The following is a 123,897-nucleotide window of genomic DNA, read 5'->3' on the forward strand; positions in this document are numbered from 1 at the left end:
ATCTCATCACACCGGTTGGGGTTGTCAGTTCTGGTTTTCCAATAAAAAAAAAAAGACACTTTGACTATCTCACTGACATCACACATACCCCTCGCTCTATGCAATGTGGGAAGAATATGGGCTGAAAGCAACTGAATTGAACTAATCTGTGATTGACATCTTCCTTACGAGTATCTGGGGCATTATTAAGATGTTCCAGATCAGAAATGTTGCTTGGATCTTGTCAAGTTAAGAACATAAAATGCAGCAAGTAGCTTAAAGTGTCCACCCTTGCTTGGCAGTTGCTAGCTCCAGCTGAGTTGGAATAGTCTAGTTTACTCTGCTTGCCACACACTAATACATGCAAACCCAAATACTCTTTAAATTGACAGAGATAAGAAGTTTTAAATGAAAACTGTGTTAATTTCACCTCGAATAACATGATAATTCCACACTGAGAGGCTCTTTTAACATGCACCATTCACAGTATACATCAGAAGTGAGAACGCTTTCAGGCCATCTAACTTTAATGCTGAAATCATTCAAAATGTTTATCTAATTACAGCGATTTTATTATGTTGAACAGTGGGAAATTTGTCAGAATGTAAAATAAAATACTAAGTATGCAGTTTAAAAACTTTCATACAAACATTTTTAGATTACCTTTGTATGTTTTTGATGACAGACTATCTTCCTTTGCAGAGAGGATATCAATGTTGGACTAAATTATTAAGAGTGGATTCAGCTGCTCTTGGCTGCAGGGGATGTATTGCTCTATCTATCCTTTTTTCTGTTAGATTTAAATCATGTGTCAACTTTGGCCAAGTCATCAATTTCACATTTTTCTCCTTTAGAAGCTCTTATATGATTTTGGCTGTGTGCTCTGGGTGATTTCCATGGAGGAACATTCTCCTTCTGCGAGGCTTCTGCAGATTGCCAGTAATCTGCTTAGACTCTATTTTTGGTCAAAATACAAGCATTCATTGTGCCATTTGTAAAATTCCAGCTCCCCAACATCTTTTGAACACAGACAGCCCCATATCATCATAGTCCCACTTCTGTGCTTAACTGTAAGGACTGTGCATTCATTTTTTTTGCAGATCTGGTCAGGTTAAAAACAACAAGCTGGACCCTTTATGAGCTGAACAAATTAACCTTGGTCACATTTTACAAAAGAATATGCTCCTAAATTTTGTCAGGGTTTTTCTCTTTTTCTTTCGGGACAATTTAATCTGGCAGTTTTGTCTGAGTCTTTCACACTGTCTGAATTGTTACAGAAACTCTGATATCCACTGATAACCCTATGACAAGTTTGAGACACTTGTCAACCCTTTACATCTTCTAGTAGTAGACTGTGAATGTACCTGCAAAAGATCAACCACTGCAGCTCTGATATGTGGCAAAATGGCTAATTTTATACAACTTGCATGTCTGGTAGACATAGCAAATATGGCCAAAACTGAGCAGGACCACATTTTATTGTCAATTTCCAGACCTTGAATGATTTTTTAATTTTGTAGCTGGAAAGCACTGATGTGCTATTTTTTAAGCTTAAGTCACAGATTTATTCACATTGTTGTCTTGAGCTTCTATCTTGGGGCCTGTATTTTCAATACAGCTTCTCTAAGTATTCAATTGAATTTGATATTGCTTGTTAATAAAGGGAAAAAGAGAAAAGACTATCGCAGTTATGCTTAGGTTATGCAATTTAGAATAATTTGTTAACTAAGGAATATTGCACAGAACTGTACTCACCTCTACTGTATTTTTCAGTTTCAGATTTTTTACTCACTGTTGCTCTCTCTCTTCACACCCACACATCTATTTCATGGCTAGCAAGCCACGTAAAGAGGTGTGGACTGGGGAAGTGAGGAGGCGGAGGAGGGAGACTCAAAGAGATGTGCTGTGTTCATCATCAGGTGGATAGAGGGAGACTTACTTTGCCAACATGTGTGATTTTAAGCTGATGTACTTATCTAGCTGGATTTGAGCCTCTGATTACTGAAAATATGAGCAATTTGGAGACTGTAGTTCAAAAGGTTAAAATCACGTTTTGCACGTGTATCCCTCGAGAGTGTACATTCTTGGTGTACCAAATAGTTTGAGTTCCATTCCTTTCCGACTATTCTGACCATCAAGGCTTCTGTGTTTATACCAACAGGGCCATTTTTTTCCAGACAGTTAAAGATTTTACGATAAACTCAGCTTACCAGCCTGCGGGTATACACGCTTTGACCCTTGGCAGTACCATTAACAGCAGCGATCATCCTAAATGCAAAACTTTACCCATTTCCTTTTAATTGCTTTACACCCCAGCTGCCCAGCAAACACTCCCTATGTCCTTGCTGCCCTCCATCCCTGCACATGAAGGAGCCTAATCACCGGTGTGATCTCCCCCTTTTCACCTCTGACCCCTCCAACACTAGAATAACAACCTCTATACCAGCCCCCCAACCCCTCAACGCTTTCCCCCAATTAAGAGGGTGCTTTTCCCCTTGCAGATGACAGATGAGGGGTCAAGAGGTTGTCAGACCCCCTTGCTAGCTTCTCCTCATGCCTACAGAGGGATGAAACAGGAGGACGTCTTTGCCTTGGGGAGTGACACGGGGAAAGGTTTTGAGATGGAAGTCATACTGACATAGATAAATGACTGTCCAATCACTGGGCACGAGAGCACAAAGAGTGGGGAAGTTGGGCTGAGTTAGCAGATGGAAAGTAAGACCTGTTGGATGAATTTAGGGAGGAAAAATTCAACAAGAGAATACTTAAGACTGAAAGGAAATAGATGAAAGAAAGAGAGCAAACCTCCAAAGACGATATGTCTGCACTTGAGGGGAAAAGACAACAGCTGTAGAAAGACTGACAGTTTTTAGCATAAAGGGAGTAAGAGGTTGGACAAAGAGATAACATGTGAATTGAGGAATTAAATGATCAAAGAAAAACAAATGAAATAGATAACAGGGGAGGAAGAAGACAGATAAGGGAGGGTTCTCTGTGTTGTTACGCTGCAGTAAGGCCTTTTCCTCCGCTGCAATAAAAGTAGAGCCGCAGTCCAATGAATCAAGGCGTTGGGGGCTTTCCTCTCTCTGTTGTGTGTTATGTCCACTGCTAATGGGCAGCAGATGTGGAGGTATTTCACAAGTGTGGCTTTGGAAAACATTCCCGCACATAAATCCAATTAGGTTGGACTCTGAACACAAGCTAGCCGGTGAATCGGTGAGCATGATCAGGACTGCCCAAACATTCAACAGACACAGTTGATTTAGATAATCAGATTTTTCACAGCATGTAGAGAATGATGTAGACTTAATTATGCTTAAATACTGTCTAAGCTTAAGTAAACCAATGTTCTAATTCAGGATTTTGGCTATTTGGGTTTGTCTGGTTTTGAAACTGTGGCGATTGATGAACTTTGACAGCTCAGTGTTTGCTGCCAGGGTTTTCTTTATCCAGGCAGTCAAAAAACAAAGACAAACTACACAGGAGAGACTGACGCAGATCCCACTTAATAACAACAGCTTTGAAAGCAAAACTCCAACCACTGGACTCAATGTCAAGCCAAAACAGTATTATCTGTTGGAAGATCTCTAATTTCCCAGATCGTCTGCTCGGGAATTAAATGATATAAACTGAATAACCAAGCATGAACTTCATTTCAATTATTTATCTTAAGGCAGGCAGACCTCAGTATAATTACGTTTCTTGAGGCACTCATCTGACAAAACAGTTATTTGTTTCTGAAGCCGCAAAGCATTTTTATAGCTCCTCGATTTCAGCGTCACATATTGGTTTGTTTGAAGCCATGAACATACATTTGAACATACTCCTGTCCTAATGCACAATTTATAGATAATTTACTCTAGGGTCTAAAAAAAAATATTACTGAGGCCACAAATTAAGAGAGGTAAGAAAAAACTAATTTTCAATACAAACACAATTTTTTGTAACTGCAGGAGTCCCTCTCAACTTGTCATTAGATAGGAACCACTATTAGGGGGGTTTCTGCATTCATTTCTGACATTAAAGGTTATGGTAATGCTTTTAAGCCACTGGCATTTAGCGATCCTGACATTGTACAAGTTACAAAGGCTGTACTCATGAAATGCTTCTTTTACAGCTATGAATGAAAGAAAACCTTTCCTATTGACCTACTATCAAAGTCACATGCTTGTATCTGTAGCTCTGACTACATGCAAAGTGAAGGATTAAGTGAATGCTGCGAACATGGAAGCTGCAGAGAATGGTTGAAAGCTGAATTGAACCCGAGCGGGGGCAACCAGGATGTTGTTCACTGTGAAGGGGAAGAAGCACGGAAAAATACAAAGAACAAAAAAGGTGGATCAGAAACAGAGAATAGCAGCACTGGACGATTTCAGTTATTTACTCAGTTTTACTTAGCTTAGCAAAGTGAAAAGAAGAACAACAGCACAAATACAAAGAGGGGTAGACCACAAGTACAGGATGTCCCACATATTTTGGACAATACAACATGTACATGTACGTCAGTAAAGCCATACAAACGCAGAGGGAATGCAGCACCGCACAGGAACCTTGTGTTTGTAAACTCTTTTGTCTCTAAAGCTTTCCATTATAGAAAGGCATACTACAGTTTACACCAATAAATGTGGCAGATTTACCTTCTTTAAAATATTGAGCATCTTATATAGTCAGGTAACTGGTCTCCTTTCACATGGACAGACACACACTTCAGCAGTAAGTCAAATCAACATAAATGTATAAGGGAGTCAGTTAATAGCGTCCAAGCTCCTGTGTTTCATTAGACGAGAGCTTCACGTGCAAAATGAATAGCCAAACTAGAGAACATAAAAAATATAAACAGATGACACAAGACTCTATTATCTACTATTCATTGATATGAAAAATGCTTATAGAATTAAAGAAATAAGTGACAAACTGACCACAGTTCACATGACCTGAGCACAAATATTATCTCAGCAATTGAAGAAACACATATAATTTGACCTGGAGTCAGCTCTCTCCCTGCAGTGACTGTGGCCTACTGTGACTGGATCATGAGCTATTGTTTCTAGTGTGGCAGCTGCTACATGCTTGTCTGGCACCTCATTCACGGCTAACTGGCTCCACGTGTTTCGAAAGGATCGGTCCAGATACGTTTCATGCACTTTCTGCATACACAATCTGAGGTGCACATACTACAGGCGTAAAGGCACACCTCGCCACACGCCACAGACAGACACACGTGCGCACACATACACTCACTAATCTCCTGCCTTTAGTGGCACAGCAGGAGTGCGGTGGTCTTGTGTGGCTTTATTAACTAGGGTGGGATGGGGATAGAGGGATGGAGGGAGGGGGAAAGAGAGGACAGAATAGGACGTGTGGGGAGTCCCGCCAGGTGCTAATAGATTTCCTGCAGCTTTGAAACGTTTACTTGCACTGGTCCCCTGGAATGGAGTCGGGTTTCATCTGTGGCAAATTACCCAGACCAAGGTTTGACCTCCCTTCAACACACCCCGCCTAAGACACACGTCTGTGACGCACACTTAGCAACTGGGACAAACTTGCGCATACACTCACAGTTACATCTATGTATCCTTAGTGGTATCATATACTTTTCGTCTATTTAAAGGAAAAGTTCAACATTAGCAGACTTATCTTTACAGTGGGGTGCAAAAATTTGGGAACTCCTTATTTAAATTGTGAACTGTTAACTGAGTAGACAATGAAATGATCTTTAAAAGTCACTGTTAATGATGAACTTTGAATTTTTACACATGCTAAGTAAGAATAGTGTCTTATATTTTGTTGAACAATTGAACTATTCTTTATATACTTTTTCTTTTTTTTACATGACTGATTCTTAAGAATCAACAATTAAAGCACAATCGAAGGACACCAAGTTTGGGCATCCCGGTAAATTTGAGTTTATATAAGTAAAACAGTTGAGATTATAGCTTGTTCACAGGTATTGTTAGAGGGAGCCATGTGATGCACATTTTCTAAATTAAAAACGGTCTGATTCCTTAAACCCTGGCCTAAAATACTGAAAATTACAATAACTAATGCCAACAAAGAAAGTGAGCAAGGAATTTTCAGGTCAGAACACATAATGCAATTAAAATATCATCAAGCTGAGGTCTGGAGGACCAAGTAAATATTTCCTAAAATACTGTTGTAGCATTACAAAGGCCTTTCATAACATTCTAGTAAACTCTGGAATGATGGTTCCCTGTCCTACTGCATCTCTGAACAAATATAAGCATCAGAAGAGGCTGATCTGAAGAAAACCTTTCTGTGTCTTCACCACAACATTCAGCATCAGAAATGTGCAAGTCACCATGTAAACAAGCCTGATCCATGTTGGAAACAATTCATGTATACCAATGAAGTCAAACTAGAACTTCTTGATTGAAATGATCAAAGGAATGTTTGATAATGCTGGCATGCTTTGTGACTGTAGTATGGAGAGCGTTTCTTTGTGAGAGGGAAGAATGGAATAAAACTAAAACATACCAGCAAAATTTGGTCAAATGTAAATAAAGCTCAAGACAAAAAGGAGGCTGATTATCCTAAAGACAATTAAAAATTCACACATGCTCACCTTTTGAGGTGCAAGCTTAAGGTATTGCCACTGACCTCACAGTCCCCAAAACGGATGTGTGGATGGATCCTTAAAAGAACTCTGCATGCAAGCAGGATCCCTGCATGGATTAAAATCCTACAAACAATGAAAAAGTAAAACATTTAATTTAAGGTGGCTGTAAAAAAAATTGTTTCCAAGCTACCATACTAGCCAAAAGGTTACACGTTGTGAAGGCTGACCAAACTTTTAGTTTGGGCCTCTTTGTCTATTTGCATGATGAAAAAGTGCATTAAGATGGAAACAAAAAAGGAAATCACGCATAAACTTTTTCAAAGAAATGTCTCATCTTCAACTTGATTCCTCTAACAAATACGGTCCTTTTTAAAATAACTTATTTTTATACAACTAGTAAAATTCTAGTGAGAGGTGCCCAAACTTTTGCACGCCACTTTATCGATTTGTTTTTTCTGTAACAACTAGCTTATAATTACAACTTGAAGCAGGGCAAATTTCTGTTGTACCGACAAAGAAAATTCATGCATGTCTAGAAATACAAACCAAACTTATTAACATTTATCAAAGAATAATTTAAATATTTATCTCTCCTTAGGTGTTTACCGAGCATAGATTGACATTTCTTTACTCTCTATGTATCAGGAGAATAAATAGTTTAGAATGTTCTTGTTGTTACTTTCTTTTTGTGAAAATAAAAAAACAATAATTAGAGCAGAAAAGTTAGAGAGAAGATAATTACAGCTCTTCATAATAAACCTCACAAGCTAAGCTCCATCGAGCAGCTGGTTATCTGAGCACAGATTGGTAGATTGGTAAAAGAGGGTCAAAACTGGAGGGTTTTTTTTCTTCCAGAAGGTGCAAATCACCCGGATTCTATGGCATTGCAACTGATGTTAGCCTTCTATCTAGCTCTCAGGGACCTCATAAATTAGGCATTATTTAATACGTATTTGCACTTCTCAGCATGTAATTATCCAAGTGCCACACACAGGTTCACCACATGTCAGTCCTTTGATGTTGTAAATGAGTCTGGGGAGCCTCTTTTACTTGGGTAAGTACATCAGTGTTTGAATACGCAAGTATGTACAGGTGTGAGGATTTATTAGTTTGTGTGCTGTCACTGTATGTACTGTAAGTGTGTTGGCTGTAGAAATGTGAGCATCTGCATGCAGCTTCATTTGTAAGATGCAGCTGTAGGCTAATCCAGCCACAGTAGATTGTAGATTTGGCGTGCAAGCAGATCTTTAAGAGAGTCAACTCTCTGTTTGTGCCAGACCTCGGTGCTTAATCACACTGTGTTAATACACAGTCCAAATGCTGACTCGCTACCCTGATCAGACACCTGGGGCTTGCAGCAGAGGAAATAACTCACACTCTACATCAGCAAAAATGTCTGCCATGACTGCTTGTCTATGTTATGTAATTGACTTGTATCTGATCTGTCTGACATGACTCTGTCTGTGTACACCCGCTAAAAGTCATCACAACTGCTTATCTAGCAAAGTGAGTCGTTGCTGGTGACTCTGAGGATGAATTTAATAGTTTAGTTTATCAGTCAGAAAGGCAATCAGTCTGTTAGTGATACAACAGTCACTACAGAGGGATATGCATGACTGATTCATGCTGTATCATTGCTTTGTTGGCAAATTACTTATCAAAGACAAAATTACCATTTCCTCCTCAGAAGCGCTCACCCAAATTTATTCACTTTCTTCCCTTGTGATCTAGAATTATGGAAAGTTTTTCCTTAATCTGAGTTAATTCTGCCTTCGTACCGACACAGGAGAGAGAAATTTTATTTGTGTATTAATGATTTTGATCTTATTATGCTATAACCCACCCATGTTTTTAAAACACTTTGCTGAATCAGTGAGAAATAACTGTAGTGGCCAAGAAAGCATGAACATTTTCCTGAATAGGTGAATTTTTTTTTTCTCCTGTTTGGAGCACCATCATTTATATGCAACGTCTTGACAGGTTGTTTCTTTTTCACTTCCAGTTTGTCTGCAAATCTTCGTAAGTGCTCCTCTGTTTTCTCTCCTGCGCTGCTCTCCTCTCCCCTGAGATAAGGACCACTCATATTTCCTGTCAAGGACAGCTGATGCAAAACCCTGGGTGATGCTGGTGATTCGAAAACCACATCAAACCTCTGATACTGGTCACTGCGTGCTGTTTTCCTGCTGTAGCTGGGGCCTCCACTTGAGCTTCACTTTCGCTCTGACCAAAAAACATGAAAGGAACATGAAAACCAATGCTACCAGACTGCAGCAATTACAACTAAGTGAGTAAATTAATGACCAGCAGATGAGTCACAAAGAAGCAGAACTCTCAACAGGGATCCAAAGTCGTACAGATTCAGAGAGCAGGTGGAGGATATTTGGAATTCAAGCTGTTTTGGAAATATGAGAATGAGCCTTTGACTTTATGAAGCCAGTTATGTGGAACAGTGTTTTTTCCACAAAGCTTTTTCATCCACCAGGATTTTTCTGTATGCTCGTGCTGTTTGCAAGTCTTTTCATTTAAAAGTCCAGTAGCTGCTAACCTAACATGATGGGTTCAAAAATGAAGTGAGCACAACCTGTTTTAATACTGCATTACATGATGGCCTTGCAGTTCATGGTGGATCTCCTGTAAGGAGCAACAAATGTAGCCAAATATCTTGGAGTGTTACAGGCAGGATGAGAGACTAAATGGAAAGGGATATGGATTACATTTTGGACCGCTACAACAGCAACCTGGGCAGCTTGCTGTTAAGCAAAGATAAGATTGGAGTTGATGTTCAATGGACATGTATGTGTATGTATATATATTATATATATATGTTTTTCTTTCTTCTGAGCTGAGCAGTTGTATGTTTTGCCTGCAACAGACAGCAGTTAGAGCATCAGTTTGTGGCATCAGGAAGAAATTCTGGTCGGGGAGTCAAACGAAGAGGTACTCAAAACAGTGCTACAGAAGAGGGAATATTTTCCATGTAAAACAATTTAAACCTCAAAAATGTCACTGCAGTTTCTTTGAGGTTTATACACACACCCACGTACGCATGCACACACACCGTGTTACTTTTGCATCAGACAGTTGTTTGCTTTGTCACTATTCTCCTCAACAAAGCAAGTCCAGTTGGCTCGGTGTCATTGCATGGTCGGTGGACCATTGTATCCTGCAGATGATCAGACTTGTTTCATAGCCTATTGATGGGCATTATTTTTGTACCATACCATAGAAGTACCATACCATAGAAGGCACGTGTTTCTATCTCACAGTTGGAATTTTCTGAGACCGGCACAATCTTGAGAAACAGCTGATCAGCAACTGTTCGAATGACTTCCCTGAAACAGAGAACGCGATCCAGCAGCTATTTACTGCAGGTGAGAGACTAGCTGCTTATAAGAGTTTTACACAACTCTACAGGAAAATCCCTTGAAACAGTGCCTAAACCCTCTGTCTTTAAAAAAAATAAAAATATTCAAATCACACATAAAAATAAATGTTGAGATGTGCAGAGAAAAAATTATTTAGTTCTGTGTGTTTCAAGGAAAGTACACTGAACTAAAGAAAGCACACAGAACCTGACCATATGTTGTTAATTGATGGGCTAGAAATCTTCATGCTAGTCCATGTGGAAGTCATTTGTGAAGATAAATCAAAACTGATAAATAAGGGCGGATGTTGTGTTAGTGTTTTCCATAAACTGCCATGTAATCAAAGGGATTTCCTTGTTCAGATATGTTTTCTTGAAAGTACAGGCTACCAGGAGCTTCTTAGGCATGATGAAAGGAAGCCATATTTTAACTGTAATCTCCATCACCATAATCTAATATCTAAAAAAAAAGAATAATCTAAGAATGTACAGAGCTGGATGCAGTTGAGTGCTGACCCTCCCTGAGGGTAAAGACCTTCTGAATAACAGAGGCACAGAAAAGAAAGAAAAAAAAGGAGATATTCTTTAGGGAAGAACGAGTTATGCAAAACATATCAATCTCAGCTTCCTTTAAACAAGCTCCCCTAGAGCCTTAAGTATCACAGGGTATTTATGGCGGCACTTGTGATTGGCTTTTGAGCCCTTGTCAAACAAATGCTTTTATGAGGTGTTAGAAATTGAAATGAAAGGGGATGAACTTCATTTGGGTTCAGGTTGGTTGCAGATGCCTCTCCTGATCCCAATGTAAAACCTTTAAAATGACACCAATAGTTTAAATTAGGAGATGTGGAAATAAAACAAAAACCTCAACAATGCCTTGGTGGTCTTATCCTTGCGCTTTGTTGTCAGCTGAGTTTCAAAATATGGCTTCCTCTAAACCCAACCCACAAAGTTGGTCTTTCTCCCCATGAAGCATGTGCCTTTGTCGGCAGCATCTGTGCAAACGTAAAACTTTCTCAGCAGTGGTCAGCAGGGATTGTCTGCGGGCATGAAACGGGTTCTGTGTGGGGAACATTGTATTCTTCTGTAATTTGAAACCAGCCTTACGTTAAGATTGCTTCCACTGAGAAGGAATAGAGAATGCAGAAACCATATCTTCTTCATCTAAGCAGCAAAGAATGCAGGAGTAAGCGTTAGATGAGAACAGGGAAATAAGGGGGTTCGAAGCGCAAGGGCACGCATATAAATTAGGAGGTGAGTTACAGTATGTGACCATTCACTGTCAAGCATTTAAGATCCCATTTTATGAGGAACTTAAAAGTTCACTGTGGTGCGCAAATGACCTGTGGCACCATCTGTACAGCCACTGGAAAGCTCATTTTGTACAAACAAATCTACTGGTGTAATAAGAGGACTGTTAATACTTAGAAATGTAATTAGTTACATAATAAACTTTTTATATTTACTCTACAGGCTGTTTACTTATGGGACTTCAGGCTAGATACGGAAAGACACAAGCCGACAGACTTAGGATAACAATCAAAAACACAACAGGAGTGACCTCTCAGTGTAAACCAGCAGGGTCATCTTGTTGCCAGACGCGAAATCCAGAGCCACTGGCAGGAAATCTATCGTGTGCTGTTGACATCATAACTCATCCGTGACAGACAAGGAAATAACCCTTTTGGAGAGGGAGCGTTTCAGAGAGTTTCAAAAAAGTGGAGTCCAAGAAAGACAGGGTGCTGTCACCAGGAAAACAGGATTTTAGACAAGGTGATAAATCTTCCATACAATATTCACTTAAGGAAACCAAATGCATGAAAGGTAGATATTACAAATGTTGAAAAATATGCCAGAACAGATCTCTCTTAAGACAGGACATTTCTTTGTATTGTTTTTGAATTTGTATGAATTTTCTTCATAGACTTTGGACTTTCAAATTGTACTTGCAGTTTGGTCTGACACTGTAATCAAATTCTATCACAAGGTCTTTATAATCTATGATTTTCTATTACTGGTCTCTGTGCAGTCGTTCGGCAGCTGTGCTACCAACAATAAAGCCCCCTTTTCATTTAAAATGAAGACATTGTAAAAAGTACCATTCAAAATGTCCCAAAGCAACTAAAGGATTTCAGGTTTTCTTCATGAGCACCATGCAGAACTATGGTTAGTTTTTAACGTCCATAATAAAGAGTAAAATGAGCCTGTAGTTTGTCTTCAGGGGGCAATGACGAATAGTAGCTCTGTAAGACTGTGGACTTGAGCACAGCTGGTTTCAGGTTCAAGTGTGAAGCGGACTGCGCTAACGAGAAAGTCACTTACTATTTGATCAAGATGGAAAAGGGAAAATGGGAATTACAGTAAATTTATGACCAAAGACACATTGCGGGTTAATGGATGTGCTCTCGAGCCAAATTCAGTGTTGTCGAGAGATATGACTGGACCTGCGAATCCTGCTTTTCTTTTTCCGGACCTTGTTGACATTGGCTGCGCGTCAGGTTCTGATGTCTGCTCGACACTGGGAGTGCTTCCTTCTCATTCTCACACATATTTGGATGGGAAATGTACATTGGCAAAGTGACAAAATTTAGTAACAGAAATCTGATCTACAGTGGAAAAAACAGATATTTTGCAAGAAAAGGACATTGGCTCTTAACTCTTAATGCAAAGCAACATAGTAATCTTAAAGTTTTATTATGAATATACCTTATTTGACATGAATAAACACCCTCTTCTTCCCAGGTTTATAAACATTGTTTTGTTTTGTTTATTACTACTATTCTTTTACATCATTTTTAACATGACTGATTCTTAAGAATCTGGTTTCACAATTAAAGCACAATCTAGGGACTTGCTGAGAAACCCATTAAGACTCCCAAAGCTGAGTCTGACGAAGTTTGACTCGCTGGATGCCTCCACCAAGAGCCTGCTGCAAAACCAAAGGCAGAGACTGGTTTGAGTAAGCCAATCATCTTCCAAAAAATCAAACTCAAAAATGCACACTGAGCACACTGAGCAGTTCTCAAGATTCCAGAAAGAAAAACGACCAACCCACATGACCCATACAGAGAGCACCGACAGAATCAGAAACACTTCATATCACATCGAGTCTTTTTTATTCCTGAGGTGACAGCATCTGATTTTAGCACTTAAGAGAAGAATGAGACATCTTGAGAAGCATAAAGCTCGTGTTTTCTCAGCATTTGGTTTGACTCCTTTTCAATTGTTTCATATGTATGTGTTTCTCTGCCAAAAATGACATGAATGACCATGCCAGCTATTATAGCTTATCAGCTACTGCTCATGTATACTTCAGTACTACTACACTACTACCACTACTGATAGTTTCCCATTCTTTTAATAATTTAATTAACTTTTATTTCTCATTCAGATAGCAACTGGTTTCTTTTTCTTTCTGTGAAATACAATATCAAATAAGGAAACTTCAAATTGTCTCAGTCTGTGTACCTTGCACCAAAATAAGCATAAAATCCAACTGATAAGGCTGTTTAAACACAGGTCAAAATGGTTGTCTGGAACATTAATTTTGCTCTAAATAAAATTTTCTGATGAAATTCAGTCAAAGAAGTCTCTGTTATTATTACACGGAAGACAAACATAAATAAATAAGGGGATTCCTGGAAAGCAGGGATGAGATCAGTATCCAACACCGCATTAGCTGCTCTAACAGCCCTTTTCCAAGAATCCAAGAGAGCTGGTGCCATTACCTGTTATGAAAACGTTTTTCTTTTTACATTTCTACTGTAAATAAGTCAGAACCAGCTGCCATCCAACAAGTTGCTGGTCTCATAGATGGGATCTTTTAGGACAGTTGCTAACAGAGGAGCAACTACATAAGAGTAAAGAAAGCTGCAACAAAGGTGAAAGGTCAAGCCCACTTTTCATTATATGATGTTAAATTAAAATTCAGGCTATTTCTAAAAAGGCAAAAAGGCATAACTGACAACAACCATGCCTGTGTCTTTATAGCTCTGATGGAAAGACTGTATATGAGATAGACATTGAGCTAACTGGTAATGTCAGCATATAAGATGCTCACAACACAGCTATCACAAAAGTGACGTGCCATTTCTGGAAATCATAGATACATGTCATATCTGTGTTTCTCTCAAGAGCCTAGCACATAACACAAAGAACCTTTGAAAGGCTGTATAACAAGTCATGTTCTTTTCCTAACACTATCCAAGTGTTGTTTGGTGCTTTAATCTAATCAAACAGAGAGTTAGATTAATAGTAATGGGTCAAGGATGCATCCTTGGTAGGACGGGATCTTCCAAGTCATGTCCGTCTCTGGCGAGGAAAGAGTCCCTCCTTAAGTACATGAAAACTAAAATGGGACAGTCCTAACAATTGTGAAAATGTCACATTAGAGCTCCCACAGTCAAGTACACCCTATAAGAGCTAATTAATAGGTTGTAGCTACTATACGTCAGTGATATTTAATGACGAGGCATCCTTGAAACGTAACCATTAAGGTTCCTTCCCAGATTTTGAGAAGCACAAAGGACCGACAGGAGCCAGAGTGTCCAAGATTAAACAAAGTGGAAAAACAATGAGCTCTCACTGGAGGAAGACAGGTTTGCTGGATCAATATTGGCTAACCTGGTTGATAATGCTTGAAAAAGTGCTCGTGCATGAAGCCTCACATGCTTCAAGATAAAATAACATTTTAAGTTTCCTTACACTTCCTTACTTTGGGTTGCACAATGATAAGGCTAACATGCTAACGTTAGCAGGTATAAAGTTTACCACATTGACTGAGGCAGTTTATCGTGTTAATAAGGTAATATTTGCTAAATAAGATAAAGAAAGAAAGTTAATAGGATGCATCGTCTAGTGACCATTTGCCGCTTTAAGAAAGTTTAGTCGGTAACCTTCTGATAGTTTTCTCTTGGGATCAAAGTTCTAGTCTTCAGTAAAGATTGCTGAAAGACTACAGCATACCTTGCAAAACAATAGTCAGAGATGTGAAGTATACATGATTGTAGTAAATAGGCTAAATCTCTGGTATTGTGTCTCAATAACAGTTAATCACACATGGCTTGAACCAGTTAGACTGAGTGGTGCACTCAAACATTGCACTCACCAATCAGTTTCCCTTTTTTGCAGCTGAGCCAAATGCTGTCTCCTCAAGAGGATGGCAGTATTAGCTGTTCATACCTTATCATAATGTGAACAAATGCGTAACACCCAGTATAGTACGTTTCCCAACATTACACACGAAAGCAGGAGCACACTGGATATTTATCAGCCATTACCATGCAGCACAGGGAAACAATTTAGGAGAATTACGTCGTGCCTCAGTAACATTGCATAAATGTTATATTACGATAATTGCTTTCTCCACAAGAGAATAAGAGTCCAACTGTATATGGCACTTCTTGAGTAAATGAGGAGCATAAATACTGTTGTTAGTTTCACCACATTGTTTTTGTTAGAAGGTTCTTTAAAGATACAGAAAAACCTTGAGTAAAAAGTGCACCTCAAGACCACTTGGGAATTACTAATGAAGGTAGTCTTGGTTTCCCGATGGTGGTGGAGCTTTGCCAAGAGGGAAGCCTGACAAGCGAGCATTCATTGATCTGGCTTGCAGGAATGCTTCCTACATAAAACTTGACATTATTTGGTATGATGTAATCAACTAGCTGAAAGTAGAATTCCAAGGAGGGAGGAGGTTAGTTATAATGTGACACACATAGCTTGAATGTGTAGTTTCCCCTTCCCCACAGAAATATCGTTTTCCACAAACATCCATCAGTGTTAACAGAACATACACTTACATGTTGAAATTATGCACTCCCTGGCTTTCTTTTAGAGAAACAAAAAAAAATCCTCAGTGCTGATGTTTTTGAACATTTATTTAAGTGATCAACAAGTGGCAATGTAACTTGAATTGGAAGCATATTTAGTGATTTAGAGGCACCGTCAGGCACTAAAACCATTGAGTGTAGCCCTAAATTATCACCAAACAAGTCACACCATGGTTGCTGTCCTGGCACATCTCTACCTCCCTCTGTAGGGAGCCTACACATGAAGCTTTTAAATTTGTAATTACTTTGCCACAGGAATCAACAAATTCTTAAATAAATGCCAAACAGTGCATTTTAAGCATTAACAGCAGTTGCAAAAACCAACAAGTGCAGCTGGTTTAAGTAAAAACATTTTCTTCTCAAGGATTTAAAGCTTGTTTTTCAAATAATGACTGCCAAGATTTCTCCCTGTCACATGATTATCTTTTTTTACTGAATTATATCCAACAAATCCTCTTAAATATGAAAATACATAAAAGACAAGCCATTTCCCACATGTCAAAACATTTGGGAATCTCAAACCATTAGAGGGTTTTCATTCTTTGACACTGACTTTTTGGGTTTCATTCTGTTCTGACAAAAAAGGTCATTCAACAGTATTTCACTAAAACACCCGAGAGTTGTATCAGCACACTTTCCTCAGTAGATATGTTTTATATATGTAATGCAAGAGAAAGGCACACAAATGAAACATGATTAACAGGAGAAGATGAAGAAAATATAGACTTTTGATGTAGAAAATTAAATAGGGAAGTTAGATATCATTTAAACTCTATATTCAATCAATTTCCTCCACCACCTGCTGCATTTCTGTGAAATATGAACTGAAAGATTTTCCCATTCTTCATATATGCACTGCTCAACATAATGGGGATTTCTTCTTTTCTTCATTTCATAATCATCCAATTGCTTCTAAAGAGCGACGTGCCTGCACTGCAGGCAGGTCAGTCAAATGAACTCATAGCACATAAATTACTGTTGCCTTCATAGACGTGCGAGTTGCCCATGCCATGTGAACTAATGTACACCTGTAACCTCATGAGCTTTTAAACTGAGCGTTGAAATCAAGCGGGAGGGTCCCTCTCCTCTATACGTCCGAGCTTGCTGCCTTAATGATCCGAAAAAAAGTGGTTTCTTCAATTTTTATCCATCATAACACTGGTAGATTTTCCACTTTGTTCTCGTCAAAATGCTGCTGGTTTTTGGTCTTCTTTATGAATTTGTTTTTCTTTACATGGTAGAGATTTAGCTGGGATTTGTGGCTGAAGTGAGAAACTCTCGTCATAACATTGATTTTCTGAAGTAAGCACATGCTGTAATTTCTATCACAGAAGCATTTTAACGCAGTGAAGCTTGAGGGCCTAAACATGAGAGTCCTTTAAAATTATAATTTTATCATTGTCTTTGGATATTGTCTTTGGATATCCCCCATTTTCTGTGTGAACAGTTGAAAAATGCTATTCTTAATTCAATTTTTAAACTCCTTTGCCATGCAATCTTTCACAGAGTCACAAGTTAATCTGCATTTTTACTTGTGAAAGACTCAGCCTCTCTGCCCCAAATTAATCCAATTGCTAGTGAGAGGAAATTGAAATACAATAACATAATTTTCAGTGATTTGCAAACCATAACAATTCTCTTTTTGGAAACAACATTGCAATCCGAGAAAGGGAAATGGACTTCAGACATTGAGTCTGTTCTTAAGTGAGAAGACCAAACCGTGAAGGCAAATAATAGCGCCAACAGTTGTCATTTAATTTAAAACATGACAGCAGTGGATACAAAGGTTTTCTTTCCTTCCAGATCAAATTTCGACCAAAATGTCAAATGAAAATTCTCATTCAAATTATTTCATGGTGGCAATAAAACATTAGAATGCTGTCCTGACACTTCTTTAAACTAACCAATAAGTTAAATATTAAATAGTAGGGCTTTTTTTTTCATTTAACAGCTAAAGTACAGTCTACAGAGAGTTAATTTGAGTCGCATAGTCCACATGGCACAAAATATTTTATCCACTGAGCGCACTGAGGACACCAGCCAGTCTTCTCCTGATTGGCTAATGCAAGCGCTATGGCAACAGAGTTTTCACTGGAGCAATCCTAAATAAAGGCAGAAAATCCAAAACACATTAACCACTCCTGTTCAGAGCTGATTCTGATCGGCTGATCAGCTTCAAGGTTAAAATTCATACATCTAAAACAAGTGCTCTGTGGCAGTAGAAGGGTTGGCTTTTGTGCATGAAAATAAACAATGACCATGATTTCCACACTGCAAATAGGGTATCTACATGAAAGGACAGCAGATTGAAGAGAAGACAATGCCTTCAGAGACACTGTGAGAACGTTTGGGGTAGTGTAATCTAAGGATCAGACAAAAACAATATTATAATAATTAGGGGACCCGCTGAGGAAAATGAAGGGCATGAGCATGTGAAATAACAATTTGGCATATTTTACAGAAAACGTCGCCAAATTTTTCAATCAAAAAAATAAATATCTAATGACCAAGCACAACTAAGCACTGCTATTGATTCAAAATAAAGTCTACTCTGGCAAAGGGCAGCACTGTTTCTGGCAGTAGTAAATAAACTGCTCAAAATCTTTAATAAACAACAAGTCCTCCCATTGTTATTTAAGCCCCTCTGATAGTGTAAGGCAGTCCAAACTCTTTCAAACCAATGACATCAAGCTGGATAAAGTTCGAAAGTCGCCAATCAAAATCAGTCTCTGCATTCCTCTAATCTCAGCTGGCGGGGACCTTTGAAGAATTGAGGGATAGTTGTAGAAGTAGACCTTTCTCAAGACTCAAACCTTTATTTTCTTCTCTTGTAACCCGGTGAAATCACTTAGAGAACCCCCATGAAAGTAAACAAATCAAAAGAAAATAACTGGTAGAATGTGGGGTTCTCAGTTTTTTTTTATCTTTGTTACAAGCGCTTCTTCATCGTACGTCATCATTTCAGTGGCAGCGCCGCATGCTGGTAGCCATGTTGGTAATCTGGAGAGAGCAGAGATACGGGGCTGGATTACGTTGTTCTGAGGTCATGACGGGATGGCGTCTGGATGGTGTCTGGAGTCAGTCACAACCCAGAGCAACACCACCTGAAGGGCCACCATTAGCCAAAGAGAGGGACTCAGGCCGGACACACCACCACAGTCAGGGTCCTCCTCCTGGTACCAAGATGGGAGGAAAAGGCGTGAAGTTACGGTTTGTCACAACTGACACGATAAATACTTTTCAACTGGCCATCTGCACAACCCTTCCCTTGAACTGTCGCTGTCCAATCATAGATTAGGGACTGCAATCTGGCTCTCCCAATGTTAATGTTCCTTGACACATACATGCACATTGGATTACATCAAATTGGATAATGTCAGACTTCTGTGGTGCTTTTGGTTGCTCTATTGAAATAAAAGCAAAGAAAACAAGCAAAGGGGTTTCCACAGGTGGAAAGCTACCAAACAATACTTCAATGGTACAATTATCTTGAATTTGAGATTTCACAGGATGTCATTCCTCTCATAAGCGTGAAAGGAAAACTTCTCTCATGCACTGTGAAAGTCTAAAGCTTCACAGATATTATTAACTAAAGGACTAAGGCTTAGAAAACGGCCAATTGGAAATATGCAGGGATCAAATAGGTGGTTAGAGAACGTTTCAAAATGACTTTTTTATGTTTGAGCAGAAAACTATGAGCCATTATGCATTACCAAAATTGATCTTATGCTCTACATATGCTTGGCATGTGGATAAGATAAATAATGTCTTCCTTTTTGGGGGGGGGGCAAAGAGAAACCATTGAGAAATATTAAAAGAGACAAATGAAAATCTGGATGTAAATGAGAGGTGAGTGATTTGTTTTTGCTAGTGTCTGCATACATCAGTAGTCACTAGAGACACTAGAGACTCTCTAGCTGGAGAGGGATAATGATAGATGGGGAAAGATACAAAGAGCATGGCTTGAAGTTCAAAGTCAGGTAGGATGGAGAAAATGTTGATGAAAGACAGACAGAGACAGGGAGGTGAAGTCAGACATTGGGATAATATGAAAGTGATGGGAGATGAGGAAAAGTGTGGGAAAACAATAGAAAAGAGACAAAGTAATGGAAAAAGGATATTTAACATTAAGAGGAGATAAGGTGAAGAAAACAAACAGAGTAGAAATAAGACTTAAAAGTACAATACAGTTAGATTGAGTGTAAGATAATAATAAAATGTTAATGTGAGACAGAGAGCTAGCGTTATGGGACTGACCCGAGACAGCACATGAACAGTGGCAGCAGTAACATGAGCAGAGAGGAAGCCAATGGGGAGCTTGCGCTCCTTCGGCACAGGGCCTCATCCTAACCATCAACAGCCAATCACAAAGCAGGAAATAGAGAAAACAGAGAAAGTAAATCATGCAGCAAAAGATCCACACAGTTAATAGGTTAGAAATCAAAAAGACGCAGAGAAATTAGCTCAAGTGGACAAATAGTGGCACAATACAGATGCATTCGCTCAAGAGACAAAAATAGTTAGTATGTGGGTGGCTGTTTGCATGTGAGATAGACAGAGAAGACATAGGAGTTCATTTCTGAGAGTGACAAACCCTGACATTGGAAAAAGACTATAGAATAAAAACAAACAGATAATTCAAGCAGTGAGGATTCACACGCAAAGATTCTGCGCTGCTCCTAAAGCTGTTTGTTTAGCTTAGTTATTCATAAGTCGAGGAACAACCGACTGTTTATCTTTGCATGGGAAACCTACGCACAGACAGCTTTTGAGCGAAAAGAAAAAAAAGCGACATGCACCATGTAAATATATTAGTGATGGGAAGGTACCGTGAGTGGGATTTCCTCGCTGATATTGTGTATTGTGTTCGCATCAGGAGAGCAGCTTAAGGACTTTGGCCTTTGGCCAGTACCAAAAGTGTTTCTAAACTAAAGTGAAATCCTGATCTCTGTTTTATTGCTCTTTAATATGTTGCAGTTGCTACCTCTTGTTTTCCAGGTCAAAATATCTAAACAGAACAAAATGTTACATCTGAAGTATTAACATATGTATAAAAAGCTTTTGAGACCAGCACCAGTTTACAGGAACTATTATTTCCTCATTTATTTCACAACAACTTCACACATTTCCATGTCTTCTCTCTTCAGTTTTGATATGTTTGCCCAGCTTCATTAATATCGTTGAAAAGTCATTGGTTTATGTAGATCGTGTCTGTTAGAGACTGCTCTTTTAATACCCTTGTATCAACAGCGAACTGAGTGATCGTGTGGAATGTGAATATGGTAAACTCCAGAGATACCCACAGAGAAATATCACCTGAATCTGCACTTTCACTCAGCTCCATGGCAAGTCCGAGCATCTTTCAACAGCCTGCGAATTACTGTCTTGGTATACCTTAACTGCTCTCATCTGTGCTGTTCCCAGTAGCATCAGTTAACTATTTTCAGTGGAAAAGCTCCTGTAAACCCATTGTTTATTGACTACTCCGTTCCAACCGTTTTGAAATATGTTGCTTGCATAAAATGGAAAAACAACATCCATAAAGATAATCTCTCCAAATTATTATTATTTCTTTTTAAATGGGTTGCTGGAGACCCTACACAGAGTAACTTATTCAGGGAAAATATTTTTTATATTTTAACATGATTCTCAATTAGAGCTAATGGTGTCTGATGAAATTGACTTACGTGTTCATTGTTATCAAAACACACTGCAGGCCCCTTCCTGTAGCGAGGACTGAGAGCCATAACACAGGGATCAGGCCCATCAGCTGCAAGAGTCAAGTCAGGAGAAAGACACAGCTTGAGAGTGATTTTGCATCAGTTGAAACTGCAACAAAAAACAATAAAACTAAACTGTGATTAAATATGATCTTGATATCTAAAGGAAATCCTGACTGATAAAACAGATCAAGTGTTTAAGTGCAGAAAGCCATAATCATTTAAATTGTCTGCTTTCGGATCTTGAGCAGATTGCTCAACGATGAGGCAGTCATTTGTGAACACTTTTTTCTCCAAGAACCATCATCTGTAATTGAGCGCAGGCCTGTGTGTTTAAAAGTGCATCGTTGATTTGTTTGTATGCTATTCAACAGACTGATCCCACACAATCATGTGCTCTACAGGCACAGAGAGAAACCCAGTGCAGGCAAGCATGAACTCTGAGCCAATGTGTGAAAGTTATGGTGACAATTATGTCTCCTTTTTATGGATGCATATGATGGAAGTAAAGAGAATTATTAGTGATTTTTTAAAGTATCTTCTAATGGCTACATGTCATAATTAGTGTCTATCCAGGGTTATCTTGTCAAAAGCTCCAACGTTTGTCACATCTGTTAACTGAATCAAATGCATGTATTCTCTGCCAGATGATAAGAGTGTTTGGTAAAAGGATACATTGCTGTTCATCCTGTTTTAATGGGCTTGAGGCAGAACACGTGCAGAGGAATTTCGTATCAGTAATGATAAAGACCAGGTTCGTCTTGGGCAGTTTTTCAGCATAGTAGCTCCTGGAGAAGAGCAGACACACAAGAGACTTAAGAGAAGTTTGTTGATGCAATGGCTGCAGTCCAGGAAAGATAGAATTTCACTAAAACATGCTCACAGGAGATGCAGGAAGTTGAATATTTAACCAGAAAGCACAGACAGAAGGATACAGAGATTCTGGTCTGTACTGCTTTAATATCTTTTTGTCTAAAAGGTTGCTTAAGCACATAATTCTTATTTCCCATGCATGACTAACTTCAGAAGCATTTTAGAAATGAATAAAAGCACAACTTGCAAACACATTGCAGACAGTTAAGCCAAGCTACTTCATTTATTTTTTTCCTAAGGGACACAAATCTGCTGTGCCACCCCACTGTCTTCCACGAACTTAATTGAAACCCACATGTCGCTGGTGCACAAATGATTTTCTCTACTTTTTTTATGGGGGTCGTTAAAAGAAACGTGTGTGAGGCTAATGTGCAGGAATGCTGCTTGGCATGCGGACCGCCACTCCATTAGCCAACACGAGGGGACCTTTAAAAAACACACACACATCACACACCTGGACATGCCAAGATAGTGGTCCATGATAGTGACTCGACTTAGCCTTCATGGCATTTGAATTTTTACAACCCCCTCTTAATGCTTAGTGCTATTGCTGCTTTATCTCATTGATTACAGGTTAACTAGAAAGATGCCATTTTCAATTTCAACTGTAGGTGTCTTGCAGGATACTTTTACCTGGAGCAGTTGTCACAGCCGACTGAGCCTTCAAAAGACGAGGTGTTAGTCTCAAAGAAGAACTGAGTTTGTTCTGTGATACACGGCTCCTTATTCCCTGAAACTGACACTTGATCTTCCATTTCAGCTGTACAAAGAGAAAAAAATCACATTCAGCTCAATCTTTATTAGCACAAGCACACATCATCCTTATCAAACATTTGCCCATGTATACATCCAGAAAACACAAGTCAAAATATTCATTACTAACTCAATTTAAAGCTGTTTTAGTCTTTTAACCCGAACCAGCTACAATACAGAGGTTAAACGTTTGTGAAAATTTTAGAAAAGTTCTGTATTTCAAATGAAATATCCCCTAACACCTAATCACATGCTCACAAATCTCTTCAAAGTTTATAAAGAGAACCCAAACAAATATTATGCAAGGTTTTCATATGAGGCTTTTGGTCCAATTTCATATACCCATTAGTGACAAATGTATGTAAACCTCAAGGATTTGCAATTAGCTTGGAGGTGTAATGAGATTCAGGTGTTTTCAGTCAATGGAATGACAATTAGGTGTGAGTGGACACCCTGTGTTGTGTAAAGACTGTGAATATATCAATGTCAGATTTTCACATTACATGACATTTCTGAAGACCTCAGAGAAAGAGTTGCTCATACTCATTAAGCTATACAATACTACAAAACCATTTCTAAAAAGCATGCATTTATATCAATCCACAGTCATACAGACAAATGTGTACAAATGGAGGAAATGGAAGACCCTTCACAGCAGTGGTTGACCTACAAAGTTAAAACCAGGAGCAATAAGTCTAATAAGTCAGAGAGAAACTCAACATTCACTTCTTAGCACTTAAATTTGAAGTCCAACATCAGTAGAACAGTGAAAAATAATGGTATGACATGGTTGTAAGAAGAAAACTCCTTCTCTCCAAAAATAACATTATTCAGTTTGAATAGAAACTTTTAAGTTTAGGTTTAAAGAAAAGGAATGCACCTCATTATGGAAAAATATGGTGTCATCTTCACGGTTTGGAACGAATTAGCTTCATCTGTGCCAGAACGACTTGATGTAATTGATGGAACAGAGAATTTCCGAATTATACCAGTGACTTCGAGAGAAAAATGTCTGAGCTTTCAGAATCTCATCAGAAAGTGAGTCATGCAAGCCTACAAATTTATAACTGGCTCTACCAAAGAATTGTCTAAGAGGAATTAAGTTATAGTATTACTTTGGAATGGCCGAATCCAAGTTCTGACCGTGGTCCATATGAAATGTTGTGGTACGACCTGAAGAGAACACTGTGTGTAAGGAAACCCACCAACATCCCAGAGCTACGGAATTGGCTTAATTTCCTCTGGGCTCATATTCAGGACCAACTAACATTTACCTGTTCCATTTAATAGTGCATAAGGAGGACACACCAGACAAAGAAAGCAGAGGTTCCTATTTGGTATGATCTGGTTTCCAGTTTCAAGGTATACTGCAATTTTAAAATCACAGTTTAAAAACCACAAAAGTGTTCCATTATACTGTTCCATGCATAGATTGGCTACCAAGGGAGGCAATACTTTAAATTTGATTTCACATCTGTGGGAAAACAACCCTTCACTCTTTTCCAAGTAAAACAAAAAGTTTTATTTTGAAATGAAGGTTTGCAATCAGCTGCAAGAGTTGTCTAATATTTGTAAAATAAATACTATAGACTTACCTAAGCACATAACATAGATAATTAACCAGCTAACATTACAACTTGCAAAGCAAAGATGTACAAACTATCTGCTAACTGAATGCTTTAATGCTACGATTGAATTTAAAATGAAATACAGCAACACTGTGAAACTGGGAGATTTTTGCTTATGGTCTTGTCTTATTATCATACCTGCCAATGTATAATTGCCATTCTTTGCCATAAGTAAATTACCATTCACAATGTTTTAGTGTTTTTGTTTAATTGGCTTTTCTTTATCCACTTTTAAGGTGTTTTTGTGATGTTTTAATTCACATTTATGCAGAAATATAGACGCAACTGTTTATTATCTACAATGATTTTTGCCCTTTTTTAAATTTAGTATTAGGATTAGCAGAATATTAGTGTTGTTTTGGGTGGAAGAAAAATCTATCATAAATAACAACAAGAATAGAGGATGTACAATAAAAACCAAATAAAAGTACCAAAATAGTGTTGAAGTGAGAATATCATTTTTGTCGTGATCACAACACTGAAAAACAAAAAAGTCAAGCCCGCCTTTTGACTTTATTCTGAAGCTGTTGGTGATCTGTACTTTCTAATACCTCATTTGTGTCCTGAGAAGATATACATAAACATACCACCACGTGGATCTGGTTCACATGCGCAACATCTGAGTTCCTGTTCCTGTTCCTTAGAAACTCTCTACATATTCCAGCTGTGCAGCAAGTATTGCACACACAAAAATCCTTTTTCAATTAACCTAAAAACTGCAATTTAATACTTGTAAGAAAGGCTTTTGAACTGTATAGAGTTTATAAGTGTGGAAAAGAAGCATTGCTTTCTGTGTGTCAAATTAAAGAGCGCTCACCCGCATCCAGAAAATTGGGGAATGTGATGCTGACCAGCAACTGTTGCACTATTGACCTGAGGGCAGAAAACAAATCCCAAAAGATTTAAAATGTCTGGATTCATTGGAACAAAATGCACAACATTTTCTGTGTGAATGCAAACCCAAACCAAAATTTGACGAACAACACTTGTGACTTAAAGGCTTATTTTAATTAAAAACATACTAATGTAAGCTTTGATACAGTGAAGATAACCATATTGTCAGTGGCCTCAAAATCCACTTTTATTGGACATATTGTAATACAAGCTGTTGATGACATCAAGACAGTGAAACTGAGCATAAATCAAGAGAAGATTTTGTGGAATGTTGTCTGTCTTGGGAACAATTTAGCTATTAAACAGATGCTATACAGTATGTCCATTTGGAGGAACAAATCCTTCCCTGCTTTCCATTAAATACTGGGTTGAAGGATTTACAGTGCTGGCTTTAATAATGCATAAATGTGTTCTTTATCACAGGGGGAAAAAAGTTGGACAACTCCAATGGCAACCATGTTATAAAAGTAAAATGAAAAATAACTCACCAGGCTGCAGCTGTCGCCCACCATCCTATGTTCAGAATATCTGCTATTGTGGGCTGAGAAGGACATACAAAATGAGAAAAAATAACAGAGGATCAGAACACCACATCAACAATGAACGGTTTAACAAATCATCTTAAGTTGGCTGAGCCAATCCGAACATCCTGTTTGTGTTTACAGTGGCTGCAAACTGTTGAGTTTTGCCAGGCACAAAGACCAACAGGTCCAGCAAAAGATTTTATTTTCTTCCCTTCTCTGAGGAAATTAGAGCACAATCCTCCTCAACAGATGCGAGGGTAAATATGTAAACAAAGAGCCAGTGAGAAAACAAAGTAGCACACGGATTGAAAAAAAAGGGCCAACATGTTGCTTTGATTATGGCTAGCATGCGAGGGCCTTGTTTTGGAGAATCAGCGCTGTTTTTCTTGCTCTTCAGTTGATGGCAGGTTGAGTCATCAAGGAGTTTTAACTAACCGTGTTAGAAGCATCACTGGCTGTTGACAGCGTCTTTGATCAGAGGATAACAGCATCTTTCATCTCACCTCGGTCATTCGAGCGTGTCGTGCACATTCAAGTTTAAGTTGGGAAATTATGTGATTTTATTTGTCAGTGAGAGCAATTTTCATCTTATTTTCTTAAGTATGAGTTCACCATCATTACCTGTTATCTAAGCCTTTCAGCTTTCAGAGGTAATTTGACTGGTATCACTGATGTTTGCTGACAATCTGCATCATTTCTCTGAAGTGATGAAAAACAGTGCCATTTTCTACATCACTCAGTGTGTTACTCAAGCACATTAGACCACCTAATCCTGTTACTGTTACTGCAACTCCCACTCTAACGCTTTCACCATACCCTCTGCTTCCCCTCTCATCTGCTCTATCCAGATTTATGGCTCCCTGGCAAGTCACAGTCAGTGTGTGTGACCATTTGGAAGTGTGTGAGCAAGCAGGTATGAGCATGAACGGCTGCACTTGCATTCATCCCTCTGCTCATACGGAGGAATGAGTAAAAGTATTTGTATGGATATGAAAAGGTGTGAACATGGCTCTCCCTGTGTGTGTGTGTGTATGTGTGTGTATGGTCTCTGGCTTATGTAACTCACCACGTAGACAGATCGTGGGCCTGCAGCCATCTTGCTCTCTGTCTTGGGGTAACAGAGTGACTGGTAGTCATAAGTGCTCTTGGAGGTGAACAGGGACGCGTTGACCAGGGCTCTCATGAGTAATGGGTCAATAACTCCGAAGAAACGCCCAATCTGATGTAAGGAGAGAGAAGGAGCAAAGAAAAAACAAACAAAAAAAGAAAACTTCCTTCACTTGACTTTTGAAACAGCTTTTAGGGTTCATGACATCGATTTTAAAAAGGAGAAACAAGATCCAAACAAGAACTGAGACTTGAAGACTGTGTAAATCTGCTTTGGGGCCCAGAGGCAAAACCTACCAGTGTGCGTCTGACCTCACAACTTCATAGGGGAAATGATTTCACTAACAAAGCCCCATTGAGAAATTTTTTGACTCTGTGTATGAGCAAAAACGTCTCGAGTGCACATTGTAGAAGCAAGTAACTCTGGGGTTCCTCAATAATTCTCATTTACAGAGTGCTTAAACCTTTTTATAATCTCGCATTATGACAGTTAAGAATGTGTGCTGGTTGCACAGAAATTTTACAGTGATGATAGACTTCAGCATAACATGATTAACACAGTCCACCAGGCAGTCATAAATTTCTACATAGAGGAAGTAGTTCGTCCCAGCGTCTCAGAGGTGTGACATGACCGTGTGCTTGGAAGTGTTACAGCACTCGTGTATCCAGGCGGGAGTATGCACATACAGCAAGTCTCTAGTTGCGCATGTGCTATGGTGCATGTGTGTGTACTTTAGGAAATGCAAACTATCCTTTTCCTTCCACTTTGTAAGGTCACTGTTAACAAGCGGCCCTCCACATACCCATTCCTCTTTCTTGCCAAAGGACATATAAATCTTCCAATCTATAATGTAAAAGGAGCCGTCTCCTCTTTCGCTGTGCAGCAACACAAATAATGAATTAACAGTCACAGGCCTGCTGGCTGCAGACTCCCTGAGGGTTTTTGGAGTAAGAAAAGGAATGAGATGGAGGGAGAGAGACATAAAGAGGGAGAGAAACTTTGCTCCTGTAGGTAATATGATTGAGAGTGCACAACCTTTTCCAAACAAGGTTTCTGGATTTTAGTACTGCTGCCAAACATCAGAGGGCAACTGATTTATCCAGCACACACTAAGCCCTGATTAGGAAGGAGTTGAAGCTGGATGAAAAAACATTTACTCAGATGACATCAGGGGCCCGCTATAAGCATTAAACATAGAACAACAAGGGGAAGAGGTGTGTATGTTTTCAGTCTTTGGATGTTTGAGTGTAGGAAATAGGAAATGCTGCATCAAATTGCATTGAAGAGGTTTCATTAGTTATATTTTTGTTAGTACTGTAAATAGCAAATTTATTGTAAACAGAGATTTAAAACAGATTTAACTGATTAGAATCAAGCAACAATGTCTAATCATTTTGGTCGAGCGTGTTGTTTTTGATATGAGGAATGCTGAGGAGGACGTTGCGTAAACACTGCAACAATAGGGTAGTGCATCAGATTTCCAAGCAGACTGTTACATCATAACAAGGCAATTCTGGCCTTGTTATGACGAACAGTTAACATCTTTCATGTACAAATTAACTTCCTCTTCTTTTTTGCACAATATTATCCATGCATGGGTTTGGGATGAATTGTTGAGGAGGGAAAGACAACCGCATTCATGCCTCAAAAGTCTTGCTATAAACAGTATGGACCAGTGTCTCAGGAAAGTTTGCAAATGTGAAGAGTCACACAGGAGTGGTTGAGAGTGGTGGAAAAACTGCATCGGACCGTTTATGCCCTTGAAAATATGACAGTGTGGCAGGCCTGACCGCTTATGATAATAGCAAGAAAGCACATCAAATTTCTTCCGACAGTGAGTTTTGATTGAACCAAATTATGACTGAATTTGAAATGAACTTGTTTACTTTCTTTGTAAAGTGCCGTGGGATAGACATGAATTAGTGCTTTATGAATAAACTGATTTGAATGCGCCCACTGGAGCTTACCAATCTAATGGAGCTACTTCAGAGGGAGACTTCTACCCTAGTTTATGTTAATCAGAAAATATTCAAATATTCATAAGCAACCACCCACATATTCAAAGGGGATTTTGATGTGTATATATACTTTTTTAATACGCATTGCTGTCAAAATATTTTTCTGTCATACCTAAAGAAAGTAATAATCTTTTTTTGGTTTATAAGACATGGCAGAATTAATTATAGAATCATTCTACTCCATAAACCATGATTGAATAATTTATCAAACACAAGTTATGACTAAGAACATTAACAACTTTTTTCTAAGGGTCTTAAAATATAAGAAGCACCAGCGGTACCTTCTTCATTTTTTCTTTAAAATTACATCAGTGTTTGCCTTGTTCTTCTGTTTTGTGAATGACAAGCACACACTCGAACCCGTTGGGTGAACAGGCAGATTTTAAAGAAGATGTACAAGTGATTGTGAGCATGCATGGTGGTCTGTCTGTGTGTGTGAGCCAGTGGGTGTGTTACCCATCTCTTGCCCCGTGTCAGACAGTCTGACAAAAGAAGCTGCAGTCTAGCTAATGGATGTATGGGTGGATAAAATGGAGAGGCTCACCTGACTCATGTATTCATCTTGATTGGACATCACCAGGAATCCTCCGTCATCCAGAATGACACAGTCTATGTACTGAAATAACATATAACATTAAAGGGATTCCATTCTTTTGATTCTTATCTATAAGAATAAGTAAAACGATTAAATGTACAGCTCAACTTCTTACCTCAAGAGGTCCACAGCCACAGATCTCACTATTGCACTTTAAACACAAAAGAGTAGAGCGATAAAAAGTTAGGACATGGATTAACCCGTGCGCATGTGTGTGTCATGCAGATAACATCTACTCACATTCATCTTATATGTGATATTAAGGAAGTTCTCCTTCCACGTATTGATGTCCAACTTCACACCGACCACTGGGATAAAACACAAAGGCCAGACATCCTAGATCATGTTGGACCTCAGTGTCAACTTTACACTCTGCTCTTTGAAAATGCAAACTTGGCTGAAGATCACAGACGACAAGACAATGTGATGTGTGGTTTGTGTATGCGTGTTTGTGTGCCTATGTCTCACATAGAGGGAGAGCCAGACAAACGAGGAGTGGCGGAAAGAAAAGTGACTATGAGGTTTGAACACAGTGTGAGTGTGTAAATAAGTGTGAGTGTGTTAGGTGTGTGTTTGCAGAGTAGGGTATGAAACTTGCCAAAATTAGGCTTAAACATGTGAACATTCCTTACCAGCTGGTTTGAGTGTGATATTGTCGATCTTGAGGTTCACCGCTCTACTCACGAGGACAGAGTCATCACTTGCTGCAAGAGAAAGACGTTCTTAATTCAAAGCAAATAAAGACCCCTGATAAAAAGCACTTGTTAAAAACTACCTTGATCATATAAACTGCTGTTCTCTCTCTGTTCTTTCACTTTAGAAAAGGGTGTCGGAGTGAAGATGTACAGATCACTGTCCAGACTTCGCTTATAGAAACTTGACTCATATGTTTCTGCTTCTTCTGTCCAGTCCAGCCCAGCGCTGTTAAATACACAAGCACACACACAAATAACACCATTATGAAACCTTATTCTCATAAAGATACACCATATATCAGACTCCATTACCTCTCACTTGTCGCAATTAACAAGTAACATTAGATCACAGCAAAGTCCACTTCATAGTCTCCTTTAAGGGGTTCCTTAAGTATTCATCTTTTGTCCATTTCATTAAAATGAATCCACTTGTTATAATTGTTTATGAATGTTGCTCTAAAGGTCAATGCATCCTCTTTGCTCATGTTGAACCTGCTCAATCATCACCTCTTCAGGAGATGAAGAGTATATCCTGGTGGAACATCTGAGCTTATTAGGTCAATGCATAACTTGGTAACTGGGTGTAAAAAGAGCAACTGGGAGATGCCGTGCCCTTAAGAAGTAAAGATGGGGAGTAGTTCATCACTTTGTGGAAGACTGAGTGAGAAAACTGACTTAATCTGAAAGCAATGTTTCTCATTGTGATACTGATTTAGAGATTTGAATAATTGAATTAAATCTGAATGGATGAAACAAGGCTGACAACCGAAAGTGACAAGTTTTTATCCTCAGGGCCTAATGTAACTCTGTATTAAAAACAGAAAATAGTTAAATTCACAGGGCAAGAAAATTTTTGCAACTGATCATGAGTGCACACAGTTCATTGCTGTAAACTTTAACTCAGAAACTTATTCAACTTCTATGGGGCCAAACTATTTTTGAAAATTGCGGCTGTCGACTCCTCCAGATTCAAGAGGAGAGGGACCATCAGGCTTGGTATCAGTGCACAGCTCAACAGCATGCATCCATAATGGTACATAGCTGAAATAGGGCTTGTGATATGCTCAATTTACAAACCTGTGAAGGCATCATTAATGTTGAAATGTATGTACAGGTGCTGGAGCAGCATATACCGCCATTCAGGTTACATATTCTTCAGGGACCACATTCTGCATGTAATACAACAACCACATTCTGGAGTTTGAGTTCTGAGTTCTGAACAGTTATTCCAGCAGTCCAGATCTGCTACCCATTGACAGCATTTGCAACATAAAATACAACAAAGGAAGCACCAAACTGTTGAGCTGTTGGAATTCTATTTCAAGCAAGAACTTGATTGAAAACAGTTTTTCCCAAACAGTGTGTAATAAGTATTCCTGTCCCAACAATTTGGAAACATGTTACTTGAATAAAAAACATGTAATGGAAAGAAAAAAGTTACAACCATTCAATTTCAATATTCATTATGTTGTCTTTGTAGTATTTTCTGCCTGCATATGTAGGCACTGTATTGAGGAGAATTGAATGTTTTCATGTTAAAATGCACTGATTAAAAACCATAGGTAAGGATGTAAGATAAGGGCCATTGGGCCAAAAAAATAAATCACCGCACACAGGTTGCACATCTCTTATCATACTAGATCATTATTCTTCATTGGATAATTCCAAGATACTACATGAACTCCCCTCTCTCAACCTTTGACAAATACCTTTTAGGGTAGACTCGTGTTATCCCTCCATCAGTGGCAACAAATCTGGCCACCACACCGTGCCTGAGAAGCAGAGAAAATACAGCTATAAAACACACAGTAACAAAAATCTGGAATGTGCTTCAAGCACGCTTGACATTTACTCATGATGCTAAAATGTGAACTAACAGCATTACCAAACACTAAGTAGAGAGGCTTCACTTACGGTACTTCATTCGTTTTCCAGATTTTGATCAGATCTGAGGTGATGCCAGCATCCAGGAGCAGTCTGTTCACCAGCTCCACATCACCTAAGCAGCAAAATATAATATGAGCCCCAACATTGTCAAAGCAAGTGATAAAGTACAATTTGTGTGCGCTGTGTACATGTTAGATTTCCTTGGATGTAGTAAAACCTTCATGCACTATGATCTTTCCTGACACAAATGAGAATAAAAAAGCAAAGCAGTAAGTGAAGATAAGAAAACCATAGAAAAAATGGACAAAGATTCTGAATTAGTTCCAAACCCTGAGTTCGAAATAATCAAGCATTTACATCAGAATTTAGCCATCCAAAGTGAACAAGCTAAGTCAACGTATTGCTAATCTTAAAAACACCTCGCGGTTCAAAAGTGAGCAAAGCTGAAGGAAGAAAGTTGAAGCAATCTGAAGCAATAATAATGTTTGTCATAACGGTTATTCTTTGAAGAAAAGATTGCGTCTGAAAATAAGAAACAGACACATTCTTAAAACAAAAAAAAATCTGTGTATATCAACTATTTTCCGATGCTGTGGAGTAGGTGGTAAGGTGGTATAGGTGTTAAAAATACTTTCACAGACGTCCGACAAGACCACATGAAAAACGCAACAGGCGATAAAAGCCGCTCGGCCGTTTTTTGCTCGTGCCCGCCTCTTTGAACCCTCTGAAGACCCACTTCAGTCCATTAACATTGAGGCTCGTCGATGCACCCCCACCACCTTCCCCAATCTTTATGACACACCACACACATCAGAGAAAACAGCTGGTGTAACACTTTAGTCCCCTCCTACCTCACCTTCCTTCCCTATGCAGTGGTTTTCATTAGGGATTCTTTATTGAATGCAGCCAAGGAATTCCTAATGTACTTCTTCGCCACTGCAGTGGCTTAACCACGCAAAGCGTGTAACGATGCTCGAGTCGCCAGTACTCTACATGGACCATACTTTCTTGGTTCTCTGTGGACTCCATTAAACTAGCAGCTAATAATGGTGAAAGTAATATTTCAGTTGGGTGAACAGTTTTATTGGATTGATCATGTTGAGATGTTTGAAGTTAGTCCTTAAATGCAAACCATCAAATTAAACAATGGAACGCTTTAAAGGAGCCCCTTTCATAAATATCTGGGGACCTTTTGCTTTGCTTGATGCCCTCAACAAATGGATGATTCATATCAATGAGTTTATGCAAGAAATGGCAAAGATGTTAATGCATTGGTCAGATGTCAGGGAGAAGGTCCACTGGCCCCAGATTTGCGTTTTATTGCTCCGCTTGTGCTCTTAGCTTGACGTGTCCTGCTCTTTCTCACAAACACACAGTAATTGGATGAGGTCGAGCGGCTATAGGTGGGGTGTGGAAGGCATATTGCTGGTGAATACTGTGTGTGAGAGCGAGTGTGTGTCACATCTAAGCCGACGTGCTTCACACATGTGCAGCCAGGCATGTGATGGTCAGACTTTTAGAGTTAGCATCAAATGGGTAACACGAACACAGGGGTTCCACATTACAAAGCTCTGCCTGGTCATGCACACCAAACCTTCCAGCCAGGCCTGTGTTTCAATGGAAAGAAAGACCTTTGGGAATAGCCTTTGGTTGGCGCGCTTCCATTAAATGTTCAATGCACACCTTAATGCGCAAAGCCAGATGGCCAGGATTTATTCACTTGAACATGCTAAAGCAAATTCTGTGAGGCTTAACAGCTTTTTCACATGTAAATAAGAATCAGAGGTGAGAATGAGGTCCAAGTGCAGCAGGAATAATAGATGCGGATGCGGTATAAAAGCTTTGTTCTCAAGGGCAATATCAAAACCACCAGGAGCAGGTAATAAGGTAAGGAAAACTACAGGAGAACATACTTACACATGGGGTTGTTTGGAGTCTTTGTGTCAATGTAATTGTTAAACTCCATCAGGAACTCTGTGTTGTTTGCGTTCTTCTTAGGAGGCTTTAAGTCCTTACAGTACACCCTGAGGGAAATGAATCAGACAGACTCAAAAGTGTTAAGTTAGAAGTAAATGAAGGGTTTAAGAAAATGCAATAAACCTCATGTCATCTTACCTCGGTGCAATGAATGTATAGCCATATTCATCAAACTTGTCTGCCAGCAGGCTCTCTGAAACTGATGATTAGTATAAAATGATAAGACGATATGATTAGATGGGTTAATGTTAAGCTGAAAAAATATCTGTATGCAGGTGAGACGATGTCTCACCGGGCAGTGCGACACCTGGTGAATAGTTAATGGTGCAGCACTGAGAATTAATTTCTTCTGAGACCATAAACTGATGTGAGATTTTAACTATCGGCTATAATAAAACCCGAGGTGCAAAACACAGACATTAGACAAAGCACAGCAACAAAGCAGAACAGCTGTGGCTTCTGATCTGTAAGTGTTCTTTCTGAAGGATTTGGCTTTTGAAAAATGTTTTTTCCCATTTTGTTTTTTTAACCAAACATTTGAATTGTTTTCTTATTTTGTCAAAAGTCATGCCCTCTTTTCATTGTGTTGTTTTTAAATGCTGTTTTTTATCATTTCTTTTTAATTCTTTGAAATGTTCCTCTGCTTTTTTGTGTATTCTCTTGTGAGATGTTGTCGAGCTATGTTGAATTCTTTAAAATGCTGTTTAGACTTAGGAAATCTCATGCTTTTGCTGTTGATGTTGAGCTTTGAAAGACATGGTTGTGTTTTTCTTTTTGTTATGGTATTTTGGTTTTGTTCTCCTTTGTGTTTTGTCTAAAGTCACACCACAGGGACACTGTACTCTACAATCTGAGCAGAAATAAACTAGCTCAACATATCATGCACTTTCCTGCTTAGGTTTAAAGATATATTTGGCTTTTTTTTCTGAGAAGAAGAAGGGTTGTGTGAAGCTCTTATGAACAGTCTGTGTCTTTTCAGGGTGGTCAGTCCTGCCGTCAGTTGTGTGTGCTCTCAGTTTGGAGAATCTGGTACGATTAGTCCCTGGTATTGCTTGTGGTTAGCTTGCTCAGGTCATGCACAACAGATAAGCAAATATTGTCTATGTAAAATTTAAAAAAAATCCACACTGGTGCTGGTATTTAGACAATAAATACTAATAAGTGCTTCACACAATGTCCCTTTAGAAATATCTGAAATATCCTTTTTTTTTTTTTTTTGCAAAGCTGAGGAACTTTAAGCAGTATGAGGTCGGTCCTCATAAAGATAAAGCATAACAAATAAGTCTAAATTTACCACATAGCTCAAATCTGAACAACCTGAAGCAAACATTGTGGAAAATTGACACATTTGTGGAAAAATAAGAATTAAAACAAAGTTGCTAGACATGCTGAAGGAAAGACTGACAAGGCTCAAGATCAGGAAAAACAAGAGATGAAAGTAAATATAAAATACTTGCCATCTTTCCCTGGAGTAGAAAAAAATCCCAGAGGAGAGAAAGTGAACAAACAGGAGAATCATCCCCCAAGGAGGAAAAGAAAGGGGAAAAAAAGACAGGGTAAAACCACAGAGGTCAAAGGTGACAATATTTTATTCACAGAGCGAGCCCTGAATAGAAATATTGTGCTGTGAATAACAGGTTTTGGGCCTTTGGATGTAGATTTAAATGGTGCTAATGGAATTCACAAAGAGAAGCTTAGAATGTGGTTTGAGGATGGCTTTTTAGTAATAGCATTAGCATCCCTTTGATGACACAGTCTCTGTAGTTACAAGACTTCTGTCATAAATTTGTTTTACGGCGGAACAAAGTGAGTGAAATCAAACACAGCAAACAACCTTAATGCTCCTTTGACATTCTCCAAAGCACACTGTTTTGACTGATCACACTGTACAGCTAAATTTCTCATGATGACATGGCTACTTCTTGTCCTCTTTGGTGGTCATGGTTGGGAAATAATTGGACCCTTGTGGCTGTCCTTTGATATTTGGTCACTGCTAAATAATCCCACAAAATTATCTAATAATGATGGATAGCAGGAGATATGGGGAGAGTCAAGCAAATTAATTTTCCATACTCTCAAAATGCAATCTCATTCAAAATAAGATAAATCAGCCTCACATTGAAACATGCAACATGCAAGACAAGAATCTGCACAGAATTAGCAAATGCATGACAAATAGATGTGGGAATTTTGGACACGATAAGTTTTCATCTTCACTCGAGTTTTAAATTGCTGTTTACAATGTAGTTGTTCGAAAAATAATAAAAACAGACACGAGACAGCCTGCAGTGTCAGATAAACCACAGAGCTTAACAAGGTTCTGTGGAGATTTTTCGTTCAGTGCCCACAAACAACACAAAAGTGATGACAAAGCACACAGAAGGACGGACGGAGGAGATGAAGCTTAGTGTGTTAAGAACGAACCTGTCTTTCATTAGGAGTTATTTAACAAGGTTGTAAAACTCAGAGTGAGTCAAAAAGGAGAAAATTGAAGAAAACAAAGACAAACACCAACTCATATTTTGGGCACAGACTCACAGCTTTCTCCTTTATGGCTTCACCCTTAAATAATGCAAACATCCTGTTCCTCTGTTCTTCCTGCTACAGTGGGCTTGTGCCAAAACCACATCTGAGGGCCATCGGAGCAGGTGGGGGGGTTAATACATACATGCACTCAGACATACACACACCACCTGCGATGCACTGGGGGCAAGCATTGCATGCGAAGAGCTGCCTCTGAGAGCAAACGCTGGCTTGATTCATTGTTACAAAGTTGTCATTATTAATCAGAAGCTGAGGAAAAACAGATAATGAGAGCAAAATGCTTCAGTGTTTGTAAGTCTGCGGTGCCACACAGGGTGAGTCATGTGAAAAGTGAAGTTACATCCAAAGTCTGTTGGTGGTGTGAGAAAGAGAAGAAGATGGGGACGGGGGGTTGTGAGGTAAAGCACAGGAGGAGAATACTTGCCCAAAAATGCTGCAGAAGGGTCCAACACAGCAGGAACAGTCAAGAGATGAGGAGGACAGAAGGAGGAGAGAAAGAGGAGAAGAGGAAGGAGGGAAAAGGAAAAAAATAAAGCAAACGGGGTTACACAATATTTTATTCAAATAGACATTGAATAAGAATATTGCATACAAAAGTAAGGAATAGTAGGGAACACTTAAAGTTAAAGAGTAGATGGACAGAGGAAAGGAGTGTGATCTCAGGTGCACTGATGTGCACTTATCTGATACTCATGTCACATTATAGGAACTTTGGTCCCTTTTGGGAACAAAAACCACAAACAGTTTTTACTTTGAGCATAAGTTTGGGTTAAGTTGAAGTTGATTTTAGACTAAAACTTGTGGTCACACATTGTTGAGGATGATTAAATGATTTTCCAAGGAAATAAAAAAATGTTACAAAAACAAGTCAGTGTGAGTGTTGGTTCTGTTGTCTTCGGAGACACAAACGCATGAAAGCGAGTATGACTTTTCTTTTTTTTTTCCAGGAAAATGCGTTTATGCGTTAGTTCAAAATTTAATATCTATCAAAAGACACAGAGGCGGTTCACTATTTTGTGAATGAATGTATGGGTAAATTGGGAAACTTCTGAAGAATATTGTCTCTCAGTGAAAAACTACAAGGATTTTGGGGATCATTTCGTTATCCCTATTTGATTATCTGTACAAAGGGCATGAGGCTGAAAAACAGAAGAAAAAAACCTAGCCTGGGCATAATCTTTGGACCATCAACGAAGACAAATACAATCCTTAAGTGGGAGTCATTGGATGGGGTTTTTTTCTTGTGAAAACCATTGTCTATTAACTCATTAGTCACTGCAACCAAAATTGCAGGTTAAAAAGCTAAATTATTAAGATGAAGAAATGAAAGCATACATTAAAAATATCCAGAAAGACAGCTGTTATCTCTGGGCCTGCACTTATTTAAGGTGGCATGAAGTGAGGAGGTAACCTGTCTGGATGGATCATACTGGTTTTGGAACAACATACACATGTCATCCAGATAATGCCTTTTCCAGAGTCTGCTAAATTCATATTATTTCCAAAACAATTTTCCAGTCAGGACAAACCCTTTAAGTCCCTCCAGGAGGCATTTTTTAAAAACTAGTTGCAACTGCATTTAATAAAAAACGGATGGAAAAAGGTGATGAAAAAGGTGTTCCATAGCACATGGACCAGTATAAAGTGACTTTCAAGTCACTGCCAGTTGATTTAATTTAAAAATGTTAAGAGTGCCTAATATATAAATTTTCAAAATAGCTAGTTAAATTGTAAAGATTGTGTCACACATGCAAAACCTAAAGTAACGCAGCATATAGAAAATCTACAAACTTTCCTTTAAGGCAGTCTAATCAGTGACAGATATATCTTAATGCAGTGAACGCACACAGATATCCACAGACAATAAATCCATCCTTTGAGTAACATTGTGAGATGACATCTTTTAATAGAAGGAACGAACAGACCTAAAAAGAGACATGAGATGACAAGGCCACACATATGGACCCTATGATCCTGTCTATATAAGCCAATAGGACTGTGTATATAAGCCAATATAAGCTTGAATACACAGAAATCCACTTGCAGACACGCACACACAGAAAGTGAGATACTTAGCAGTGCATGAGCTTTTATGTGTTAAAGGGGACCCTGGAGCCAACTGTCTCGCTGTCTGGTGACAAATACTATAAACAGAACCACAACTGAGGGTGTGTTTTGCTTTAGCAATACCAGTGTGAGCAGTGATGGTGTAGATGTACATGGGTGTGCATTTATATCCGTGTGGGGGTGCTGTAACTGATGGATAGAAACCATAAGCTGGGACACATGTAACATAAGCAGTCATTTTCCACCCAGCACAATTTGTCCACTGTCTGAATAAATGGAACGTAAATGTAACTGAGTGGGAAAGCGAAGATTGGTGCAAGGGGTTCAGGGGATGCTGAATGGCACTTACATTTTGCCTGGGTGATTGTGTCGCCAATTGTGGCACGGATGTAATGCATGCTGTAGTCAGGGAGAACCAGGGCCAGGCTGAGAAAGGACAAACAATAAAAAAAAAAGATTTTTTTTCTTGTTTTAAGAGAATCTTTAAGCAGGTCATGCAAAGCACTTTTAGGCAGAAAAACAAAACATGTCGGTTGTGAACACCAGCCTCTATTGGATGATGCCAATCACTTTAGATAGCATCTGGACTTCATCCACACTAAAAGGCCTTTAGGACAAATATTTTTGCAAAATGTGTGGGTAAAAAGTCTGGAATATTTTTACCAAATGGAGTGAGATTTGTAAACAAGACAATGTACATGCAGAGGATTTATTATTGATTTATACATATTGAATGCACAATTTTTACGCAAGTGAGTATTCTGACCTTTCAGCTGTTTCTAACATTTTCAAACTCCAAACCAAATTAATGTTAATTACTGGATTTAATCATTTTCAGGCGATATATATGAGTGTAATAATAAAGAGTAAAGTTTAATAAATGAATTTCTCACAATAAGATCTGTACGATTATCAGATGGCTTTACTGGGTTGAAACAAACCACTTCCAATATTTTGTAGCTACTCATCAACATGGTCAGAAAATGCATGAAACTCTTAATCTCGAACGTGGCGACATATTCGAAAACGGCAACTGAACCTACTTTTAGTGTACAAAGTGCCAAGTGCTCAGATTTCCTTGCTGAAAATTCAAAACTGGGCCGTAAAATGTCAAAGATAAGAATTCTTTTTAAAAGGTTTAATGTACACATTAAAGGAGAGTAGTTCTTGATAGAGCAGGACTAGCACATGCTTGATCACTGTGGACACGGAGCATCAGTTCCAGTAGAGGGACAACAGGTCAGAGGAAGGGTACTGGTACTGGCTTCTGTCTCTATGAAAATGTTAATCAGCCCTTTTGCTGGTTGACTACTGCCTGGGAATCGATGTGAGAATTGTGGGCCCTTTTCAAATATGAGATTTGTCATGAGGAAAGTCAACACACTTTGAAAAGCATGTTGGAGGCTGTGGATGCAGTGAAAATGAAAAGACCATGAAAGATTTATGACAGTTGTGAAAAGAAAAGTGACTTTACTGGTTGCGGCATAGTTTTTAAACCAAAATTGTTGTGTTTTTCTGTTACTTCTGTTCTAAAAGAATCCCAAGGAAATGAATGATTTGGGACAAATAACCCATCATCTAAGTGCCTAATTATTGTGCATATATTAAAGCAAAGGCAGTGCATTTACTCAGCAGTAAATCAATTCAATGGTCTAATAATTTTGCATGCAGTGTCAAAACATTACCTGTAGTCTGTCCCCTTCACTGGTGCAAAGGTATACGTCCTCTGACCTTGGTCAATGTAGCGCTTTGAGAGCAACGGTATTGTCAATGCATGTGTACATTTCTAAACAGATGAGCTTTAAAATGATGAACTTTAACAAATACGATTACCTCATCTTGAGATTTCACTAATGTAGATATTGCGTTTGACCCTGTTTGACCGTCAATCATTTTTCTTCTTATCTGTTGAATAAATAATACAAAATAAATAAACACTATGTACCATGGAAAAATGTCAGCTTCTGTATCATTTAAGTTGCAGTATCATATCTTCCATACCTCCACTTTGATGTCATCCTCAAGCTCTGCATCCAGAAAGTCGAGTGTTACAGTGTCTTGAAATGTAGGATTCTAAGTGGGAATACAAGCAGTCAGTCAGTGTTACACAAAATGAATCAAGATTTGTGGACTGTGGGCAAAACAGGGAAAAAAAAACTAACCAGTAACCATAAATGATCGATCTTCCATTGAAAACACATTTGATGCTTTGTAGTCTTAAAGGGAGACTCATTATGTCTGTTAACTTTCAGTCATCCGTAACCAGTCTTCACAACACACATTCAAAAGAAAAACGCATATCTCAAAGGTCAATTAGAAATATTTTGGTTCAGCAAACAAACATCATCTTGCAACCAGATGATTATGACGTCTTTAAAAAAAAAGAAAGAACTCAAAAGTCTGCCAAATGATAAAAGCAGCCAGTGAAGCAGTTCAGGAAAACACTGGACAGGCGGCAGGGATGCAAAACCAGCCTGCTAATCAAAGAGCAACCAAATGCTTTCATGTCATGTCTGCCATGCAGGACAATAACCTTTCTACAAAGCTACATATACTACTACTCACTAAAGGTTAATGGGAAAGTCTTATAAGCTGACTAAGACTAAGCATGTGTGTTTTCACTCTAAAAAGTCTGTTAATAATCAGGAATGTCAGTGTCTACCTCACTAAATCACAATGTTGACCAATGTTAATGAGCCACTAATGGATTTAATTACAATAAATCACATCTAAATGGTTTTCTCTCATGTGTTTAGGAATTAGGAACTTGCAAATAAATGAATAAATAAATAAAAGCTGGAACCGATATTTCACTTCCCTTAAAAATAATCCCTCTAAAATGCTGAAAATAAATATTTTTTCCTTCATTTCTGCACACAAGGATCTGCCATGACATCATAGCCACCAGCCTACATTCAGCAGCTCTTTCTCATGCTGCCAAAAGAGCTGTGACCAATCGGGGTGAGGACAAAGAACATCTAAGGATGACCCAGAGTTTCTGGTGTCAGGATGTTAGCAATTCATCCTTTGGGCCCTTTGTAGGATGGAGTTTTTTTTCGTTTCAGTTTGCTTGCCAGAGGTAGCATCAGATCCCATCACAGTGGTATCTGGGAAGCTTGGGGGCCAGGTGAACACATCAGACACTTTTGATTTGTTTTCAAAAGGCCACTGATGTCCTGCTGAGGGTCTTCGTCAGTGAGCGAGTACTGTTGCCATATGACGGGATGTGACTGATGAGCAAAATGTAGGTAGGTAGGTGCATATTGATAAAATGAACAATTAAACTTTACGTGTTGGTGGTTTTGAGGTTGGGACTGATTGGAGTATATGCACATTTAAACTAATATTGTTTTTTTGGAACTGTGAGAGCTTTAAAAACAGTGATTCAGCTGAGGTTTTACCATAACAACCTTGAGGAAAAGGATTATTATATGTGCACTATGCTTCCGTCTATTACTTTGTAGTAGAAGAGTCCAGGTGCCGAACTGGCCTGTCTGCAGTCCAGATCTTTTGCCGTTAGAAAAATTTGCAGTATCCTGAAATACTAAATACGAGAGTGGACCCATGACTGTTGAACAGTTCAAATCTTATATTAGACAAGAATGGGACATAATTCCTATCTCAAAGGTCCAGCAATAAGTCTCTTCAGTTCCCAGAAGTTTGTTGATAAAAGAAGAGGAGATGTTAAACAGTGGTAAACATGGCCCTGTCCCAACTTTGAGTGATGTTGCTGCCATCAAATTCAAGATGAGCTAAGACTTTTCATGAACCAGTAAAATGTCTAACTTTGAATCACTGCATACTTGTTATGTTTTGTATGTTCTATTGTGAATAAGATATTGGTTTATGAGATCTGCAAATCATTGTACGTTTTCAGGCATATTTTACATCAGAGTTCTATTTGCAATGAATTATTAGCCATTATAGACAATTCAAATGCTCATACTGTGTTATCACAGTGTGAACACATCTTAGTTCAGCGCAATATGACAGTGTCTACAGCTCTTTTTACTCTCTTTTGTGTTTGTTTCTCATCTGAACTGCTGTGTATGTGTCACAGGGAAAATGACACACGAAACTGAGAAGAAGAGATGATAAAATCACCCCAGCTGAAGACAATTTGTCATGTTATTGTAAGTGCAATAAAAGCCCCTCAATAAAATTCAATCCATTTCATTTCCTTGTTTTTTAGTTTTGTTTAATAGTAACAGCTAATATGTAAGTGATAAAATATGTGCTCGGGGCACCGTGGATTTTTTTAATATCCTTTTTTTATGTAGGCCACTTTTTCTTCAACCTGACTTGTCAAAACAGAAGTTATATTTAGTGTATATGAATTACAGAAAAGCTCTCTGGCATACCCCTTCAGCCTGTTATTGCCAAGAAACAAACACACAGAAAAGAAAAAAAGAAAAAAAAACTGAGAAGAATAATTTTGCATCTGGCTTTTTTTACTTGTCTTCTAAGATAATGTGTCTAACGACCCTCTCGAATGAGGTTCCTAAGTGGATGTCCTCCCAATCATATCTCTATGATAATCTGACCTCCTCTATCAGAATATAGTTCTCCATACGCTCTCTGTTAGTGCTGAACAAATGCAAGTCAACGTGTTACAGCGTTTTCCTGCCAGCGCAGCCTCATAAACCCGTGGAACAGTTTTAGATGTGAAGAGGCTGCTCTGATTTGTGTTGGTGCTGTTGGTCCTTTAGCTTTGCTCTGCTGTAGAAAAGAGTTCACCGTGAACAAATATCTGTTTTTAAGAAATTAAAAAAAGTTCACTGTAGCTGTTGTCATTGTTTTTTACCTGTGTTTCTTTGCCAATTTAGATTTTCTGCATTTCGTCCTTTTAATTATCAAATCAGTTGTCGACACCTCCTAGGTCTAGCCAGCTTGAGCCTAATTTCAACCAATCAACATTTAATCAAAGTGTAGTGTCATCTGCAAAGCCTGTGTATTGTTAGCCTTTTGAATTCTGCATTTCTGTCCATCTGCAAATAAAAAAATGATCTGCAGAGGGTTACAGCCATGAAGGTTTGACTTTCTGACAGAAAAACTCCAAAAAAGCGGTATGTACATTAGTCTCCTTTAGTGAAAATGAGAATTCCAAAAACAACCTCTTTTGTTGTTTTTTTTTCACTTGCGTGACATTTCTTTAACTTAATTCATAGAAATGTGCATTTCAAAGAAGATTTTTTTTTGGGGGGCAAAAATTTTAATTATTCATATCTTTGTAAGAAAAGGGATAATTGTTCACATGCCTTTTATCTTGCCTAGATGGTCCTTAGAAAAAAAAGGAAATGTTAAGGAAATATCTGGTTGTTTCTATTTACTAGTTGGGTTACCATCAGTGTTGGTAATAACGGGGTTAGAGTATAACGGCGTTGCTAACAGCATTATTTTTTTCAGTAACGAGTAATTAATTACTTTTCCCATCGTTGCAACGCCGTTGCCGTTACAGAGAATGAGGTGGCGCATCACTACATATTGGTTAAATGAAGTGCAAAGAGTCTTGGCCACACATCAGCTGTCTGGAAAGAGTAGGGGTGGGGATGATGACGCCGGTGCAACTGCGATGATGAGGTTGGCGGACCATGACTGCCAAACACAACAAGACAGTGACGCTGGTGACGTGCCAGGAAAATTCAACTGTAGCGTCCTCAAACTGGAAGTACCGGCAACACTTCTTGCCTATTTTAATTAAAGGCAATAATGTTTATGTAACATGCACACTATTCCCAGGAAAAAAGATTTTATCCACGTCTGCCTCCCGCAACTCAAATCTTATGAAGCACCTCACATCAACACATGCTGGCACTTGTTGCTGCTGGTGCTAACCCAACCCCAAGCCCCAATATATAAACATAGCGTTCTGTTTATTGTGCAGTAGGCCTTAAGGTACAGTTACAGAGATTTGCACTACTCAATGGCCAGATTTTCCTTTGTCTCTGTTAGAAAAATTATGGAGATATACTATGAGAAAAGCTGCAAGAATAACGTTTTTTCTGATGGGGAGAGGCTTCCTCCTATCTTTTGGTTCTCATAACACTACAATGTAGCAAGCAAAATAGTTTTTGACTGTCTGAACTTGTTTTCCCATAACATTGTGTGGCCAGCAAACACAAATAATATAAATAGCAATAGTACCATTTTGCGAGTCAGACAACTCTGAGCCAGCTTCGTGATTGGTTGTGTGGACTTGTCTCTTTCTTGCAAGAAATAAATGTTTTGTGTTAATAGTATCCAGCGACTCTGAGCCTAATCTTGAGAGAATTTTTCAGACATTTTCGTTTTACCCAAGTTTACACGTGTTTCTTAATTTTGCACTTGAATTTTTTTTTTCTAAATGTATTTTTTACATATTTTTATTTCTATGCAGGTCATATGGCAGGCTGCAATGTATTGAGTTCAAATAATTACCGAATGTTCTAAAATAATGTGTATATTGTTTTTATTCTTCTGCTATCAGTTAATATAAACATCTTTGATGTTAAAGATGTCATAGAACGTAATAGCGTATAGAACATGAAAAATTACGTCACAGTTACTTTGCTGAGTAACTAATTACTCTTACAATGAGGTAACTGAGTTACTAACTCAATTACTTTTTGGGAGAAGTAATTTGTAACTGTAACTAATTACTTTTCTAAAGTAAGATGACCAACACTGGTTACCATTGGCTGAAGATTAGGGTGGAGTAACACATATCCATTTGGATCCATAGCAAAGTAGTAGCCATTTGGTCCAAGCTAAAGAAGAGATAAATAAAAGAGATAAATGTCACTTTAAAGAGAGAATAGACAGTTCAGGTGCCAAATGCAGCATCCAATACAGTAACACTAGGACAGGTAGTTATATTTGTTTTCTTATCCCAAGTGTTCTCTTACTGTAAAGCGAGGAGTCAGTCTTTTTATATCTTCTAGGGAGACATCAACAGCCATAACCCCCAGGATGAGCTGGCTCTGAGTCTTCTAAGAAACCATAGGAAAAACAGAAAGAAAAGTCAGTGATAGAAAAAGTAAGTGTAGGGCCCTCTCGTGAATTCTGTTGTTCTTCCTGGATGAGTCAAGTCCCTCTGTGCATTGTGAATGATTTCAAGGAAATGGTTGCAATAGAAATCTGGACAGTTTCATTCCCCAAAGCTTCATTGCTACATGAGTCACTGACGAGGCATTTCCAGACTTGCTTTCAGTCACACTGGAGGTAGCCCTGAGTCCTTCGAGGTAGACATGTAAACTCATCTTGAATCACTTAGCTACTGGGTCATTTCTCTCTCTGATCTATAGGACCGATCTCTTTTTGATTTCTGCTGTATGACATCCTAGATCCTCTTCATGTGGATAGCTTTGGGGGACCTTGGAGAGGATATAAGGAAAACCACAAGAGAGCAAAGGATAATAGCTAGGGTGAGACAATACTTGAGTATTCATGTTGCATGTTTATTTTTGGTCTGGTTAACATTACGACGTGTTTCAAAACCACAGAGAAAAATTCTACCATGGGGTCAAAGTGTCAGAAATTTAGTCAATGAGTTGAAAGCAGACGAATTGATGCGACAATGACCAAATGAGACTACCTGAAAAAAGCATGCTTGATGTACCATATAAAACAGAGGTGAGAGTACACCTGTTATATCCAATTAGCCTAACTGCTTTAATATGGTTGTAAAATAATCTGTGAACACCAGAACTTCAATATGTGGAAAGGATTAATGTGGAAAAGAACTCAAGTTTCAAGACAAACTAAAAAAAGGTTTAACAGTGACCAGCATGAGTAGTGCCACCAATTAGAGCTGTGGTAGTCATCCCAACGGTTTTGACATGTATGCTACTTGTAGAGCTCAGTTCTGAAAAACAAGTTGGCAAGTGTTTCAGGTGTCAGTGAAAATAGTTTCAGTGACAGCTTAGAACGGCATGACAAGCAATCCCTAAGATTCACCAAGTGTTGGATTATTCATACACTAACAGATAACTTGAGCTGGGTTTAGACAGTCATGGGACCGGTTAGTTTTACCCTACCGATGATGTGTAGTTACAATACTAAGGAGCGTATCCATAAATCATTTCATGTATTTTTAAGAAAAAAACAAAACAAACCTTAGATGATGAACTGCTTCTGCCAACATACAAAAGCAGTGTGTGTGACCTCAACAAACCCTTACTGCTTCCATAGGAATTTAGAGAGCATGTAGCAGCCAGGTGCTGATAATCAGATGCACTGTGAGTGTGAGCACCTCTATAAAAGCAGAAGTTTTGCCACTTTCTTGGTCTGGAGCATTCTAAACTGAGTAAGACAGTTGCTAATCTTCACGGGAGTGGATTGGATGTCACAGCAAGTTCATCCCTAGGTCAGATCGTGTTTTTTCTGTCTAATAAAGCGCATCTGAGCTGTTTGTTTGTCGTTATATGTCAGGGCACCTTGATGTTTAACTTAGAAGTAATGCAATGAGCCATGTAAGGTGATACAACTTTTAGTCTTTTAACATTTAGGTGATATTGCTCCATTGTAGACTGGGTACATTCAAGATCACACTGATTACCTTTGAGCCTGTATCGGTCTTGTTGAAGACAGGCAGCGTGCCAGTGATCACAAGGCCAAGCTCCTGAAAGAAAAAAAAAAACAAAAACGATATATTCACCATAACTATAAAGTCTATAATCCATTAAGCTTGGAAAAATACATAGAACAAATAAATAAAACACAAATGACTGTTATAGTTGAGGATAACAATAATAACAATGATTATCATCATTATTATAATATCACTGAATATTGCCTTAGCAGAGTTGATCAAATTAGTAAAATAAATCCTTTGATGATTAAAAAGAATTGGTAAAACTCAACAAACATCTGAGAAACACAACTGATAACTTCCATGTCCCATGGGTGTAATCCATTAAAGATTAAAAAAAGCCAGAAAATGTTCTTGTGCTGACAAGGTCAATACTAAGTTGACAGTGTCTGACAATATCCAAACTCCCTTTATCAGTCTTCTTTCTTATCTGCCCTGTCACCTAAAAGAAAATTTAGACGGAAGCATAAAACACACTACAAAAAAAAAAAAAAACAGTTTTAGTGTAGCACTTGCAAATAAAATTGATCTACTAAATACAGCACTTAAGCAAAGTTAAGTTGAGCAGGGTGACATGAGAGAAAATATTTAGCATAACTGAATACGACTTGTCTAAAGTACTTTAAACAACATAAAACAGATTTGTTCGAATGCTTGCTTAGAATTTTTCTCTAGTTTTCTTTTTTTTCCGCTTCAGTTTCTTCTGTCTTCATAAAACGAGCTTAAAATCATGTAACACACGTGAGTTATACCACATGACATACCAGTGCGTCTGGGTAGACGTTGGTCCACTGAACCTGCTTGGCCCTTCGGTCAGCTCTGACCATAGGACGACCCAAAATATCCAAGTACTCCTGCCAAGAGGACAGCAAGATTTTTTTATTTTGCAACCTGAACATCAGCTGTTCTACCACAAGAGGGCACAATACACAACTATTTCAGAGAGCCTGGGAGAAATGCAGAGATTTAGACAGCTGTGTTCTCATGATTATATTTCAGTGTTTACCTGAGTATTTATCCGAATGGCACCTATAGACGGGATCTCATAGTAATAGCCTGGGGCAGAAAAATAGGTTTAACATATGAGGAGAGGCTATGAAAACTTACAAGGTGCAATTAGAGAGGCTTGAAAGCTGACATTAACAGGACTATTTAAAGAACCACTCAATGGTTTGATCACATCAAAGCCAGAATAAATTTAAATTGCATTAGAAGTTGGTCACCAGGTCTAAATTTAAAACATACATTTCTCTGTATTCATACAGTACTGTGCAAAAGTTTTGAGCCAAACAAAAAAAGTACAATTCTCACAAGCTTGTATCAGATCTCTACTGGATGTTTTTTCTTTTTCTGTTTCTTAAGGACATCACCTTAAGATACTGTTCATTTGATGTGGATAATATATCTTTTTATTTTTTCGGCCAGCCAACTTTTCTTTCGTCCTCCACTTCTCCAGTGTCCTCTCCACTGTTTACTTTTTAAGGATAAATTGCACACCATGCTGAGACATGCCAAGTTTTTGGCTAATGGCTCTTCAAGAGTCATCTTGTTGGTGTAAAAACAGCTTTGAAGGCAACCTTGTACCTTTATTAGCGCAGGCCATCCACTGTATCGGCCCTTTGTCGTAGCTGTGTTGACCTACTGAAAATGTAAAGATTCGCACCTGTGAGGAGGAAAGAAAATGTAACATGTCAAAAAGGAAAGATGCCTGTATTATACACTCTGAAAACAGTTTTTAGAGTCCCACCGCTTGCTTTGAGTTGAATGTTTCAAAGATCTTCTCTGCCTTCTCCTCTCCTCCATCAGTGAACAGCATTATAATCTTGTTACAGTTGGCCCTTGACACATTCACCTGGTTGACACATGAGATGAAGAAATTCTAACTACATTTAACCAAAAGATGTGGCAAAGGAAATGCTTGCAAGAATAGTAAAAAATAAAAAATCTTGTTTGTTGCAATTTCGAGTCACAGGTGTCACACAAATGGAAAAACGTGCAATATCAGAAACAACCAGTAGAGGCCGATACATACTCACGTTTCTTTATAACAAATACTTGAGAAATGCTGTCCAAGCATTGTTGTGCTTACACTTTACCTGTGCAAGTTGTCCAAATGCCAGCTCAAAGCCACTTGTGTAGTTGGTGATACCCTCAGCTTTGATTCTCTGCACAGCAGCTTTCAGGACCCTCTTGTTCCTCACATTGGCCTGCACCAGGTTGTCGAAGCATGCTGCTGGCCTGGCGCTTTTGTTGAACTGGGGGGAAAAGGGAAGGAGGGTTGACGGGAAGTGCAGGGAAGGCACTTTCACATATTTGTTATTAAATATGTGGCCTTTTTTTTTCCCTTCGTTGCAGAGTCATGCAATGTCCCCTGAACGTATAGGAAGTGACATTCAAATCAAAATACAATAATTATAGACAAATGTTTGGAGGTAGGCAGGTCTGCTTGATAACAGAAATAAAATGTCATGTGTGACGTGAAATCGATTCAAATCTGCACAGACCGAAGGGAGCTGTAAGAGGAAAAGGAAGGATTGGAGGGAGAACAGGAAGGGAAATGAAAACAGTGGCATAAGGAGGTAAAAAAGAATAGAGAATTTGATTATGGAAGAATTATGGCAAAGAGGCAGACATAACTATATCTGGTTAAATCACACTGCTCTTTCGTACATGTGAAGTATCTTCAGGTTAGTATTGGAGAATAGTTTTTGTGAAGAGAACAGATGGAACCCAGTCAAATTTGTGCACACACCCACCTGCCCATGTACAAGCATAACCACACAGACACTTCATCTATGAGGGGGGGGTGGGACATTACTCATTAGTTCCCAGCATCTGTTTTGGCCTTGACAGCAGCCCTCCTCAAATCATGTCTACTCTCAGAACACACGCAGAAAAATAAATGCATGAATAATCTCAGTATGGTTTATGTCTGAAACAGGAACTAATTTGGAGCTGCCAAACTAAGCATAAACAACACAGGCAAAGAACTGAAGGACAAACGGTTTAGCAACAGCGCACAGGTAACAACATCATATCAATTAATACAGATGTTTATATAACAGCATAAGGAACAGACCCTAAAATTGGAGCCCTCCCAGCTGAGGAAAAAATCCAACATCAACATTTTATCCAAACTTTCGTTGATTTATGCATCTATTTGTGTATTCCACAAGCTGACAAGCATTTCAGGGCAAATACTGCTGCAACATTAGTCCTAAAAAGACGCACAACTACACACTAATATAAACCTAATGAGCAAGAGTGCAGTACATTTAAATGATAGCATACATCTTAAAATATAAGACTTAATTTATGTTATAAGGTATGCGCATACAAAACAAATAATGGTTTATTGGATGCATAAATAACAAAATGTCAGCATTCACAATTTGTGATTGTGCAATCACAATCAAAAGTTTGCATTTATGCAGGTTTTTGTATATATTCACAAACAAACACAGGTGAATTTGTTTCTGTTTATGCTTAAAGGTTGAATGAATTAGGAGCGACAAATTATATCATAAAGACAGATTTTAACTGGTGATCTTTAAGATAATTTATTTGACTTTATCTTTAGTCAGATGTATACTTTTGGATTGATCTCTGTGTGTCTTTTCCATTCAGCAGGTTTACATCCTTTTAACATGTTAGCCAAATAATTCAATACTTTATTTTGAAATTCAAACACTGGAAATCTCAAGTTTATTTTCTTCCAAAAATTTGTTGAAAAAGAAGAAGCAGAAAAAAGGGATTATGGCTAATTATGGGTTAAAACAAAAAAAAACAAAAAAAGGAGTTATTTGTCTTGACTATTTAGTATAAAAATGCACTTAAATGTGAAGGCTAAGTGCATGATTTAGCCAGAGACACATTAAATAACCTAAACATACATCTAAGCTAAGCACATGGATGAAATACACATACGACAAACTGTACCTTCAAAAACCTTCAGCTGCCTCGGGATAGTTTACAAATTGAGCTGCAGGCCATCGATGCACTTATTACACTGAAACCTAATTTAATTACCTTCAAAGACCATTTCTCGGAGCCAACTTAAAAGCCCACAACGAAAACCATTCATTTATAAGGAAAATTTAAAGAAAATGTTGTAAATGGTTGATTTGTAAAGCAAAGTAATTTATGATCCATCAAGAGAGACTGGAGGGAGGATGAAGAAAAAGCAATTAGGATAAAGGGGGAGTTTAGAAAGAGCAAAGTCACTTCTAAATATATGATATATCCTGAGCCAAATTACTGGAGGGGTTCACTCAGCTGCAGCCAAGCAGACCAGAGTGACTGTCTTCGCTGGTTAGGACATCATTACATGGCTAAAGCTTCACGTTTGCTGCCATATTATTGACATAGAGTGATGAATGAAAGTAATGAATAACAACACTTTAAAAATAACTTGCTTCTGTACTCTGTACTAACTTTTTACTTCTCTCACTGCTCTCACTGCAATATCTGGTTCTTAATAAAGCTTCTGTATCTGTGCAAGAACAGTGCAGGTATTATAGTATATACACAGCTGTCTTCATTATAGAGCATGGATTTGATTTTGATAAGACAGTCATAGAATTTTCATGAAAAGAACATTTCATTATCATAACTTCACAGGTATGGTGCACGATCCACTGGATATGTTGTTAGCCGAGTTCAACATTTTAAGACCTGGCAGGATAAAGTGATTGCTGAGTAAAAACCCATTTTACTTCATTTAGAAATACACCAGTTGGGAGAAGTTCCTCATTGATATGAAATATATTGATAGTAAGAACATAGATTAGAATTCAAATTTCTCAGAAAAAAGAATATCACTTGAGGGGATGAGTTTGACTTTTAAAATCATAATTTTTAGATTAAATACTGTTAATTTAAGCTTCCAAAGTCTTCTAGATCAGACTCATCTATGATCAAAGCACATTTTCCTACTCTTTGTCATTGTTATCATTGTATTTAAACCGTTTTCTCTCGCCAATCAAGTAAGAACTGTACACGGCCTTCTTCTGCTTTGTACATTCAGTCAAAGTGTCCTTTGATCATGGACAACAGGAGATTTCTTAAATTACCCTGACAACGTGACTGATGGAAACAGAGCTGGTTGGTTGCCTAGCAACAGCTTAAAGAGAGCGTCACAGGAGGCTCAAAATTAAGTTAGGGATTCTCTTTGCATTTCAGTGCTAATCGCATCTAAAGTAATTGCCTGAAATTTGTTTTGGAGACAATTCATAAAATTGTGGGAAAATATCAACTTTTAAGAGTGGGCTATTTTTCTAACTATGAATAACATCACTAAGAGGCAGAAAGGCTTCAACTGAGCAAGCAATGGAACTTTAAATGATGATGGATGAATATTTCCTCAGTCCTAATGCCAGGAAAACTTTGATGAATCCACAGAATCTCAATTTGGCAAGCAAAGCCTTTTCCATTACAAGCCACAGATTCAAAGTGTGTCTCATAAACACAGCACATATTCATTTGTCAAGCTTTACATGAAGCATTTTAGGGATTGCTCAAGCTGTGACTTGCTTTCTTTCTGTTGGTCATACATGCTGGAACTATGCTATGGGACTCTGAGTCAACAAAAAAACATAAAAGCATTCATGCATCTATGGACATACTCAGCCACAATAAATATCCATCTGTGCTTGGTACACTGAATCATTAAAAGGCCTCTCAGCGTTTTTAAATCAGATTCAAATCAAGCTACTCACAGAGTCAAGTTACAAATGTTCACATTAAGATTCATCAATGTGTGTGCCCGGAAAACCAAATCTCCACAATCAGATAAACCTTCCTGGACAGACTTACACATTATTATCTGTGTGAATACTTACAGAAACCACGTTCACAAAGTCATCATCGGAGAGGGTCTCCAGCATCTTGTTGACGGATGTTTTGATGAGTTTGAGGGTGAGACCTGATACACTTCCACTCCTGCAGTATGGCAACAACACAAACCATAAACCACAAAACAAGAGTGCACTAATACTTGTTATTTGATGAAACCTCACGGTTCAAGGTTCTTTAAGAGCCAATCTTTTACAGTAATATCATGTTTACAAGACAGCTGATGCCTGAGCATTTCTCGTAAAAAACACCAAACATGAAGTCAGTTTGGCATATTTAAAGCCGTATTTAAAGTCCACAGGTGAAAATGTGGAAAAAAGAGACATAAACATCAAGATATCAAATCATGTGACTATACTTTATGTTTTGTACATTAAGAAAAATGCTATCATCTTTTTTCTTTTTTGTAACATGAACCGAGTGTCATCCCTGTGTCAAACTGTGAATATATAAAAAGTACATGAATATATCAACATCCAGACTTGATTTCTTTAATAATACTACATATTGTGTGTCACTGCTAAAATGAGAGTGAGCTTTGTGATTTTGACTTCTGGTTTTCTCCTTCCAGGTACATCAAATGCAGCATTACTCTGCATCAAACAGGAGGTAGGCCCAAGTTTGTGTGTAACAAAGTCTGCCTTTAATTTAATTAATTAAAAAAAAGAAATGCATTCCAATCCAAGGTTAAATCTAAAATGTAACCATGAAACCAACTAAAAACGTAACTCAAGTTAAAAAGGGGTTTTCCAAAAATATGCTGCAGGGTTCTATAATCTGATCACTGAACTACTGTCATTACAGTTAATGCTGCTGAATTCTTCATGAACATCTCATCTATTCCAAACACATTTTTTCAAATGCATGAATAACAGTAGGAGACAATGAGACTATAAATAATGAGATGGCTCAGTGCACAGGTTTCTTTTTGTTACTCAGTGTCACACATGAACACAGCACAGCAGCGCCCAGCAGGATAAGGACAGTCAGAGTGTTAGCATGAGGACCTCCTGGCGCATAAAAGAAAATAAAATCTGACTGTAATGGATGAATCATAAGGTCGCCACTCACGCATCCACCAGGATCAGCATGTCCTTGGGTGACGCTGCCCCCTGAATGTACCTGGTGAGTAATATAAGACACGCATACACAGGTTGAACATGTTGAGTACAGAGGAGGAGGGCACACAAAAGACAGACATTTATTCCTAAAGCAGGAGTGTATATTCAAATAATTTCTGCATAACACACTGAGCCATATAATTTTTTTTAATATCTCCACATTCTCCACAGTCCCTCATATCTTTAATAAACAGACAGGAGTATGTCTCCATTTAGAGTAAGAGTACTCAATAGTTGTTGGTGTGTTTGTGAACCTAATGACATTTAATAAAATTAATAAAACAATATTGGTGGCATCCAGAAAGATTGTATTCTTTTTTCAAAGACTAATGAAGCTTTTGTGTCGGTACCCTTTGATTTGCAGTTGCTTAATTATCACAGACAGAAATGATCACAGTGTTTGTTGGAGTGGTTTCAGCTTTAGCCAGAGACCTAGATTTAAACTGGATGCCTTTGAAGATGCAAGTACAATTAAGTTTTTTGTAGTCACGTACTCCAAATGATAACAGCTAAGTAGCCTGAATGGTCCATATACTGCATGTTTGCCTTTGACAAACACCAGATACATAACTGACATTCAGATGATAAGACACAAAACCTAGCATTCTATTCTGAGCACCTTTACTCACCACGGTCGTCTGCGCACGTCATAAAGATCAATCTTGTCGGGTGAATTGCTTGTGTCCATCCAAGGCGAGGCTGGAATTTGGCAGAAAGATATGTGTTTGTATCACATTAAACTTGGGTCTGTGGATGTATTTTATAACATCTTACGCCGTGAGGGAGTTGAGATTGGCTGCATTTGACTTTATCATATCAATCATTTTGAAAATTAAAGGAATAACTTTTTTATGAAATATTCACACTTCCAAAAGCCCAAGATGGTGACAGCTACTAGAATTTCTGAATCTGAGGCATCAAAAAAGCAGTCCACATACCCATGGGTCATCTTTTAGACGTAGTCCATGATTTGTACTTAAATTGTAAACTTAAGGGGCTCAAAAAGGCTAGTTAGAAGTGTGAATACCAATGAATTTGCTTAGGAGTACAGATATGTACTTGATATAAATCATTCTGATTGTAAAATTTACTTTTCAAAAAGTATAAAAGATATCTGACTAATATTTGTAACTTTAAAATCAACTTTTTGTCGAAGTCTTGCCTAGTTTAATTGGACAGAACAATAATCTCTATTGTATATATGTATACACACAATTTTGTTATTAACTCTGTTTCACCAAAGCACTTCTTGGCATGTACAGGGTCTAAGGTTCAAACCCCATAATTAGTTGACCACCTGCTCTACCATCTGAACAAATGCCGTCATACATGAATACGGTCATGACCCCATTAATATATTTGATTCTGAATCATGATTCATGACCTTAGAAGGAGCTGTGACAAATTCAGCTAACAGCAACATCGGGCAGATTTACAGACTCAGAAAAGTCTGTAAGTGTCTGCATGCATCAGTCCACAATACAGTAAGCTGCACTGAAGTACCTGGGAAGTACCGAGCCATTCCGGTAGCAGAGCCAAACACCTGCCAGAGCAGTGAAGGATCTTCCTCTTTGTTTTTCCGGAAAACATCCTCCAAGGCTGCTGTCCAATTTAGCTCATTCAAAATGATGGTGGCTGGAACACACACACAGACACGCACACACACACACAGACAGATGAGTCATTTGTGGAGACAGAAAAAAAGATGTCAGGGATTTCAAGAGACCACTTACTCTGAAAAAGCAATTCTGTAAAAGAGGATATATCCATAAAGGAATATGACAAACACACACACAAACATAAATTTAGCCGATTCGACTTCTGACATTGATTTCTGAGAACTAACCCTCTAGCACATATTGAAAGTGACATCAGTTTGCTATTTGTTTGACAAAATCTACTAGCTTTCATGCTATAAAACACATCAAATTCTACAACAGAAAAAAGTGACCAAACACAATCAATGAAGTGGATTTGAAAACTTGAAAAATAACAAAACAAAATGTAGTGACCAGATTTTGGCGTAACAATAAATAAAATCTACAGGGTACTCAATAGCCAAACATAAACTATGTTTTTTTTATTCTTGACTTTTATTACCAGCAGAAGTTCTTAATGGCTTATTGTGAACTACTTTTATCCAACCAGTTTCCCAGTGAATTGCCTGGAAGAACAGTCTGGTTGTCAATGTATGTTGGGCATTGGTACTATGATGTAATATTCCTCTGGAGACTGGGAGGCATTTTATTTACTGTGGTATATCCACAGGTTTTTCAGAAGACACCCACAAATATCACCTCACCATCCCTTCTGCACCTACGCAACCCCATAGCATGCAACGTCCACCTCCGTGCTTCATGCTTGGGTCATTGGTAGCTTTGGCAAGGTTAACACCAAACATGTTAGACTCCTAATCTCACCTGACAAAAGGTTGTGCTCCCTTCACAAAGAATATGTACATGTTATTTTGAAAAGTTTAATCTAGCAATTTTAACAACTACAAATATCATTCAAATAAAGTGGAAGAGGCACCAAAATCAATAATAGCGAGTAAACACATGTAAAACAACAAACATCTGCTCTGCATATTAGCATATCAAGCAGATTTTTTTCCATTATGACTTCTATCTTTTCCACAGCAGAGCAAAGCTAAAGGACCAACAACAGCACAGCCAAAACTAAGAGCCGCCCACGGCTTAGATTGTTCAACATATTCCATACAAGTCATCCAAGTGGAGAAAAATGGTATAAATCTATATAATATAATATATTCATATGTTATATATATTGACATGCGACTGCTACACCCCGATGCAGAGAGCTCGCAGAAATATGTTAAGAGAATTTAGGAGTAGACGAACAAAAAGAATTACACCTTCCTCACCTCACAACCATTCTTTCTACCATGGCTCTATTTCCATGCATCAAAGCTACAGATGAAGTTTAGGCCAAGTTTAGGCCAATGGCTCCCTGTGGTATTGTGGAGAAAAGTGTGCACCAATGATTAGTGGTGACAATTTGTTCAGGCTTGATCTCCCTGCTTCCCGGAGATGGCTCTTAATGGATTAGTTCTACTGGCTTCTGTGACATCACTAACAGGAAGTCTCAGCATAGCACAACCTCACACAAGAAAAACTGATATGTTTCCCTTCATACTGGAGAGTGACATTTAGAGAAAACGAGCACTTAAAGTGACCCCCCCACCCCCATAAAAGAAGTCAATGTAATGACTGTACAAATACATGACTTGTGTGTGTGTGTGAAAACACGACAGACATACAGAGTATGTTTCTGTTTCTTTTGAGTAGAATTGGCAAACCCATTAGAGTCTCTCATGGGAATTTGAAAGTAGACATCCATAACACACACACACACACACGCACACACAAACACACATGCACCAGTAATGAGTCCTGAGCTACAATGTTGAGGAAAAGCATCTGATCACTGGAACAAATCACAGTTCGAGTGTAAACAAATCCATCTGTGAGGTGATGCGTCTGTTGCTTGCTCGAGGTCACCGTGACGAGAGGAAGAAATGAGAGGTGTCACTGAAGCGATCCAAGCTCTGGTTAGCCTGATTTGTCAGCTGTGGCATCATTTCCTGAGGTCCCTTAGGGGGCAAAGAATGTGTTTGATGTTTGCATACATAAGGACAGGCATGGATCAGTGTCTTAAAGAAAATATGGCTCATAGCACACATTTATGTCCTCTTGGAGTTGAAGAAATATGTACAAAAAAACCATCCATCCATCCAGTTTCAATGCCCGTTTAATTAACTCAGGGTCGTGGGGGGGTGTACACCCTGGACAGGTCACCAGTCCATTATAGGGGCACAGAGAGACAAACAACCATCCATACTCACACTCCTATGGACAATTTGGTCACCAATTAACCTAACATGCTTGTTTTTGGGTGGTGAGAGGAAGCCAGAGTATCTAGAAAGAACCCATGCATACACGGGTTGAACATGCTAACTCCACACAGAAATGGCCCAGCTGGGATTTAAACCAGGAACCCTCTTGCTGTGACGCGACAGTACTACAAACAAACATTAAAATAATATTTGTTCATTTTTGCATTTTCTATAGTTTCTATTCTATGTTTTCTGTAGCAAGATGACATTAAATAAATGACAATATAATCAGAGCACAGATTAAATTGATCAAATAAGGAGGTGAAGAAGTGAATTTATTCAGTTTGCTCCAAGCTGTGGGGTCTATAAAGGTGCAGAACATGGGAAAGTTCTATTGTGTTTTTTGATCTAATGCAAACATACATTTATTGTGTCAAAAATACAGGATAAAAATCAATTAAATATGCTTAGTCATGGTACAATTAAAAAAGAGAATAATCAATCTTCTTTCAGCAATCAAGGTGTGCCTGAAATAAAATGCATAGAAGAGTCTGATTTGTCACTGGCATGTGATTTCTCAATCAGACATATGAGGAACACGAGGAACACGAGGAGTGGCCAAAACGCCAGTTTGATACATTATAAAGAAGATAAATATAATAGATGGTGTCTGCAAAATAAAAAAGGCCTAATCAGAAAATAATTTCCATGGTAAAGAAAACAATCTTCATAACATTAAACCAAGTGAAGAACACTAAAAGAACACATCACAAGAGCAAATTCATGTTTTACCATAAGGTGCAAACCCATAAATCTCAAGAATAGAAAGGTCAGATCAGACGTTGCTCAAACCCATTTATGAAAACCAAAACCACAGCTGGAGCAGCCAATGAGAGCATTCCCAGGGGGGTGCTTAACAGCTGGGCCAGAATAAAAAAAAAAAAGAGAGAGAATAGAAATGCTTTGAAATGCTATCATTTTTTTTAATTTCCCCCACAGGGGACTAATAAAGTATTTTCTATTCTATTCTATTCTATCACGCCACTTAATCTGCTCAGTGTGAACACATTCTACTTTCTACATTTTTCAACAGGTTACAGTAGATTGGTAGCACCTGAAGCAGTTCCCCCTTCCAAATTGTCAAGGTGACAGAGACCAAACAGTCTAATGAGTAAAAGAAAAAAACCCTGTAATCTGCAAAAAGGTTTTAGAGGGCGACACAGCCTAGTGTATGAATACTAAGATATTTTACAAAAGGACAAACTGCCAGAGATTTCTAAAGAAATAGATTATGAGTCTTTATGGATATAATGAAATGTGACATTGTAAGACTGTAACTAAGAAAAAGTCAAATCGTCAGTCTTAGAATTTGTTAAAAAATTTAATTTGAAGAAGAAAAAAATCTATATGTGTGATAAATGTGAAGGTTAAATCTTTTTATCAAAAGTAATGTAGCCTTTGAGCAGGAAATAACTCAATCCCCTGCTATGAAAGATGGTGATCTCACCATTAGTGAAAAGGAATCTGACTCCTGGGAGAATAGGTAGTGTACATTGATAATATATGTAAATTCTTGTTCTTGCGATTAAGCAAAAAACCCACACATAATGTGCACTGATGGATTCTCCATGAAATATGATCAGAGGCTTCTGATATCAAAGAAGTACAAATGCCTATCAAGTTAATGTTTATTAGAAGTTAAATAATAGATTAAAGGTTTTTAAGAGACCTAAGAGACAGTAATAAAGTTTCAGAAACCAGAACAGTGGCTAGACAGTTGTGAAATAGAAGCCTTATTTAAAGTTAAATAAGTGAAGTACTAATGTAAAATACAGGAAAGTACGACTTCTACATAATTCATACAGTTTCTTCCAAATTGAAAGGAGGTGCGCTGGTATTGGACACAAAATTCGTTCCACTCCGACCCTGTCAGGAGCTCTAAAACAGCATTCTTTGGAGAGAGGAAATTATAACCTGCACCAGAAAAAGTAGGAAGAAACAGGTATGGACACAGCCTGGAGCAGTTCATGATGTAACGCGCACAGCATCCCACATTATGTAAAACCCTGAGAGCAGGGTAATGATGTGACACTGGGTGTTACAAAAGCTCCCAGATGACTTCTCAGGTGTGCAAGGATATATTGTCCTCCCACATCTAGCCAAATAGAAATACAAAAATATTGATTGGACAGATTTTCAGTGCACAAAAGAAAGCTGTGAAGCCAACCCCAGGCTTTCTCAAGATGAAGAGGAGGAATATTCTGCAATGGCCAAAAGTTAATCACCTATTGTCAACTTAACAAGGCTGCATTTAACTTGTTATTCTTTCAGATGATGATGGATTCAGAAAATAACCCTAGCCATCTCATAAATGAAGCAATTCAAATATAAAAAAAATCACAACAATTCAATTAAAAATATCAGATGGCCAACAAGGGAAGACGTGAGATAAAGAGATGCGTGAGTTATGGATCAAACAAACAAACAAAACAAACAGGATTCTGGCAGTGATTGATGTGGGTTTTGGCTGTGGGACACGATGAAGAAGGGGAGAGTAAGCTGCAGTGTCGTGCTGTGCCTTCTGGGTTTTCCTTATCATCAGCTAGCTGGTGGTTGACACTGCCTGTGCATTTTAAAGCAATTACACAGTGGGGAATGAAGTGGTAAGAACCTGCAATCATCATATCAGAAAGATCCCTCTCCTCAATGATACTTAAAACTTATCTTAGTTAACTTAAAACTGGAGGCTGAGTAAGCCTCAGTACATCCCTGTGTTAAAATGCCTAAATTTCCAGCATTAGGCAACATGTTTTCATCCTACTACAAAAATATTTTTTGGCTCCCTAACTTTCATGTTAAAAACAACTGTATAGGGGCTAGAACTGTATGCCCCTCAGAAACTGAATGCTATTAAGGCAAACCAACATGACATTGTTGTGGCTACATTAAACATTTCTATCAATGACTTAAACATGGGCATCATTGTAGCTTAAGTAATGTGTGGGCCACTAGATCACATGTTGAATGCAATTACAATAAGTATGTCTGAAAACAACACAAGGACATGAAATACTCTAATAGCTCTTGTGACCTAAAGGAATGGACGAAGTTGCCGGTCATCAGCACAGACACAAGCTTGACTGAGATCTTTACTTCTGTGGTAGAGCTGAGAAAAGCCCTTTTAGTATTCTCCACTACTCGAGAACAAGAGTGTCTCCTTCCGTTCTTTGACGTTTTATGGAGGGTGAAATTGGATTAATAGAAATAAGCTGTCAGGGAACTTGCTCATATCCAAAGTGAACTCCATTCAGAAGAGTAGAACATTATGGGAAGGCATCCAACTTGTCTCAAGGACGCAGGTCGCAGACATAAAGACAGCGAAAACAAGATAAGAAAGGAAGGAGGGAGGGACAAAGATGGAGATGAGTACAGAGTTTGGCTTCCAGCTGTAAATGAAACAGGATGCGTATAAAGTGGCACAGGAGTGCAAAAAGAAAAGGAAATCCATTTACATGCTGTGAGCTTTGCCAAAAGGACTGTAACTATAATACAAATACACACACTCAGTGTCACAGTATCTCAGCACGTCACAGTGTATGCGCATCTCGGGGTGACAGGTGCCACACAGCGTTGATGCAAACGGGCATCAGACAAGACTCAGCTCTCCTGCCAAGGCTGGGATGCTCTCCTCTCATCCCCTCTCATCGCATCCCTGCCAGTCTGCCTAATGATGGAGAATACACGCATATGCAGCCACGAGATTCATACAAAGTGCAGTAGGTGTATGTGATGTGACACACACACTTCGACTCTCACACCCAAATTTTTCTTGCTCCCCCTCTTATTCGAACACATTCACGCACACGAAAAGACTGATTTGTCACTGGCATGTGTGGACACACTCAAACACGATAATGAATCCCAGTCTGACCACCCACACTGGATCAGCAGGGGAGAATAAATTCCAATCATGCGGGGGAGAAAGACAGTAGCACATTTGTCTCCACAAAGCACACTATTATTATGCTTAATAAAGTAAAGCCAGCAATGAGGGAAAAGAGAGTGGATTGATTGAGGTTGGGGTGAAAGGGCAAACAAAAGATGAAAATGGGGAATGGGAGCAGAAAGTGAAGGGCAATGGAAACAGAGCAAGCATCACATATCAGTGGAGAAGAAGGCAGGGAAAAGGAAAAGAACGAAAGGACAATTAGTACTGCAGGGGTTATAGAGAAAGTCTGTCACAGTTAAAGACGTGGATGATGAATCTCTCCTTCAGCCTCACTAAAAGCCACAAGGATGTCTGCCTTGTCTGCACAAAGTCCTCTAATCAAGTTACAACTCCCTCCTCCTGAATGACAAGACAGAACACCAGGGTGTGTCTGATTCTACCCATATATGTACACACACACACACACACACACACACACACACACAAAGACACTTAGTTACACATTGCCATGGCAACTCCAATGGTGCTGGCCAGCTGGAGAGTCAGCCTGTTCTTTTAGAGAGTGAGTAAGAGAAACAACACCAGCACCACTTCACGACTGCATTAACTACAACTCCACCCAGACTCCCCCTGAGTAAAATCTGGAGTATAGCAATTAGCTTACTCAACATGTGCGCACAGTAAGAGCACAACTGCAGCCAGAAGGTAATCAACTTAGCTAAAAAGAGAAGGCTGGAAACAGGAGGAAGCAGCTAACGTGGTTCCATATTAAGCTGAAGAAAAATGAATAAATAAAAAATAAAGAGTATATCAAGACTATTGAATTTCAGTAATACATACATAAATGCGTCATATTACATCTATCATAAATATGAAACTGTACAATATGGAAATGTGTGCTACCAGCAAGTGGTTTCCAAAACATCTCAGTGTGGAAAGTTCAAAGCCTGTAAAGAAACGCATAGCAGCACCTAAGACACTCTGAGGAACAATCATCTATGAGCAGATATCAGTTTATAGAGATGACATCAGAAGACCCTTAACAATTCTGTTGTTAGCAATGTAAGATGCTATTAAGTTTTCATTACAAATCTGATCATTTCAGTAGAGGATTCTGTGGAAGTCCTCTCACAAACCATGTACTTTCCTCTTACTGGCCATGTCTTGAATTTTGTTATTGTTCTGTTACCTCTTCTGTCTCCATCTGTCAGTAACTATATACTTAACTCTTTATGCAAGCCCTGTTTTTTAACGCTGATATACCTTATTCATCAAACTTCACTGTTCCTTCAAAGTTTTATTTTCTTCTTTTTTGCCAGAGTTGCAAATTAAAACTGATGAGAATAGATGAAAGCTATAAGGTCCTCAGAGGCTCAGAAGCCTTTAAGAAAGAACACTGAATAAGTTGGGTGGGTGAATTTCTACACACATTTTTAGTGCTACTGTACTAGCTAAAACCTTGCAACTGTTGCTATAATTTGATTGAGGTTTTGCTTTACTGGCAAGAAAGTAACAAAATGGAAAAATATATGGATTTTGTCAAACTTCAGGAACAGACTTAGTCATGTACCTGATCTACAAACCGGTGACTTTGGTGCTTAAACAATTCAATATGAAATGCAATCATGAGACCAAAACCAAATCCCAAAACAACAATCAGTCTTCAAATACTGCAAAAAGTTATAAAGACAAGTTATTTTGACATGTTGAAAGAGAGAAAAAAAGAAAGAAAGAAAGAAAAGAAAGAAAGAAAGAAAGAAAGAAAGAAAGAAAGAAAGAAAGAAAGAAAGAAAGAAAGAAAGAAAGAAAGAAAGAAAGAAAGAAAGAAAGAAAGAAAGAAAGAAAGAAAGAAAGAAAGAAAGAAAGAAAGAAAGAAAGAAAGAAAGAAAGAAAGAAAGAAAGAAAGAAAGAAAGAAAGAAAGAAAGAAAGAAAGAAAGAAAGAAAGAAAGAAAGAAAGAAAGAAAGAAAGAAAGAAAGAAAGAAAGAAGAAAGAAAGAAAGAAAGAAAGAGCGGTAGAGATACACTGATGAATCACACCAGGAACAACCCCTTCCTGCATAGCCCTAACCCACCCTAAGCCCTTTCATCATTATAACTGCTGCTTGTAAAAATAACTAAGTGCATTTGGCCATTTGGCAATGACAAAATGTCTGAACAGTCAGAGGCCTCAGAGGCCCGTCACTGCACATTTATAGTTCAGCTTATGTGGAGTGACTCGCTGTATAAGGACATTAAAGTCATGTGACTGACTCCACTGCATTTAGCAGACCCAGTGTAAAGACCAAGATCACTGAAATGCAGCCAAACAGGGTTTTACCTCTTTCTATATGCTTGATTATTAGAAAACTATTCATCTGCTCTGTTGCTGCTGCATTTGCATGCAGTTAAATGAAGCGCGTAACTTGAAATCATTCCACGGTCGCAATAGTGTCATGTTAAGCAGTGTGAGTGACCAACAGTGAAATGTTACTATAAAAGGCTTCTCAGGCTGTGCAGATATTGCATTTCTTTGATATTAATATAGATCCACTGGTCTCATCACAGGCTCCGCTGCATGTTGTACATGGTCTTCATTTTCTGAGGCTGTGCCTGTGTCTTCCTGTTGTGAAATCAATACAAAGTGTGTTTGTAGATGTGAATAAGACTATCCCCAAGGAGGGGCATGACTTGTGTGTGGAGTGTGTCTTTTGGAGTGTGTGTTTCGCTGTGCGTGTGTTTGTTTATTCAGACATTTCTACACCACACTTGTATTTTCAGTGTCCTTGCATTGTACTTATCAGTGTCCTAAAATAAGAGACCAATAACCTCAAGGACATGTCTCTGTGTGTGTGTGTGTGTGCATGACTGTATTTACACAGTCATACTCTGTTTAGCTTTTCCAAGAGAGCTTGTGCTTAACAAATTTCTGTTCCCAGATCAATTGTAAAAGAAGAGACCATATGTTTGAGTAAATGTCAAGTCAGCAAAGATTACAATCTCTGAGACCACATTTTTATTCAGCACAGGGAACTAAATCAAAAGCCTTTCACACACTCAAATATATGAACATGTATGGCATCCACAAATCCATGTACTTTGCATTTGAAAGCAAGTAATTTCCTTGAGGTTTATATGTTATTTTCTTTCATCAAACATTTAAGCCTGAAATATTTCAATTGAAACAAAAATTCCAAACATCTGCAGTTGTAGAAGCATTTAACAGTAGATTATTGTGAGTCAAACTGAGTTTGGTAAGTGGTATGTCCCAGTTATTTTCCTGCCTCATGAACTTTACTTGACAAAACAGAACCATTATTCTACAAAGAATACGCAGTAAAAGCAACGTGAAAATTGATACTTGACCTCATGATGGTGCTGATGGACAAGTTAAGGGATCATATTTGCAAAGAATCATATATATTTTTTTCCCTTTAGGAACTATGATTACCAGCACATAATTAAAAAAACAATCCAGACAACATTTGCTGGGATATTTCGATGTGAAACAGTGGTGCACAAACCAACAAACAAATAAATGTCAGTGTCGATATTACCGGTACATAAGAGTAACAAAGGAGCTTCATCCATGAACAAAGCATCCATAAAAAGACTGGATCATTGCTGGAAGTGCTAATATTATGTTGAAATGTTAAGAAAGATTGGTGGTGTCAGTGATGGATGTGAGAGAAAGTAACAGCTGGTGATCAGGATAAAGAGGGGGCTCGAGTGTGCTGACCACTGGATAGTTGGTTTTTGGGCTATATATAGAATAGAATGGCTTAGGCTTGGTGTAGGACTGTCTACATGGCAGACACTGCTGGTGGGCTGGGCTTCAGGTCATAAAAGTGTACTGTAGATAGAAAAATAGTGGTGACAGGGGCAGAGACAAAAAGCAGGGAAGGGAGTGGGGCTTGCTATGTACACTTAAGCCCAAAATTACTCGTACTCATGCCAAATTTTGACTGACAGCAAAATCTTACTTGACCAAAAGGTCTCTATATATTAAAACATGTATATGTTTGCTTTGAGAATTGTTAATCATAATGGCCTTGTGAAGTAATATTTGAACCACATAGGGTTCAGTCTGCTAAAACAATACATTCAACCAAAGCAGTCAAGAAATGGTAAACGGAAAATGTTACAATTATGGAGCGACTCATCCATAGTCCACACCGGATACTAATCCTCCTCGATAACCTATGGAGGGAACTTAAGCAGAGAGCGATGGCAAGGAAAACTTTAAGACATTTAACTACTGTGATGGCAAAAAATAAGGTTTTAAAATTGATAACTGACCAAGGATAAAAGCGATTTCGGACATAGAAATTTTCTTGAAATTGTAAAAACAAAACCAAACATACAGTATTTTAAGAGAAAATATCATTATCATCTCTTTCCTTCATTTCTCACTTATTTGCATAATTTCCTGTCAGTCAGTTACTATCGCTCAAAATTTGGCACAAGTCTAAATTACTTTGTGCTTAGCTGTATATAGATAATAGAAATATAGATTATATGATGTGAGAGTGTATGACTGTGGTTTTCATTGATGAATGTGTCTGTGAGTCTACTTACAGCCTTCATATATATCAGTAGGAATATGGACTGCAGTGGTGTTGTAGGAGACAAGTCGTTGGAAGTCTGGGTCTATTTCGAAATCATCTGGAATGTATCTGTTCTTCTTCTCCTCTTTATCTTCTTGTCTGTTCTGTGCTTCTGTCTGATTTTGCTGAGAAAAAGAAAAATAATTTTCAAAATCAGTACCTCCAATTATATATCATCCTTTAAAACATTTCTAGCTTTAGAAACATATGGAAATGTGTTATAAACCTCCTGGTTAGAAATGTGAATACAGTAAAAATGCGTCAGTGTCAGTGGTGACTGCTGAATGAAATGTCATCCGTGACAGATAAAACTTAAGAATTTGAGCATAGATTTTAGACCATAGCAGGCATAGAGAAGAAGTAAGAGACAGAGGGGGATGCAGTTGTTGGTCAAATTCAGGATGACATAAGTGTCCAGTGGCTCTGTGGTTCTCTGCTAACGAGATAATGATGATAAATTAGATGTTGATTCATGTTTATCATAACAGACAGGTGATGTCTATGTCTCACACATACGTGTTTAGAGTAAGTGACCCACAACATGCACTGACAGTCATTAACAAAAAATGAAAATAAAAATCTTATCGATAAAACCTATTAGAAGGTTGGTTGTCATGGTAATAATCTCTGTATGGCTGGATGAAGGATGCTTGTTAGAGTTTATCGGAGGATTAAGTTGGTCTGGTTGTACTTACTCCATCTTTGGCATTGTAGTAGACAATCTTACTGGCCTGTGAGAGATCAAAACAGAAACACGGAAAGATGAATAGATCAAATGTAGGACTGTTAATGAAAACATTTCATTAATATGAGTAAGACAAGGAGGGTGTTTCACCTGCTGTCTGTTGTTAAAACGTTTAAATGTTAGTATTACCAAAGTTAGCATAATAAATGGGTGCAGTAACCTTTAACCACCTGTAGTCTGAAGACCATAAGAATCACACTCAAAATTCAGCTATATTGTACTTCCAAAAGGCTAAAATACTGTATCTTCTTATTTTAATCCTTCATTTCAACATAATGAATAACCAAGATTATGTCCATTCTCAATAAGATATTGTAAGGAAATTATGTAATTTATGTTTAAACTGACTTAACATTGGACTGAAAAACAAATAAACAAACAAAAAAAACTGAGCAAACGAATAAGCACATTTACTGACTGTGAAATAGTTCAAGCTACTTTAAAAATGGCTTCAATCTAAATACAAATATAGATGAAAATATTGGGTGTCCAAAGTTACACCTGCAGCTGTGGACTATTAGTTTCGTATGCATTTAGTTTCTTGTTTTACTTATATTACAATGTAGAGACCTGTGTTTGATACTGAGCATCAGTGAAATAAATGGTGTTTTTTAGTTATACAAAGCTTCTTGTCAGTACACAGACTAGCAGGGTGCTAACAAGCTAGCCAAGCTGTCAACGAATGGATGCCCTGGAGCCACAGAGCTGTTTCACTGACTCTCACCACCTGCCTACCAACTCTGCAGCAACACACCAACAGGATAGCAAGTGCTTCCGATTCTGCTAACTCTTATGTTGGCTCAAATGGTTTGTCATTGGCAAAACAGTTGATTCGGCTAAGTACACAGAGTCAAGCACAAGCACCAGATCAACACCTCTAGCATTAGATCTACAACAATATACACACAAAAGAGCTGATAACAGGAAACTGCATCATGATATATTCTGCAAGGTCAGGTTATGTTCCAAGACTACAATGTTACCAAGTTCAGCATACTGATCCTATTCCTATAACCCTATCCCACGTTGTTTGAAGAGTCAACAGAACAAGAAGATGTGTTTTTTCAAGATCCCATTAGGTAATATAAGGTCTATTGTTCTTATTATGTGCCATTTAAATCTGGGGAACTGAGGATTTTGTGTACATGTGATTGAGTCATTTAACTGTAAACTATGTGCATCTTAAGAGGTGATGATCAATCAAAGAAAACAGATCACAACCTCAGGACAAGTTTACAGTGTGTGTGTGTGAGTGATAGAAAATGGAGAGATATAATGGATAGAAAGGATAGATATAATGTGTAAGTGCAGAACCCAATCACTTTGAGTAAGATCTATGTTTTATCAAATAAGAGGATGTTTGCTAATGTGCTGCAAACTGATCTCTACCAAGTGTAACTGGTCCATTTCTATATCTGTCAAAAACCAATGACTCATTTAATATGCAATCTACTGACTGACAACTCCAACTGAACTGGTGTTTTTATTTTCCTTTCAGTTGTCAGTGTTACAAGAAATGGACTTTTTATTCAGCTGAAAGTTTAAATGACTTGGAAAGCTTCACATTTAATGCAGAAACTGATCATCTTGACAAAAAGTGGACTTTTGAATTAATTGTATCTGCTGTGATTGATATCAGAGTCCAAAGGCTCTCCCAGCAGAGAGAGAGGGTGTCTTGTATGCAAAGGCTAGTTACTGTGGCAGCTGTTGAGGTGGCAGTGAGTGACACTAGTTAGGCCCCTCCTCTCCTGGCATGGTGGATTACTGAAAATTGCATAAAGAAAACTGGGAAAGGATTTTTTTTCCACTGATTATCAATCTCACATATTTTTTTTTAAGACATAGAGACAAAAGTTATTTTTCATGAAAGCTATAAAATTCCACTTGAAAGATCTACGATAGTTTTCTTTTTAAAACAAACCTTTTCACTGATAACATCTAAAGTGTAACAGAATATATCGAATCAGCACAAAAAAATGTAACGTAAACATGGATCTCATTACTAAATTGATCTCTTTAAAGCTCTCGGAACCAAAAAAGGTAAAAAAATCACAAGCTACACTGAGGAGACACATGCCAGTGTGGGGTTCTTATTTCAGCAGTCACATCATTTAAGTGTTTAAACTCAGCAGGGAGAGGTGCCCAGTAGTACTGGCCTAGTTATCAAAGGTGACAGAGAAAAGACGCATGCGCACAAACACATGTTGCCCTATAGAGATTTCTGTCTGCAAGTTAAAGTTAAGACTTCTGTCTACACGTCTCAGACTAACAAACACCCACCTACATACCTTGGATCTATCTGGCTCTATAAAATCAGTTCAGTGGAAGACCATTTAAATAAGAAGTTGGACTACTGATCTTTGGCTGATATATGGAATCAAGAGCAAAAATAGTTTTCCTGCAAAGTTAATTGAAGAAAAACTCCTGTGACACACAGGAGCAACAGATTTTGAGGTTTGCATAGAAACATATTTTCATATGTGACAACAGTTGTTTAAACCTTGAACTAGTGTATGTTGTACTGCATTGTGGAGTCTGACTGTTAAACAGTTTTCAATGATTTTCTGCTCCGGATTCCCAAAATCGAAGTTCCACACCACAATAGAGTCCTAGTAGAATAGGTATTTAAGGCAAGCAAAAGTCTTTAATCATTGGCTGAATGGTTAAATACATATTTTTCTGTGATTTGACGAACTCAGAACGCCTAATATTTTCTGCTTTACTATGATTTTAAAGTGAAACTTTAAAGGTTATTGATTGTAATTTGCGGCCAAATCTGGGTAGACACATTGGTGTTTACCTATGATTCCTATTTTCATGATGGAAATACATTTATATTGATTTGATTCAGTTATGGAATCCCAATTTCATAAAGAAAAAATGAATTATGTTTGACAGCAAACTCAGCATATTTAATTGTGGACACTTCAAATTGTCTCAAGAGACGCATCACTTTGAAGTACCTCCATCACTAAATATACACACAATATTTTGCCATTTGTTAAACAGCAGCAAGTTAATACCTTCACAGGTTGCATTTATAGGCTATAAAAGCCCAAAGAACCACTCAAATTGCAAGAAATCAGGCACCATCATTTACCGAGTAAAGTATGTTCATATTATCAGCTGTAAGTTCCCATAAAATTGTTTGTTTATACTATGATTAATGGATAATATCAGAGAATGAATAGAGTGTGTGTTTGTATGTGTAAGTTAATTGTGATCATGCCTGATTGTTTGAGCCTTTTATCTAGACTAATGGAATTCAATATTTTCTGCAGTCATTAAAATACTATTGTCACTGTAATGAGATTTGCAAAGCAATTATTACAATCATATTGGCTCATAAATAACACGTCCCTCCGCCTGCTCTACATATGGAGTTCACGACACCACTTATTTCCATGTAACTCTGCCTCTGTTAATGAACATATCAGATCGTGCAATGGCCGCTCACTCACATCACTGTCGTCCATCCACTCGTGTTCCTTTTGCAACTTTTCTGCTTCTGATGCCAGCCTCTGAAAGAAGAGGAGAGCAGAAGGAGTGAGGAATATAGATAGTAAGAGCATGTTTGATATTTTCAAAATAAAAATACATTATACCACGTTAACATCATACATTCACAGATTTGCAAAAAAACAAAAATATAAATCTCTGTACAAACTGATCTTACAAACAAACATATCAGGAAATATGGATAGCTAAATATAAGAGCTGAAGTCCTGAGATCTGACCCAAAGGCAGGAAGTTGGTGATGCATGAGCACCAAGTTCAAGGGAAAATACCTAATTTCCTCTTGGTGCCTGAAGGCATGAATTAGGACTAGTGGTGACACATTGTTGCACTAAAATTAGACACCCACCTATTCCATCTTTTCCCAGATACTAATGACTGGGTTAATGGGTTTATAATGGGCCCAGTTTTTAATCTGTACCTGGTCTAGAAATGTACTGTACTATTAATTTCCCTGGGGAAATATCAAACACAGCTCTTCCTCCTTATGTGAGCAACACTGAGGGTTTCAAGTCACACAGAAAGAGAGAAAATCTGATGGGAGCAAATTAGTAAAATAATTTATGAAATGAGATCGGGAGGGGGTTGATTAAATCAATTATTGAATTAATTTTGCTTTCAAATTAACAAAAAAAGACCAAAGAAACAAAGATCAAAGAAGCAGACCTAGGTCCAACTGGGATTCGCATGCTTGGATATTAGTTGCCATGTTTGCTCTCAAAGTGAGATCTGTCTCAAAATGAACAGCTGTTCATTTTCCTTTGTTGAGTGTACCAACTTTGGACACTCTACTAAAAAAACCATAATCTTACAATAAGATAAAGTGCACACATTTTATCTAATCAAATAATCAGAAATAAATAAGTCTGATGGAGATCAAACAGATTGGAAGAGGCCTTAAATTAGAAATAAATAAATCAACTTCAAACTCCTTCAGTTGACATAAGATAATCTTTGTAGGCAGCAAATACATCCGTTTACCTTGAAAACTATGTTGAGATCCTTAGCATTTAGTCCACAAAATAGGCATTTCCACACTAACAGAGCCAGTGTTTTTCAGCTTCTTTATCTTTATCACTCAGTGGCTTATTAGTAAGCATTGAGCCAATTGATAATGCAGATGTATCTCCTCACACCTCACAGAGTTGGCTTGAGATCAATCGTTATGTCTCTATAGTATCTCATAATGCATGCTTGAGTCTGATAGTCTTGTTGTCTCAAAACTAGGTTACCTCAAAAGCCTCTCAGTTGTGTTTCTTTCCAGGGAAACTTAGCAGCAGCTTTAACATGTACAGTTTACATTGGAACAAAGGTTAAATGGAGGTTTAGCTGTATATGTGCGGTTACTGTGGGTCACGAAAGCTCCTATCTGTGCAACATAAGGGGAGAAAAAGATGACTGGGTCAAATTGAAATTACCTCTCTGGCATGTGTTTTCCAAGTGGACAACATACCCACTGTATATATATACATTTTCACACAGAATCATAGAAGCATTTATACTTTTTTTGAAGTATATATGTGTTGACAGTTGGGGTCATGGTGGTCTTTTTACTGCACATTTCTAAGCACACAACGCCTTTGCAATTTTACATGCCAGTGGCCACCAAGCTGCATCAACTTAATGGGAATACACAGACAGCTTCCTGTCAGTACGTTACTGATGGAAAAAAAATAAATGGTTTGTGTGTTGTTGATGTGGTCACAAACCCATACAGGTTCATTTACTGTGGAGGCCCTCCAATTTCAGTTCCAAACATCGAAAAGAGAATGAAATATGATAAGAAGCCTGCAGGTTTGTGTGAATTTCAGAAGCTCATGCAAAAGCAATTTGCAAAGAATTTCCATCACATTTGCAGGTGAGTGAAGAAATTCTGCCAGTACATTTTTTTTCTGTCTACATCAACCTCGTTTTATCTGCACTTTTCACTCCTCTTGCTCACATGTTATTTAGCAAGCTGATACTGTTCAGTGTCAGTGAATATGCTTCATTTATGAAAATATTTCCCTTTATCATCAGTTATCCCATAACATCACATGACCATTTCCAAATGTAGACAGACAAATGTGCACAAATGAATTAAAGTGACATAATGTCTCTTGAAAGCAGAAATGCAAGAGATGCCTTTTGAAAGAGAAACATCATTAATCCAGCTTAAAGAAGATGAATTAAAAAACGATTAAGACAAATCCAAACTTGCACAGTAATTATCTCAACAATTTAAATTGCATGACAAAATACCGATGAAATACAGTGTAAGTAGTGTATCACATGTATTTTCACATAACACAATTTTTCTAGGTTCTAATCCTGCTGCAGGTTTTGGCCAATGCGAATCAATATTATGAAAAATTCTTGCAAGGATGGATATATCCAAAAACTACGATAACAGTGTTTTTGCATGGTGAGAGTAGGTGTAGTGGCCATGGATCAGGGTGACTGGAAAGAACCCGCTTCAAGTACTAACTCTGCAGTCATTAACTGCAGCTAGTGGGCAAAAAATGACCCTGTGAAGAAAAGAAAAAAAGCAGTGACTCCCAAAGATCACTCTGATGTAGCAGGCTTTAAGCAACAGGTGATCATTAACATCCAGAGTACAATTCAGGTTGGCCCATAAGAACAGGCTTCTGTCTTTAAGAGCCTCTCCTCACATCCTCAAGGAACTGATTCAGTGTCACACCTCTTTTCCCTTAAATCCACCCTTCTGTCGGAAAATTCCACTAAACTAAATTCTAATGGTGTACTTCAGCAATGCAATAAATTTAATTTTTTTTTATTTGTATTTTATAAAATACAATTGGCTCTACCTTTTCTGTTCCATTAATGCAGGAAGCACAGGGGGCCCCATCTGCAGGTGGGAGCTGCAGGTAATTTTCATGATTAATGCCTACCCCTTTACATTGTCTTTTGACCCACATCTCGACCTCTTGTATATTTTGGCACTTTCCACAGCCTCTGATTTCTTTCATCAGACTGACCATTATAACAACTAAACAAAAAATAAAATTCACTGCACATCCTTAAAGGACCATCAAACCACCTCTAGATGCACCTTTGCATCTTAATCTAAGTGGAGTGAGTACATGCCTTATGTACAGTTGTATGGTTACTACTGACTACTAAGCACTATGCACAGGCTATATATTTTTAGTAGTAGGCTACATTCCTACATTCCATTCCCAGCTACTGATGCAACCAGTGACAATCTGGCAGTGGTAACCACATGGCCAGAAGTGGCAAATGAGAAGGCAAGTGCTGGACCATTTGTTGATACTCCTGGAAAACATCATATCAACTCTGACATTTCATAATGATCTGCTGCTGTGATTACTAGCACGCCAAAGCTAACCGGATTATCTTTTGAGTTGGCTCAATGTCTTATTTTCTATTTGGCATCAGATGGAAATACGCTAATGTCATCTAATGTTCCCCTGGAGTGTCACTGCAGTCAGTGGCTGCTAACATACATTGACATTTATTACTTAAAGGTCTTATTCACAAAAGACATATTTGACTTCAGAGGAGTTTCCTGCTAAAATACCTGAAAATGACCATTTTCCCAGACTATTATAATTGGGCAGATTGTTTTGTGCAATTTTTATTTTTAAGTCAGTGTTTTTTGAGTGCTGCATCTCACTTGGTTTCTTTATTAGATGCACTATAATTTTAGTTTGCTTATTTAACCATGAAGTCCCATTTGTCTTAGTTGTCACTGCTGCATTAGGACCTACACAATCTAACATCTAACATCCAACTACCAATGTCACCATTTTTTTAAACTGATCCGATCTGTCGTTGCTTGAAGTTTGAGATCAAAGTGGGTTTTTTTCTTGCTGCAGAATGGAGAGGAACTTTTCTTATATGTCTTTAAATGGACTGCTTTGTGCACATTTTGATGGAATACAACTGTGATGAAATCCCTTCTCAGTGCTGTTCCAAAGGTTCCACACTGAGATATCAAGCAGACGAGGGAAGATTAGTCATGACAGTAGATGACTCTGAGTATTTGGATATGAAAATCTTTTTTTTTTTATCTAACCAAGGATCTTGTATCATATGTCTATTTAAAAAAAAACTAAATAAATACAACCATTTGAAATTTGGTTTTAAATTCAAGCTGTGATTATAATCATGAGTTGACCACCTATCTTCCTGACATGCAATAGAAACTGTGATAGAAACCGTGAGATGATATAAATGAGATGAATGTACAACATAACCTCAAAATTCAACTTGGTTAGGTGGCTCATCCACCTCCAACACACATCCAGACACTCACAGCCAGCTATGAGTGGATTGTTGGATATGGTAGGCTGTCGACCAAATCATGACAAGGCATGGGAGGATGAATTTTTCAAAAGTTAAAAAACATTAGTGCTTTCAGGGCATATATTTTATACAGCACAGTGCCAAACTCTTGAGCTAACCCTCATTTGTTAATATTTTACTGCCAAGAAACCAAACTTTCTTTCAATATTTTAAAGTGGTCCTAAGCAATAGTTCCCCAGGCTTTCTGTCTTAAAAAGTTTTCTTTAGACATTGGCTGCTTTTCACTCATTTTCAGTTAAATTCTTGATCATTTCTTGATCAGAGTTTTTTTTCCTTCTTCTTTTTTTGTCAAACCCCTTAAAACTCACCTGTGAAACATTTGCAGATTAAAAAAAGGACCACAGGGGGAAGACACTGTTCTGTTTATAACAGACAACTTCAAGAGCCAATTTTAAGTAGCATCTTTAAGCACTTTGTTACTAGAAGCCTATAACTTAACACATAATTAGTTCTGATTTCTTCTGCTGTGTTAATATGAAAAGAGCAAAGCTTACAGAGTTTGACAGGCATAGCACTATTTTAGCCCCAAGTTATTAGTAGAGAGCTAATAATTGGACAAGTGAGAACAACAAAAGCAGTGGCAGACGTAAAGTAGATTGACATTGTCTAAAATGTAATGTCTTTAGGAATGATTATAATGAAAAAAATAGAGCAATGATATGACGCAGAACCTGAGAGATGCATATGACCCTTTCAATTCATCCATCTACTGGCCACTGAAGCCTGATAAGAAATGGTCTCCGTGAATTGTTTTACTCTGTTCACTTGGTAATTTAACCTAAGGTAATTCCTCTGCAGGGAGAACATTATACATGACCTACTAACCCTGTCTTTGACTCCTCTCAGCCAATATTTACAGCAGTCAGGCTCAATTTCCAGCACCTGTACACACATAAGCGCACCTGCCCTCAAACACACACACTCACATATGTACAGAGGAACAGGCGCTCATTAATGAGGACTCAGTGGAAGATCAAGAGGTTCAGGTGTCAAAGGCCAGCAGCTGTTGCAGTTACTTCCACTTTATAGTTGCGCTTTTATGTTGATTCCACAGTATTAAAGCACAGAGTTTCCACAGACTATACACCTGGAATGCTAAATGAACACATATAATATGCAACACAAATTGCAAAAGTAAGTAATGAGTTTAACGCCTTAAGTAAAGACAGATAAAAAAATCACTCCAAAATATGTTCTTGATAATGAGCTGGCATTACAATTTATGATGTCAGCAAGCTGCTATGGAATGACTAATGAGAGCATATTGCTGAGTTACAGAATGGATAACGATGATGATCTATGCCTGGTTCATGCTGTGTAGTTTCATACCTGAGATTAAAGATGAAGCCCCTGGAGCTGGTTTGCCAGTCTCAACAGTAACATGCCCAGTTGAGTCTCCATACTCTTTATGTGATATGTTTGGTAAAGCAGCACATTGTCTGTTTAACTGTCAAACCTATTTAACATGTGCATCCATTACCGTGGACCTGTAACAGAATTTAAGGCTCACAGTCACATTTATTCCTAAATACACAAGTATTTAGAGAGAAAAGAAACAAAAGATAAATTGAGTTTTGCTACTCATAAAGAGCTTCAAGTGACTCTGTATCAGAGCCCTTATGCTGTAAAATTCCCTCTATACAGTCTATTCACAGGGTTGTCATCTGTTCGAGACAATTAAACATGTCCTCTGTACTACCTAAAATCTCCTACTGATGTCACAGATGTCCCTGTCTTTGGTTTTATTGCAATCATTTTCTTTGTTTGCACAAGTTTTCAGAAATTAATTGTTGAAACAGGGGCTTTCCAGGGACAAGTGACAGCTCTCACATTGTTATAATGCAAAAATGATTTGTGAAATTTGAGATGGAGTCTTTGCAAATGAGCGCAGGTGAAGTGCCTGAAAGGATAGATGGAGGGAGTAGTCGTAGCAAAAGGTAGATGAAATATAGGATTAATTAATGTGCATAAAATCACAGGCTCAGTCTCTCACACACATGCACAGAACAAATATCCCCCTACACTCCTTTTCTGTAAGCTAAAAACACTGGATTACAGATTCAACAGTGTGATTTTCTCTGTAAACACACCCACACGCACACACACTTTCCGACATACTCTACTGGCAGCCTGATTAGAGCATAGAGTCCTGCTACAACGAAACACACACACAAACACACCTGCCATCCCACTGATGTGTGGTAAGGCATGGGAGACCAGAGGAAACATGAGCATCTGCTGTTGTGACTGGCAGCACTTTAGTCAGATCTATCCTGCTCAGCCTGCAGGGAGTCATGAGGAAGGTGCTGAGAGAAAAAAGGAGAGAAATGGAGACCTGTATTTGCCCAAATTGCACAAACACACATTCACTCACCATTGCACCAGAAGGAAAACACCCATATAGTAAGTTCACATAGGACTTTGCTCATAAAGAGAGACAGTAACTTCCATCAACATGTCAGCTTCGCAGAGTGACTTGTTAGAGACTAGAGCTAGTTTTGAGCTCCACTGCTGTGCACTGGTTTGACAGCTCATCTCTTCTGCTACAAGCTGACTTCGCTCTCTACGCTGTGACTGGCTGCAAACAACTTCCAATTACAGCTGTACCCAGCTGCAGTGTTGACGTGGCAGCTCCATGTACCTAAATCCACACAGACATACTGTACAGTATAAGTTAACATAGTGTCACTTTCCATTTCCAACGAAAGCTTTCACAGACAAAAAAAAAAAAGTAGAAAAACAGTCCAAGAAACAATGCAAACTAATATCTTTCCTGTGGTGCGATGCACAGCAGCTACCATCTGTACCAGTGTGGGACTGAGCATCATCGCAGGTGCATGGTGGGGGGCTCTAATGAGCGATACATCAAATGTACACTCCTTCTTTGTATGCATACAGTACATCTGATAAGTTTCATGTAGGAAAACAGAGATGACAAACACAACGCTGAAGCAGCAGAGACACACTGGGAGAGTGACAGCTGGGCAGACAAAAGCAGCCAAACACACACACACACACACACACAGAGCGCAGGAAGTGATGAATAATGAGCCACTGCTAGAGCTTGTATGTATACACACGCACACAAACACACACTAAATTAACTTTTTCTTTAACATATAGATGTTAAATATTAACATTTCTTATCATCTTCAGCATTGAGCCACAATAAAAGCCATTATGTAACACTGGTTCTCCAATGGTTACTTGTGTAGACGTTGCTGGCTGTTTTATGGGAACACAAATGTAGAGCAGGAATTCAGCCACCTTGGCTCAAGGCACAGTGGCCTTCACTTTATCATAAATAGAGAACTGAAACTGGGATTCAGACCATTTTAACAACTAGTATTCTGCTATCAATAATCATTTGTTGGTTCAATGTACAACTATGACAAGTTCAGTAAATTAATCACAAAGCTGTCAGAAAGAAAATAAAGTTGTGGACATGATTCTCATGGACAGGATTTTGAGCTGCGACGGGGAAGTCGTGCTCTTTTAAGGTACCGATCTGGCACCACTGCCACCACTGGTCACCGAAGCACCTTGTGGCTGTGACATACTCTTGGAGTTGTAAATAAAGTGAGACTGGATTAAAGGAGGGGAAAAACCAAAGGAATAATCAAATAATTAGTACAAATATGGTAAGGAGCCAAGGGCGGAACCAATTTCAGTGACAGAAGCTATCAGTGATGTACCATTTCTTTATTGTAACTTCTCTTATCATCATTAAAATGTCTTCTTGCAGATTGTTTGTCATTTGGTTAGAAATACAGCTATTGAGAGAAGCCAGCAGAAGTAAAGAAAAGATGTCTTTCACATATCTCTCTCATGGGGGAAGGTACAGAGTTAACCCGGGGCTGACTGGAAGGATTTTTTTTTTTTCAGCTGGCCTGGGAGCAACTGGGGATCCCCCAGGAGGAACTTGAGGGAGTTGCTGCAGACAGTGAAATCTGGGCTTCTCTGCTCCCTTGCAGCTACTGTGACCTTGGAATGAACCAAGCCATGAGAAGCATGGCTGGATAAATAGAAAAGCACTATCTTTCCCACCAAAATGTAGTGAAGTGAAAGTGTGAAGTGGCATACAAGCAAAATATTCAAGTATAATACAAGTACCTTTCGTTATACCCATATATAACACGTAAGTGCAGTAAGTGACTTTTCACAACCAAAATAAAACTTTTGGAGATAACACTGGATTTCATTGAATAATAATTTTCTGATACTTTATGCAGCAAGAAATCACTTTTTCGGGATTAATAAACAACAATTATTATTAGAAATAATAATATATTTTTTTAAAACAGTCATTGTGTAGTTATTACTGTAGGCAGGTATGACCTCAAATCGCATTCTTTGTTGCAGAGGAGTTGAAGAGGCCTCTGACTGAACACATGTCACTGTTTGATCACCCTGCTGAGTGTGCTCAGTGTTGCCCATTATGTTGAGCAGCTTTTGCAACATTCTTCTTTGCATAATCAGCTCCAGAGCCAACTTTCTTCATCAGTTTGTTCAGTTTCTTTGAGTCACCAGATGGCTGCACATGACTGCAAAGAAAACTGCGCTCTTCACAGAGGAAAAAATTGAAGAATGCAAGCTTCCTCAAGACATAAGAGTCTGCTCTGTCCCTTCTTGTAGAAGGCCCCAGCAATGCATTCCCAGTACAGTTCATTCTAAACTGAACCTCAGAAAAGGTTATTCTAAGGTGAGTTTTAGAGAGATATTTAGCAGGTTTTCATTAAAGTCTTCTCTAGGCAAAAACAAACCCAGAGAAAAAACCCAGTGCTTGATTAATATTGAAAACTGTACACCAAAGTTATTAAAAAAAACTGGGGGTGACATTTGATCAATTGTATTTGTTCATTTCTATGTCTGTGTTTGCACCGAACAGACTGCTCAGTTCCAATATCCATAAATGTACAATGGCTCAGAAATAAAACACACAGAAGCAACAATAAGCATCAGTTTAATTGCCTAATGCGTTCTCCATAAATTTGCCCACAATCACATTTGATTATGAGCTACCATAGTAATGACGTCTTTTCATCTCAATCCTCACTTTGCAACTTGTCTGCAAATGAAGGAGGGGATATTTCCAGATCTCCAGACGACTCACTATATTAATCATACCCAGTAAGCTAGTTACTGTGAAAAGCCAACTCTTGCCAAGGATTCCATTACCATAAATTACCTGCCAATAATAATATAACAACTCCTTGGCATGAGACACTCAGAAAATGCATTATGTTTACTCTCCAATGTTAAGATAATAAATTTCACCAGATGTTTTTTTTAAATGCATCATTGTGGAAAATAGGAGCTCTAAGGAATACCATCAGAAAAAATCTAATAGGAATTCAATTAATTAAAGGAATTTATATTTGACTGCACTCGTGCAAAATAAACAAAGTAAATCATTTTTACTTAATTGTACAACTTAGAAAATGTGAATGAGGAGTTTTATGTGTGCGTGCATGTGTGTGTGTGTGTGTATACCCTGTGATTAGGGCTCTAACAGCAAGTCTAATGACTTACAGCATGTCATCCAGTGGTGGTTTAATAACACACTTGCAAACACTAGAGATCAGTGACTCCACTGTAATTACGCACCACTACATAACACTTTGAAGAGCTATATTCAAGGGCTCTTGCTCTCATCCTTCTTTGACAGTTTAATGAACATGGATGCTGCTAGATAGGCAATTTTGTGTTTAACACATGCATAGTGTAGATGAGATGATGTACTTGACAGAGGTTTCTCGTTTTTTTTGTTTGCCTGGTGTTGAATGCAAAAGAAAGTGATTAATTTTGGGAGAGGAATTTGTTTACGATGCCGATATAGCTCAGCAACCAGGGTGTCATGGTTACCTGTGGCATTCATGGCCCGTGCACTGTGGAGAGCAATATCTTCCATACAATAGTAACATCAGAGACCAGAAACATTTGGTTCATTAATGTCCCACTGTGGCACCCTTGGTAATTCTTGGTAATGGAGAATCACCTTAAACTTGCCTCTTCGTGCCGATGACAGCAACCAACTCTCATCAATATAAAATAGTTTTTGTTTTAATGGAGCACCACTCGGAGTGATTTAAAACAATACAAGACGCCAAGGCTGGAAAACAACTGTTATTTTGTATTTCAATAAAGGACCACCTATTGTGGTTCAGACTCTGGTGGGAAGCCAAAGCATTTTGATTCTGCTGCCAAAGTGCTAATGCAATACCAGGCCTAAAATAACTCTTACCAATCAATATTGAAATAGCACAGTCTTCAGCTGTCTGCTTTGTGGTCCAGCATCGTCTCATCTCCTTATGATCTTCTTTCCACTCTTGCATATGTTCATTTTTTGGTGTCTTTTTCTGTGTTTCTATGTGTTTGCTTTTAATTCTTTAATTCAGCTTCTATTCCATGTCATGACACCTTCTCTGCAGGCGTGTCTGCTTTTTTTGTACAGGCAGTCTGAGGGAGAGCATGACACGTTGCCCTAAACAGGTGCTTTTGTGAACAAGCACCCCCCTTAAGGTGGATGTTTGTCTCTCTTTAAAACAAACGCAATGTAGCTCAAATGTTGCTAATGCATATTTCAGCATTAGCAACATTTGCTTTTAGTGTTGTAACCACCACAAAATATGCTTCCTTTTCATGACAAATGCACACCTCTGGAGATCTCTGCAGGTGTCATCACAGGGAGAGAAACGACCTATTCCACTGGGGGAAGTTAACCACAGGCTCCATCAAAGACTATTGCTTAAGAGGAACCATTCAATAATTGATGAGGAAAGAGCCAGTGGAGTCAGAGGCGAACTGAATATCAGGAAGAGGCCATTTGGCATCAAGGCAGGTTAAAACAAACAAAAAAAAAGAGGCAGGGTAATGGTAATGAAGAAACAGACTACAGGCGTCTGTGTGCACCCAGTGTGATCTAGGAGTTAATTCACAATTAATCAAGATGTCACACCTATACTGCAGCTATGCAGGGGGGACATAATCATGGAGGCAATTAGTAAAAATACAGCGGAGGTGGTACTGAGTCATAGAACAAAGAGAAAGGATGTTGATACTGCAAATAAAAGTATCATCAGTCTTATTTTTCAATTAAAAAAATAAATGATAGACCAAAAACTTTAAAAGCTATAGCTGAAGCACATTAAACTTCACATCTTCTTTGTTTTTAAGATGCTTTTGTAATGTTTCATCTTACTGTGATTTATTGTTGTCTGCCTGACATATTGACGTAGTGGCTGGAGCAGCAACAATTTTCATAATCCAAGGATATGTACTCAAATAGCAAGAACCTTTCTTAGCTCTTAGAAGGTACACATCAATCATTTTTAACGTCTGCTGAAATAACAAGATTCAGGAGACTAGCATAAACACTCTGATACAGTAGATTGACTTACATATTCATCTACATTTCTGGCAAACTGGCACTATTCAAAGTATACCAAAGCAGCTATGAGCAATTCTTGCTTGCACTATGTCTGCATGTACAAACGACTGCTACTGCAATACCTTGATTATAAAGCAAACTTAAAAATGTGATGATTCCACATTGAGATCTGGTGTGTAACATTAGGTATAGATTTTCCCTCATCCAGTTACTGTATTAATCACAAGAAAGAAATGTGTGTTATACCCTTGCTCGTCTGCCGTTTGCACTACAGTAGCCCAGTTGGGTCAAGAGCAGACCTTTTGCATTTTTAATGGTTTTGGCAGCCACTTAATGCCTACTGTAGGTAAAATCAGCTGGAGACACTACGGCAACCTTAGCTTTACAATTTGCTTCCTGGCGTTGCCAGTTCCGAAACTCTTCTGATCACATTTTTTAACACCATATTCCTCCAGACATTAAAAGGTAAAACTATCCTTCCAATGGCAAACAATGCTTCAGTTTAAATTAGCTTCTATTAGGAATGAGAAGGTGAAGGGGACAGGTCATTTTGAGGTCACTTAAGATCACGACTTACAACTCTGTTATTTGTTGAATGTATTGCCATAAGCACTATTAGAGTTTTATTTTTCCAATAAACTGAAACGGTTCCATTCAGTAATATTTCTCAAGGTGTTTTTTTGTTTATTTGTATCTTTTTCACAGCTACATTATGAATTAGACTTCTTTTTGCAATGTATTTTAAATGTAGTAAAAGCTTTAATAGATGGAAACAAACACGTACACACACAAATTAGGAAAAAAGAGGACAAAAAATGAAAGAGTGGAACAAGGGGTAAGACAAGTCAGTTTGAAATGTTAAAAGTAGTAACAGGAAACACGGAAATACATGACTAGAGGGAGAGATGAAAAGGGAAAAGACACAGAACTGGAGCTATAAGACACTACATATGACAAGAGGGGAAAGCTGATTATGGATGTGATCAAAAGCTCACAGAGGTGGGGAATGTGAGCCACTTGGTGCATATGGTCAGAAGTGGAGTCTATGAGCATGTTAATATTCAGTAAATGTAATCTCCAGAGTTTTATCAGTGGTAAGACGAAGCTACAACAGCAGCTGCCGAGAGAATCTGATTCATCTACTGTATCAAAGAGATCTGGGTGAAAAAAAATTAGTCTGCAGTGACTCCTACTTAAAAACTGAAATAATCAGTGACAGCACACCGCAAAGGAAAACCAAGAAGAATTTTGCAGTCCTCTCAGCACTATAGTGGATTTCTTTCTGCTGGACATTAGTATCACTTTTCTTTGATCACCCATGAGTCATTTGGAAATTAAATAATTTCTTGAGTCAGATCAACAAATCTAGAGGAAGGTTACCTTTGCACACCTGGAAGTGTTTGATCAGAATGAATGTTTAAATTAACATCTGATTGCATTTGAGGTTTCTTCACAAAATTTTCAGGATCTAAAGATTTCTTCTTGCCTATAGAGGTTTGGACCAATCATTGTCCTGGGAGGAATGACTGGTAGCTGAGGGCATATTTTATGAATGACACTGGTCTATAGACACGGCAGCATCTTTAGAGTGACCATCCTCCTCAAATGCTGCCCACGTAGCATATCTTCATGCACGCAGATAAGACCAATAATTACTTTCAAAGAATATGCCTCCTCCAGTGGTTGTGAGAGAAACTCATAGTGAAGGGTAACAATTATGTCCATTACAGTACGATCATGTTGTAAAAATATTTTTTTAGACCTAAACATGATCATAATTGAAGCATATGACAATGTTATAGCCCTAAACCCAACCACAAAGTGACAAAAGTGTTTCAGTAAAGTGTTGCTGATGTTGATGTTGTTTGTCTTGATTTCATGTCCCACAAAGGCCTGTGGTTGAAAGTGCAGCACCATCCACCTCCCTCCCTCTTTTTTCCTTATGAGGACTTTGTGGTCTCTTAAAAGAGACTCTACCATGATGTGGAAACACTCATGAGTCATATTTTCCTTTTGCTGCTTGTAGAAGTGGTACCTTATAGGGTTCTGTTATAAGCAGCACTGTGGGGTATGAATGACTGATATGATCATTTCAGTTGGAGGACTGAAATGGTTGATATACGGAGAATGTTCAATCATCTACCACATATTTTTTGAAAGTGCTTGCTCTTCTCCAAAAAGTTTGCAAAAGTCTAAAAAAATATGCTGCAACATATCAAAATATATGACCACAATTAAACTAAGCTGTGGTGTGGGTTTGCAGTGGTGAAACTACAGCTTTTGGAAATAAATGTACTAAAAGATTCTTAGTTAACTTATATAATGCTGCTCAACAAAGTGTTTCACAGCGGCTACAGTCTATTATGTACAATATGTACTAAGATATATGAAAAATAACTTCATTAGAAATGTAGGTCAGTTTAAAAAGGTAGGACAAATATTTTAAGATGTAATTGTTCACACTCACTGTTCAGTCCTCATCTTTATCAACATGAATCCCAATAAGTACGACTGTATGAAATTAATCACACATCACTATAAGTGTGGCGGACCAAAGGAATTGTGGGATAGCAGTATCGCTTTTCCTTCCATAAAGAATGGTCCGTTCTTAATTGGCAATTAAATGAAGGAAGCACAAAACTATCTTTCTTTAGAGTGCAAACAATTCAAGGAGCTCAAATCGTGGCTGCTACTTAGACATATCCGAATCATTTCAATCCATAAGGAATAGTTCTTCTTTCTTTTCAGGGGCAGTCATGTGATCAACTCATTTTCCAGATTACATTTGCTTTACATTTAACTTCCTGTTTTAGTTCCTGACATGTCCTGAGAAGTGAACATTTTTCTCACTAATTTGACAAACTGTACTGAGCTTTAATCAACCAACATAAGTCAACATGGATTCCAGTTTAAACCAAGTCTTGGGAAGTTGATTTTTTTGGGAATGAACCAACAAAGAGTGTGACCTACTGTGAGTATGATATGAATATTAGCTGTCCCGTTTATCTCAGATGTAATGAAAAATGTCGTCTGAGCCACAGCTGTCAACGCTTGAGAGATTGCACATCAAGGGAGCACTGTAGTTAAATGTAGTGATTGAATTGAGGTGACAGAATGAGCAGACTGAGAGACAGTAAATCCAAGCAGCACCCTGATTAAGTTAATGACAGCAGCCATCATTCTAATGAAACGGTGCTCTCTGACAATTCCCTAGACTTACACATATGCCCAGACTAACACTTGGAAAGCCAAGCCAGAGAAGGCAAGTTGGCTTAATGTAAAGAAAATGCCTTTTTTTCCTGCATTTTATTCAATCACAACACAGCCTGCAGTGTATGACCCAGCATCATGTTTAACACTACACTCATGTGTTTATACTGTTTCTGCTGAGATTTGTAAAGTCAAAAAGAGCTTGAACATCAGAATAAAATGAGTGCAACATTAGGCAAATGTTTGTGCCACAAGTAAGGGACCAACAATATTCAGCTTTCAACGATTGTATGCTATTTTCCTGTGAAAATACAACCTGCCTTTCTTTACCTGTCAGTCAGTATTTTTAAAAGTTAAACATTTAGTGCGTCTTGAAAATGTTGATGCGACATGTGTGCCAATACAGGCTTGAAAGGCAAAACCAACATATCGCATCAGGTCATAATGGGTCAAATTGATTTTAAGGAGTTAACAAAATGATTCTAAATTGTTGTCTTGACTTTTTCATAAAAGGGCCTTGGGTGTCTCAAACCTGAAGTTGGGCACCAGTGTGGTGGTTTGAATTATTCATTTAAAACTTCCAAAGTGCTGATCTGCGAGTTCTGTACCTCATAAGAACCATTTGTAACCTTGTGCATGTTTCTTGGTCGACTTCCATCTTATGTAGATTGTTTAAAATACAGCAGAAAGTTCCAAAAATACCATTCGTAGGATCTTATCAGAAAATAACTTGAAATCATTCCACACAGAGGTGGAAACTCCTTGTGGGCATGTTTACTCACTAATATCCTGTAAGTGCTTTATCCTCCAATAACGCTGCGAGTCAGATTGATGGCTTCAGAGTTTGTGAACAAAGACACAATTGTTGAGTGTGTACAGAGATGTCAACATCTTAATGGATGGTGGTGTGCAGCAGGCTTCTCATCTTTTGTATACCGCCTTGTTTAAGCATGGTGTATAATGACCTCGTGGACTGCCAACCACTACCACCTTCTTTCGTACATAACCTTCATCCCTCTAACGCATATCAGGCAATTCAGTTTCTTTCTCTCAGACAGAGAGCAGTGTTCTCTTACGTTATCAGCTAATGCTGTGTACTCAGCACCTTTGAACATAAAGAGGGGTAAACAGACAGAGAGGAGAGTTTAAGCTGAAAAAAGGAGGTGGAGACAATGATGTGAAACAAAGGATCCCAACACCGGCCATCTGTTCTTCAGTGCTACAGCAGTGTTAAATGCATACATTCTCTGACAGTTAGAAACCATGGTGTTTGGTACAAAAAAGTCCTCTTTTTACTATTTTCACTTTTACAGTATAAAACTAAACAACTGCCACTAACGTGAACAGGTTAAATACACAACATATGTCATTGATAAGATGTAATAACAGAGCCTGTAGTTTAATATCTCTATTCCACTGCCATCAGTTCACTGAGCAGTTATGTTCATTTCCCAAGTTGCAACGCAACACCAAAAACTAATTGTCCCCCATCCCTTGGCAATTATCGGGATGCTTGGCTGGATTTATGTAGCAATCAATGTGAATGTAACTATGACAACAGACTGTCAGGCTTTAATTGGATATTTCTGGCCCTCTGAGTCGAATTGATCTGGACTGGGAGCATCTCAAGATCTTAATTTAGTTGGCCAGATACAAGTTATACAGATCAGTTTATCTAGCTGGTGTTTGTAACCATATGCCCAAAAGACCAAAAGTCACACCTACATATGATGCATTGTAGTGATGTCAGCATGCTGATACATGCAGCCTGTCCACCATCTTAGTTCAATGAGTTAGCATACTGTCAGAAAATAAAGGCTGTAAATGTATTAGTATTACTTTTTTGGTGGTAGTGGTAGATGAAACATTCATGAGATCACCAAAGTTTTTATAGTGGCAAGCTTTCCATCGGTTTTTTAGGTATTTGACTCAAAATCAGATGAACAGATATGATCAGGAGGACTTCAAAATAGAGAGATGAAAATCCTCCAGAAAATCAGCACAGATTTTGTAAATCCATCAAATATGTAATGAGATATTTAACTCAAACAGCCTTGACTAGTAGATGGTGCTAAACAAAAGCAAAGCTAAAGCAAAACATACATTACAACATTTTCCAATTTTTATGCTTTCACCTGAAAGCAACACTCCAAAAATCTGTGGGAAGAAAACAAATCATTGATTCTAATTGTCATAGGGAGAGAGAAAAAAAGTTTCCATTGCATCTTCAAGATTGTAAAAAGTACAATCTTGAAGATGCAATAGAAACTGTGATATCTGAATCCAATTAGTTCAAAAGAAAGATTTTTTTTTCTTTTTGAAAATATGCAAATAGTGACATTTCACTCTGGAGCTGTTTTGAAAGGCCACGTTCTGCCAGATTAAACCATCTGCAACCGCCTCCCAAAAGTTTGTTATAGAGTAATTGAATAAGTATCAACTAGGGATATTAAATACATTTTGGCAATGAAGAGAGAGAAAAACATCCCTTATGTCTTTTAACAGTGGGTTTTGGATGTCTGTTTATGACTAAACTCGCAGTGATGTGCCAAAGTGAAGCCCTGGTTGAGTTGACAAAGGTCCAATAGTTTCCCTGCCAGTTACTTTTCCAACCAGTCAGCCTTCTACTTTTATCAATAACATATAATTGATACAGTGATCTATAACAATAATTTATACTCCAACAAAATAATATCATGTTGGTGATAAAGTAGTATTGAATTGATCCTCATTCTTTAAAACTCCTCAGGCTTGACTTTCTCCCTTCAGGCTGACTATGTTGAGAGCTGCCTCCTCCACACATTTCTGATACAAGTGGAGCCTAATTAGAAGTTTCTGACACTTCCCATCTCTGTTCTTCCTCCACCAGGGACTAGACTGCCGGAGGGTCCTAATCCTACCCTACCCGTTTCCTTTGTTTATGTCATTGTTCCACCGAGATTATACGAACTGCCAAACAAAGCTGTTTCAAATTTTATTCTTGCACATCAATACATTTTGTTACATCATTTCAGCTGTTCCCTTCTTGTTGAAATACTTTTAGCCTGGCAAAATAATGCTCCGTTGTAGCAAAAATCAACAAGTTGTACTCAGTGAACTTATTTAGTTGTATTATTTTGTGTGATTACCTCAAACACAAAACCCAAATCTGGTGTGCAATTCAATGAGGAAAAATTGATATTCCTTTTCATGAATGTGAACACTACAATTTTGTATTTCCTTCTGTTTTGTTAAAAAAATTGTTTTGTTACATTTTCTGCCCGAATAAATGAATTATAAAATCAGCCAGTATGAAGAAGAATGGATTAGGGCCTTTTTCTGAAAATTGATTTCAACATCATGTTTCTCTGTTAAATTGATACACATATATACTGATATCTTTTATTTTTTGGTATGTAGCAACCCAGACTGGTAACAAACATGGAATTATGTTATCTATGGGGAGGATATCTGATTATGTTGGATCAGCGCATGGCCTGAAGCAGTGGCTGTGTTCTTGTCTCGGTTCTGACGTAAACTGAGTAGAAGCAGGTTGTTTTCTGTTTTTTTCTGGACTCCTGCCACTATCACTAACAGAAATGCTGGACCTGATCACACAAACCAACTGCAATTTTCCACAGGTCATACAAAAATGGCAACAATGATCACAATCACTTCAAATAAGCCCAACATCACTGTGACAAAAAAACGGCAAAAATCACAACTCGTTCAGCATTTAACTCATTTTCTCATTATAGCATTATTGTCATATAATTGTGAGTTTACACTAACCTTTAGGGCTCTGGAGCGGTTGTCCAGCAGTATCTCTATCTCTCCAGCAGCCTTTGACACCAGTTTCTTTGCATTGTTGGTTTCAATGCTGAAGTGAGGTTTGTGTTTCTGATATATCTAAGAGAGTCACAAGAAACAAGACATCAGAGAAACTTTTTAATTCCTTAAGAAAAAAACAGACTTTCATAAAAATCATCCAGTTGCCATGCAGTTTGTGCTGTAAAGATAATACAAGGATATTTTTTGGATAGTTTCAAGTTTTTGAGGTTTATATTTCTAATCCACCGTCAGACTGGACTCTGGACAGGCGATCATCTTCTTTTCTTCAATGACCTCCTTGACTAAAGCACAGCGATTAAAAAACAAAGCTGCATGTCCACTGATTAAATTGTCTCGTTATATAATAAGACAATCTACTATGCTAGAGAATACATTTGAGCAACAAGAATAAAACACACGAATGCCAAACAGCCAATTATCGACCAGCCTAAAGGGATTTCACTGTCCAACATTCAAACCACAGAACAAAGGCACATGCATTGTGTGTCTTCATGCTCCATGCTTCTGTTGGAGTTTTTCTTCACCGTTACTAAAATAACAATATTGGCACATTTTAGATTTGGATCATGTTAGTACAAAGTATTCGGGTTTTCTCTTCCGAATTTTAAAAGCGACTCATGATACACATTGAATCCTGTTGTCTTAGCCAAAAACTAACACAGTCCCCACAAACATTAGGCACGATACATGGAGGTCCAAACACCGGAGATTTTGGACAAATCATTCAAATTGTTTACAGTCTATTGTGGAAAACTGAAAGAATGTCACAGACAATCTGCGTAAGTGTACAAAGAAGCACTTTGCATTATACTCCTTTTAAACTCTTTGTACATTACACACGTTTAACAGGGGTGGACAAGTCACACCACAACATGTTGCGTACTGATTTCAGTCATTTAGTTTTAAAGCTGACTGTATCCTCTATAAGTCAAAGTAAATTAAGAATCTTCTTCTCCTTTGTCAGATATGGGACCTCATGCAAGTGTATATGTGTGCTGTAACTATAGCCATCACTGGATCCTCATGACGATGATCTTATCTGAGTGTGTGCATAGTGCTACGATGCAGCGCTATGTCTAATGAGAAGCTACTATAAATAGACTGGTGATGTGTTGTGACATCTTCAGTTGTGCAAAGAGGGATAATCAGACAGAAAGTACACATGATCCTTTTTGTTAAAACTGAATCTGCTTAATGGATTTTACTTAAAGCTTAGGCGAAATTAAATCAGCATTGTTGGTTTTAGTTTTGATCCAGGTACTTCTTTGGTCCCAATTGAAAAAAGAAAAAAGAAAAAAAAAGATGAAACAGTCAAGGAGACAAGTAATATTTAGAGAATTTTGAGTCACAGAACCACATCAGTTCAGTTTGCAAGCTTTAGTCAACCTCATACACAATTGGCAATGCTACATACAGATGCTTTTTATACTTTAGTTCATTTCATTCTCGTTTTTTCTTATTTATTTGTTTAGACATAAAAAAAAAAATTATTTCATAAAGTTAAGGCATTAAAAACGGCTTGGTCACCTATAGGATTTAGGAAAAGAATATGAACTGACCTAAAATAGATCTTATCACAGAATCTAAGGCTACGTTCACACTGCAGGTCTTAATGCTCAATTCCAATTTACTACTCAGATTAGATTTCTTGTTGGTCAATTCACATTACGCTTTTTAATGTGGCAAATATCAGATTTCAGTTTGAACAGTTTACCATACTGAACTGACCCACATGCGCAAAACACAACAAAGATGTCATGACGTGTATGAGCAAAAGAAAAAAGGTGTCGCCAGATACAGGAATTATCCTTTCAAATGCTTATGAAGTCCAGCACCTCACTGGTCTTCCACTGGTTATGTGGTGACTTCCGCCTGAGAAGAACTGTGACGGAAATCGATCAAGAGTGACGTTAAGGTTGTATGAATTACAATGTGACTGCACAGACTGAGGTTGCATTGCAAAAATCTGTATGTGATTTATGACCATATACTATAGATCGTACTTTGGGTACATTTGACATGGGGTTGGACACGTAGCGAAGGGCCAGGGTTAGAATTGCACAGGATTGTGTGGAAAGACCTTAGCACTGCAACATGATGCACATGTTCGTCCATGTGAGGTAGAGAAGCACCCCACACATTTAACTTAATTTCACAATTTGCTGTGAAACTAGGCTAGTGACATAAAGTCACTTACCTGTATTAGGCCCTGCAAGCCACTTGCTGTGTCGGTTAATGTGATCAAGTCTTTCTGCATCTGGTCCACCCATTGTTTTACACTGCAAACACAAAAAGACAAAAGGAGCCAATCATTCCTCAGTCATGATATGTGTCTGGCATGCACAGGATTAGTAGCATTTTGGTGCTTGAGTTTCAATCCTTTTAAATACAGCACAAGTTACCACATAACCTAAACTAAGCCTTACTGCCAACTATATCAGCATGCTAAAATATGGTATCTCTACAGACTCTAAGAAGTGAAGCACGAAATAATAACATTTAGCCAAGTGTGTACTCTACTGTACATACTCTAATCTACAGGAGCTAAGCAGTAAGGCAAGAGTGATTCATACTTGTCAGCATGAACATGTCATGTCATCAGGTTTAAGATGCTGGTTTATTTACTTATCTGAGGACAGGAAAGGATAGAGAGAGAGAAACAGACACATGCTCATTTGTTTGGATTTGGCTTTTGTTTTGTACAACTGTATAGGATCAGAACATATGTGTGATATCCTTGCTCATTTCATAATTAATTCATCAACCTTGTTGAACTTCAAAATGTCAGCCCAACCAGTGGCAGTCTGTGACCTCTACATGATGTCTGTGTGTGTCCATGAATATATCTAAACAGTAGTTACAAGCATGTCTAAAGTGCTGTAAATCAAATTTATGCCCTGTAACTTAACCAAGGGGATTTTAAGGACACAGGTTCCATATAGAGTCCTTGACATTCAGTTCAGTTAAGGTTATGCAATGTATACATCAATACAAGTGTGTGTGTGACATCTATGTTAAACCATTCCCCTCTCAAAACACCAATAAATCTCTATAATTGTCTCATGAGACGGCTATACACATCTCATGTAGTACAAGTTAATGGCATTTATTTCCAAAATGTGCACAGTGCACTTCAAGTATTTCAACATATTTTAGATGACTATGATGACTCAGTATTCTCTTTTTGAAAAATATGCTGTTGTGGAATCTTCTCATGTTGTGCAGAGATGGAGCGACTAATCACTTTTTGTGTCATAACACTCAGACATTACATTTGAAAGGCTGAAATCAGAAAAAAAAATTAAGTTTAGCTAAAAAAAGAAAGATTTAAACAAAAACCACAACCTGATCCAAAGTCTAGCATAAACTGTGTGCATGTTTAGAAACCAATCAGTGACAAGTAAAGAGCACAGCCTGCATTAGTATATGTTGCAGAAAGCAAACTAACCAAATAAAATATGTGCATTTGAACAAAAGTATGAACCTTGGTTAAGCTTTTTGGCTGTGAAGATTTGTGAAGACTTTTTAGTTGGAAATTATTTGCTGTCTTGTTAAGATGAGGGAGTAGGTTATTTTACAATTTCGGGTTTTGTGCAAAAATCTTTGCATTACCTAATTTTTTTCATCTTTTTTCATTTTTTGGGGGTGTTTTTAACTAAGGTGTTTAGGCTAAGCTAAAAGGCTGTTCTGTTTTTCTGCCGTTTACCTTACATGTGGCAGAAAGAAAGCCACTAAACTTTAAGCATTAACACTTTTGAAGCTGAGAGCAATTCCTCAACTTTCTATTTCTAATAAGCGGTTTTCTATAGTCCAAAACTCTTACCAAATGCTGACTCGAAAACTTTGAAGGAAAGGCATTACCTACAGGTAACCAGATGCACCCACAATGCATTTGTCAACCTCATGCTGTTCAACTGCAAATTTATTTTCCAGTGCAAGTATAGCAGTATTTACAGTGTAAGAAGTTGCATACACTCTCTCTTATGTCCTGAACGATCCCTCTCTTCCCAACTGTGGGAACTAACTTCTTCTGCTCCCACATTGGTGGGCGGTCTTTGACATATGAGCTCTGTCTATGTTATCCAATTAAAAAAAAAATACAGTGTAATGTGAGAAGGGTTAGCTTACACTGGAAATGTGTGGCATAGCAGGCATATAATAAATTTAGCCATACAGGAGACAGCTGCTAGTGGCTGAGGGCAGATATAGAATGGACATAGCGTTAGTACATTACCTTTTTCAAACTTCTGCAATACATACATATAACTACACTGACCCATGCCAAAGTTTAAAGACAATAAGACAATTTCTTGTACTCTCCATGGTTTTGGGATGTATTTGAGTTCATCTTGTGAATGCAGCTGCAAAGTCAAGAGAATTATACTGAGATTGAAGTATTGAGTACTTTTAAAGTAGAACAGAAGTAAAGAAGACAAAGTCAGAGTAAAGACAAGAAAAATAAGTGAAAAACAGCAGTGTCAATGTCACTTGGGTGTCAGATGTCTATCCCCCTCTTTCCTCCTCTCCTTACATGCCAGCACTACAGAATGATGTATTATTGTTGCTGTTTGTCATTTGAACACACAGTGTATCATGTACTTCCTGCAAGTCAGAAAGTGACAGTCAAAGTTACCCTATGTCTTTAAATCTGACATAAAGGGTTCTCGACCAAGAGTCAGTGAGTAAAGACTTGGAAATAAGAATGTGTTGAAATTCTTGTCACCAAATTTTGCCCCAAGATATCTATTTTGAAGCCACAACCAAAAGTCTGTGGTACATTTAAACATTTGGCTGAGGTCAGCTTGTGGTATAATAAAACTAATTTTACTCCTTGTGAATTATCTTTAAATCTTGGTTATATTTGGAAACAAATCTCTAGGGTCACAACTAAAATGCTCAAAAGCTCATTTTCTTCTTATCAGTGACAAGGATCCTGGACAACTCCAGGATGTTTTAATTCTCTGTAAGTAAAGAAAAAGTTCACTGGATGTTTCTTAAAGGAGAGAGGAAGTCCTCAGACAGTATGAAAGGGTGTGCAACAAAATGTGCAAAAACAAACATATAATGGAAATTTGGAGCAGTACATGGAAAACTCTGAATGCATCACAATCCCCACCCTAACCGATTATTTTTCTGCCTTTTTATCCCTTTTCCCTTCATTCTTTCCCCCTGCTCCTTGGGGAAATTAGGGAGCTGGACAGGGTGGGTGGGGGTCCATGGAAAGGAAGGAAACATCCCAGATGGCTGGTGAGCCATGTAGAGCCACTAGTCTGGTGGTTGTAGACTGCTGGGCTAGAAATGAGAGGGACCATGTCAAACTCAGCCAAGTGTGAGACCTGCTGGCACTGAAAGCCTCTTTTCTGTCACACTTGTCTCACTGAGTCATTAATATCATCCACTTATTAAGCAGACTGTTTCCTATGACATGCGTTTTTTTAAAGCCCTCTTTTTTGCCAGATGTTAATTAACATTTCACTTCCTTTCTTGATCATCTCAAGAAATTGAGAATAGGGTCAATCTCAGCTAAAAGATATAAGGCATAGCATCGCATATATGTAATTTGGTTAAACAAATTGCATTTTTAGTTGTATTCAAAAGCCAATGTCTACAGATTCAGGGATGATGCCAGTGTGTATTTTGATTCATTTCAATCTAAAATATCATCCACCATTTCAGACATGTGACAATTAATATGTTTGTGTAATAATGTGCCCGCCCTACATTCAATCAAATACTTTTAAAATGCATGCAACATATTAGTCTGGAGGTTGGAGGTTGTACATTGCCTCTCGCCGAATGGTAGTTGGGATAGGCTTCCCAACTGGATTTTATACATATGGGCAAACAACAAACATTTTGCATAATCATTAGAATAGTTTCCTTTCATTTGTAATAAAACTTGTGTTAAAAGCTATCATAAATGTGCCTTTCCATCACAATTTTGTTGTCATTCACCATTTGTGCCCACTTCTTCGGCTACAGTTTAATGGCACCAACTGTTCATCATGAGTCACTTCTAACTAATTGATTAAATTTCAAAAACTGTTAATTGACATTAATCACATGAAATTACTTGCGAAGCATAACAGCGCAGCATTGCTGTGGGCACATTTGACTTAGAAGCCAAATAAAAGAAGAGCCCAGAAACTGTCATGTTTGTTAGTTTTGTTAGGTTAAGTTTCTGGTTAGTCTTTAGTTTGTGCTATGTTTTTCCTTGATTTCTCTTTCAGTGACATCAGGTTCACTCACATCACCTGTGTCTTTGCCCTCAGCTGCACTCACTCACCAATAACCTCCCCTCAGTATTTAGTCTCCAGGTTTTTCCATGTTCCATTGCCAGATCCTCACCGTCATCAAAGCCACACTAATACTTTTAAAACCTGTCCTCTGCATGCCCCCTTTACGCTCTCTACATGAGGACATTGCCAATGTTCCCCCTTTGGGGATGTGACATTTGTCTCCCATTCTTTTCGAGCAGGTACTGAAGAAAACTGAAATATCTTATTTCTTGTACTGAGAGTTTGCAGTAAAAGCAACATGAGAGGCATACAAGCACCAGTTCCATCTATAATAAGTCTATTTTCAGGATCTCAGTTTTCTGAAGAACTGGAAATGCAGAAGCTAGGCACACCCTCTCCATCAGACCAACCAACAGCAGAAATTTACTTTATGAAGGTAGTTTTCACGTACGCTATGCTTATTCACAGGTATGTAATACCATAGAAATTGCACAGATTTTTTTTTTTCTAGCTGCACAGACTCATTATTACAGATTTTCATGTACTGAGCTAAATTGAGCCATGACCTCAAACATGCTTTCCCATCTTTGGGCTTGGAACAGTTTGTTATGAAAAGCTCTGATACCCGTCTCACCCTGCATGTTTTTCTGAATGTGAAATATGACTCAGTGTGCATACAGGACAGATCCTCCCAGGTTCAGTGACTTCAGAGAGTTGGAGACACACTTGGTTGGAGTTTAGACAAACAGGTCATATGACATGAGTGTTCCAACTCTGTATGGATGATATTAAAATTGCATTAGGTTCATTCCGTGTCCTCGGCACATAGATAAATGCTCCACTGGAAAAGTGTGAAAGTAGATTGTGTGCTAATCGAAATTTTTAATTTTGCCACATATCATACCATGCCACTTGTCTGTGAAACAATTCAGAAAAAACTAAACATTTGGAAAGGGATGTGAGATTTATTTGCCACGAAATGAGCTGACTTGTTGACTAGAATGACGGCAGTGTATCTCAATTTGTGCTCGACCCTCGTATCCATGAATATATTGGCTGACAGAGAGACAAAGCAGCCCCTCCCTCACTTCATCATTAAATTGACTTAAAAAAAAAAAAAAAAACTAAAAAAAACTGTCAAGTGAATGTGAGTGCACGCTTGTCAAAGTCTGTCAGTAACCAGAGAACTGGGGCTCTTAGACAGCAATAAAACATTGCCCAGGGGTCAAAGGTGACCATGACAGGTGCAACAGTTGTGATGAAGCACTTAATGTAATGAAATTAATGTTTATAGGAGGATGACTATAATATAACAGCTTTTAAGGTAGATAATGGATCAAAGAATAACAAACCACTAAATGCACCAACTAGGATTTTAAAAATTAATGACAAACACATCAATATTTTACATAAACAATGAGTCAAGTAACTGTGTGCACTGTGAAAAAATTTTCGCCAGAATCTGCAGTTGCTAGATCTATTTTTGTGTTGCTAGAACAATTTTAGCTCATTGTTCTGGCTTAAAGCCTAAAGATTATTTTGCTTAAATGTCACAGCTCTCACCTTGTTATCTGCAGCAGCAAACAGATGTTTTCACCAAAGTAGACCTGACTGAGCAAACGTACATGTGTAAGCATTACAACAGCTTCACATATGTGAATATTATCAAGTTAGATTGTTAAAGCTGACTGAACTTAGATTTTAAAAAAATGGCCAGACACAAGTTAATGTCAATGTTGCCCACAGGCTGCTGCGAACATAGGAATTTCTTTTTTTTTTAAAAAGACGTGTTATGTGTCATAGCTAGGATTGAGAAAGTGAATGTTTTTAAATCATAATATAGTGGCCAAAAAATACTTCATGCAGTATCACATTATTGCATATTTGATTATTTACAGTACACAAACTGACACATTTGAACCACAGTTATTATAATTTAAAATGTGTGTATCAAATACTGTAATGTGTGTGTGTGATCACACTGTTTTAAGCAGCAGTGATAGGTTGGTTTGACAATTCGGCAAAATAAGATGTGAGAAGTGGCGTAAACTCAATTCCAGGATCCTGACTCACCACTACAAACTTAATAAATACCTATAGCCTCACTCGGCAAGTGGAAAGCAAACTGTGAGATCCGAGGGTTGAACGCGGAGAGGTGGACACAATCCCAGAATAGGGAGCATGACTCAGCATGAGAGTACTGCTGTCTTACATCTGACCACATTAACCCCTCAAGCCTAGTTGTCTGTGACTGTGGAGGAGGCAATGTCAACCAGTTTGTATATTTCACAACCACAGCTTCCAGCTGTTAACTGCCGTGCCGCTATTTAAAACAAGACAACAGATTTATAGGATGATCAGCTCAGGTGAATTAGCTTCAGTGCTTTAAAAGTAATAACTTTCTCTCACACACACATAGTGATTTTTCTCTGTCATACACACAGTAACACACCGATGGATGTATCAGAGAAAACATGGTGTTCAGTGTGTTGCCAAAGGACACTTCGACATGTGGTCCGGGGAAGACAGGAATCAGATCGACCTTAAGACTAGCCTACAACTGCTCCTCCTGCTGAGCTATAGCCATCTTATCAAGCAGCTGAGATACTGTAAGGAAACACAATAAAACACAAAATGCATCTGTTTCGTTTGCTACTAACTCTTCTCTAAGTCAAGAAAACCAGCTAAAAGAGGTGGAATACGTGGTCACAAACACAGCATGAACTTTTTCAATAATTCACTGAATAACAATATAAAACAGCGAGAACAATAGATGGAAAAAAACTGCCTTGCTGGAATTTCTTTTAAATAATCCTTACATGCATAATTAATTTTACAACAGATGTTCCACATTTCATATGCAACAAAAACCTTTGAATGAGATTCAAATCCGGCCTTTGACTTGGTTATTCCATCGACCTGTATTTCTTCTTTTTGAGTTACTCTTTGGTGGATGTTTCTAGTGTGCTTATGAACACATTATTTAGCTGAATGCTCAAATACGGGGTAAACTTTTGCACAGGTGGCCTCAGGCTAACTGAATACAGCCCAATATGTCACAGAATTCATAACCTAATCAATGACAGTAACCTGTCCCTCGGGCCTGGAGGCAGCAAATCAACCCTAGAGCATGATCTTTGCACCAATGTACTTCACAGTTAAATAACCATCTGATTTCCTGTAAGATAATTGGAATGCTTCCACGTTTCTATCCTACTTTCTATATGGATGTTTTGTTTGAATGTTCTTAGCAGCAAAAGCTTTTCCAGGCACATCTCCCATGAGGGTCAAATGTGTGACATCTCCATTTGACCTTTAAACACAAGACACATGAGCTTTGACACACAGCAGCTGCAAGAGTAACTGCAAATCACGGGTTAAAATGCTGAGGTTCTTGCTCTTCTCTTTTTGACTTAATTTTCTGGAGTATTCCGTTCTGGACAAAGTGGCAATTGTTTAAACATTGCTTGATGATTATTTTCTTCACAATGGAGTTTTTCAATGGAAATTATTTTGATGTCATGTTAAATCTCTCCCCAGACACACACAGCACGGTAAAATGAGACTAGAAAAGAAAAAATAAATATGCATATCATTGTGTCAGTCAGACCAAAACCAAATTTTTTAAATGCATATCAACATTTGAACGAATCAAAGCTCTCACACAGATAATGTGGTTTAGAGTTGAATATCTACAGGCATACAATCACCAAGACTCAAATGGCCACAGGTGCTACTCGCATGATAAAAAGTTCCATCTTTCTGTTAAAACAGTAAAGCATATGTGTATACTTATAGAGCCAAGTTCTCAATAAAGCTGCTCTCATTCATACATTGTTCAGTTTCCTTAATAACAAATAACTAATGGCTTCAGAAAATTGTAACTGAAAGTGGTTTAAAGTATTTAGATTTTTTAGTTGCAGCATCAACTGACAGTTTTTCATCACCTTTTTCATGTCTTTTTCTTGAATGCAGCTTTGTTTCTACTTTCAGAATTTCTCAAGCTTCATTAAACATTTTCAGAAAAAGCTTAAATTGAGGCTTTTAGCATCTGAGAAGTTTGCAATCTGGCTTTATAGGATGGCTCCCAGATGGAGTTCATGCAGATGTGATTGAGAGGACTTAAGTTTGTGTTTCTGTACTATCTGTACTATTATAGAACATTTATTTCTGCTTCCTTTCTAGAAAGAAAGCAGTAAATGGGATTTTAAGTGTCCTGTACACTGTAATCTTAGATTTCAGGTTGTAACAGGATCAAACAGTTTGTAATTCATAACTTTTTGTCCATCCCACTGGGAGCTTGTTCACTTCTCAGTCTTCTCATTTCAGCACAAACTGAAAGCATTAATGAACTTTGATGCAACATGATCTTACATGTTGAGTTTATGTGGTCACGTTGTTTCCAAGATCTGTTTATCTTCTGAAATAATCTTGGCTAAATGACTGTAAAGAAAACCTCATACTAACTCACATACTTGTGTGCAAGCAGCCACAAGAATCCCTGGCACAAGCAATCATATAATTTTCACTTCAGTACCCCTTTACCTTGTAAATAGTCATATTTCTAACCTCAAAACCTAGTCTGCATATCCACATTTTATCTGTTAATACCATCTAAACAATCATTGAAAAAACATTGATAGAAAGCATCACTGTCATGGTTTCCATGTACTGGGTGACAGTTTAAAACCTTAAATCCCCCTTAATAGTAGTAATTTAGGATTCTAATCTGTTCTTGGAGAGAAAAAAAGGCTGATACTATTAGGAGAAGGAAAAGATGCAGAAAAAAAGATGGGATGTTTGAAGATGTCAGCTTGGATGTAATTGAGCCACTGGAGGATAGGAAATAAGAGCTCTGACTATGAGGCAATGTAGCTAATAAGCTGTGGGCTTGACTGAGCATTGTAGAAGACAAACAGCCACTTTCTGCCCTTCCCCCTGTATTTTTTTTTCCTTTTGGTCGTGTCTCACACTCCCTTTATTGTTCATGTTAAAAAACCAATGTATTGATTAGCTTATTTGTTTTAGATATTTCTTCTAGTGCTGTGTCATTTTTGTAAGTCCAGTCCTATTTTGTTTTTTCTTTTGTATTTTTTTCAAAATTTTACATAATTAATATCCTAATTTATTAATATAGCTACTTATTTAATTTCAGATGAGATCCTATTGCTGGAATCCTGCCCCTTATTCACAGTCCTCAAAGTACAAAAGAGAAAAGTGATGATATCCCTTCCTTTATTGGGGTCAATAACACCATCATGACAGGCTTTGTAAATGTCTCTTGGCCTCATTATCCTTTATGGCAAAAATTTATTGATGTCCCTGCCTCGCCTTCCACTTAGCCAGTCAATTAGAGCATTTTACAACAAAACCCCCATCCTTTTTCTGAAAAGAAGTGTTCAAGTGAAATCTTGACAACAATATTTTTTGTGCTCTGTCAAACACTTATGTTTGAGTGCATCACACTTGTGGATGAGGAGAAACTGTATGAGATCTTTTGAAACTGATGGTGTGGTACCAGTGGACATCCAAACAGCATGAGTGGGTAACGGGAATGGCCAAACTGATTGTTTAGGGGGTTCAACATGACCCAAGCGTCAGCAGCAAACCTCTTGCTGTCCTGTGACAAAGGACAGGTGAAATGTTCCATGTTTTAAGAGAGGTGGGGGCTTTTACCCCACAGACAGTACATTAGACTGTATATGTATGATATGTGATCATAGTCAATAAAATGAGTAGAAATAAATAGCAATGTTCTGACCAAAAACAAAAGATGAATGGAAATTATCAGAATAAAACATTTATGTGAAGTTGTACTCTCCCCTTGAGATAGGAAAAACTTGCTTTCTGCCACCCTGAAGTTTATCATTTTTTGAGATTTATCTTTTTGAAAATTTAAGTTCTTTAATGTGTCACTTCCAAAACTGGTGTTGATTTTCTAGTTAAATTTTTGTAGATTTGTAGAAATTAAATGCAAAGACAGCAGATATTATATCATGTCAATAAACTGTAATATAGTGGCATGCCTATAAAGTATAAAATGTTTTAAAGCCTACAGTTGTTCAATTTCATACACTAATATAAAGCGTTAAAATATTGCTAAAATAGCACTATTATAAAGTAAAACAAAGTAATTTCTCTTGGTGTCATAAGTCCCCATTACAACGTTACTTTACAGAAATAGCTATACAATAATGAGCAAAGCTTTTCGAGCTGGTATTACACATGATTCATGGATTTCCGTGGCAACTGACTCATTTGTAACATATGTGGAATGCTGAGGTGGACTCTTTTGCATTTGCAAATATGAGGTGTAAAGAAGTAATTTCCGCAGACACTCATGTATTGAATGTCATTGTGAGAATCCAACCCACCCTCCTTCTCACAGGAGGATGTCATTACCTACAGCTGAGTTAATGGAGTAATAACTAAAGAGGCTTATATTGACTTGTTATGCTTTGCTTTAAATGGCAGGATGACATGGTGTGTTTCTTTGTGCTCCAACAATAATATTTAGTTCTGCAAAGGAAAGGCTGTAATCACCTTTACCAGTCTCGACTATTTCAAGCACACAAATAAATGTGTCTCACCAACAGCATCACAGACAGTAAATCTCTCACTGTCTCATAATGATTCCAAACTCACAATTTGTAATATCTGTCAGCAGAAAAAAGGCTGTGGGGCAACAAAAAAGTCCATCATATTAAAACTGATACCATAAAGAATACATAATTCATTAAGAAATGACCCAGACTAACAAAACATCAAAAAGAAGCTAAAAAGTAAAAACATTCAGAGTTCATTATCAAAAGCATGGATCACTCACTGCAAACCAACAAACAAATCTGGCGATCATAGAATAAAAAAAACAAAACAGGAATACTGGAAACACTGGGGATGGCTGAAATGTTGATGAACATGGAAAAACGTGAACTTAGGGAAATATCAATCCAGGGTTTCCCATTGTTCTCCCATTGACAGTCTAGCGCCAATGTTGTAGACATTTGCATTCTCACATATCATTGCTGCAAGTATCAGGACTCCAGCACATGTGTAAAAGTGGTTTAAAAGTAGAGTACAAGAGCAAAACATTTCAAAACAAAAGTGGAACCGCTTTTAATTTGTGCTTTTAGCACAGCTCTTTGTGGTGCTAGTAAGGTGTATATTACCATGTTTAATTTGAGTCATTAGTTTTCTGGTTGTCCTCTTTTAAGCAATTTGGAGTATTATGACCTAAAACGACTGAGAATCTACACAAAGGTGAGGGCAACACATATTTCAACATTTTTGACGTATTTTTAGCAATTATTCTCATTAAACACCTATGTGTTTCAATGCATAGCTCTGAAATTGCTTTACTCATATTTTAATGTTATATTGTTTGATTTTTTTTAACTTTTTTCGTCTGTTTCTTCACACATTTGCACTGTTATGAATTGATTGTGTCCCTTGAATCTGTTTGGTTTTGTTATTCTATAAACTAATTGAAATCAAAACGTTCAAAACTTCCTTCTTTCTTCCCTCCATTTATTCATAGGAACTTTCCAAGGATATTAGATAAGGCCAGACCAGGCCTTTTGATTTTCCGACTACTCCCATCCAGGCTGTAACTGATAACAGTACAGAACCACAGGTGACTTTTTCCTCCCTTTTGCCACATTTGACCTCACACCCTGGACCACATCAAACAGGGACAAACTCAATGTCTCCCTATCACCAAGTCAGCCTCCATTTCAAACAACATACATGTCCAGGCAGAACTAACAGCTCGCCTTGTATCACCTCTCCCCGCAGGTGTCTGGACACATTAAACCGGGCAAAGCAGAATTGTTGTGACACCTGCAAGTGTTTGCACTTCCGTCAGAGCAATTCCACCTGCTGCTGAGATTCAAGCACGACACTAGAGAAAGCTGCAGTAACTGTCCAGATTAGATGAACAACTACAGTTTTGCGACTAAATAAGGTTTGAGAAATGCCTGCTCTTAATCAGAATGTGTCTCAAATAATAAATGCTGGCATTGATTTCCTTGTTGTTACAGATACAATAAATTTTGGAGACTGCACCACATAAGCTCCCAGTGTGCAAGCAGATGATATCAATTAAAGGGGAACTCCGGTATTTTTAAACCTAGACCTTATTTCTGGCATGAAATACGTTTATTTACTCCTTGCTCTGTGACAGTCGGCTAACTTCACACGTAGTTTGCTACTGATAGTTTTGTACAATATGGCAGGATATTTATCAGACTTTGACGATGTGGACGACAACTTTGAGTATGATGAACGTCCTTACCGGAGTGAATGAGCTGTGCTGCAGCGGCGGGCGTCGATGACGTCATCAGACGAGTGTCTAGAAAGCCCTCTATAAGCCCCCCGATAGCCGCCAGTAACAACAACATTGCAGCTATGCACGAACAGCGCAATACTACGCGTTCATTCATTCATTCGTCTTAAAGTATTGGTGAAGTAAAGACAGATAATGCCTTATTTAGATGCTGCATCGTCTAAGTCCCATTCACTCCGTTATATGGATCTCGAGGAATCTAAATATATTCCGAAGGACGCCGACTTTCACCAAACTGTTCTCGGTGAGTAGATAAACGTATTTCATGGTCTAAGGTCATAAGGTCTAGGTTTAAAAATACCGGAGTTCCCCTTTAATGGATTCAACCTGCAGTTGCACGCGTGCAACAATTTGTCAGGAGATATTAGTTCAGTTGAACTCTGCAAAGAATTAGGGTTTGTGCATGCACAACATAGCATAAATGTACCATATTTGTACCATATAGATCATAATAATCTGTCATAAAAGTGTGTCACTCTGTTTCCTCTTGCTCATCATCTCTCTTCCAGGTGCCTTTGTCTGCCCTTTCCAACTCTTCTCAAATGATTAAACGTCGTCATCCTTGTCATCTTCACATTTTTAAGCAAACTCTCCTCATCCCTCTATACGTCAAAGCTATCCTTCAGCTTTGCTGCACATAGACAATCTTGGATGCTGTGTACTGTATAAATATAGAGATTTCAGACTCCCCCCACCCCGCTGGCCAAAATGTCCAATTAACGTCAATCGAGTTGCCTACTCAGGCAGACCACTGTCAGTGCTATGCTGAAGACTACTTACACACAGTGCTACACACAGTGTCCAGTGTGATCTGAACACTGGCATCAACAGCTCTCAATGTAACTCCATTAAGAGCCTCAAGAGAAACAATCAGAAGCCATCATGGATCCACTTTGCATGAATCTTTCTCAAAATATAACACATCAGATGGCTTGTGGTGCCTTACATGAGATATTCCCTGCACTCAGACCTCTAGTGTATGATTCGGGTTAAGTCCTTAACAGTAATTCTACACATTTATAGAAAACCTTTAAACTCACTCAAAATTACAAAACGCAAAATTAGAATGCAAATTATTTGTGTAAAAACTGGCATTTTATTTGTTTGAAAATATCCTTTTATCATCAGTTCTGTATTTCATCCCAACTGATAAGACCATTGTTCTGTCATCTCCACAGTCGACTTTTCGCTGAGTCCTAGGTGGAAGGAGTTTCGGAGGGGCGTCAGCTCATTGCCTCTGATGTGCTCAAAGTGGCTAGCAGCTAACTTCCTAGGTTTGTTTAGGTGGACTGTGAACAGCCACACTGATTAACACCACAAAAGAGCCCATAATATTTAAATCTTGAGCACTGATAATTTATGAATTTATTTTGTCTGTCCTTATATGCTATAGCGTTTAAATCTTAGCTGAACTAGGTACACCCTACCAATACAGCAATTGAGGTTTGCTTTGATCCGGCTCAAGTCCTACAGTGTTAAGACATGACCCAATGGAGCAAACCCATCAGTAGTTTAACTTTAACATCCAAGATGCTGCTGATTTCTATAACTAATTAGCATGCTTATTAAACATGCACTTGTGCATCTAACCAGGAATGAAAATATACCATCAAGGTAAGAGACACACACACACACAAAAAAAACATTGGTAAAAGCTAACCGACATCGTAAAGCTTAGATGATTTGTGGTTTCAATTTTCAAGTAAAGTTAAGGACACACACAATACTGTGGATGATAAATACTTGCATTTAAATTGTGTAGGAATCTAATACAGCTTGTTGATTGGTGATTGGGGATTTGTAAGAGATATTTCCACCAGAACAAACTGGAAAAATACGCTAACAATGCTGGGCAATGTCAAAGGCTCTGGTCTGTCTCTCAAAACTATACAAGCCAGTGGGAACGGACCTCTCAGTAAACCCTACCATCCGAGAGGTTTGTGTTCAAACTGCTAGCAAAAAGTCAGACAGCAACACTTTACAAAACGATTTAAAAAAAATTATAAAAACTATACATTTAGTATTTTCTAAAACACAAAAATGTTTCAGAAAGCAAAACACAGAATGTTGTATTACTTCATCATTAGATTATATTGGCAGCTTTTTCCTTTAAATGTCCTCCACATCTGTGGTAAAAGCCTATGAATAATTAAACCTCAAAACTACACAAATGTCTCAATCTATAAAACACAAGCGTTGCTTTACATTTAAGTATAGATGAGCTTCCTGTAACAAACAGAGCTACCATCTAAACAGCTGTTAACTATTCCCAAGGTAGCCAGGGCAACAGCACAATGGAAAATTCTTGGAAATTTCCATGTGGCAAAAGATTGTTAACAAAACAATGCTGCTTTCCTCCCACAACTTTCTGTTCACATACAAGAGAGTGTGTATGTGTAGTGTATTTTTCTTTAAAGGAACTTACAATGTGAAACTTAAACCAGACACTAAAGCAACATTGAGAGGCCATGCATAGGCAAGAAGTCCACAAAATGTCAGTGAAGGACTGGAGGGAGATTTATAGGAAGCCCCGTGCCACTCTACACTCTTCTGTCCTGTAGCCTTTCCTGCATGACTTAGTAAGTATGCTTAATGCCCCTTCCCCCTAGACAGAGGCCTAGCTAAATTTAGCCAGGGCTGAGAATGGAGCAAAGGTGAGTTAGTGGATGAGAAGCAGGGAGGAAAAGTTGAAGTAAATGAGAAAAAAAGGGGGAAAGCGTGGGAAAAAGACTTTTAAAAAACTGTGAGAGGGAGTAAAAGACAATAAAGAGAGATAAAAGAGCATACATGTGTGGCCACAGCTTTTGAACCCATACGTATGTAACAGATACTGTATAACCCGTCAGCTGTTTGACTCTGACCAAGAGGATGCTTCCTGAAATATACCTGCTTGCACCAACCCCCGCCGGGCCAAGAGGTGCAAATCACAGCCAAGGAAACCCTAGACAGCCACAAGCTGATTATTTCCATCTGTTTCTCATTATATTTGATTCATCTCAAATCTCGCTGCATTGCCAGTGTTATTGCCCAAGATAGATTTGACTACGAAATAAAAGCTTAAGGGAAATCTAAGTCATCAAAAGTTTTTTTTCTTTTCCTTCTTTGTTTTTATTAGATGTGACATTCCTAATTCCTCAGTCTCTGCCAAGAAGAAAATAGTCAAAGTACCAACATGTTGGACACTGACTGCAGCCAGATTGATTTTCCCAGAATGTACACATTTTCTGGTTCAGATTTTCTTGCACAATGATTAGATTAAGCAAATATGAATGGAAAAGCATGAGGAAGTTAAGAAGTTTTCACTGCTCCAGGGAAACTATTAAAGCATGACTAAAGTACCTAAGTGTGTGATCACTGCACAGCAGATTAAAGCCATGATTATCTGCGTATTTGAGAGTTTCTATTTGTTGCATCATGTTACATTTTACGATGGAACCTCTTAGCAGCAACAAGACCAAGCGTCTGGGATCCAAAGGAAATCTGGCCATAAAAAACAACTAATGTGTATGCATGTGAGACCTAAACCAGATTAATCACTGATAAATGTTGGTGTCACTGGGACAAAAGAGGGGTCTAGGTAAACCCAAATTGAAAAACCAAAGAAGCAGAAAATTACACTTGAATCATGACATGACTTCACTTATTTTTTTTACATTTTTAATAATAATAAAAAAAAACAGTTTGACATTTAGGAAGATATGCTAATCTGTGCTCTTGCTGCAAATCAGATAAGAAGATTTAAGATAAGAAAATTAGAGATTAAATGCTTTTCTTTCTTGTTTGTTGTTGTTAAACAATGGAAAATCCAACACCGGAAACTGCATCAGGTCACAGGCTCTTCTCCAAAATTCTTTTGGTTACTACTGATAGCCTCTTTCTATAAAGTATCAGCAAATATTCACTGAGCTAAATCCCACTTGACACGGCTGGTGATGTAATGTGTTAACATTTACATTCAGCTTTTCTTATTCACATCCTTTACACACAAATTCCAAAAACAACAATGGAAACATGTTTAGAGCAGGTGATGCTCATGTGTGTATATCTGATTGGACAGAATTTGGCTACAGGTCATGGCTGATGAAACTGAAAATCTAACAACTGTTTTTGAAGGACAAGCATCGCTAAATGATACCTCCTTGTTCTCACTAAAGCCCCATTTACACTGCATAACAAACATCATTATCCTTCTTTCTGGAACTTCTATTATGTCAAAATGGACACATCAAACAAACACCAACTCACTCAAAAACAATGAAAAAGGAGTCAACTGCTTTCTTTTAAGCTGGTTTATCCAGTTTTAAAAAACATGAACATTAACACTCCTTTTGGTGCAAAGCATTGAGATTACATTTTCCTCTTTTTTGTGGCCCTGGTGATCTGTCTGTAGTGCATCATATCCCTTACTTATTATCAGTTGGGATCAGCTCCCTCTGACTTCTACAACCCTCAAAAAGAGATGTTTCAGCAAATGGATGTGAACATGAACATCTTGTTTATTTTGTATGTCCAAAAAGCAGTCTAACAACGCAATCTGTGGGTTTTAATCTGTGGTTACCTGATTATTTCTTGGCTGGGCCAAGGGTCTTGTGACTATCATGAGATTGTTGGGCAACCGGCTGTGACAGGAAGTCACTGAGAATGGCCAAGAAACAGCCCAAAGATAATACCATTGGAAAAAATCATACTGTTATTATTATGGTTTGGCTTTAAAAGGAGAGAGAGCGTGTGGGATATCCTTAAAATGTCAAAATATTCCTTTAAGTTCTTAAAAGGTATCTTAGAAGATTGCCTTGTCCTCTGGCTGTTGATCAACTATACATCCTTGCCTCACAGCCATCGATGCTGCTCTCTGTTTACACACTGCACCTCCTTACATCATGCCCACTGATTTCCAGAGAAGAGGTTGCAAACACAAGCAGCATGACCCTCTGGCTGCTTGAGCATGAAATCTTGTTAGCCTTAAAGAAAATAGAAAGTTGGAGTGGGAGAAACAGAGCAGAGGGTGACAGAAATTGTGGAAAAAGGGGTGCAAGAGTTATAATGTACATCTGTGGGTGACCTGGGTAAAAGCCACAGAGACAATTAAGTATTGGATCTGGTGGCCGCTATTTATTGGCGCAGAGTGTCATAAAATATTTATTTGTCTGGCTTACAAAACACATAATATATATGAGAACAAGTATTCCGAGCAAGTCTGGATTTTTATGTTGTCTCTTAGTCCTCTTCATCCTGTCTTTTATCTCTTCTGATTTCTGAGTGTGCTAGATGGCGCCGAGATCTCTGAGAACAGTCTGACATCAGGCTTCAGATTTTAGATTTGATGATGTTAATCATCTGCCCTAAGGCAAAACAGAAGAGGAGAGAGATAAAGAGACACATAGGGAGTTGGATGGAAAGAAGATGGACAGGATGACGGAAGCAGCAAACGATGAGAAAGAGAGAGATGGGACGGAGGCAGGGAGGCCCAAGAGGAGGAGAGGGGGGACAAGGAAGAGCTGAAATAAACAGATGCCAGCGTGAGAGGTTAGAGATGGAGCCCAGAGATGCAGCCATACTTCAAGCAACAGACACAGGGATGTCAAAGAAAGAAAGACACAGGTCAGTCCGTCCACTCTTAGCCTTTGTTTCTCTTCCTCTGTGACTTTCTCCTTGAGGAATCAATGTGAAGCTTGTCGCTCGAAATCACCATCTCTTTGATGGTGATGCTCCAACAACACACCAGCAGTGAAACAGATACATTCACAAAGTTTTGCAGGACTTTGCACTATGACTAAAATATGACATGCCTTTTTTTTTTCTTTTTAATTAAATTCTTGAATTCTTTCTCCTAAATTGAGTTCTACTAAATGAATCCGCTGCATCAGGGTCTGTAGTTTGCCGTGTGAATATCAAGTACACAAGCCACAGATCAATTCACTTAGTGCCCATGAAATATAGGGAGTGGGCTGGCCACTCTGCTAGTCTGACATCATTGTGCTCAGCCATTAGGCTAAGTGCCATCATGGCGCAACACCTCCCTAGAACCAGACTTGGGCTGTATTCAAATCCAAATCCTTTTGTCCTGGCTCCCTTTGAACCATCGTGAATATCTGCAACCTGTTGATTAAGACTGAGGTGCAGCACGGAAGCTGAACAGGCCTTCATGTTGGTTTTAACTGGAGGTGGCCCTACTGTGGCCACAGATATATCATGTGTTGCATCTGTTGCACTGCATGTATAGAGGCTGGGAGTCAAATTTAGACAGAGCAAGTGATACCTCAACTGGGCCAGTGATATTTCTACTTTAAAACATGAGTCCATAATCCAAATTAGCATCCTGCAGAGCAAGCAGAGTTTTTTTTTAAACTCATAGTTGTACTTGATAAGTAACAAAGCAAAGCTGAGCTGCTTGGTCTGAATAAAGGCAATTCAATTATATGAAATGCATATTGTGTCTCAGAAGCACAACAAATTGGTCAGAACAATCTGATGCGAGATCATTTGCTTAGCTTTAAAAGGGGAGTGGTGCCCCAAGGAGTCTAATGTGTCCGTAACAGGCAGCAAAAGCCCAACATTATTTCATGAAAGCACCAACGCTTACATCTATTTTTAATCATGAATTTTTTCAGTCAATGATCAACTAAACAAATCAGTTAATAAATAAATCTTAATAAATATATCTAAAAATAGTCCAAGATCTTCAAGCAACCTTAGATCAATTATGACCAACAGTCCACACCACTCAAACTGATAATTTAGATAGAAAAATACATAAAAAGAAAATATATAAATATATTTGTGATAAAATATAATTCCAGTAGCTTCATTTTAGTGTTTTTTGTTGTGGCAAAACAGTTCAGATGGGGAGCATGTGTTCTGATAATCTTCCAACCCACATTTCAACTTGAATGTACAGGTAAATAACTCAGATTCATTACAGAAATATGGTTAAATATACAACTCGCTGTGAGTTGTGGTTGAGAGAAAGTTCCGACTTTCAGAACTGTTTATTTTTCCGTAATGATTCATGTGACAGCCAGCCACATGTCACATTGCTGCATGCTGATAATAAAAGGAAAGGAGCTTTAAATATCATGTTTCACATAGTCAAAGTTGTATCAGAACTAATGTGCGATCATCATTACTTGGTAGGAAGGAAGCGCTCTCTTCACCTGAGACGATTCATAGAGAATTTTCAAGAAAGCGCAACTTAAGAAGGACAAAAATAGTGATTGTAGTTTGAATTTGCAATCATCACAAAATAAGTATGGACTCTGACAAATAAACACTGCAATCTTTACATTCGGCTTCCCACAACAATGTAGCGAAGACTTTCAAAAGCCAACAGGCTGTTTTGACGCTGTACTCACATCTGTCCTGATGGGAATTGTACGGTCGACACAGACGAAATGGTTGTCAGGAGAAAGAGTACACAGAACGAGTAATCCATAGCTCTGTTTATGCCCCCAAAACCACGATCCAGGCAGGGAGGTGATGCACAAAAACTGCCCACAAATCCACACACAGCGTACTTCTTCTCAGCCAAACGCCTCACAAAGCCATCGGTGCGCGTTTGGAAACAAATCTCATCTGGTAGCTATCTGTGTCCCCCCACCCCCCAACCCGTTGGAGTTCAGTAGGGTGCTTAGATTCAGAGAGAGTATGGGTGTATGTGTGCATGTGACTGTTAAGTGTCTCAAACTGCGATAGGCTATTAGAGGGGATCTACAGCGCGTGTCAAAAAATAAAAGACGAAAAGGGGAGGGCGCATCAAATCTTCTGCTCAGCCGGCAGAGAGCTGCCAATCTGTACACTGTAAAAAACATCTTAGCCGTTAGTTCGCGGTGGTAAACACGTGCGTAAGTGTTGAGTCAGAGAGGATCATTTCATAGACCAAGCTTTTAACACAGTAACATTTTGAAAAGGTTTGAATTCGTCTAGTTTAATTCAATGGAAACGCTGACAAAGGTGGGGAAAGTCCTCCTAATTATATATACTGTCCCGTCAGAAAACTAGAAATAATGTCAGTAGACATTGTATGAACACTTTTAAAACATGATCAGTGACATCTTTTACAGTGTGTGTTTTTATGTTTGTGTTTCTGACGCAAATGAGTTTCCGGGCGCCCTCCTTTCCCACTACAGGCAGCAACAATTACGCATGGCTCTTTGACAGTTGGAGTTCAGCCAAGCTTGGGGAGAACACTACCTCGCTGTGTCTCAACAACATGCAGATGACCTTCTGACTGCTGTCTGGAGTTTTCTGTGTAATTAATCTGTAAGTCTACTTCATTCATGAAACTCACAAATTGTATGACCTGCAGCTGGGGGTCATGGGTCAAAGATCAGCTAAACGAAATTTATTTTTTCCTTCAAGGAGTATTTTGTTTCCCTTTTTGTTTGATGAGACTGTTGGCTGCGGTGGGCATCAATGATTTAGATTAAGAAAATATATATATGTATAAATGTATAATAATCTTCTGCAAGTGATTACTCACTTAAAATCAAAACATAATGTTTTTGCTGTACAATGTGATGACACAAAGAAAAAAACTTAATTTCTAAACTTTAAGCACTATAGTACTGTACAAGGGAGGCAGTGCACAATTTTATTAAACAGATGAAAGAAAACAAAGTGTTCCAAATTATGAAAATAAAGCAACATTACGCTTGATTCTGTGTATTTTAGTTGTATAGCTGATCTACTGAATGAGCCATTAAGGGAGGCTAAAGATGTCAAAAAAAATATTTTTTTGAAAATAATCAACCAATCAGAATGCAGCAAAAAAAGAAGCAAGAAAGACTCATCTTACTTTTTAACTTTTCTGAATGCACTTTCTTCAGGCATCACTATAGTGACATTTCTTGTTTAGCCTGGTCAGAGCAAGGTAAACTGGACTCAGTCCAGAAGACTGCAGGTGTAGACTTGTACTGCCTCCACATGGATATCAACCTGTTGGTAGAATTATAAATGGTAAATGGACTTGTACTTGTATAGCGCTTTTCTAGTCTAGCTGACCACTCAAAGCGCTTCACTACATGCCGCATTCACCCCACTCACACACATTCATACAGCACGTCTTAAGATTCTTAACTACGTGCTTTTTTTTTTTCTAATCATTCATACACACATTCATGCCCCAGTGATACACTGGGAGTCAACGTGGGGTTCAGTGTCTTGCCCAAGGACGCTTTCAGGTTGGTCATTAAGATAAAGATCATGCAATGATAAAAAGATGGCTGTGAAGAAATAATTTTGCAGACGTGATTGCAAATAATGTAGTTTTGATCAAAGTTTGAATAGCATTTCACTGTAGCAGACACCAGACATGAGAGGACTACAGCTGCCTTTTCTGCATCCAAGGGTGCACCGCAAGCAGGGTGATTTTGAGGACATATTTGCTCACATCTCGTCACATGTGTTGCTGAAAGCATTTCACCCCGTTGCAGTCTGTGTCAGATTCAGCGAAGCATCTCAAGAAAGATTCGGAATTCTCATCTCATAATAGATGTGTTTTATTATGTACATCATTATGAGCCTTCATCTAATTTTTCAATAGCGCAGCGCCCCTGCTAATGCTGAAATGTGATAATAAATTCCACTTGCTCCAAGGGTTGTGACAAAATTAATATGAAGTGACACTTCTCTTTGCTGGGAAAAAAGAAAAATCACCAAGGTAAATGCCAGTTGAATGTACTGCTCTACTTCAGTGCTCCTTGTCAAATACTTGTTTTCTTCAAGCTCAAGTTATAACCATTTACAACCTTTATGTTCTGCCTGCATTTTTGTCTGTAGTTAGATCTGTGCAAGCCAATGAGGTTCATTGTGTGTAAATGAGGATCACAGAAGATAAACAAGTGCTGCTCACCTGCCATTGTCTGAATATCACAAATAGATTTATTGTGCAAATATCTGTCCACGTTCCCATTCTCAGGTTTCAGTGTAACTCATAAAAGCCGATCCTCTGGGACGTCTGGCCACGCAGGGATTGGGGGGTGGAGAGGAGAGCAGTGTATTTACAGAGCAACTGTAGAGAAGAGCAGCAGGTTGTGTCAACAATGTAGAGAGGTAGGTTAGAGACGTAAGAGAGCATATAGATGAACTTCTTTGGTCAAGAAATGACCAGTTCAAAACTAATTGCCATGAATTCTGAGGATATTTAAAAAAATGCTACAAAGCAAAATATCCATCATATTTCTTGCATTCTGCTCATATTGTCTGGGAACTGAATGCAACACTCCCCTAAATAGGATTATATGGGATTTTCACAGGGATTAGTTGTTTTATAAAAGCCTCTCATACAAAGCTAATTCAATTAGAATAAATACATACCATTTCCATGAATGATCAGATTACTAGAGCACACTGTTCTTTTATTTACGGCTCATCCTCAAAGAAGCTATATTCAGTGTTTTTCAGAAAACTGATCAAATGATTGAATAATGTTTGTGACTATACTATTTCAATTTACTTTTATGATTTTGGAGGAAATTCAACCATGTAGTTAAATTCCCAGCCTTCAGTTATATTGCAAATCATTAACTTAACCAGTTAGTATTGTCTTAAACAGCAACAAAACTAAATGCAATAACAATGTTCTTTGAAATGTATTTTCTCATCCAGTAGATTAAGTTTTTGTGGCCATGTTTGCTGATAGAGTGGTTTGACTATTTACTGTCACCATCCTCAGCGATGTCCCCACCACGTTCTTTCACCATGCTATGGGCAGCAGCAGCTCACTCGGATTTAAATCTACAGAAACTGAAACAGCCTGTTTAGAACAAGATTAAAAACATGGCTATAGAGGCATGTTTAAATGAAGGACATTTCCTGTACCTTTCATCGAGTCTTGTGACAGATGAGAGTAACATTAACTTAAAAGGCACAAAAAGGGACCTTTTAAAGTGAATCCTATTGCTAATGAGTTCCTGCTGGATGTATTCAGCTGTTTCCTAAAGCATGGATACAAATGTGAAAATTAATGATAAAACTAACTTTAAAGACTAGCTTCAACAGGGACACATACCAAAAAATTCTTCACTGGGCTTTTTAGTTATATCTAAAGGTTGTGTGAATGCCACTTACTGCACTTTAACTTGTGCAGCAAAAAAGTACAATTTCCTGCAGGTCATGTTCTCCGAAAAGAGCATCAGAAGAGGTCAAGTCAATGCAAGTGTGTGTGTAACAGAGAGTGACAGCCTTGTGTGTCTCTGCGTGCCTTAGGAATGCGAGTGTGTTTGTTTGCATGTGTGTGCGCCTGACAGGCAACAGGTGCAAGTCCTCTGTCCTCAACTCCAGACCCCACCCACCTGTCTGGGGAATTGCCCGGCTGCCGTCACTTAGCAACTCATTCACCGTCTCCACTCTGACCAGGGAGCACACATATTTTAAACACGTGTTTGTATAGACAGTATGTGTGTCCTGGATTTTATTTTTGCATCCATTGAAAGTATAAACTACTACTTCCCTTGTAGTGTTAACATCACCCAACGAAGACATAATAAATCCACCAACTGTACAAATTATTGATATGACAAGAGGTTGAAATTTCAAAATGTGGTATCTCCTTTGGTCTTCATCCAATTTCTATGTTACACTTAGACATCATGCAAAAAAACAAAAAAAACAACACAATGTGTATTATTTTAGGCTGTTCTTGCCTTTGTGATCATCTTAGAGTTTTTGCATCTGCTTTTTTTAGTGCTGACATCAATGGAAAAAATGCTGGTTGTAAGCATACTGAGAGCAGACCCAAGCTGCACGACATGATTCAATATGATGAAGCATCTGTCAAATCTCACTCCTATTGGAAAAGTTAAAATGTCACAGTCATATCTTGTCGCATTTTTCACTATCCTGCAAGACAAACAAATTGATGGACATCTTGCTGAGCCTTGACTAAAGAGAACCCCCCCCCCCCCCCCCCCCAAAAGAGAATATCTTACAATATATTTTACTCATCACACACACACACACACACACACGCGCGCAAAGCCCATCCAGTGGCCGGGTGCAATTAATTTATTAATTCTACTGGGCGAGTGTGTTACCGTGGCAACAAATGATTTCCAAGTTTAAACTTTAATCACCATCACCCCCGCTCAGTGTCTTCTTGGCAGAGATGACAGGACATGTGTTCTATCTCTACATAAGCTGACACGGATGTATTCCTTGTCTACAGTTCCAAATGTGAAGGAGGAAAGATGGAACGCGATAGGAGATGGAGAACGCATTAAACCTATGATTTATATTATTTTAACAGCGACTTTTTGTTTTTGTCTGTTTAGAAGAAAGATCTTTACTTTTTTTTTTTTTAAGACGGGTTCATTTGCTTCTTTAGCAATTGTTGGTCACATGTCTATTGGTTGTCAGATCAGTCCAGGGCCACTCTATTTTTCCTTTGGATAAAGCTTCAGCTGGCAGGTAGTTAAGCTTAGAGACTAAAAAGAAAAAAGGTGGTAATTACAGGGCTTGTGTGGGCCTTCTCATTTTCAAGTCTTTAAACTAAACTGTATTGAATGACTACAAGATTATTCTTCATCATGAGAGGGAAAAGGACAAACTATAAGTTATTCATTAGCTGCTCATGTTCTAATGATAGATGTAAGGCTACCACTAATCAGTTAGCTAAGCTTTATTCTGCAGATCTATTAAAGAAATTTTCTGTGAAACATGGATGACTTTGTATGTTTTCCTTCTAGTTTCAACAAAATTAGTTTTTTTGGTGGCGAGAGGGGGAGGTGGGGGTGGGGGGTGGGTGGGTGCATGTTGTTACATCCTGGGCTTAGTGCTAAATAAAAGACAATGTTAAGGCAGTGCTGCATAAGCCCAGGGCAGAACTATATTAAGACCTGACAAGGCTTCACACAGCAGGATATCCGTTCAGCCCAAAAATGTTTACAGAAACAACCCCCTTAATTGTTCATTTCACGTTATACAGTACTTTGCAGAACTCTTGAGCCACCTCTCATTTCTCTATATTTTTGCTTTAATAACTTAAAATGAAGCCTGTTTTTTTAAAGTTGTCTTAAGGAAAAGTTTTTCTTTGGACATTGGCGACTTACAAACCTGTTTAAGGACCTGTTGTCTGACCAAACTGGTCTGAAACTCTGTGGCAACAGATCTTAAGGAGTGATTAATCCTCCCCAGAGCCTGGATCTCAACAAAAGTTCAGTGGTGCGTGATCATCTCAACTAAGAATTGAACAAAAGGCAGCCAACATCCAAAGAAAAGCTTTGAAATATCCTTCAAGAAACTTGGAGAACTATTTCTGAAGATTACTTAAAGAAATTCAAAAACCTTGTCTAAGGGGGTTCAGGATGTGTTGAAGAATAAAAGGTGGTCACACCAAATGTAGACTTATAAGCCCGTTAGAATTGTACAAACTTTGTTTTACATTCTGCAATTCCATTTACGTTTACATATGTGTTTCAACAAATGCACTTATTCCTGTTTTTCTGGAAACGTATAAAGAAAGGAAGGGTGGCTCAAAACTTTTGCACAATAGCAAAGGATCTCCAGACTAATGAAATGTTCCTTTACAGGGTGATGCTCTGTCCTTTTCCCCCTACAACAACAGCAATGTATGGAACCAAGATAAGATAAGAGCTGCAGGTTCTCAGGATACTGAGAGAGGAAAAAAGGATAAGTGTCAGGATTCTAAACTAAGGGCCTTTTTGTTCACTGTTGTCAGGTTAGTGTCAATTCAATCCAGCAGCTTTTCATGGCCACCCAGTAGTACCTACCCTTGAGGAGTTACTTTTTTTTTTCTCCTCAAAATGTGCCATGACTCCACAGGAGTCATCTTGCAACTGGAACACAAACAAAAAGGTATATATGGCCCTAAAACAACCTGCAAGTTCCCTGCAGAAGAGAACCGTTCAATTAGTGAGCTTTAGAGGCATAATGGGCGGATTGTGCCACATAATATAACAAGTCATCCAAGCCAACTGTCCTTGTTTTATCAGTGATAAACTTGCAAAGCTGTGGTAATTAGACAAGACTAAATGCACCTTCAAATTGATGGAGTTCAATCCATATGGACCCCCAAAATGTCACAGTATTCTTTTTAAGACAGAGTGAAACTACATCCCTTTTTTTAAGTCTGCACCTCTTCATTATTGGTTCTTCGTAATCATGGCAGTTTTGTGGGTCATCACAAGAACAGAAAATCTAAAATGTCTCTTCCTGCAGCACCATCTTTATCCTGGTGAGGGTTGACATGGTTACACCTTGTTGACTCAGTGAAAGAGAATTGATGGCGGCTGTGTGCGATATGATGTCTCAGTCAGGACGGGGCAGCCTCTGTGCCCTCTGCGCACTGACTGATCACATTACTATTAGTGAGAGCTATTCTGTCAGGAGGAGGACTTAAGGCCCAGCGAAGGAGAACTGTAGGGTGAAACAGGCATCCAGTGAAGGGAAGCTGTTTTTATTTGAAGACATTAGATGTGAAAGCTCATAGCTGCCCTGTTTTTATATATTAAACTTAGACAAACATTGATTCCTTACAACAAAACTTCAATTTTTTGCTTTTGTATTAAATCAGTGCTGTCCTATTATAAGTATATGTAGTAGATTGTGGCATATGTAACTCTACTAAATGCCTTTTAAAATTTGTCTCAAATTCATCAACTGTGCCCAAATAAAATCTACAGGTTGTTTTTATTGTTTTACATTTGCCAGACTCCCTTCTTCTACAGTCATGTTTCCAGATACTGTCTTCATCTAATATCAAATCATCCCCCTCTATGTATCATTTAGGCTTTCCACAAGTCAGATTTAGGGGGTAAGGGGAGCAAATGTAGGTCAACAGGAAAGCATGTTTTTCAAAACTAGGCAGGTTCTACACCATTCAAAATCTAACAGGTGATTGTGATTTTGTCAGAATTTCAAACATGCATAAATACAAACACTCTTGTGGAAGTGTGTGAACCTGGCAACTAATACATAACCAATCGATTTGTGTCTTGAGGCACAGTTCTCAGTGTTTTGTGCAAGAGGTTTGACTTCTACAATGTTTGTCCCATTGTGTGCTCCAAATTTGCTTTATGTTGCGAACTCTGTTTTCAGTCACTGTTTCAATCATTGGTTGGTTTTAGACACTAAATGCTATATGGTTGAGGTTGGGTATTAAAAATAAGTAATTGGGTCATGAAAACATAGCTTCCATTACTGACACGGTGGCCTATGTACAGCTTTAAAATCTCCTTTTTCAGACTCACTGTGGCAACAATCTCGCTCCATTGGCCAAAAAAAAAAAAAAAAAGAGCCAACACTGTAAGTTACTGTGATAGTCATCCTGTATGAATTTGTTTGCTGTGTGACAATTTTGCACTTTGTAGTACACATCGATATGCTGACACTTTTACAATGATATCATCATACTGGTTTTAAGTTGGTATTATGTCTACGACTCTTACTATCCTAGTTTTGTGTGTCAGTACATTAACCTTCTCAAATTAGCATTAGATAAAGTAGTATGACCAGATGTCACAATGTAAGCAGAGTCAGTTTTTCCATTACCTGTCCCCAGCTGGAACTACCCCAAAAAAGTTTAAAATATAAAAAAAATCTGAGGTGAAATGGCGTAGCCAATTGATTGACATGGATTGTGCTTCTTTTGGTCAAGTCTGGTGCAGCTATGTATCACTCGTCTTTGTCTTCTACCAGCCATGGCTCAGCTTTTGCTAATTTTAGTAAATGAATAAATGAAAAAGGGGGACAGTCACGGAACGATTCACTTCAGAAATCTCGTCACTCTAACAAAGTATAAAGAATACATTTAGAAATTAATACATTTTGACCTCAGACATACATATTTAAACCAAGATTCAAGGCAATCCTCTTGATCATTATCATTTCATTTCACTAAAACTAACAATGTTATAGTGGCACTATAATAAAAAGACTATAGTTGGTTAGATAAATGTTTAGGATTTAGTCAACGGCTAACAAATTTAGAGAACTTGGAGAACACATTTTCCAAGTAAGCTCTCAATTGAATGATGTGCAACTCTTCTTTGGAGATTCTATTGAGACACAATCTCTGTCTAACCTTAAGAAATGTTGCATCTGACGACATCCCCTGATGTTAGGTCTGCAAGATCTCTGTCGTTTTGATCAGCCTCATTGCTCTGTGAATTACAAATGCAGGATGACAGCAGCGAGTTTTCAGGCCCCTGTCTGACGCAAGCCATATCTTTGAAGGCAAAAAAGGGGAACAAACGTCTTTAGAACCAAAGGATCTGAGCGATCCATTGCAAATAGAAAGGGGGAAGACAGAGTGGGAGTTATTGAGAAGAGGGGCGGAATGGCTGAAATACAAAAGACACCAGGATGTGGCATGGAGTACCAAGTATTCTTTGATCCATGTTGTAAACATTGTCAGCAAGAGGCAAATGAGACTTTGACCACATCGAGACGTTCCAAAACAGTTAGTAGAATTTAGTGATTGTAGTGACATCTAATGGAAAAGTTATAGATTTCAATTAAATAGTCTCTACGTCAGAGCGTAGATGACAGCAATCACAGCAGATCATCCCTTCTGCTTTGTCCAAGTCTCCGATCAAATTTTGCACAAATCCTTGGTAAGCAAATGGTGGGCGAGACAAAGTGTTTTTGAGGGCAACTGTAGAGAAATACGTCGTTCCCCATACTGTGCTCTCTGGGAAGTGTTTCTAGACAGAATCAGCTCATTCTAAGAGAAAGAGAAGTATTACTTCATATGAAGCTTCACTAATTTCAACCTAATTATGAATATTTTAGGATATCTAGTGCTTTTGTTACGTCATTTAAAGAAAAAAAAGATCAGAAATAAACATGATATACTTCCATAAACTGTTTCATTGTACACCAGTGGTCTACAGTAACAGTCAGTTATTTAATACACTGAAATGTGCACTCAGGTAAATCAAAATCCTGGCCCATGGTGCTGATCTGGATGCCTGGACACAACAGATTTTTCTGCTTATGGAACCATTGTTTGATAAGCCAACAGTGTTTTTGTTGCTGTACACTAATACAGAAATGGTAGAACTATAAGAGGATTAAAACTACTTCTAATTTGAGTGCAAATGAGTCCCATAACAGAAGTTCTTGTCGATGATTGTACCTAAACCAAGTGCTTTGAATGTCTGGAAAAGCATTTTAGTGTGAGCTACAGAGATGATGAGACAGACTCAGCAGGCAGAAGCAGTTCGTTTTGCAGCTGCAGAGTCAACCTTCAGCAGGTGCTGACATCTGCTGAATTCTGCATCATCTGCAATCGCTCCACAAACTGCAAGCACATATCCAGACATCCACAGTTTGAGGAAGAAGAGCAGAGGAAGAACATTTTAATATTACACACACACACACAAACTCACACAAAAAGCATTCGGTCAATATGGATTATTTTAGATCAATGGGAGTTGAAGTACTCAAGGTCAAAGGTCAAGAAAAAGCCACTAACCTGCTTATTTAATTTCTCACTCTCCCTACAGGTATAATAATATAAATGGTGGCATTCAAATTTAGTCCTTAACTTTTTTTTTTAGTATAGTTGGCCACTGGCTGCTATTTAAAGACGCCAGTTGATTCCATTTCACGTTTCACTGAATGTCAGCAGCTTCCTGGATGGCTTCAAGCACATTCTTCAAGTTTTGGGTATTTCAGACATTTGAAAATTGCGACAAGTCCTCTAACCTATACAACTATATTGTATATTAAGCCAACTATAAGAAGATTTTTCAAGAATGCAGAAGTGCACAGCTGGCCAAGACAACTACATATCCGTGTCCTGCCTCTAAAATGCTCCTCTGTCCTCTCAGACATAACACTGCTGCACTTTTCTTTATTAATCTCACTCCCTACTATAGCATTGTCTGTCATTTTCTAATGGCACAAACCGATTGTCCTTTGGGTCTTTTCTTATCAAATTACCTTGTCCTACCAGTTTATGTCACGCATTTCTGATGATAAAATGAACATAAACTTTTGTTAAGCTCATTAGAGCGCTCACACTCACTCCTAAGGACAATTTTAGAGACACCAATTAACCTAACATGCATGTTTTTGGACAGTGGGAGGAAGCCGGAGTACCCGGAGAGAACTATTTCTAAATGTTTTACAGAAATAAGGTCAATAATCATTTACACTCAAATTAAAACTCCTAATTTATAAAAAAAAATGTATATGTTAAATATTTTTCCATTTTCTTGGAATTGAATTTAGGCTCTGTGGAGTGTGGATAAGTTATTTCATACTGACGGTATTTCTACTCTCTCTTCAAATACAGGTCCAAATAACCTTTAGACACGATCAAACTAGATTAAAAATTAGATGTGGTGTCCAAGTGAAAAAAGTGGAGATTCAATTTTTTTGAAAATGGAAAATTCTTTATTTGAATAGAAAGTTCTTTATTGATCAAATTCAGTTAGGATTTGGTAGCAAGTAAGTAAGTTTAACAGATATCCAATATAAATTTAAACCTAAACAAGTGAAACAACTTGCAATTTATAATTTTATTCCAGGCATAGAAATAATCACATGGGTGATTCAATTTAGCTCAAATACCTTAACTTAAAATGAAAATTAAGAAAGTATTCAGAGAAGAATTTTAGGATTATACATACCCCCCCAGCAGGTGAAAAAAAATCTTAGTTTTTTTTAGAATAAATAGAATATATATCTCATGAATTTGTAGGGTCCATGTCATGGAAATATTTCAAAAGAGAGAGCAACAATTCTCCAGACTAGAAGAAAATCTGTCTGGAACATCAAGTGTTATTTTCATTACTGACTTAGTTTGCAATCCAGCAAGGAAACAACTATTTTTAAGAATTTCTTTGTTAGACCAAGCTGTCAGAATATATTTCTAAGTGAAGGCTTTTGTCTGTGGGACCCTCCAGCACCGGCCTCCTAAATGGCTTTCAAACGTCCCCTCCTATCCACTCATACTACACAAATCTGTAGTGCCATGTTGGGACTACAAACTGAGCAGACTAAAACCCTCCCATTTATGAAACCACAAACACAAGAAGGATAAAATATATTCTTGCCAATGATTCTATGGTCCAGTTCAGTACTGGTACAAATGTCCTAGGTGTTGGAAGTGTTCAATTTATTTATTTTTTTTTAAAATTTTTATTACAAAAGCCTAATGGACCAACAGCACAAAAGAGCTACACACACACCTGGTACTGATTGAAATCCAAAGCTGAGCTGAGAAATGCCACAGACGGAGCTGTCAACAAAACCCATCTGCACGCTCCCACATACACTCAAGGAGAGGACTAGTCAGCCAAATTAAGTGAAAACACCTGTGTTAGGGGACGATACCACAGACTTGCACGAGCACTTCCCA

At 38.1% G+C, this 123,897-nt stretch overlaps 1 protein-coding gene across 1 annotated transcript; it reads right to left on the reverse strand.

Moving 5' to 3' along the window:
• Nucleotides 1–12,598: 12,598 nt before the first annotated feature.
• On the reverse strand, nucleotides 12,599–112,304 carry cacna2d1a (calcium channel, voltage-dependent, alpha 2/delta subunit 1a). Its single transcript, XM_072377758.1, has 38 exons — nucleotides 111,923–112,304; nucleotides 92,185–92,266; nucleotides 89,928–90,044; nucleotides 71,173–71,232; nucleotides 67,662–67,697; nucleotides 66,938–67,091; nucleotides 56,081–56,212; nucleotides 55,207–55,276; nucleotides 54,528–54,578; nucleotides 53,444–53,543; nucleotides 49,700–49,858; nucleotides 49,351–49,455; nucleotides 49,188–49,266; nucleotides 48,610–48,659; nucleotides 48,368–48,457; nucleotides 47,571–47,633; nucleotides 45,919–46,002; nucleotides 45,706–45,780; nucleotides 41,036–41,107; nucleotides 40,868–40,939; nucleotides 40,720–40,781; nucleotides 39,384–39,460; nucleotides 34,562–34,622; nucleotides 34,364–34,470; nucleotides 32,474–32,558; nucleotides 32,269–32,331; nucleotides 30,640–30,785; nucleotides 30,497–30,568; nucleotides 30,105–30,172; nucleotides 29,980–30,015; nucleotides 29,814–29,885; nucleotides 27,210–27,362; nucleotides 26,108–26,160; nucleotides 25,543–25,598; nucleotides 22,978–23,104; nucleotides 22,147–22,259; nucleotides 21,439–21,521; nucleotides 12,599–18,924 (listed from the first exon to the last, which is right to left on the reverse strand). The coding sequence occupies exons 1-38, from the start codon at nucleotides 112,000–112,002 to the stop codon at nucleotides 18,796–18,798; spliced, it is 3,294 nt and encodes a 1,097-aa protein (XP_072233859.1). The 5' UTR covers nucleotides 112,003–112,304; the 3' UTR covers nucleotides 12,599–18,795.
• Nucleotides 112,305–123,897: the final 11,593 nt, after the last annotated feature.

Source organism: Leuresthes tenuis, unplaced genomic scaffold, assembly GCF_036924035.1.
Source record: "Leuresthes tenuis unplaced genomic scaffold, fLeuTen1.0.hap1 SCAF_23, whole genome shotgun sequence".
NCBI lineage: Eukaryota > Metazoa > Chordata > Actinopteri > Atheriniformes > Atherinopsidae > Leuresthes > Leuresthes tenuis.

Excerpts from the sequence above, each read along its gene's own strand:
- cacna2d1a (XM_072377758.1), bottom strand. The coding sequence starts at position 112,002 with ATGGATTACTCGTTCTGTGTACTCTTTCTCCTGACAACCATTTCGTCT. Across the intron at positions 56,213-66,937 it reads TACTGATATATATGAAGGCT|CCACCATCATTTTGAATGAG; the intron begins GTAAGTAGACTC and ends TGTGTGTTCCAG. Across the intron at positions 54,579-55,206 it reads GACGTGCGCAGACGACCGTG|GTACATTCAGGGGGCAGCGT; the intron begins GTGAGTAAAGGT and ends ATTACTCACCAG.